The sequence below is a fragment of the Peromyscus eremicus genome, chromosome 10 (assembly GCF_949786415.1).
Source record: "Peromyscus eremicus chromosome 10, PerEre_H2_v1, whole genome shotgun sequence".
Lineage (NCBI taxonomy): Eukaryota > Metazoa > Chordata > Mammalia > Rodentia > Cricetidae > Peromyscus > Peromyscus eremicus.
In genome coordinates this window covers 27,013,870-27,136,634 of record NC_081426.1, presented here as the reverse complement: position 1 = coordinate 27,136,634, position 122,765 = coordinate 27,013,870, and the positions used below count along the sequence as shown (strand labels likewise).

Sequence of the window (122,765 nt, the reverse complement as noted above, 5' to 3'; positions counted from 1 at the left end):
TGACAATGTTAGTAACTCAACCTGGGTCCAGAGGGCTATTGAAAGCACGAAAGTCTCAGGGAGAAGCTGAATGTAGTTGTGCACCCTGCTAATTCAGGTCCTCTGGAGACAGAGAACTGACAGTTCCCTGTAGTTCAAGGCCAGATTGGGCTATGTAGCAAGAAAACGGGCTTTGTATAATTTATGAGTTAACTAATTTATTGTAAACTGTTAAGTATAATTAAGAAATACAAGTTAACAGTCAGTCATGCTAACTACAAATGTCACATTTGCAGAGACAAGCTTGGAGGGAGAGACCAATTTGTATTTCTCATTATGCAGTCTTCTGTTGTCAAAATTAAGCCAAACGTGGTAACTCAAAACAAGTTTAAAGTAAACTTAGTTTATTTAATATAAAATAATATTCAATATCAGATGTGTAAAAAACTAGTTATGAGTTATTGAATGCTTGAGTAAAATGAGTTAAATTTACAGTAGGCTTGGATGGTAGGAAGTCTTCAGGCCCTAGTAGTTCCCTTGGATGGGGCACAGGTCATCCAACCAGAACAGGCTGCATGCTAACCTCATTATGGGACAAGGATGCCTGGGAAATAAGACCTGCCAGAAGTCTGCTGCTTTTGCCTCTGGCTAGATAGGCCTGACCAGCTCTGGCCATGTAGGCCAAACCAGGAAAAAACAAACAAAAAACTCCCTCCCTATCTAAAGATGAATTACTCCTTATGTCTCCCGTGACAAGGGATGGATTCTCTCGCCCATTGGAGTACCTCAGAGTCTGCACCCACATCCTAAATGTCTCAAACAACAGAGAGGCGAATAGCAATTACACTCTGCCCTCAATGTCTCTGCACTGACATATGAGGATGCTGTGAACAGGGGAACCTTGTACCTAAGCCTACCACCTGACTTATGTGAGGCCGGCATAATAGTTTAATTGGCCATGACTTCTACACTGGCATTCAATTCTTCCTCTTAGTAAAAGCTAATTTCAGGGTCCTCACCCTAACCACCCTTGTTCTCTCATTAAAGGAAGATGCCAGATACTCTGTCATCACAGCTTGAGAAAGTTATTCAGAACATCCAAGCCATGTCTTTGACAGTTGGTTTTATATCTGTAGAGTCAACAAATGATTCTATTAAGTGATGTCCCACGGATTCAGATTCTTCAGGAAGAGATGACTTAGATGAAGGAGATTCTTTCCAACCTGGGCTCACCTGTGGTGCTTTAAGAGTATAACCTAGTCTCTATCGAAACAGAGAGGTCCAGGGCCAGTGCCTACAAGGAGGAGACAGGCTTTGGAAGTGGTACTTGTGGATGTTTTCCAATAAATTCCAAAAACCAAAAGCTCATTTAATTTGCTTATCTGGCTTTACAAATTATGCCTCAAAACCATCCTCTTTTTTTTTTTTTTTAAAGATGTCGCTGTACCCACAGCTCTGTGTTTTTGGGTTTTTGTTGTTGTTGTTGTTGTTGTTTTGTTTTTTTAAGATTTATTTAGCTGGGCGGTGGCGGCGCATGCCTTTAATCACAGCACTTGGGAGGCAGAGCCAGGCAGATCTCTGTGAGTTCGAGGCCAGCCTGGTCTACAGATTTAGATCCAGGACAGGCACCAAAACTATACAGAGAAACTCTGTCTCAAAAAAAATTAAAAAATAAAAAGAGATTGATTTATTTATTATATAGTGTTCTGTCTGCATATATTCCTGCAGGCCAGAAGAGGGCACCCAGATCTCATTACAGATGGTTGTGAGCCACCATATAGTTGCTGGGAATTGAACTCAAGACCTCTGGAAGAGCAACTAGTGTTCTTAACCTCTGAGTCATCTCTCTAGCCCACCAATCTATTTTTAAATAAAATGATGTTAAGAAATATGCTTCTACTAGGCAGTGATGGCACATGTCTTTAATCCCAGCACTCAGAAGGCAAAGGCAGGCAGATCTCTGAGTTCGAGGGGCCAGCTTGTTCTACAAAGTGAGATCCAGGACAGCCAGGGCTACACAACACAGTGAAACCCTGTCTCAAAAAAACAAACAAAAGAAAGGAAGAACGAAAAGAAGGAAGGAAGGAAGGAAGGAAGGAAGGAAGGAAGGAAGACACTTCTGCTTAGCACAAGACACAGGGACCAGATAAAAATTCCTTTTGGTTCCTTGCCACTCTGGTTCCTCCCCTTGACGACTTCCATCCTCCTTTATTATATATTAAAATATATATTAAAATACTCATACTTAATGTATTACCCTGTCTTTTACATGTTTTACTGAATTTCACCCCATACCCAAACAGAATGTTCTATGTAAGCTCTCCCAGTGACTTTCTCCCTACAACAGCTCCATTTGTTCCTAACAAATCTAAAAAAAGACCTTTTAGATGACGTCAATAAACTGGCTGAAAGGGAATTTCATCCCTTTCATCCGGGTCCAAATATTATTCTTTACATTTGTCCTCTATTCTCTCCTGTTCCCTTCCTTTGATGCTCTGTAGTTCCCTGCTACTTCTGCTAGCTTGTTTTGGCACAGGAGTCCTGGCAATGGGACTAGTCACTGTCACCCTGAATCAACTCCGAGCCCACCTAGTCTCACTGGGTTACAAGTGTCTCCCCTGCCTTGTCTCCTTCCCCTCCCTCAATGTTCCAGGGAAATCTCTCAGTTTTACTCTATAACAAAATCAACTGCTTACAGCCCTTTAACAATTCTTTTTCAAAAGTCTCTTTAGGAATACAGGACGATAATCGCATAATCCATTCACAGCTGATCAAGTTAAACTCTCCAGCTAAGTGACCAGAGGACCCGCCTCTTCAATGGACCACCCGCCTCCAACAACATGATTCATCACAGCCGATCAAGTTAAAACTCTCCTCCTGCTAAGTGACCAGAAGACACCCCCCACACACACTTCAATGGGCCCATAAATACCCCCTCTGACAAAGACCCTCCTCAGCAGGAAAACAGTACTCCTTTTCTCTGTATCCTAGAGTTTGGAACGATAGTTTCCTGCTGAAAGACTACACCTCCCAGGTTCCCTTGCGGCCAGACGAGGGCACTCCGGAACTGAGAAACTACAGGAGGGAACGCATAACAGGTGAGGTAGTCATTTATTCCCCTATAAAGGTCGTAGCCGCCTTCTTCCCGGAGTATCCTCTCATCTGTCTGCATGGACTGAGTCATTTTCTTATCTTATTCTCTTATGGTATGAGGCGTTCTCTCATCCCCCCTCATAGCATGGGACGTATGGCTCATCCCTCCACCTGAGTGAGATTGTGTCCCCTTGCAGTTTGTCCGCCAATAAACACGGTTCTGCCCACAGTCAGACTTGCCTCTCGCTTTCTGCTTTTCGGTCTCCTTTAAGCCACCCTCTGAAATCTACCAGTGTGCGTGTGTGTGTGTGTGTGTGTGTGTGTGTGTGTGTGTGGTGTGTGTTTAGGGGGGTGGTGTTATAAACTTAAGACAATGGAAAAGTTCTGCTTGGAAGTGTCCACTGTGCAAGTCTCTACAAACCCAAACCCTAAGACATTCCTAGACTTCTGTGATCCCTTGGTTGTTGATTAGTTCTGAGGATTGAACCCAGGGCCTTGGGCATGTAAGGCCAGCGCTTGTCCCACAGAACTGGGGATTGAAAACTAAATCAGTGAATGCTAATCAAATATTGAAACAATCCCAACTCTTTAACTTCCTCCAATAATTAGTGACAATAGCTGTGGTTTTTATGATAACTTAAAATTTTAATTTAAGCCAGGCGATGGTGGCACAGGCCTTTAATCCCAGCACTCAGGAGGCAGAGCCAGGCGGATCTCTGTAAGTTTGAGGCCAGCCTGGACTACAGAGGGAGTTCCAGGAAAGGCGCAAAGCTACACAGAGAAACCCTGTCTCGAAAAACCAAAAAAAAAAAAAATTTTTTTAATTAAAAAAAAAAAAGCTACCCACTAGGGGAGATAGTTGAGTGGGTTGCCAGACAGCCTGACTTCCATCACAGGATAGTAGCATGCATCTGTAACACATCCCTACTACTAATTGAGAACCACACCCACCCACCCATCCACCCATGGCCAAAAAAAAAAAAGCTTAAGGGCTAGCTAGCCTGGAGAACTCCATGCAGCAGAAACTAGAAGGGAGACCTTGCCTCAAAATGAAGTGCACTGTGGGATTGGGCACAGTATGACTGATGACGTTGTTCACATACTAGGCACATACACCTAAATAAATAGCTGCTGTGACTTCACAGACATCTTCCTAAACTTTCTATTGCATCCTGACTAGACAGTAGACACTAGGGTACTTCACAGACGGACAGTGACAAGCTGAGGAGAAGCTCGGAAGGGCCGATCCCAATCTCATGCAGGCCAATTTGATATGTGACACCCAGGGCTGGCCAAGCCCCTATTTACTGGGACATCTCTCTCTTTGAGGGAAATAAGTTAGGTGACTTATGATCCTACTCTGTAGCCAGACTGGCGTTGAACTCATGACAGTCCTCCAGCTTCAGCCTTCCACCAAATTCTGTCCATGCCTGGTGCACTTTCCTCATGCTTCCCCACTTTCTTTTTTCTTTCTTTCTCTTACTGCCTCACACACACCAGGCAAAGCTGTCTCTCTGCATGCAACCTCAGCCTGGTGTCTGACCTGTGCCACTCGACCAGCCTCCTGCTTCATTCTGGATACTGTTTTATAACCAGAACTAATGTCTTCGGTCATAAGACTGCCACGTGTCTTCTGACCATGCTGACTACTAATCTAAATGACATCTTTGCCTCCAGTTAATTACAGCACTTTTTAAAATTTTTTTCCAGCTTTAACACAAGCTGTAGGTTTCCAGTGTTTTTCAGAAAAAAATACATACATATATATGTATATACATATATATGTATATATATATAAAGCAAAAGCACTATAAAACAGAGAATTTGGGAGTGGGCCAACGGGCCTCCCATAGCACAATAAGTAAAGGTTCCCATGGTGGTATATACCTATAATCCCATCACTGGAAGAGTTTGAGGCCAATCTGACCTACCTAGTGAGAAATTGTAAAAAGGGAAAAGAAAAAGACGTTAGGGGAAAAAAAGCCCCATGGTGGTGGTGGTGGCAGCGGCGGCACCAGCAGCACACAACTTTAATCCCAGCACTTGCGAGGCAGAGGCCAGCAGATCTCTGAGTTCAAGGCCAGCTTGGTCTACCGAGAGTTCCAGGACAGCCAGGGCTACACAGAGAAACCTGTCTTGAACAACCAAAAGCAACAACAACAAAAAGTTAATAGAGTTTATAAAGAGGCCACTTTTTTTATAAAAAGAAAGAAAAGAAAAAAGATGGCTAGCCATGTCTGCATACTGAGTTCCAGGTCGGCCTGGGCTACATAGGGAGGGAGAACCCTATTACAACATTCCCTATCTCCCACCCCCTGAGAGAGAGAGAATTAAAAATAAAAAATTAGTAAGATGAATAATATTTTCATGTGATTTAAGAGAGTGAATGAGCCAAACACGTTTGTACAGGCCTATTATCCTACTGCCCAAAAGGCTGAGGCAGGAAGAGTTGGAGGCCAGCCTGGTCCACAGAGCAAGTTTCAGACATGCCTGAGCTAGAAAGTGAGATCCTGTCTCAAAACAATTAAAAATAAAACTAACCAAATAAGTAAAATAAAAACACAGCTGGGCATGGTGGCACGTGACTTTAATGGGAGCCGCTGACAGTTTCAGAGGGTGAGTCCATGAATGTCATGGCAGGGAGAAAAGCAGCAAGTAGACAAGCTTGGTGCTGGAGAAGTAGCTGAGAGATTGACAAGCATGAGGGAGGGAGGGAGGGAGGGAGGGAGAGGGAGAGGGAGAGTGTTAGGATTCTGCCACTCCTCCAGCTGCATGACCACACATTCAGTAGTCAAGGGGACTTACATTTTACATCATCAGTGAACACAGCGTGGTTACGCAACCTGCACATGCATGGCTAGCTCCATAAGCCTACCTGTGCATGTGCAGGGAAATCCATAAAAAGCGGATCACAGACTCTTCCCGTCTCTCTTCTGCACCCCCCCCCCCCATGTGTCTATCACAGGCCTGGTCACTCTTCTGTTCCCCCCGCCCCAATAAAGGTCTGAAACTGGGTTTGGTCGTGCCTCGTAGTGACCTTTCCTCACAGGGTAAAAGTGCTGCATTTAAAACCATAAGAGAGGGAGAGAGAGAGAGGGAGAGAGAGAGAGAGAGAGAGAGAGAGAGAGAGAGAGAGAGAGGGAGAGAGGGAGAGAGGGAGAGAAAGAGAGAGGCACTAGCACAAGCTAATTGGGAATGGTTTGGGCTTTTGAAACCTCGACGTCAACCCCCAAGGGTACACCTTTTCCAGTAAGATCCCATCTCCTAATCCTTCCCTGTTTCGCTAACTTCAGAACAAGCATTCAAATATATGAACCTATGGGGTCATTCTCATTCAAACCCCTCAGCCAGTCTCTACTACATAGAGTCCTTTTCAAAAACAAAATAAACAAACAATAATTAATACAAAGATTTCATGATGAGAAAATAATAAAAATGAATGTAAAGTGAATAATGGGATTGGTTATGCAAAGCCATACTGGTTCTTGAGAGAAAAGGAAAAGCCAGTAATGTTGTGAATTTTTCAGATTCTATTGTAAAGTTGTGCAATTGCCTGTGAACATACTTAATATGGATTAATATGCACGGTGGTGATGGAGCACACCTTTAGTCCCAGCACTGGGGAGGCAGAGGTGGGTGGATCTCTGTGAGTTTGAGGTCAGCCTGGTCTGTAGAGTGAGTTCCAGGACAGCTAGGGCTACCCAGAGAGACCTTGTGAAACACTCCCGCCCCACCCCGCCGAATTTAATTTACTTTAAGAAATTTTTCATTTTGTTATTTTTATATTTATATGCATATGTGTTTTTATCTATGTATCTATTGGTGGGGGATGCCCACGGAGTCTAGAAAAGGGCATCAGGTCCTCTGTGTCTGGAGTTAGAAGCGGTTGTAAGCTGCCGCCTCATTTGGGTTCTGCAAACCCAACTCTGTCCTCTGCAGGAGCACCAGCCTCAACTGCTGAGTGTTCTTTCCAGCTCCTTCAAAATGTTTCCAAGTGAATTTTTAGTTAATTATTTTTTGTTTGCTTGTTTGGTTTTGGTTTTTTGTTTTGTTTTGTTTTTAAGACAGGGTTTCTCTGTTTAACATTCCTGGCTATCCTGAAACTCCATTTGTAGACCAGGCTGGCCTGGAACTCACAGAACTCGGCCTGCCTCTGCTCTAACTCCTGGAGTGCTGGGATTAAAGGTGTGTGCCACACCACCTTACTAGTTAATTAATCTTTACGTCAGTATAGATTGGAAAATCAGTAACTTATATGTAAACTATACTCATATATGAACTGCATATGATTTCTTTCAGCCCAAAGGATAAATACTAGGGTTGGTATATGAATTTGTGTATTTTTAGTCTTAACGCTGAGAAAAACCACTATCTCGGGCAAAATGCATGCTCACTGGCTCAAAGCTATGTTTAAAAAATTATTTTTTAATTATGTGTTTGTGTGTATGGGATGTTTGAGTGTGGCTATGGAGGCCAGAAGCAGGGACTCTGGCTGGAGCTGGAGTTATAAGCTGCTGTGAGCCTCCCAGCAAGGTTGCTAGGAACTGACCTCAAATCCACTAGGAAAGCAGGACATATCCTGTTTTAACACTGAGCTGCCTCTCACAGATCTTTTCTGTCTGTTTGTTTGTTTTTTGAGTCAGGGTCACACTGTTCTGGAACTCACTGCATTGATCAACTGGCCTGGAACTCATAGAGATCCTCCTGCCTTTGCTGGACTTAAGGAGTGCACCATCAAGCCTCAGCTCACTCCGCAGATCCTCAGAGAAAAGGTAATTACAATTTTCCCCAAAGGCTTCATCACTTGCCTGGCTCATGAGCTTTAGGAAACTATAGGTGTCTATTGTCTATTTGTAATTCATGTCTGTGATTTGGGGAAGTTGATTTTTCTATGGATATATTTAATCCTCCCAACACTTTTTTCATTCTAATCTCTGCCAGACACTTTTTTTTTCCCTTTCGTGACAGGGTTTCTCTGTGTAACAGTCCTGGCTGTCCTGGAACTAACGCTGTAGACCAGGCTGGCCTCAAACTCACAGAGACCTACCTGCCTCTGCCTCCCAAGTGCTAGGACTACAGGCGTGCGCCACCACTGCCCGGTCTGCCAGACACTTCTTTTGGTGTTGTGATATAGTGCTGAAGAAAACAGGCGAGGATGGGAAGGGACAAGCAACAATAAGAGATGAAATGCGGTACTTTCAAAGCTGAAATTCATGGCAGAGAAATAATAATGAAGTGTAAGCAACTACTTTCCGGGTGTATGGTTTAGGTTTAGTAGCCAGTGTGATTAGAAGCATCCGGAGAATGGTGTGATTGTAGTTATTAAAAGGTATCACGATCTGCCAGGATGGTGGCAGCTGTCCACGTCACAGAAATGGATCGGACCATAGCACTGGTAACAGTTGGAGACAGGAACTGGGCCAAACGGTGTGTTTCTCTTTAAGAGCCAGTGGGATGGGGGCGGGGCTGAGTGTGTTTGGGGCTAGCCGAGGGCGGAGGTACCGGCTGGGAAGAGCCGCCCTCCCGAGTGCGCGCGCGCTCTGCGGGGGCGGGATCAAGACCCGTCCGCATGGCTGGCTTTGGCCCCGGATGAGGAAGTGCGGTGGGGTTGGGGGGGGGGGGGAGGCGGACTGTAGAAGCGGTGGAGGCCGGAGCGCCCTCGGGCCTCGGCTCCAGAAGATCTGGTAGAGTTGGCGGCGCCGGGGACAGTGGGGACCCAGGCAGCCGAGGCCAAGGTGGCGGGATGAGCACGAGCCGCGGAGCAGGCCACAGGGTAAGAGGCCCGGGAGGCCCCACAGCGCCCTGGGGGTTCTCTGCGGGATGGTGCTGACTAAAGGGGGTCCGGGTCCCCCAGCCTTTCGGGGGCGCTGAAGGGCACCAAAGCTGCGTCGTTAGTGACAGAAACACCCACAGACATCGAGGAGATCAGGCCCCATGTCGCTGGGAGAAAACAGCTTCTCAGAGTCCTGGCTCCAGGGAAAAGAGGCTCCCTTTCAGCCTCCATCTGCAAGGGAACCCCCTCCCCCAACTTCTCTCCTAGGAGAGGACGACGCCCCTTGTCAGCATATGCCTTTCTTCAGCTCTGGTCCATTTGTCAGTGAAGGGAGACCCGTTTATGGTGCCAAAGGGAATTCTTTATCCTAAGGATTTAAGAGGTAATCCCCAAAATCCCCCACTTTGGTCAACGTCTTCCAAGTGAAGGAGATTCTCAACTTCCTAAAAAGTAACAGAGGTATCTTTCTTTTCTGCAAAAAAACAAAAAGCAAAAAATACCAAAAAACAAAAACAGATTGTCTTCTCTTCATTTTTCACCTGCACCTCAAGGTAAAGAGAGGAAGGCCCAGAATTTATGTTATTGCAAGTCAGCCCTGTTCCCCTTCCCCCAATCATGTCCACCAAGGGAGCTTTGCTTTTTGTGTTTTTATTAGTCCTTTTAGTGTTCAGTGAGCTGCTCTTCCTCTTTTGGAGTGTGATATTTGCAAGTTTGTATCTCCCACTTAACATCTTTGTGACCTTGACGCATCCCCTGTCAGTTGCAGCCCATCTCTAACCTGGTGCTTTCTCTCTGAGTTGTCATGAGGGCTGAGGAAAGTTTTGTGAAAATGCTTAGTGCACAGTGAACTTTTGGTCAGTTGTGACTATTGATTTGTTAAGAAAGAACAGTCATGTCCTGCTGAAGGAAGCAGATGTTCTTGTGAATGTATCCTCCATCACAAATGTTTAACCCGTTCTTTCCACCAGAGAGGCTTTTCCCACACCCCTATGATAAAGGACATCTCTCTTTTTGGATCCTACTGTACTGTACCCCTCAAGTTAAGAAAGAGAGCCTTAGCGAGTAATCACAAGAAAAGAAAGATTAATTTTTGTTTTTGTTTTTGTTTTTGTTTTTTTTCAAGACAGGGTTTCTCTGTGTAACAGCCCTGACTGTCCTGGAACTCTTTTTGTAGACCAAGCTGGCCTCGAACTCATAGAGATCCACCTGCCTCCGGAATGCTGGATTAAAGGCCTGAGCCACCACCTGCTTGTTTTTTCCTGTGGATACAGGGTTTCCCTGTGTAGCCCTGGCTGTCCTGGAACTTGCTCTGTAGACCAGGCTGGCCTTGATCCGTTGCCTCTGCCTCCTGAGTTCTAGGATTAAATGTGTAATTAGTATTTGGAAACTAGTTAATTGTTTTTTCTCTAATAAGGTCTCAATACAGCCCAGGCTTAACTCAAACCCATTATGTACCGTAGGCTGACCTCCAGTCCCTGACCCCTGATAATCCTCCTCTCTCACCCCATAGAATGCTGCTATTTCAGACATGTACCATCATGTGCCTCGTTTTGTTTTGAGAAAAGGTCTCATGTCACCCAGGCTGGCCTTAAATTTGCTATATAGCCAAGCCTCTGATCCTCCTGCCTCCATCTCCCCAGTAAGAATCTTTTTTTTTTTTTTGAGACAGGGTTTCTCTATGTAGCCCTGACTGTCCTGGAGCTCACTCTGTAGACCAGGCTGGCCTCTGCCTCCCAAGTGCTGGGACAAAAGGCGTGTGCCACCACCTCCAGGCACCCCAGTAAGATTCTTAAGAGGGAGGAAACTGGATGCCAGAAGCCAGACTTTTTGTCCACCAAATCTATCTAGGTCTGCTTTTCCACTCCCTTCACTTGCTTTTGTGACAATTAAAAAAAACCCAAAAAACAAACTTCCTCTTACCGACATATCGTCTCCACCCTCCAGCTATCCTAAGAAAAGTAAGACTATCCTTTCCAGTCTATAAAGTGGTGAGATGGTTTCTTTCCCCTTTCCCTTGATGAATGTATGGAAATCTTTCAATCATGGTCTCTTGTCAGTAGATATCCAGAGCATTTTTAGTTTCATCCGCTCTGTTGAAAGATGGCTCTTTTTTTCCGAATGTTAATAAAAAAGGAAAGGGAAACAGTGCCTGATGCCTCGGAGACCCCCTGCACAGTTCATGTTTAAGAACTGGGTCCTGTGTCGTGTGTGCTCTTCTGGTCTTGCTTTCTGCTTGCGTTGAGACCGTGTTTAGTGGTTTGTTGTTTTTCTTTAGAGACAGAGTCTTGCTGTGCAGCTCTGGCTGGCCTGATACTCCCTCGTTTATCCAAGTCTGTCTTCAAACTCTGCTCAGCAGTCACCTTGCCTCAGCCAGAGGGATCACAGGTGTGAGCCAGTACTCCTGGTTTAGGGAGAGCTCATTAAAAGATTCTTCTTTTTCTGTTCCTCAAGAAGAGGCCTCTTCTCCAAATTCCCTCAAGGAAGAATTGACTACAGTGTCTGAATGTCCCTGGTGGACGGACTGGCTGCAGAATCTGAGTCTTTGGAAAAGAAAGCCTTTTTCTTAAGGTGAAAGGGTTGCTGGGAACTTCTGAGGGCCTGATCATTCTGAGTATTGTTCCTTGACACAAGCATGGCGGTGCCCAATGTTCTCTTCTTTTTGGTTTCTTCCTTTTTTTTTTTTTTTTTTTTTTTTTTACTTTCCTTGTTTTTTTGTTTTTTGAAACAGTTTTTTCTGTATAGTCCTGGAATGCCCTCTGTAGACCAGGCTGGCCTCAAACTTAGAGGTCCATCTGCCTCTGCTTCCCGAATGCTGGGATTAAAGGTGTGCCCCAATGAACTAAAGAGAAGGGATTACTGTGGTACATTTTTCTATTCTGTTTTCTTTGTTTTTATAGTTCTCTACTCTGCTTTCTTTGTTTAGAATTTGTTTGTGTGTTGGGGGGGAGTTGATTGATTAGGAATGTTGCCACTGTGGAATGTTTGGCATTGTAAAATATTCTAATGACACAGTTTTGATGTTAACTAATTCTTTCCTAGTAGGTTTCTGTCATATTTTTTATCTTTGGTAGGGTAGGGGCTCACACTTCCAGATTACCTGAAGGTACACTGAAGAAAAGCTTTCTGTTTTTTCTTGTATGTAAAGTGTTCTTAAATTGCCTCAAATGTCCATGAGTACCTCCTGAAGGCATTAGTTTGAGCCCTGTACTCCTGTTGATATCTGAAACAAAAGAGAAGTTATCCTTTTCATAGTGGGATTTTCTTGTGATTATTTTGATTTGGTCATTTTGCATGGGGAGAACAAGCCCAGGAAAGTTCATTTAAACCGAAGACATTTCAGGCCGTGCAGCTTGTGAGTGGAGTCAGGATAGGGACGCTGGCTCTAGCCCAGAGATTGAACTGTTTGCTATAGAGCTTTCATTGGAAACACACGAGAGGTCACTTGTTATAATAGCTCTTTCTCCTTTCTTTCTTTCTTTTTTTTTTTTTTTTTTTTTTTTTGGTTTTGTTTTGTTTTTCCAGACAGGGTTTTTCTATGTATCTCTGGCCGTCCTGGAACTCACTCTGTAGACCAGGCTGGCCTTGAATTCAAGAGATTCACCTGCCTCTACCTCCCAGATGCTGGGATTAAAGGTGTTTGCTACCACCACCCAGCATTACATTTTATTTTATGTATATATGAGTGTTTTGCTTGTGCACCTGGTACCTGCAGAGGCCAGAAGAGGGCATCACATTCCCAGAGCCAGAATTACAGACCATTGTGAGCTGCCATGTGGGTGCTGGAATCAAACCCAGATCCTCTGGAAGATTGGTCCTAACCGCTGAGCCATCTCTCCAACCTGCTAAGAGTCATTCTTAAGTGAATGGGTTAATTTTTGCTCAAACCTTAAACTAGGTAATGACCTGGTATTCTTCCCTAGTAGCTTGGTTATAAGTCATTGAGAAGGCTTGTAAATAAATCCCTGTCTGTATTTTATAAACATGTTACTTGTTCGTTCTTTCTTTCTTTCTTTCTTTCTTTTTTTTTTTTTGAGAGAGAGTTTCTCTGTAGCTCTGGCTGTCCTAGAACTGACTCTGTAGACTAAACTAGCTTGTTCTTTGCCTTTTACTACACATTTATTAAGGAATTTTTTTGATGGTTTTTCAAATTTATTAGGGATTTAATCTAAGAACTTTGATAGTTGAGACAGAGGGCTGACAGTCAGAAAGAATGATAAAATAAAAGGCTAATCCTTGCTAGTTATGTATTTAGCAGTTTTTTTGTATTTAGATCTGGGAGACTGATAAAAGCCATGTAACGTAACTCATACTATTTGTTTTTTGTTTATTTGTTGGCTCATTTTTTTGTGTTGCTGGTGCTCAGACCCAGGGTCTTATACCTTCCAAACAAATGCTTTCCATCGAAATACAGCTGAGATACAGTAATCACTAATGTACAACATACAAATGGGTTATTGTTGAGCACATCTCCCAGGCAACACTGTTAATATGTGGTTCATTAGTGGGGGTTTAAGGCGGGTTCGCATGTAACCCAGGTTGGCCTGGGACTTCTGTGTAATGGAGTGTCATCTTCAACTCCTGAGCAGCCTGCCTTTCCTTGCCTTTTTTTTTCCCCTTTTTGGTTTGTCAGGGTTTTTCTGTGTTACAGCCCTGCTATTCTGAACTTGCTTTAGACCAGGCTGGCCTCAGACTGCCTCTTCATCTCGAGTGCATGAGATTAAAGATGTGCGCGACCACACCTGGCCTTATACAGATACATAAACATGTGCAAAATGCTCATACACACAAAATAAAAATAAAATACATAGAACAGCTGAACTGTTAAATACTCCACCTCAAATATCAGCCTTGTTAAGATGTAATTCATCAAGATACAATTCATCTGGACTAGAGATGGTCCTCAATGGTAGAGCAACCTAGCCTAGCATTTCTGAAGTCCTGGGCTTGATCTTAAGCACCACAGAAACAAAAAACAAGTAAAAAGCCATGTAAAAACATGTAGAAACTAACATAGCTTGCTTGTTTAAACTGTACAAGTCTATGCACTTTATAGTACAGCCATTACTATGATCAATTTTAGAACTTTATTTTTGGTGGCTTTTATTTTGTTTTGCTTTGAGACTGGGTCTTTCTAAATATTCCTGGCTGTGCTGGAACTCCCTATGTAGACCAGACTATCCTGGAACTCAGGGAGATCCGCCTGCCTCTGCCTCCTGAGTACTAGGACTAAAGATGTACTCCACCACATTTGGTTCAGAACTTTTTAAAAAAAGATTTCATGTGCTTGAGTGTTTTGCCTGCAGTGTCCCGCAGGCATCAGAAGACAACATTGGATCCCCGGAACTAGATTTAACGGAAATCAGTCACTTTGTAGATGGATGCTGAGAACCAAACCTGGGTCCTTTGCAAGAGCAGCCAGTGCTCTGAACCACTGAGCCATCTCTCCAGCCCTAATTTTAGAACTTTTTCTTTTACTTGCTTACTTATTTATTTATAATGGAGACCAACCAAGTCTCACTGTGTACCCCTACATAGGTTGGAACTCTCTGTGTAGACCATACTGGCCTCAAACTCTTCCATTTGTGTGGTTCCCTTTGAAGGTTGTTGGGTTCTTTGGAGGCGGTTGTGATCTACCTATGGGTACTGGGAACTGAACTTGGGTTCTTTATAAGAGTAGCAAGTGCTCTTGCCGGGCGGTGGTGGCGCACGCCTTTAATCCCAGCACTCGGAGGCAGAGGCAGGTGGATCTTTGTGAGTTCGAGGCCAGCCTGGTCTACAGAGAGAGATCCAGGAAAGGCGCAAAGCTACACAGAGAAACCCTGTCTCAGAAAAAAAAAAAAAAGAGTAGCAAGTGCTCTTAACCACTGAGCCATCTGTCCAGTTCCCAAACAGTTTTATTCCAGAATGAAACTGCGCATTCCCTGTCACTTTGTGATGGCCCAATTCTTTTTTTTTTTTAAGATTTATTTATTTATTTATTATGTATACAGTGTTCTATCTGCACATATCCCTGCAGGCCAGAAGAGGGCACCAGATCTCATTACAGATGGTTGTAAACTACCATGTGGTTGCTGGGAATTGAACTCAGGACCTTTGGAAGAACAAGCAGTGCTCTTAGCCTCTGAGCCATCTCTCCAGCCCCGATGGCCCAATTCTTTTCCCTAAGTAACTACTAATATCCACTTTATAGATTTGCCTGTGCTTGAAATTTCATAGAAATAAGGCCTTAAAATTCGTGGTTTCTCTAACAGGATTCTTATACTTAGCATAGTAATTTCAAAGTCTGTCTATTTTGTGATCTCTTGGTACTTTGTTCCTTTTTATGGCTTAATATTTCTTTGAATAACTAGACAAATAGTTTGTTCATCCACTTATCAATGGTCATTTGTATTTGTTTCTATTTTTTGTCCACTGTGAATAGTTCTGCTAAGAATGTTTGTGTCCAGTGTTTTGTAGACATGTTTTTCTATGGGTATACCCAAGAGTGGACTTTTTGAATCATAATGGTAACTGTGATCAAAGGAACAGTTTGTTGGTTGTTTTTGTTTTTGTGTTGTTATATTTTTATCCTCTGTGCTAAGGATGGGGGACTCTCCCCATATTTTTTTTTTTTTATTTGTATGTATGTGTGTGTCTGTGCACATGCATGTGGTAGCCTCAGAGGCCAGAAGAGGAATTGGATCCCCTGGAGCTGGAGTTACAGGAGGTTATGGTGTGCTCGATGTGGTTGCTGGGAACCTGACAATGGCCCTGTGCAGGAGCAGTGCTCACTCTGAACTCTGGAGCCATGTTTTCACCTCTGACCCAGGCAAGCACTTTCACTGAGCTACAGCCCCAGCCCAAGGAGACAGAATTGAGTTTTCCTCAGCAGAGAAGCTTCGAGGAAGGATGACATCATCAAGGAAATGAAACCTAGGAAGAGAGTTATGGGGTAGCTTTTGAGAACACCCATATCTCCCTGGTGGGCAAGGGAGAAAGAGGTCTTGAACACAAGGTGGCAGCGACCCAAGAAGCCTGTGTGCACCGTCAATTCGTTTTCTTTGATGGAGAGTGGCTGTGTATCCCGGGTTCGTGAACGCGCAGCCCGGGTTCGTGAACGCGCAGCCCTGCTTGCTCAGGTGCTGCTGCGGCTGCAGGTGTGTCTTCCCACAGGGAGATGCACTTACTTTTCACATGGCTTGATCTACACTGTTGTGTATGGATGGTGGATGTGACTGTGGGCCTGTGTCACCACCGTGGGTATGTAGAGGCCAGAGGACACCTTCGGGGGTGGGTCTCCTTCACCTTGTGAGTTTCAGGCATTGTGTTCAGGTCAGCGGGCTTGAAAGGCCAGCAGTTTAACTGCTGAGCCATCTTGGTGACCCATCCTTACACTGTTTTGTCTTGTACTTACTCCACTTGTGTGCGTTGTGATAACTAGGAAGAGGAATCCAAACCAAGTTAAAATTGAATATTTCCTACTTCCTTTTGGCATCAGATAGCAATTCCAGTTTATTTCTGCTAACTCCCATATACATAGACAAATGACCTAAAATCTGAAATGCCTTCAGAAATATCCAGTAGCTACAGAGAGGAAGATTCTAACTCTGAAAGGAATAAATTAGCCCCCACAATGTTTTTTAAAGATATTTATTGATTTTTAGTTGTTTGTATTTGTATTTTATGTGTGTGTGTGTGTATGCTGAGTGTATGTACGTGTACCGTCAGAATGCAGGTGACTGTAGAGGCTGGAAGACAGTGGCAGACTCCTGGAACTAGAGTTAGATGTGGCTGTGAGCCACCACATGGGTCCTCTGCAAGAATTGCTCCAACCCCACAGCATTGTTTCTAGATGGAGAATCTATGGGTTTTGCCATGTTTCTTCTGTATATAATAGTATAATAGTGGATCTCTCCTGGGTAATTTAGGGCTTCTCTCTCTCTCTCTCTTTTTTTTTTCCTATGTTTTTTGAAACCAGGTCTTCCTGAGTGACCCAGGCTGGTCTTGAATCCTAGGTTCTCCTAGCATCAGCCTCCTAAATGCTAGGATTATTACCGTGAGATTAATGATTTGGGCAATATTTATTTATTTATTTATTGGTTTTTCAAGACAGGGTTTTTCCGTGTAGTTTTGGTGCCTGTCCTGGATCTCGCTCTATAGACCAGGTTGGCCTCGAACTCACAGAGATCCACCTGCCTCTGCCTCCCGAGTGCTGGGGTCAAAGGCGTGCGCGCCACCACCGTCCAGCTATTTTTGTTTAGTGTGCATTGCTGTTTTGCCTGCATGTATGTCTGTGTGAGGGTGTTGGATCCTAGAGTTAAAGATACTTGTGAGCTGCCATGTGGGTGCTGGGAATTGAACCCGGGTCCTCTGGAAGAGTAGTCAGTGTTCTTAACAGTTGAGCCATCTCTCTAGCCCTGATTTAGGCAGTATTATTTATTTATTTATTTATTTATTTTTTGGTTTTTCAAGACCGGGTTTCTCTGTTTAGTGCTTGATGTCCTGGAACTTACTTTGTAGACCAGGCTGGCCTTGAACTCAGGGAGATCTACCTACCTCCAGCTCCCTTGTGCTGGGATTAAAGGCGTGCGCCACCACTGCCCTGCTTTGTTTTTTGTTTTTTGTTTTTGTTTTTTTGTTGTTGTTGTTGTTGCTTTTTTTTTTTCTTTTTTTTTTTTTACTTGTGAGTACTCTTGTCTGTCTAGAGGACATCAGATCTCATTATAGATGATTGTAAGCCACCATATGGTAGCTGGGAATTGAACTCAGGACCTTGGAAGAGCAGCCAGTGATCCTAACCGCTGAGCCATCTCATTAGCCCCTTATTCATTTTTTTTTTAAGTTAATGTATATGTGTGTGTCCTTGCATTAGTTTATGTACACCAAAAGCATTCAGGTGCCCTCAGAGGCTAGCGGGTGTCAGATCTCCTGGAGCTGGAGTTACAGCTGGTTGTGAGCTAACTGATGTAGGTGCTGGAATCTAGATCCTCTATAAGAACAGTAAGCGCTCATAACCAGAGCCATATCTCTCCAGCCTTCAAATTAGGTAATTTTGGTTTTGAGACAAGGTTTCACTATATAGCTCTGACTGGCCTAGAACATGCTATGTAGACCTGGCTGATCTCAAACTCAACATACAGAGTTCTGCCTTCCTCTGCTTCCCAAGTGTTGATACTAAAGATGTGTGCCACCTCCCATCTAAAAGCAAATATTCCTTAAATCTTGTTTACTTAAGTGTTTAATTTTTATGTGTAAGTGTTTTGCCTGTTCTGTCTTGGACCACATATGTGCAGTGTCCATGGAATCCAGAAGAGGATGTTGTGTCTCTTGGGAGTGGTGTTCTGGATGATAGTAAGCCACCTTGTGAGTGGTGAGAACTGAATCTAGGACCTCTGGAAGAGGCAGCTAGTGCTCTTAATCACTGAGCCATGGCTCCAGTCCCTGGCCCAAGAATTTTAGAAAACCCTTTTTTGTTGTTTTAAAAAAAAAAAAAAAAAATTAGCATGTAGCCAGTACATCTTTTAATCCCAGCATTTGGGAGGCAGAGGTAGGTGGATCTCTGAGTTTGAGGCCAGCCTGGTCTACAGAGCTAGTTCCAGGACAGCCAGGGCTATACAGAGAAACTCTATCCAAAAAAAAAAAGCAAAACAAAACAACAAACAAACAAACAAACAAAAACTAACAAAAAAAGAACTAGCATGTGGCTTCGTGTGTGTTCTCTGTGCTCTCATTCTCTCCCCCAGCCCCTCCCCCACAAATGACCTAAGGCTTCATGCATGCTAGGCAAGCACTCTACCCCTGAGCTATATTTTCATCCCTCTACTACTGCAAAATACTTAGGTGAAGTGTTTCAGCAAATAGCCTGTTTCTAGCAGTCAGTACAAGACATTTAACCACCAGCACAGTGGCAGTCCTCTGAGAGTCCTCCTCTTCCGTAGTATATCATATTAGGCTTGTCATTTTCTACCTCCTCGGCTGTGGTATTAAGATCTATAACGGGAAGGTGATACTGGCTCTGCTTAGCTCACGGGACTGTTCTGTGAATTAAATAGGTGGTTGCTATAAAAACTCTTGGAGAATCTCAAAAAGTTGAATAAAAGTCAAAAAGGATTCTGCTAAAGGAGTTGGGTTAGTTAGGAACTTGTCTTGTCTGGATAGATCTCAAGTATGTAAAGGAATGGAATTGCATTTTCCAGTATCTTCCTTCAAAGAAGAAAGGTAAATGTATTAAAATTTCCAATATCCTTCAACATATATTCATTCACCAAAAATTTATTGATAGCTAAGACCTGAGTTTGATCCCTGGAACCCACATAAAAATGCCAGGTGTTAGCTGGGTGGTGGTGCCCCATGCCTTTAATCCCAGCACTCCGAGGCAGAGATGTAAAGGGTCTGTCTCTGTCCTGACAGCCAGCTCCCAAATAATGACATGGAGATTTATTAATTATGAAAGCTTGGCCTTGGCTTAGGCTTGTTTTTAACTAGCTCTTATGACTGAAATTAGCCCATTGCTATTAATCTGTGTTCTGTCATGCACTGCCCATCCTGCTTCCTCCAAGCCTCCTGCCTTCTCTCTCACAAGCCTAGATTCCTCCTTCTTCTTTCTCTCTCTGCCCAGAAGTCCTGCCTATTCCTCCAGCCTATCTATTGGCCAATAGTTTACCTTTTTATTATACCAATCACAGTAATACATCTTCATACAGTATACAAATATTCCACAACCCAGAAGCAGGTGGATCTCTGTGAGTTTGAAGCCAGCCTGGTTTATATAGAATGAGTTCCAGGACAGCTAGGACTCCATAGTGAAACCCTGTCTCAAAGAGATGAAGATTCTCTGGCTTGCTGGCCCTCCAGTCTAGCTTAATTGGCGAGCTCTAGACCAATGAGAGACTCTGTCTCAAAGGAGGTGGATAGTATTCCTGACGATGACACTGAAAACTGTCCTGTGCCCTCCATGTGCACCAGTGCACACACAAATACATATATGTAAAAAAACAAAAACCCAAACCTTCCTGAGGAATTGCCGTATGTCAAGTGCCTAGCCCGGGGTATATCTGTGAACAAGGGCGTTTAAGTTCATGCCTTGAAATCAGCTAGAGAAGCACCTCTATTTTCTAGTTGATATCAGGTCTGCTTTGGGGTGCACATTCATGTCTTTATTCTGTTTGCTCAATTTTCTTTCTGAATTAAAATTCTTTAAAAGATTGATTGATTGATTGATTGATTGATTGATTTGAGATAGGGTCTCTCTATGGAGCCTTGTCTGGCATGGAATTCACTTATATAGGCCACGCTGGTAAAAAAAAAAAAAAAAAAAAAAAAACTCACAGAAATGTGTCTGCCTCTGCCTCCTGAGTAGTGGGATTAAAGGTATGTGCCACCAGGCCTGGCTGTTCTGTATTATGTGTATTTATGTGTATCTATGCAGATGAGTTTAGTTTCCTAAAGATGCTGGAGGCATCAGATCCTCCTGGAGCTTGAGGTACTGATAGTTTTGAACTGTTCAGCATGGGTGCAGACTTGTGGGAACCAGACTCATGTCATCTGCAAGAACAGTATACACTTTTAACCACTTAGCCATTTTGCTAGCACTCCCCCTCCTTCCCCCACATTCTTAAGATAGGAGCTCAATCTTAACCTAGGATAGTCTCGAACTCAGTCTGTAGTTGAGGCTGTTCTTGCACTTGAGTTAATCCTCCTGTCTCAGCTTCCAGAATAATAGAATCACAGGTATGAGCCCCAACACTCGGTGGTAACAGTTAATTTTGGTGGTGTTGGGGCTTGAACTCAGGCTTTATATATCCTGAGTAAGTAAGTGCTCTACCACTAAGCTATGTTCTGTGCTTCACATTTAAACAGTATTCACAAGGCAGTATTTTAATTAAGGTCAATGACGTGCCTATTGAAGATTAAGATGTGTGTTTTTCTACCATTTCAATAGACATTTTGGTATTTGAGAATGCTGACATTTGAAGTTGAATCTGTTTTCCTTTTTTTTTTGTTTTTTGCTTTTTTGTTTTGTTTTGTTTTTTTGAGACAGAGTTTCTCTGTGTAACAGCTCTGGCTATCCTGAAACTCATTTTGTAGACCAGGTCCATCCACCTGCCTCTGCCTCCTGAGTGCTGGGATTAAAGGCCTGCACCACCACCACCCGGCTGTTTTCCATATTTCACCCCAAGTGAACTGAAACAGCTCTTTTTCCCTGTCAAGGTTTTATTTTTTTTTATTTTATTTTATTTTTTTTTTTTTTAAAGATTTATTTATTTATTATGTGTACAGTGAGTGTTCTGTCTGCAGGCCAGAAGAGGGCACTAGATCTCATTGTAGATGGTTATGAGCCACCATGTGGTTGCTGGGAATTGAACTCAGGACCTCTGGAAGAACAGCCAGTGCTCTTAACCGCTGAGCCATCTCTCCAGCCCTTTTTTTTTTTTTTTTTTTTTTTTTTTTTTTTTTTTTTTTTAAATATTGCTTTGTACATACACAAGGTATTTAATGTTTCTTTTTTTCTTTTCATTTATTCATTTATTATGTATACAGTATTCTGCCTGCATGTGTCCCTGCAGGCCAGAAGAGGGCACTAGATCTCATTACAAGTGGTTGTGAGCCACCATGTGGTTGCTGGGAATTGAACTCAGGACCTCTGGAAGAGCAGTTGGTGCTCTTAACCACTGAGCCATCTCTCCAGCCCCCCCTGTCAAGGTTTTAAACGTGTATCCCTTCCTTTGATTTGTGTCAGGGTAAACCATTGATGTAAGAGACTTGACTCCTAATCTCCGTCTGCCCTAATGCTGTTGTCATCTGGAGTAGAGACTCAGCCAGTCCCACTTGATTCCTCCATGCCTGCTGTGGTACAAGAGTTATACTCTGAACTCTCAGCCAGTGTCTCCAAAGAGCTTCATGCTGAGAAGGAGCCAAGTATGATTCCAGATAGAAAACCTGGAGCCTCAAGCTCTTCTAGAAGTCAGAGTAGGGCATTACCCCTGGAGCTGCAGAGGACCCATGCAGAAGGCTGTTGTGAAGAAACCTTTGAGACCTTGGATTACGGGGGCAAGACTGGGTGGTGCGGACCAGTGGAGCCCACAGCAAGAGGGCCTGTGGCTTTTGAGCTCTTGGATAGGGAAGAGAGAACCAAGAGCATGGAGCCAGAGGTCTTCAGAGATCAAGGAGACCGGGCCGAAGTTTTCCGAGACCCCTGTGAGGGAGCAAAGGAAGACCCATGCCAACATTCCACAGCTACTAAAGAAAAGATCTGCCCCAGTCAGGTAAGAAATGAGTCTTGACGCAGATCCGTTCAATGTGAGCGACGACACTGCAGATGATAAATCACAGATTCTGACAGGTAGCCTGTGACTTAGTCTTGAAACATTTTTAAAATAATTGTTTTTTATGTGTATAAGTGTTTTGCGTGTTCTGTCTTGTACCACATATGTGCAGTGTCCATGGAATCCAGAAGAGGATGTTGTGTCTCCAGGGCGTGGTGTTCTGGATGATAGTAAGCCACCTTGTGAGTGGTGGGAACTGAATCTAGGACCTCTGGAAGAGGCAGCTAGTGCTCTTAACCACTGAGCCATGGCTCCAGTCCCTGGCCCAAGAAAACACTACTGTGCTCTCACTATTGCATGGATTATTGAGTCTCTAAATATAATATATTTCTTTTTTAAGTTTATTTTAATTTTATGTGTATTGGTGTTTTGCCTGCATGTATGTCTGTGTGAGGGTGTCAGATCTTGGAGTTACAGACAGTTATTAGCCACCATGTGGGTGCTGGAAATTGAATCCTGCTCCTCAGGAAAAGCAGTCAGTGCTCATAACTGCTGTGCCATCTCTCCAGCCCCTCAAAATAATGTATTTCTACACATGATGTTAGATAATTATGTGTCAGGGCTGGGGAGATGGTTTAATTGGTAAAGCATCTGCCATGCAAAGTTCAGATCCTCTACACCCACATAAAAAAGCCAGGCACATCAGCATCTCAGTAGCAGAGAGAGCAGATGCTTGGAATTCGTTGGCTGGCCAGCTGAGCCAAATCTGTGAGCTCCAGGTTCAGTGGAGACCCTGCTCAAAAAGCATGGTTGCAATGGGTAATGGTGGTGGCACATGCCTTTAATCTCAGCACTTGGGGGAGGGGGGGGCAGAGGAAAGTGGAACTCTGATTTTGAGGTGGTCTACAGAGTGAGTTCCAGGACAGCCAGTGCTACACAGAGAAACCCTGTCTTTTTAAAAAAAAAAAAAGCAAAGGTGGTGCATGACTGTAATCCCAGCACTCAGGAGGCAGAGGCAGGTGAATCTCTTGAGTCAAAGCTAGTCTGTTCTATATAGTGAGTTCCATGATAGCAAATGTCACACAGTGATACCCTGTGTCAAAAACAAACCAAACAAAAAGACCTTTGCAAAAAAAAAAAAAAAAAAGGAAGGTGGAGATGGAAGACATCTGATAGCAACCTCTAGCCTCTGTATGTGCAGGTATGGGTAAGCACACATACATGTACACACACCACCAACACATATAACACACATACACACAGAAAGATTTAGTGCTTGGGACACTGAGACATGAAAACCAGCCTGGATTACACAGTGAGTTTGAGGCCAGCCTGGGGTACAGGAGGAAAAATGAGAATTAGTAAGTGCCTTTGATTCCAGCACTCTGGAGGTGGAGGAAGGGGGACCAGAAATTCAAACTCATCAAGCTTCACCTGCCTCTGCCTCTCCAGTGCTGGGATTAAAGGTGTGCGTCACCACCATCCAGCTTTGTATGTTTGTTTTTTGAGACAGGGCTTCTCCTTGTAGCTTTGGCTGTCCTAGAACTCACTCTGGAGGCCACACTGGCCTCAAATTCAGAGATCTGCCTGTCTGTGCCTCCTAAAGTGCTGAACCAGCTCTTTTTTAGTTTTAGCTTGTTTGATTTTGTTTTTGTGACAAGGTCTTTATTCTGTAGCTCAAACTGGCCTTTAATACAAGATAATCCTCCTGCCTCAACTTCTTGAGTATCGAAACTAGAAAAGTACAGTACCATGCCTGGCTTTGTAGCCACATGGAGAATTTCACAACCTTATGTAATTCTAGTTCTAGGGGCTCCTATGTGTCTTCTGGACTCTTTGGGTACCAGACATGCGTGTGATGCACATATATGCATGCACTCACACATATACTTACACTTTTTTTTTTAATTGTAGTCTTAGCTGGCCTGGAACTTGTTATATTAAACCAGTCTGGCTTTGAACTCACAGAGATCCACTTGCTTCTGTCTCTCAAGTGCTGGGATTAAAGATGTGTACCACCACACCCAGCAACACATAAAACTTTTTTTAAAAATTAAATTATTAATTGAAGGATGGGAGAAAAAAATTAGCTAAAGTTGTAGATACTTCCAAATTACCTTGTTTGGAGGAAGTAGAATCCTCATGGCTTTCAGTACATTGGAACGTTCCATGTTGTTGATGTAAATATATCTTTGTCTTAGTTTATTCCTGCTCTGAAGAGACACCACGATCAAGGCAACTTCAGAAGAAAGTGTTTATCGGTTTCAGTTTCATAGGTTGAGTCATAAACATCATGGCAGGGAGCATGATAGTAGGCAGGCAGGCCTGGTGCTGGAGCAGTAGCTGAGAGCTCAGATCTGATCCACAAGCAAGAGGCAGAGAGACAACTGGGAATCATGTGGGCTTTTGAAACCTCAAAACCTACCCCTTAGTGACACACCTCCTCCAACAAGGCCACAACTCCTAATCCTTCCCAACTAGTTCTACCAATGAAGGAATAAGCATTCACTGGGGACCATTCACATTCAAATCACCACCCCCTTCATAGATCTCTTTTTTTTTCTCAATTATGTATTACATTTTTAAGTGAGCTGCATAAACATAATACCTTAAACAAGAGTAGAAGTATACATACAGTATAACAAAATTAGCTTTAAATTTATATCAGTAAAGCAAAATCCATACTAATATAAAACATGTAAGATTAATAGTTTTTTAGATTAAAGTAGATTCAATCATTTACCATTTTATCTTATCATTTCTATATCTCCCTTTTTCTTTTCAGAACAAAATTCCTGAATCTAATCTTCTTTGTTTAGCTTTTTTCCTGACCATTATCCATAACAACTTGTAACCAACCCCCCTAAACAATAACAAATATCCATAATTTATTTTTGGGAATGTGGGTGTAGTTCTCTAGATTATTTCCTGCTGATTGGGGGTGCTGGCAACCTTATGGGGAACCTGAGAAAATTTAGGATTATGGCTAGTCTTGACTGGAGTATTCTGTGAGCCTGGATCATCTCAGCCACTCTTCATATATCTCTTTATCAATTTCTGTACTACTTCTTCAGTTTCTTCTGTCTCCCAACTTCTTGGTTTGTCTCTGCTTGTTGAGACAAGTTCCTTTTTGTAGCCCAGGCTAGTCCTTTATTTCCCCATGTAGCCAAGGTTGACTTTGTACATCATTCCAAAAGAAGTACTTGGAGAAAACAGACTTAGAATTTTAACCTGGAGGTTCAGGTCAGTAGCTGAGCTCTTGCCTGGCTAGCATGCAGGAGGTGCGGTTGCATCCCCTAGTGCTGCCAAAACAACAAACAAAACAATAAACACCTGCAGTTTTAACAGGTCGGTTAATATTGCTCATAGACTCAGTGGTAGAGCATGGAGCCCTCCTGAGTTTGGTCCTTAGCACAACAATAAACAAAACATAGAATTGGATCTATAGAATTGCTGCCAAGAAAAGAGGTTCTTCTTATCTGATCATCTGATTAACAGAACTGTCTTACCTGGATCAAGAAGAATTGTGTTCTGTTTTGCTGGTCAGGCTACACAAGGGTTGCACACTCTCCTCCATGTCATGTGCAGTAATGCTCTTGTGGACAACAATTCACATGGGTAACAGAACCTGAAAACACACCATTGGAAGCTGGGTTGTTGCATGTCTGACTCATGAAACTTAGGAAAGACAAGTCAGGAGAATTTTTTTTCCCCTAAATCTCAGGAGATTTGAGAAGAGCCTTCAAGCATTTGGATGGCTAGCCAACAGAAGTGAGCCTGCTGGGCACAGTTAGACTCATTGGACAGCATGGGGTAGTAGGTCACAAATCCTGTGGCAGTCTGAACACTGCAGCCCTCTCAGACAAAAAGACATGCCATTTACACAGCATTCAGGTTTCCAGAACGAGATGTCCACAAAATAATAACCCTTACTGGACTGGCAGGATACCACATAGACAGCTGCAGCTACACGTGGTGGTAGTCCTGTAATTTGGGAGGGTGAGGAAGGAAGATTGCCGTCTGTTCAAGACCACCCTGGACTACATAGTGGATATCAGGTCAGACAGCTATAAAGCAAGATCCTAACTTGAAGAAAGAAAAAAAGCAAAAGCAAACTGTAGCTAGAGTTTTCCTGCCTGGCCCACAGTCAGGACAAATCTCTGTCACCCGCCAGTCCCACAGCCGCTCAGACCCAACCAAGTAAACACAGAGACTTATATTGCTTACAAACTGTATGGCCGTGGCAGGCTTCTTGCTAACTGTTCTTATAGCTTAAACTAATCCATTTTCATAAAGCTATGCCTTGCCACGTGGCTCGTGGCTTACCGGCATCTTTACATGCTGTTTCTCATTGTGGCGGCTGGCATTGTCTCTCTGACTCAGCCTTCCACTTCCCAGCTTTATTCTCCTCCTTGTCCCGCCTATACTTCCTGCCTAGCCAATGGCCAATCAGTGTTTTATTTATTGACCAATCAGCAACACATTTGACATACAGAACATCCCACAGCAGCAAACAAACCAGACAAAATAAGAGAACATATTTTCAACATATAATTTATAAATACCTTGCCTTATACAAAGTTATGTTTTGTTTTGTTTTTTTTGAGACACGGTCTCTATGTAGTCCTGGATGTTCTGGAACTTGCTATGTAGGCCAGGCTGGCCTCAAACTCACAGAGATCGGTCTGCCTCTGCTTCCCAAGTGCTGGGATTAAAGGCGTGCGCCACCACACATAGAGAATTTTTGAATTGAGGAATTAAGAAACAACCCAACTGAGAGTCATAGTGCATACCTTTAATCCTAGCACTCATTTAAGAAGTTAACAATTTAAATACTTCAATCATGAGAAATCTTTTAATCACTTAGAAGGTACATTCATCATCATGGGCTTAGTTTACCAGGCGTGATGATACAGGCCTATAATCTGAGCATCATAGAGGTAAGGGAGTAATGATCCAGGAGTTCAAGATGAGCTTCAGGTATAGAGCAAAGCCAGGCTAGCCTGGGCTAGGTGGCACCCTATCTTAGAAGCAACCTGAGAACATGAATTAGAAATACTTAAATGTAAACGTACAAATAATTCTTTCTTGCTCTAGAGTTGTGTCCAAAGGTGTAAAATCTTGAACTAGTAATTTTGTTTCTTTGTTGAGGAATACTTTATTTTGGAAAGGAAGGAACTTTTTTTTTTTTTTACTGTTTTTTATTTTATTTTTTTAATTACACTCATGATATTAATTACATTTGTGGTATTCATTGATTACATTCACAGTATTCATTCAATAACTATATTTATTCATTAATTACCTTAATTATATTGATTTATTACATTCATGATATTATGTCCTGATACTACTGTCCATTTGTAGGGTTTTTCCATCACATAAAACAGAGATTCTGTACTTAGGAAATCATTGCTCTATTTTCCTTTCTTCTCCATCTTGAGATAAGGTCTAATCTTTCTGTCTCTATGAATTTGTATATTCTATATATTTCATGTAATACAATTCTATAGTATTTATCTTTTTTTAATGTAAAAACATTTTATGTACAACTACAGGAGAACTAAACACAGATAGCCTGAACAAAAAAACAGGTTATAATTCAAAAATCCAGGGTTGTTTGAAACTAGAAAATATTTTCTCTGTAGAAAATAGTAAAAATGATAACATTTCCCAGTTAGCTCTTTTAAGCCAAATAATAGCTGAATTATACATATAAATATTGATTATATTCTGGGATACAGAAGAAACCTATCTTCTGTTCAGAGAGCTATGTTTTACTTAAGTTGTGTAAGTTAGATTCCTATTCATCTTCCCCTTCACTGTTTGATTTACGGCAGATATTTTTCTATAGGCTAATCCATAATCTAAAAAGATGTTAGCCTCCTTTCCTGGAAGTATGGCCAGCTTTTTCTTTCATCAGCTTGATACAGTAAAAATTCTTATCCTAATAGTGAAATGTTTCACTAAAGCTTGCCCAGTGATTGGGTGAAACCAAAACTTATTATAAGTCGCAGTCATCCTAGGGTCCCCCCTGCTAGGTAGCCTCCCTGGATCTGTGGGTTGCATCTGATTGTCCTTTGCTTTATATCTAGTATCCACTATGAATGAGTACATGCCATGTTTGTCCTATGACTAACAAATAATTCTTTCTTGCTTTAGAGTTGTGTTAAAATGTGTAAAATCTTGAACTAGTAATTTTGGTTTTTTGTTGAGGAATACTTTATTTTGGAAAAGAAAGAACTTTAAATTTTTTATTTTGTTTTGTTTTGTATTTTGAGACCGAGTTTCTCTGTGTAACAGCCCTAGCTGTCCTGGAACTCACTCTGTATGTAGTCCAGGCTGGCTTCAAACTCACAGATCTGCTTGCTTCTGCCCCCCAAGTGCTGTGATTAAAGGCGTGCACCACCACCACCTGCCTTAAATTATTTTTTTGAGATTATAATTTGCTGGGCGATGGTGGCGCACGCCTTTAATCCCAGCACTAGGGAGGCAGAGCCAGGCGGATCTCTGTGAGTTCGAGGCCAGCCTGGTCTGCAGAGTGAGATCCAGGACAGGCACCAAAACGACACAGAGAAACCCTGTCTTGAAAAACAAAAAACAAAAACAAACAAACAAAAAAAGAGATTATAATCTAACTACATTTCTTCCTCCCTTTTCCTCCGTCTAAACTCTCCTATATACTTCTCTCCCCTGTCCTCCAAACTTATGGTGCTTATTTTTTAACGTTAATTGTTACTGCGTGCATATATGTATATACATTTATGTTCCTAAATATAACCTTCTAAGTCTGTATGATGTTACTTGTATGTGTGTTTTCAGGGCTGCCCATCTGACAGGACAACCAGTGGTGTGTCTTCCCTGAGGAAGACCACCTTTCCTGCTCCCAGTTTTCCTCAGTTGCCTTGTTTTTTGGGTAGTGGATGAGGAAAAGTCCCTAAGGCCTAAACCCTACACACAATTTTTTTTTAAGATTTATTTTTAAATTTATGAGTATGAATATTTTACTTACATGTATGTATGTGCACCATGTGTGTGCCTGGTACCAGTGGAGGGCAGAAGATGCCTTCAGGTCTTAGAACTGGAGTTACTGATAGTTGTGAGCCACCATTTGGGTGCTGGGAGCCAAACCCAGGTTCTCTGCAAGAGCAACAAGTGCTCTTGACCACTAAACTATCTGTCCAGCACCATGAGTTTTCTTTTTCTTCTTTTTCCTTTTTTTTTTTTAATTTTGATTTATTTATTTATTTGGGGCCTTTTGAGACAAGGTTTCTCTGTGTAACCCTGGCTGTCCTGGAACTCACTCTGTAGACCAGGCTGGCCTCAAACTCAGAGATCCTCCTGCCTCTGCCTCCCGAGTGCTGTGATTAAAGGCATTCGCCACTACCACCCAGCCTATAAAAGGATTTCTTGTTGGAAAAAAAATAAAACTTTAGTGACTTAAAAGTGAAAACTCTTGGCAGCTGAAGAGATATTTCTGTCAGTAAATGTTTGCTTGCTATGCAGGCATGAGGAACTGAGTTTGATCCCAGCACCCGTATAAGAAGCCAAGAGTGCTGGCACACTTGTAATCTGGAGGGTCTCTGGGACTCTCACTGACCAGCCTAACCTATCCTTATCACTGAAAGACTCTTTCTCAAGAAACAAGGTGAGGGCTGGTTGAGCCGACTCTGAAGGTAAAAGTGTAGAATGTACAAGCCAGAAGGCCTGAGTTTGATCCCTAGAGCCCGTGGAAAGATAGGAGAGAACCAATTCCACAAAATTGACCTCCACATATGCACAGAGGCACATGCCCTCCCCACGTCACACACACAATCATAATAAAGGAGAGAAAATATTGAGGGGCAACACCAAAGGTCAACATCTGGCCTCCACCTACCCATGCATACCCACAGGTGCATATATACACAGTGGAAAGCAAATGATTTTTAAAAGGTAGAGGTCTTTCCTGCCTCAGGACAGAATTGATGTTGATAGGCTGTTCTTGGGTCTGCAGGGCCCTACTGTCCCCTGGTTTGCCGTGGCTCTGATTTCATGCAACAGAGAAGTATCTCAAGCATGTTGCTGAGGCGTACAAGTTTTCTGTGACTTCACAATTGGTGCCTCACTTCAAGCTGCAGTTTTTCTGATTAAGATCCAGAGGAAAGTTCCTGTAAAAGTTCATCTCTACATATAAAGGTATAAGGAACTAGAGGATCTATCTGGTGCTAAAAACGTTTCTTTCATTAGAGTGTTGGCAGTTGAATCCAGGGCTTTGTGCCTGCTAGTCAGGCACTATACCAACCGAGCTGCATCTTCATCACTGTTTGTCTTTTTCAGAAAAAAATCTCAACTCAGTAGCCCAGAGACTGGCCTCTTATCATCTGTGCTGCTTCCACGTTAGCCTCTGTAGAGCTGGGATTACAAATATGGGCACCAGAGCCACATCCAGGAGTATGCTTTTTTTTTTTTTTTTTTTTTTTAAATTTTGTTTTTTCAAGACAGGCTTTCTCCATGTAGATCAGGCCAGCCTTGAACTCACAGAGATTCACCTGCCTCTGCATCCTGAGTGCTGGGATTAAAGCTGTGTGTCACAGCAAGTATGCTTTCTTAATCTTGGATCTGGGTTTGATTTGTAGCACCCATGTGGTCACAACCATATGTAACTGCAGTTCCAAGGACTCTGACATCCTCTTCTGACCTCTGCAGGTACCAGGCACACATATGTTGTACATTCGTACAGGCAAAACATTCATACACATCATAAAATAAATTAACTAAAAACACGAACTAAAACTGGGGACTGAAGAGAGATGGCTCAGTGGTTAAGAGCACTGGCTGCTCTTCCAGAGGTCCTGAGTTCAAGTCTCAGCACCCACCCACAGCTTGTAACTGATTATAACTTCAGTCTTGGGAGATCTGGTGCCATCTTCTGGCCTCCAATAGCACTGCATTTAGGCAAACAGGCAAAGCACTCACGTAAAAAACAATACTTTTTTTGTTTTGTTTTGTTTTTTTGAGACAGGGTTTCTCTGTGTAGCTTTGTGCCTTTCCTGGAACTCACTCTGTAGCCCAGGCTAGCCTCGAACTCACAGAGATCCGCTCTGGCTGGGATTAAAGGCGTGCGCCACCACCACCCAGCACATTTTTTTTTTGAAAAGATTTATTTATTACATATACAGTGTTCTGTCTGCATCTATCCCTGCAGACCAGAAGAGGGCACAAGATCTTATTACAGATGGTTGTGAGCCACCATGTGGTTGCATGGGATTTGAACTCAGGACCTCTGGAAGAACAGCCAATGCTTCTAACCTCTGAGCCATCTCTCCAGCCCTACATTTTTTTTTTAAATTAAAAAAATCTTTCAAAACTTTTATTTTGAAGTAATTTGTGATTTACATAAAAATGGAAAGGTAGAACAAAAGTTTAAAAGTGAAATCTGGCCTCAGTTTATTAGACTGAGGAACTTTTTTTTTTTTTTTTTTTTAAACAAGGTTTGACTATATCGTCTTGCTGGCCTGGAACTTGCTGTGTAGACCTAACTGACTTTGAACTTACAGAGGTTTCTCTGCCTCTTCAGAACTGGCATTAAAAGTCACAATTCAGCCATTAACCTCCCAATTTTCCCATTGATTTGCAAGTGTCTAAGAGTTCTGCCGCAGCTGCTGTTCCAGAGATCCAGCTGGCTCCTCCTCTTCATGTTCTTATTTTTTTCAACCTTCTCATTAAAGTTAACGCTCCATAACTGCTGTGTGAGCTGCATGCCTGTGCAAGGGAGCACAGAGAAATCTTGGAAGGAAGAAAGGGGCACTGGCCTCTCCTCTGCCACCGTGGCTTCTATCTTGTACCTGCTTAAGCTGGCACTGCACTAAGTTTAATTCCTGTTTTCAGATGCACACCTGCAGTCCCACCTCTCAAGAGGCTGAGGCAGGAGGATTATAGCTATTTGAGTCCCACCTGGGTTACATGGTAACCCCTACCTCCAAAATTAACCAAAACAAAAACAAAAACAAAAAGCAAGCATTAATAGGGCTTGTTTGCATCTGCTTCAAGCTCAAATTCTAGAGAAGTAAGACTTTTTATTAACCTAAACTTGAGTTCTCCTTCAGATTTCTTGGAGTTACACTGAGCTCTGAAGTAACAACTGATGTCTGTGAGCTCAGGCACCTCTGCATCATCCATTGACTCTTGGGCTTTGTTGTTGCAGGATCCCCTCCTGATTCAATCCAGCAAGGATCCTGTATGTGTAAACCTGTCTGGAGACCTGCTCAAGAACAAAGGTATGATACTTCTTGTTGTTGTTTCGTTTTTTGAGACATGGTCTTCCTGTATAGTCCTGGCTGGCCTGGAACTCATAGATACCCACCTGCCTCTGCCTCCTGAGTGCTTGGATGAAAGCATGTGCCATCACACCTGGGAAGATTTTTTTTTTTTTAAGATTCACTCATTATTTATGTGTATGTGTCAGCTTGCTTAAGTAAGTGTATACCATGTGTACAGAAGCCAGTGGAGGCCAGAAGAGGGTGTCAGATCTACTGGAGATAGAGTTAAAGGCAGTTGTGAGCCACCATGTGGGTGCTGGGGGACTGTTGCAAGAACAGTAAGCACTCTTAATTGCTAAGCCATGTTTCCAGCCCCCAAATTGGGGATTGTTAAGAAAAGGTTTAGTTGTGTCCTTTTGGGTGGCAACCAGTGTACACTCTTAGTGGGAATAATGTATTCTTTTTTTGTTACCATTTTTACCAGGTTGGGTTTTCTTTTGTTGTTTGTTATAGTCCAGGTGGGGAGGAGTGAATGGAGAATAGAAGAGTAAGGGTAGAAACTGGTCTGGAAGCTTATCTGAGGAGATGTGAGGGCACGGGAGTGGTGGGGATAGGTTTGGCTCTGTGCCCACCCAGGCCTGCTGAGGCTGTGGTGGGGGCTTGAACCATGTGTTACAGAGTGAGGCTCTGTGCCCACCCAGGCCTGCTGAGGCGTGGTGGAGGCTTGAACCATGTGTTACAGAGTGAGGCTCTGTGCCCACCCAGGCCTGCTGAGGCTGTGGTGGAGTCTTGAACCATGTGTTACAGAGTGAGGCTCTGTGCCCACCCAGGCCTGCTGAGGCTGTGGTGGAGTCTTGAACCATGTGTTACAGAGTGAGGCTCTGTGCCCACCCAGGCCTGCTGAGGCGTGGTGGAGGCTTGAACCATGTGTTACAGAGTGAGGCTCTGTGCCCACCCAGGCCTGCTGAGGCTGTGGTGGAGTCTTGAACCATGTGTTACAGAGTGAGGCTCTGTGCCCACCCAGGCCTGCTGAGGCTGTGGTGGAGTCTTGAACCATGTGTTACAGAGTGAGGCTCTGTGCCCACCCAGGCCTGCTGAGGCGTGGTGGAGGCTTGAACCATGTGTTACAGAGTGAGGCTCTGTGCCCACCCAGGCCTGCTGAGGCTGTGGTGGAGTCTTGAACCATGTATTGCAGAGCTGGTGGTTTTCTTCCACTCTAGTCTCCTGGTACTGAGATCAGATCATGACCTGACATTTGACAAGCAGAGTACGGAGGTGATCTCTGGGGACCAAACTAGCTCAAGCTAAGCCTCTGGGCCTGAACTTTCCAGTCTTCTCACAGTATGAACTCGGACTCAGTTGGTCTGCAGGTACAGATTTTTTTTTTTCCAGGACAGGATTTCTGTGTAGCCCTAGCTGTCCTAGAACTTGCTCTGTAGACTAGGCTGGCCTCAAACTCACAGAGATCTGCTAGGTATGTCTTTTTAGGACTTCTCGTTCACATCTCCTCCCGCCCCCAGCCCTGCCCATCTTTTGTCAGGGTCTCACTATGTAGTCCTGGCTGTTCTGGAACTCTCCATGGAGACCTCTCCCAGACCCAAGTAAGGCCTGCTGTCCCAAACTTCCTACAGCCTCTTAGAGCCCTGCTCTTGGCTGGACTGAGTGTTCCAATATAGAAACCTGCTGGCGACATTTCAGACAAAACCCGTAACAGTCTGGGAGGCTCCTGGGAAGTGTCCATAGAGGGAAAGAGAAGTAGTGGAGGGGTTATGTCACAGGGAGTCTGTCCTGTCAGGCACGTTCAGACTGGTCCCCTCCCTGCCTCCTAATATCAGGGGTGTTTATTTGTTGAAACAGGTTTTTTTTTTTTTTTTTTTTTTTTCCGCTTTTTTTTGAGACAGGGTTTCTCTGTGTAGCTTTGCGCCTCTCCTGGAACTCACTTGGTAGCCCAGGCTGGCCTCGAACTCACAGAGATCCGCCTGGCTCTGCCTCCTGAGTGCTGGGATTAAAGGCGTGCGCCACCACCGCCCGGCTTGTTGAAACAGGTTTTGTGTGGTCTTGGCTGTCTTTGAATTTGTCTGTGTAGAGCAAGCTGACCTCAAACGCAGAGATCCTCCTGCCTCTGCTTCCTGAGTACTGGAATTAAAGGCATGAGAAAACTGGCCCAGCTCTTTGCTTGCTTGGTTTTGTTTGAGGCAGTTTTCATGTATTCCAGGGCATCCTTGATCCTGCTATGTAGTCAGGGGTGACCTTGAACTCCTGATTTCTTACCTCTTTTCAAGTGCTAGAATTACAGGTATGCACTGTCACACCCAGTTTAACTTCCTAAGTGTTGTATTTTAAAAGCTGCACAGGGCTGGAGAGATGGCTCAGAGGTTAAGAGCACTAGCTGTTCTTCCAGAGGTCCTGAGTTCAATTCCCAGCAACCACATGGTGGCTCACAACCATCTACAATGAGATCTGGCGCCCTCTCCTGGCCTGCAGACAGAACACTCACTGTATACATAATAAATAAATAAATCTTAAAAATAAAATAAAATAAAAAAAATAAAAACTGCACAAAGGAGTCACACCATACAACAGAACCCATATAGGAGGTTTATTGAGGGGAGGGGAGAGAGAAGGGGCCAGGGACTGGTCTCTGGGGATGAGAGTGAAGGGAGATGGAGGGAGGGAAAAAGAAAGAGGGTGGGGGAGTGGGTGGATCCTTTGAGCATTCGTATATGGGCTTACGTAGCTACGCCATGCATGCACATAGATTACATGATCACGCTGCACATGGATTTCCTAGGATGTAAGGCCCTGGAGTGACTAAGCATTTTGTGTGACTGCTGACAGCACATGTGCAGTGGTACGACTCCAGAAGTGGCTAGGAATAACATTAAGCTCACTGATATTTGTTGTTCTTGTTTTTTTTGTCTTTTTTTCTAGACAAGGTTTCTCTGTGTTCTTTTGGAGCCTGTCCTGGAACTTGCTCTGTAGACCAGGCTAGCCTTGAACTGACAGAGATCTGCCTCCCAAGTGCTGAGATAAAAGGCATGTGTCACCACCACCCAGTGGGGAGATGGTTTCTTAATTCTAGCTTGAAGTAACATCTTAGTATAACTCCCCATCCCCTATTAGTTTTTGAACCCAGTTTCGCTTTATAGACTAATCCTAGTAATACATAAGCAGGTTCCAGGCCAGCCAGGGCTATGCAGTGAGATCCTGCCTCAAACCGTTTTTTTTTTTGTTGTTGTTGTTGTTGTTTTTGTTTTTAAGATTTATTTATTTATTATGTATGCAGTGTTCTGCCTGCATGTATACCTGCAGGCCAGAAGAGAGCACCAGATCTCATTACAGATGGTTGTGAGCCACCATGTGGTTGCTGGGAATTGAACTCAGGACCTCTGGAAGAGCAGCCAGTGCTTTTAACCTCTGAGCCATCTCTCCAGCCCTCAAATAGTTTTTTTAATTCTGTTTATTTCTTATGTGTGGGTGTACTGCATCATGAAGTGGAAGCCAGAGGACAGCCTACAGTCATCTCTCCCTCCACCATGTGGATCCCAGGGATGGAACTCTGGTCCTCAGGCTTGGTGGCAAGTGCCTTAACCTGCTAAGCCATCTCATTGGCTCCTGGAACACTTTATGTAGATCAGACTGGCCTTCAGTTTATAATGCATCTATCTCCTGCCTCACCTCCTGAGTACTGGAATTAAAGGCACATGCCACCATTCCTGGTCTGTTGTAGTTTTTGTATTCTCCAATGACCAATGATGGTATTGTGGGGTTTTGTTTGGTTGGTTTTTGGATTTGTTTTTTAAATTGTGGATGAGTGTTTTGTATACATTTATGCCTGGTGCCAGAGAGTCTAGGGGACAGTTTCAGATCCCCTGGAACTAGAGTTACAGAGAGTTGTGAGCTGCCCTGTTGGTGTTGGAACTGAACTTGGGTCCTCTGCAGGAGCAGCCAGTGAGTGCTATTAACTGCTGAGCCATCTCTGGTATTTTTATACATTTATTTTTCAATTACATATCTTTGGTAGTATGCTTTTTGGGGAGTGGGGTGATGATTCAAGACAGGGTCTCTCTGTGTAGCTCTGGCTGTCCTGGAACTCACTCTGTAGACCAGACTGGCCTCAAACTCAGAGATCTACCTGCCTCTGCCTCCCGAGAGCTGGGATTAAAGACATGCACTACCACCGCCTGGCAAATACTTATTTTTTGAATTGGTGCTAAACAATTTTAGATTCATGGAGAAGCTGAGTCTGTTCTAGAGTATGTCCATACCCTATACATGTGTACATGGATAGTGTGGTAGTGTGGTGCTTTGAATGAGCGTGGCCCTATAGGCTCCTATATTTGAATACTTGAAGGTTCCTAGTTAGTGGAACTGTTTGAGAAAGATTAGGAGATGTGTGACTTTGGAAGAGAGATGTCACTGAAGATGTGCTTTGAGGTTTTAAAATCCCAGGCCATTCTCAGTTAGCTTAGTCTCTCTCTGCCTCCTACTAGTAGATAAGAATGTAAGGCCTCAGCCACTGCTCCAGTGCCCTGCCTGCCTGCTGCTGTGCTCCCAAGCCATGATGGTTAGGGACTCACCCTCTGAAATTGTAAGCCCCAGTTAACTTTATTCTATATAAGTTGCCTTGATTGTGGGATCTGATCACAACAATGGAAAAGTAACTAAGACAGATAATTTTGATAGTTAATTTTATGGGATTTAGAATCACCATGGAAACATGGGTATATCCATAAAGAATTATCTAAATTATGTTAATTGAGGCAGGAAGACCCGCTCTACTTGTGGTCACTACCATTCTTGGGATGGAGGCCAGGACTGAATGAAAAGGAGAATGTAGAGCTGAGCACAAGCATTTACCACTCAGTGCTTCTTGACTGGATTCAGTCTCAGCAGCCACCTCCACTGTTTCCCACCACACATTCCCTTCCCAGCATGATGGACTGTGAGTCAACCTTCCTTCCTTCCTTCAGTTGTCTGCCTCAGGCGTTTTGTCACAGCAGCAAGGTGAGTAAGAGGTAGGTCCCCTGGTATTAGTTAACATCTTACCTTAATACACTACATTTTTAGTCCTTAAAAGCCAGTATTGATAAATCATTATTAATCCAAGTTCATGCTTTATTCAGATTACTGTACTGAGTAACTTTTGCTGTTTGAGGATCCCATTTATCTTCATGTCATTTCAGGATTCTCTAATTTGTGATAGTGGCAGTTCCTGTGTTTTGGTGTTTGAGGGTGATTTAAGAGTGCAGGTGGGGCTGGAGAGATGGCTCAGGGGTTAAGAGTACCGACTGCTCTTTCAGAGGTCCTGAGTTCAATTCCCAGCACCCACATGGTGGCTCACAACCATCTGTAATGAGATCTGGCACCCTCTTCTGTATATATAATAAATAAAGAAATCTTAAAAAAAAAAAAAAAAAAAAAAAAAAAAAAAAAAAAAAAAAAAGACCTAAAAGAAGCAGACCTTCTTCTAAAAAAAAAAAAAAAGAGTGCAGGTGAAGCCGGGCGGTGGTGGCACACACCTTTAATCCCAGCACTCAGGAGGCAGAGCCAGGCGGATTTCTGTGAGTTTGAGCAGAGCAAGATCCAGGACAGGCACCTAAACTACACGAGAAACCCTGTCTAAAAAAAAAAAAAAAAAAGAGTGCAGATGTATTGTAGACTAGGTTTAGAGGTGAAAGTTACTTTCAGGGGATGCACTGTATTATTATAGTCTCAGCCCTGGAAAGTGAGGCAGGAGGATTATGAGCTCAATTTTAGCCTAGGTGAGAACATACCTTTTAGGAAGTATAATTTTTATTACATTACATCAAGGAAGGACACATGCTATCAACATGCATTAGTGTTTGTTGGTTTTACCCCATTGTAAAGTTACTATTCTTCCTTTTCATACTTTAAACTCTTTAAAAAATACAGTTGAGAACTTTATTAAAAAATAAAGATGGCTCAGTGGTTAGGAGCACTGGCTACTCTTACAGAGGACCCAGGTTTAGTTCCCAGTCCTATACAGTGGCTAATAAGCATCTGTAACTCCAGTTCTAAAGGATTCCATGCTTTCTTCTGGCTTTCTCAGACACCAAGGTGTACATACATATATTCAGGCAAAACACTCACATACACAAAATATACAAATAAACAAATGCTAAAAAATAAAATACAAAAAATAAAAATGAAGTTGCCTTAATTTCTGCTTCACAGTCTTGTAAAATTTCAAAATGTATGTGTATAAAAACAAATCTCCTTAATGGGTCAGAGTATTATTTTGCTTTCCAGCTGTACACAAAGCTCTTTCTCCATCTACCTTCTGCTATAACTACTTGAAAGTAGCTGCTCCCTCACCCCTTCCCTCAGATTCTTGATTAAGTGGAGAATGGATGTGCTTTAGCAAATCTGGACTTCACTGCCTTGCACAGAGGAAAACCATAGTCTTCAGTTTTGGGGGGTGGATGAAGAATTTCTCATTGTTCTGGACAGATGTAATGAGGGTACTGCTACCTCGATGCTGAACATATGACTTAATGAATTACATAACATCCTATAGAAAGATGAAATGAAATTATGAGGAGTGCTCAGGCTGAGAAGTTCATGGGTAGATTGTTGTTTGGAATCATAGGAAATTAGATTATTTCACAATGCTCAGTACTGTGTGTGGAATTGGAGGTGGCCTTTTGTTAGTAATTAATATTTATTGCTAACTGTTGACATCCAGTGCACATTTATCCATCCAGTGCTGCCTCTGCCTATCCTAGAAGTCTGGGAGTGTAGTTCAGTGGCAGAGCTAATTGTGTGTGGTTCTGGACTGGATTGTTAGCACCCAAATAGCAAACTCATTACTCCCCCAACCCCTGTGAGGGGATGTTAGCCTTGTACCTGCCAGGCAAACCTTGTATCACTAAGTTTTACCTGCAACCCGTACTCCAAATCGTTTTAAATGGTGTTCTTCACCTAGGTATCATTGTAATTGTTCTCGTGTCCAGTTAAATAAGAATCAAGAGAAAAGGCAGGCAGCTCTCTGAAGACTGCCAGCACTATACCAGGCAGTGGTTTTTGTTTTTTGTTTTGTTTGGTTGGGGGGGGTTGTTGTTCTTGGTTGGTTGTTTGTTTTTGGGACGGAGTTTCTCTGTGTAGCTTTGGAGCTTTTCCTGAAACTCACTCTGTAGCCTTGGCTGGCCTCGAACTCACAGATCCTCCTGGCTCTGCCTCCCCAAGTGCTAGGATTAAAGGCGAGCACCACCACCTTCCAGCCCAGGCAGTGTTTACATGTGATAGTTAATCCTTCAGGCAGCACTGAGGTAAGTGTTTACCGTGCTTTCTACAAAAGAAGAAACTGAGGCTCAGAGGAGGAGTTGAGGAGCTTCAGAATTCTGGCTGGCCTTGAATTTGTGGGGGGCCTCCTGTCTCCCTCCTGCTGGCCTCATAGGTGTGTCTGTAGTTGTGCTTACATTCCATACAAAAGGTGGCTTTGTGTTGTTGTTTGCTTGCTTGCTTTACTAGTTTCCTAATAGCAGTCTTTATACTAACTCAGAACTGAAAGGAATGAACTAAACTTCCATGTTCCTGTTACTCAGCTTCAGTATTAATCAGCCCAATCTTACAAAAAGGCAACTGGATTTTTTTGTTTCGTTTTGTTTTGTTTTTGTTTTTCCAGGCAGGGTTTCTCTGTGTAGCTCTGGCTGTCCTGGAACTCAAGAGATCACCTGCCTCTGCCTCCCGGGTGCTGGGATTAAAGGGGTGCCCCACTACCGCCTGCCTCAGAAAGACAGTTACTACAAGTCACTGGAGTTAGGACCATTCATTCAGCTTGCAAGTTAGTCTTATATAGTTCTACATATACCTGTTCTTTTTCTTTTTCCTTACTTGTTTTTGGCAGTGCTGGGGATTGAAACTGATTTCACTAATACTAGGAATGGGCTCTACCACTGAGCTGCAGTTCCAGCTCTGACTGTTTCTTTTCAAAGAGCTATTTTACCCATACTGTATCTAATTTCAGATAATAAAATAGACATTGAATAAAAAGAATGTTGTAATGACAGTTTACTAGTGATAGCTAGCTAGATGATTGATTAGTTTTACAATACCTAACACTGATTCCAGGACCTTGTTCATACTAGGCAAGTGCTTTACCATTGAGCTTTAGTTCCAGCCCCCCCCCCCCCCCCCCCCCCCCCCCCCCCCCCCCGCTCCAGTTTTTTGAGACAGGGCTTCTTTGTATATCCTTGGCTGTCCTGGAACTCACTCTGTAGACCAGGCTGGCCATGAACTCACAGAGGATAGACCTGCCTCTGCCTCCCAAGTGCTGAGATTAAAGGCACTCACCACCGCCACCCGGCTGAAAATTTTGTTTTATTTTATGTGCGTTAGTATGTTGCCTGCATGTATGTCTGTATGAGGGCATTGGATCACCTGGAATTGGAGTTACAGTTGTGAGCTGCCATGTGGGTGCTGGGAATTGAACCTGGGTCCTCAAGAAGAGCATCTAATGTTCTTAAATGGCTGAGCCATCTCTCCAGTCCTCTTTTTAGCTTTTATTTTGAGGTGCCCGGACTGACCTGGAACACACTTTGTAGCTCTTGACATTCCGTGATCATGCTGTCCTGCCTCAGCTCTTGAGTAGCTGGTGTTACAAACTGGAGCCACTAGGGCCTCCTAGTAATGTTTTCTTTTTTTTCTTTTTTTCCTGATTTCTAGACAAGGTTTCTCTCTGTTGCTCTTATCTATCTCAGAACTCTGCAGACCAGGCTGGTCATTAACTCACAGAGACCTGCCTGAAAATGGCAATTTCTTAAGACCGAATCAGGCTCACATTTTCTGTGTTACTCAGTTACCTAGTAACATCTGTGAATGCCAAGTAACATAGTGAGAAAGGTGTTTTTTACTTTTTAATTTTTTTTTTTTTAACAAAATTGGCTGCTTTTTTGGGCTCTTTATCATAGTTTGCAAAGAAACAAAGCGCTTGTATGGCTTACTTCTTTCTGAGTTGAGTCATCATTGGATGCATGATAAAATTCACTTAGGTAGAGCAGCTTTATTTTTTAAATTACGTACTTATTTGAGTTTCTTTCTCTTCTGTAAAAGGAAATGTACACAATACAACTGGAACTCTGCCAGAACCCATTGAAGACATACAAGGTATGAAAAACAGTGGGACTAAAGGATAATAATGAAGGACACAGGGTGGCGCTCTGCGTCAACCAGAGCTTTAGTTACCCTAGAACCTTCAGTCTTGGGGACCCTGGATTAATAAAGCAGTTCTTAAAGAAAACCATGTGGAGAATTACTAATTGTCCCTTTTGGTTGTCATTCCCAGGGGACTGTGCAGTTTCCAGAATGAACAGAGGGAAAGAGGAGTTGTGTGACTTCAACCTTGTTTGTGAAGCAGGTGACAGTCACCACCAGATGCCCAACCACTGTAAGGAAGTACACAGTTCTGCACATGATAGTTCCACCACTGCAGGAAGCAAAGGTTCTGGAAAACCCTCAGAAGAAAGTTCTAGAATTTTATATCTCACAACATATTTATCTAGCCCCAAATCCTTAGAAAAACTTGGTTTTGAAAGCAATGGTTTGATAAAGGAATCTGCTGAAAAAATACACAAGGTTGATCAAAGCAAGAACTTCACTTGTGGAGAAGAAAATAAAGAACAGTATTGGAGGCCCAGGAGTGAAAGAGGGAATCTCTTTCTTTTCAATGGCAGGCAACAAGAACAGGATGGTTCTGGTGAAAAACAGACTGTGGAATCCAGTAACTGTTGCACTCAGGCTAGTTCCTGTACAGAGAACTATAATTCTATGCCTGATTCTTTTACTGAAGCCACAGAAATAATGTTTAAAAAAAATGATCTGAAAATCACTTTAAACATTCAAGGTAATTTGGTAAACTCTGAGGACCATACAAAAACTGTCACTGATGTGAACAATCCTGAGAGACACTCTGAGGAAAGCAGTTTCTCCTTGTTGTTGCATAGTGAAGAGCCAGCACAGACGACAGGAAAGTCTAGTGCATTACATGAAGAGATTTCCAGTAAAGACTCTAAGTCTGAGGTTAGCAGCCAGAGGAATCTGGGGGACTCTCTGCCAAATAAAGCATCATGCAATGATTTTCTGTCTGGAAGTAAAGCCCTTCAGAGTTTGATACCAGCAGATCCAGTGAGTCCTGAACATAATGAAATATCAAAACCCAAGAAAGGTACTGCAAAATTACCACCATGTCCAGAGTTTGATTGCAGACCTGCTTTAGAAAAGCACGGACAGGCCTCACATGACAACATTGCACATTTAGATGAACCCATCATTGCCTGTGAGTTGAGTGAACGTTCTTGTAACAGTGAACTAGTTGTACACAAAATAGAACATGAATGTGTTTTAAATCAACAAGTGTCCCTTAATTCTCAAGAGCATGTGACATTACCAACTTACTCTCTACTAAATCTGAACAGAGAGATGCCTTCAGCAACATGCAAAGATGCTCAACAGAGCCATCGCTCTCGAAAGAATGGAGCAAGTGTTACCACCAATACTCAAACCATTCCTGCTGAGACAAAATTGGAAGCCATGTCTCCACAAGGTGACAGAACCTGTGCTGCCTCTTTATCCATCCACCCCTTAAACAGCAAAATAACAAACCCCGAAGGACAAAAGGAAATGGCTGATTCAGGTATCAGAGATCTACATTCCATGTTCCTCTCAAGAGTGAAGGAAGCAGCTGGCTTTTCCTTTGTCACAGAATGTCAAAATGTTCAGTCTCAGGATCGCTCCAGCTGTCAGTCCGTGACAAGAAATGCATCTGAAAAGAAAGTGCACTCTGATTGTGCTGCTCTTGGACCCACAAAAGACAGCCCGGACGTCAGCAGCTGTAAAAGAAACTCCGCAGATGCATGCCAGTCTAGCTGTCACTGCTTCCGAAGACCAGAAGACTTTGTGGAAAATAGCTCCTCCTTGGTGCGGGAACCTGCCGGGAGGGAGACTCCAAGCAGCATTCGAGGAGGCAAGGTTAGAAATGAGATGACAGTGGGTGTGGCCGAGAGTGGAGCTTGGAACACCACCACTCACACCCCCAGTGAGGCGGGAACCAGTGAGGAAGGCCTGAGGGGGAAGAAGCAGGATAAACACGAAGACACTGCAGTTGATGAGCACGGCACCTCTGCTTGTGCCACCCAAGAACCGAACCAATCTACAACCATTCCAAGTCCCGACACGCTAGTGGACCAGTCTCTGACTGTTACTTCATCTCATTTTCAAACCAGGTACCAAGCAGCTGAAAGCCTTGAACAGAAAGCAGGTGACGTCTCTGACTGTCAGAGTAACCAAAATAGTCTAGACAAATGTAGAAGGGAAGGGAAGCCAGCTCGGGAAGGACTAAATGGTGACCACCAAGACACTATCCCTGAGGTAAGCCACAAGGGAAAGGATTTGACAGTCAGTTCAGGCAGTAAAAACCCTATGTTTTGTGATAGTTTGGAGAAAAAAGATCCCAAAGGAGCCTTTGAAAATGTTCCTGACTCTGCAGCGTTGAAACACAGTGTGCTAGATGTGGTATGTCCATACTGCACGGATGAGCCTACAGAGAGTGTGCTGGACGTGGAAGCACCTAGTCGAGCTGCTCATTCGACAAGGCACAATAGACTGGCATACCACGAGACCTTAAGGAGCACCTCATCTCTTCAAGGAGAACTGAACGTTGTATTTATAGGTACAGCTCTCCAGGACTCGGAACTCCCAAATGTTGCTGCTTCTACAGGAGACTCTCCTGAAATACTAAAATCACATGGAGAAAACGTATGCAGATCTCTAAAAGACAGTGGAATGGAAGAGTGTCCAGACTCTGCCATTGATCGTGAAGTAGAATCTGCTGCTGCTGCTGAGCCAGCTAGGAGAGCACAGGATGGAGGTGGTGTGTCTTTAAATCACGTTCATTGTGAGCATCAGGATAAAGGAGCATCTGTGATGGAAGGACTGAGATGTGAAGCCAGTTCTGAGTTTGGTGGGAAGGAAACCTTTGGATTATCCTCCAAAGACTTGATGTCTTCTAGGTGCCATGGCTCTGTGGAGATGGTGCATTCCCATCTTTCTGCTCAAGAACATGCACCAGCTGGTGTTTGCGGTGAAATGCCTAAATTGAAACATCTCTTTAAACCCAAAGATGGTAAACTGCTTCATGAAAACGTCAAGGATTGCCCAGTCCAGGCTGACGTGAAGGAAGGAATACCAGCGGATACAAGTAATCCTAGTGAAGGAGATGGCCCATACATCAATGTGGATAAAACTGTTTGCAAAGCTCGCCATCCTCATGAGAGTTCCGTCAATAAGCATTTGCGTTTGATAATGGAAACAGCAACTAAAATGAATAAAGAAGAGACTGAAGAACATCAGAGAGGACCACTGGCTCACTTACCTGTTGGAGAAAAGTCTGAGGAGACCATTACCAGAGACGGTCATGAAGGCAATTTTTCTAAGAGGTCTCAGACTCACTTGAAATGCCACAGAGTGCAGGATGTTGCTGGAAACCCACAAAGCCAGAGAGTTGTGGACTACGTCTTGCCAAAGGAAGAACATATATATCAAAAGGGTACACATGCACTGCTGGAACAACACATGTCATTGAACGTGTCAGATGAGGTGCAAAATAAGAAGCAGCCTGTGGCTAACCGAGATAAGTCCATCATAATGGAAGAAGTCACCCTAAGAAAGCCAACCACGAAAAAAATGGCTAGACAGCTTCAGAGGTTGGCAGACCCAAAAGAAGAAAGCTTATGTCATCTGTTAAAGAAAGACATTGAGTTATGCACAGGTCCTCAGCTTCCTGGTACCTCCTGGAAAGAGCATGATTCCAGCTCTGCTGGAGGTGGTCAAATACATGGTGCCTTTGTGACTTTGTCATATCAGCAAAGATTGCTTCCCGTAAAGAAGCAGCCTCATCGAACGTGTAAGAGAATTTCCTGCCTGGAGCCAGTCACTGTGCGGAGAAAAATAAGTAAAGTGAGAAATTCTGATTATGGAAAGTGTTCCTCTAATCCCATCCCCACGAAAGCACACAGACTTCTCAGCCCATGTGCCGTGCCTGCCACACCATTGGAACCTGAAGCAGTACCTAGCAGGAGCTTGTGTAGCCACATACCAAAGCCAAAGGCTACTCTGTGCCATCCCTTGAGGAGCCTGAGTTGTAGGAAGCCTACCAAAGAATCAGCCTTACTAAACAAGTTGTCTATCCTTGCCTCCAGACTGGTTCTGGCCACAAAGCCCCAGAAACTCAGATATCGGCGATATTCCTCTTCCCTTGTTCCATTGGCTAAAAGCTACAAGCGCCTCAGATATAAAAAGCTCCTAGATGGATTTTCATATAATGCAATGCAGCTGGACCCATATTTGGCAGCTACTGGATGGGATAGGAGGTCTAACAGTAAGCCCTTGGCACTTTATTCTCTTGAAGCTGTCAAAATGAGCTTCATAGATTTGAGCAACAAGATGCCATCACTGCTGTTCGGTACCGAAATCTTCCCATTTTCCTTTCATGTGAAATCAGCATCCAGTTGCACGGTCGAGTCCCCCAGGACTTTTCCTGAGCACTGTGCTCCATCGAGACTTGCCTTAGCAGAGACCTCCCAGTGCTCATCTCCACCTCCCAAGTGGACCTTTTCTTTTTTCATGTCCCATGGTTGCCCTGGGATGGCCACATTCAGGGAAGACACTGGCCTCTGTAGTCAGACACGCACTCAGGCTCCTCCACAGACTACAGCTCCTCTCCAAGACTATGGAGGCACTGCCATAGTCCAGACCAGAGCAGACTGCTCTGGCCTTGGCCTTCACACACTTCTAGCACTTTGTTCACCAGGATGTTACCGAATCTGGACAAAAAAACGGAGCTTCTCCAGTCACATGCCTGCCATGCAGAGGCTCTTCTTGACCCAGTTTACACAGGGCTTAAAAGGGTTAAGGTCTCCAGCCTCTCTAGCAGACAAGGTCTTCTGCTCTCTGCCCTACTCAGTGGGCCGAGTGTTGTCCATTTGGAGCCAGCATGGGCCCTCCTGTACCTTTGAATTGCCAGCTCTTCATTCCACTCACAGCAAGCAGCAGGGGAGCCTGAGCGCCCTGAGCAGGTAAGAGCTGCTTGTTTCTTCTCTCAGTGTATTCCATGTTTGTCTCCTGCCCATGGGGAAAGGAGAGGGGCCGCTGCTGGAACTGCAGACTGACTGCTGGAGGCTTCCTGTGTCTACACTCGCCAACCTTGTAAAATCTCTGTTGAGAGTGCAGCAGTAATTCTTAGCTATAGAGGCCCCTAATTTACCCCAGCATCTTCTCTTATATCTTGCACTATTCTTTCCGTTTTACTCTTCATGCCATAATCTTTTTTCCCCCCTTGAGACAGTGTCTCTACATAGCTCTGCTGTTGTGGAACTCACTATACAGACCAGTATGGCCTACCCCTGCTTCCCAAATGCTGAGATTAAATTTATGTACCACAATGCCCAGTGTGTACCACCATCTTTCATTGTTGTTTATTTGTGACACTGTGTCTCAGGCTGGCCTGGAACTCAAGAACATCTTGCTTCAGCCTTGAGTGCTGGGATTACAAGTATGAGCCATTATGCCCCAGCTGTCTCTACATTTCTTTCATAGTACATGCTTCAGAGGTTCACATTAGCATACCCTGGTTTGGTGACTTTGTTGAATTTGTAGTGAACTGGACAGAAGTTCTTATGGTTTCACTGTTGGGGATAGGGGAGAATAATTTGATCACTATTATTGTACCTTCTAAATGAAAATAAAGAGGACTGGACTGGGGTAGCTCAGTGGTGGAATGTTTGATTGGTTAGTATAAGACCCTAGGTTCAGTACAGCTCAGAGAGAAACGGAGGGAAGAAGTTAAGTTTTAGAATTTCCTGTTCTCTTAGAGTTTCTGGGAGGTGAGAGTATAGCTTATATAGGGTGCGTGCTCAACATGAGTTAAGATGCTGGGCTCAACCCCCTACGTGAAAACAGTCTTCAAAGAACTGCCTGTGTTAGATAGATCTTTCTGCTAAAAATCTTTAGATAAATGGAAACTGTCATTTTTAATTTGTTCTTACTGTTCCTATACCTGAATCTTATTTATTTACTTACTTACTTTTGTTTTTTTCTAGACAGGGTTTCTCTGTGTAGCCTTGGCTGTCCTGGAACTTGCTCTGTAGGCCAGGCTGGACTTGAACTCAGATATCCGTCTGCCTGCCTCTGCCTCCCAAGTGCTGGGATTAAAGGTGTGCACCACCACTGCCCAGCTACAGTTGAAATGTTAGCAGTAATATTTCAAATAATATCAAACCCACCTAAAACCTAATATTTCAAAGCCAAGCTGCTGAGGCAAGAAGATTACAAGACCTGTTCAAGACCAGTTTGGGCTAAGGAGAGAGCTGTTGTCTCAAATACACGTTAAAGGGGCTGGAAAAATGGCTCAGCAATTACAAGGGGTTTGGTTTCTCTCAGCTCCAGTCCTGTAACTCTAGTTCCCAAGAATGCAATACCTTCTTATGGCTTCTGTGGGCACTGCATGCATTTGATACCCATACATACATATAGGCAAACACCCACATATGTAAATTTTTCATCATTATTTATTTATTTTAGTTTTTCAAGACAGGTTTCTCTGTAGCACTGGCTGTCCTGAACTCACTCTGTAGACCAGGCTAGCCTCTAACTCACAGAGAGATCCGCCTGCCTCTGCCTCTCAGGTGCTGGGACTAAAGGTGTGTGCCACCATGCCCAACTATGTAAAATTATTAAATTCATAGATGGATGGATGGATGGATGGAGTGCCTCCTGGCAAGATGGTTCATTCAGTGAGTAAGCCACCAAGCTTGACAACCTGAGTTGGATTTCTGGAGCCCACATAGTGGAGGGAGAAAAATGACTAGCTTTCCTTTGACCTTCACATACATGCCATGGTATAGACATAGTAAGCTCACAAGTATAAGAAATTACATTTAAAAATTTACAATAGCCGGGCGGTGGTGGCGCACGCCTTTAATCCCAGCACTCGGGAGGCAGAGGCAGGCGGATCTCTATGAGTTCAAGGCCAGCCTGGTCTACAGAGCGAGATCTAGGAAAGGCGCAAAGCTACACAGAGAAACCCTGTCTCGAAAAAACCAAAAAAAAAAAAAATAAAAAATAAAAATTTACAATAATTCTGGCCATTGGTGGTGTACACCTTTAATCCCAGCACTCAGAAGGCAGAGGCAGTCAGATCTTTGAGTTCAAGGCCAGCCTAGTCTACAGAGTGAGTTCCAGGACAGCCAGGGCTGCACAGAGAAACATTGTCTCAAAAACAAAAAACAAAAGAGAGAAAGCGATAGGTGGATCCCTTTCCCTTCCTGAAAAAGCAAAACAACAAAACACCTCACTTATTGCAAGCAAAATAATTGAGTAGCCCTGAAAACAATACTTAAATCAAGTAAGTTTCCATAAAGTATTTCCCCTACGTGTGTGTGTGTGTGTGTGTGTGTGTGTGTGTGTGTGTGTGTGTGAGAGAGAGAGAGAGAGAGAGAGAGAGAGAGAGAGAGAGAGAGAGAGAGAGAGGGAGAGGGAGAGGGAGAGGGAGGAGAGAGAGAGAACAATTTTGGAGTTGGTCTCTTTCCACCTTAGTGTGGGCTCCAGGAATCAAGCTTAGTTGTCACCTTGTGTTGTCAGGCAGTAAGCACTTTTATCTGCTAAGCCATCTTGCCCCCATTTTTCTGTTTTGTTGAGTCAGGGTGTCCTGTTGTTCAGACTGGCTACAAACTCACTTAGTATCTCAGCATGACCTTGAACTCATCATCTGTATATCCTCCCTAGTGCTGTGGTTGCTTATATAGGTACTTTGTTGTTGTGTTCGGTTCATTTACACGTGCAAGATACTTTTATGTCTGAGTTTTAGAAACATTTATTTGTTGTATGTGTGCATGCATGTGAGTGAGTGCACATGTACCATGATGTGCATTTGGAGATCACCAAAGTTTTTGGGCGTCCATTCTCTTCTTCCACCCTGTGAGTTCCAGAGTTTGAAGTGGGGTGGTCAGGCTTGGCAGCAAGCCCTTCTACATATGGAACCAACTTACTGTTCCTTAGGTTAACTTTTTTTTTTTTTTTTTTTTTTTTTTTTTTTTTTTGGTTTTTCGAGACAGGGTTTCTCTGTGTAGCTTTGCGCCTTTCCTGGAACTCACTTGGTAGTCCAGGCTGGCCTCGAACTCACAGAGATCCGCCTGGCTCTGCCTCCCGAGTGCTGGGATTAAAGGCGTGCGCCACCACCGCCCGGCTAGGTTAACTTTTTAAAGGAAACTTAACATCTGTGCTTACCAACGTAATTAAAAAGTGTAAGTCCCAGAGTCATTCTTGTCTCTGTCCTTTCTTTTACTGTCCCTCTACTTTCCTGACATTTTTTCCAGTTAAATTAGGATGCAGTCTTCCTGTTAGCCTACTTCCACCCAGGGATGAGCACACGAGCATAGCTTCATGGTTGGGGGGTTCGGGCTTCTTGGCCTCCATCATGTGCCCGTCCCTCTGGTGCCATCAGAACCTTTGCTGTTGGCCCGCTCATAACCCGCTGTTTGTGCTTGTGCTTTACTTTAGCCACACCACCATACCACATGTGCCTCTTCCAGGCATGGAAGCTATCCTTAACACCGACAGCAGTCACATGAGGTAAGCCTTGGCCCACGGGTTTGAAGTGTGGATGGGTGTGTGAGGAAGGGCAGGGGAGAATACACTTATTCTAGTGTTCTTAAATAGCATGGGTCAGCCATGGCACAACCCTAAACTCTTGTCTCATTAATCTTACTAAGATAGGTCTCAGATAAACATCTCTGAGACTCAGTTGTGCTTTTTGGTTTTTTCAGACAGGGTTTCTCTGTGTAGTTTTGGTACCTGTCCTGGATCTCTCTCTGTAGACCAGGCTGGCCTCGAACTCAAAGAGATCAAGCCCGCTCTGCCTCTTAGGGTGCTGGGATTAAAGGCGTGTGCCACCACCACCCACCTCAGTTGTACTTTATATCAAATAATGAGGCATAGGGTTGTATAATTAGCACCATTTACTTAACAAAAAAGTCGTTAGCTAGCGTATCAGTCTCTCCGGCTGTCCTAAGTCCTGCCGCTTCACCAGCCTCAGGACTACTTCCTGAGTAGGTTGGTCTCCTCTGAGCAGTGCTCATTTATCCATTGACTAAGTTTCTTCTCACCAGTCTCTACTCATTCACACAGTTCTTTATAAAACTGCTCTAACCACCAGAAAGCACTGGCCACATTCTTGTAACTTTTCATATGTGTAGACCCAGGTTGTGTCTGGAAGTAACTAGAAAACTGGTTGACTGAAGATGTCATTCCTGGAAAGAAGAAACGTCATCACTCTAATTAGTATGCTCAGAAGTAACACAGACTGGGGTGATAGACAGCTCGGTTGGTAACTGCCTGCCTTGCAAGCTAGAGGACCTGAGTTTCATCCCGCAGGACACACATCGAAAGCCTGCATGCTGGCACATACCTGTAATTCTAGTGCACAGAGACAGGCAGGTCCTGAGACTCATTGGCCAGCCAGCCTAGGCTACTTGGTGAGCTCTAGGCCAGTGAGAAACTCTGTCTCAAACACAAGATGGATGGGACAGCTGAAGAAGGACATTGTCTTAAGGTTGTCTTCTGGCCTCCACACACACAAGGACACGCACATGTACAGACAGACTAAATAAAAATGTGTTTGCTGGAAGTGGAAAGCACACCTTACTCAGGTTTTCTCTTCATTCTGTCTCCATGGTGCTAGGCTAGAGCCTGTGTCCCCTGCCTTGGTGCCAAAGTCTTGCTTGGTAACAGAACCTGCTGTCAGCAAGCTCCTGCTTTCAGCCTCTGAGTTCCAGGTCTCTGGGTTTGATGAGCTGGGTGATGTATCCGCGGCGTGCCCCCGACCACAGAGCAGCCCTGCGGAAGAGAAGGAGGTAAGTGCAAAGTACCAGGGTGTTGAGTGAGGTGGCGTTGGGCTGCCGTTGTTGACCCCTGTCGCATGGCAGGTGCAGACTTGACTTCAGCCGTGACTCTAGCTGGGAGCACTAAGGTAGGCATTCTCCTGCTGGGCCTGGGCCTTGGCCAGGAGAGGGTACGATGGGTTTTTGTGGGGTTTCCCTTCGTTTCAGTTGGTTTTCAGAGATGGGTCTTACTGTTTTCTCCTCACTGGCTTCCAACTCTGGGTCCCAGTTGCCCTCCTGCTGCGCCAGGCGGGGCTTAGTTATCCCAATCCATACTGTTTTCCAGACCCAGTTTTTCCAGCAGCAGCATTAAAGAATGTTTATAGAGCGACTTGGCCCTAAGAGCCCCTTTGTGCACTGAAAGAGGAGCAATACTAGTGTCCTTTAGTTTCACAGCATCACCTGTCTCCACTGATGGAAGACTTTAAGTTGATTGTCTCAGCTGGAACTGGTCAGCTCTGGGTTAATATATGAAGGGGCAGTAACTGAAAACACAGTCGGGTAGGAAGGGGAAATTTGTCATTACCTACTTCTCCGGGTTATCTGTAAACAGAGGGAGCAATGTTTTGAGTATAAGGGCTTTATTTAAAATGTCTTACTTTTTGCCTGTCTTTATTTTTAACCCTTAAAAACAGGCTGAGCCAGAGAAGAGACCAAAGAAAGTCTCACAGATCCGCATCCGGAAAACCATTCCTAAACCAGATCCCAACCTTACCCCAATGGGCCTGCCTCGGCCCAAAAGGTGAGCTTCTCTAATGCAAAGTGGGTTCATTTCTTAGAAAATTGCTAGGCAAAGCATAATTGTCCATAAAGTGGTCATATAGTCTGAGCTGTGTTTTTACTTCTAGGAATTTATGCCAAAGAATTCATTGGTTGTACAGTTAGATGTTTATGTGCAAGATATTTTAATACATAAATCATTTTTTATTGTTCTTCTTATTCTAGATATTGTATGCACATATAATCATAGCTTAAACTCCAGTAGGAATCTAGCCCTTGAGAGGCCAGGGCAGGAGTAGCTGCTCAAGTAAGACCTTTGGGTACAAAGCCAGTCTGTGCTACAGAATGAGGTCCTCTCTCAAAATAAAAAGAAAGAAAGGCACTGGAGTGCCATGATGAGACCCTGTGTCAAAATAAAACAACAAACCCACACACAAACCAGAAAAATCAATCTACTTAAAAAAAATTTTTTTTAGGTTTATTGATATTTATTTGTATGTGTGTTTCCCTGCATGTATGTATGTGAACCACGTGTGTGCCTGGAGCCCTGGAAGGTCAGAAGATGGCATTGATCTCCTGGGACTGGAGTTACATATATTTTATGAGTTATATATAGTTCCCATATGGCTTCTTGGAACCAACCCAGGTCCCATGTAAGAGCAACAAGTGTTTTTAACTAGAGCCATATCTCTAGTTCCCCAATATACTTTTTTTGTTTTGGTTTGTGTTTTGAAACAGGGTTCTCTGTGTAGCACCTTGGCTATCCTGGAACCCGCTTTATAGACCAGGTTTCAAACTCAGAGATCAGCCTGCCTCTGCCTCCTGAGCACTGCAATTAAAGGTGTGCAACACCACGCCCAGCCCCATAATATACTTTTTAAGTTGGGCTTTGCAGTGCCCTCCTGTGATCCCAACAATTGGGAGGTGGAAAAGGAGGAAAAAGAATTCACAGTCATCCTCAAAGTTCTCCAAACTTCTGTTCTCATGCACTAAGTTCCAGTATATTTTGCATTGGTTCCCTTAAGTAAATTTAATTAACCTCCTGAGCTTCTAAGAGTCTTATCTGTGGGCTGAGGACATGCCCCAGTGGGAATAGTGCTTACCAAAGCTTCATAACCTGCCTGACTAGTTTCCCTGTATAGCCCAGGTTGGCCTTCAACCCACATTCCTCCTGTCTTAGCCTCCAAGTGCTGAGATTACAAATATCTGTAATATCTTTCAATTCTTTCTCCCTACCTGCTCTTATTGTATTGTACTGCAGATGTATCAGAAGGCTTTGTGAATGGAAGCCTGTGAGCTACCTTTGAGCTGTATTTAGTTATCATATCTTTTATTAACTACCATCTCGTGCCACCTTGAGAAACACTTTGTGTATCTCAGGTGCTTCACATCACGTGGTGTTCATTATGAGAATGAAAAGCAGGTTCCAGTGTGGCTTACCTTCTTTCACTGGGCATCTAATCTAAAAGCCTTGTTGATAGAGATAAGTAGTTGGGGACAGAAAGGCTTTTTGTTTTGTGGTTTGGGTTTGTGGGTTTTATATTTTTCTTTTTCTCTTTTCTTTTTCTTTTTCTTTTTCTTTTTCTTTTTTTTTTTTTTTCTTTTTTTTTTGAGACAGGGTTTCTCTGTAGCTTTGGTGCCTGTCCTGGATCTCGCTCTGTAGACCAGGCTGGCCTCGAACTCACAGACATCCACCTGGCTCTGCCTCCCAAGTGCTGGGATCAAAGGTATGCGCCACCACCGCCCTGCATTCATTCTTTCTTTCTTTCTTTCTTTCTTTCTTTCTTTCTTTCTTCCTTCCTTCCTTCCTTCCTTCCTTCCTTCCTTCCTTCCTTCCCTCCCTCCCTCCCTCCCTCCCTCCCTTCCTTCCTTCCTTCCTTCCTTCCTTCTTCCATCCTTCCTTTCTTTCTTTTATGACACAAAGTCTTGTCTTTTGATTGTTGTTAATTTTGGATTTGTGTAGAGTACCCATCTCATCATGGCATCTTTATCTTTTTGTTTCTTTGTACTTTATTCTCATTGGTTACCCTTCCTGTACTCCCTCTTGCACCAGCTGGTTCCCTCCCTCCCCCAGGAAGCCCTCCTCCGATTTCATAGTTCATTACCCACAGTTGCCCACGTTCTCACAATCCCATCCTCCCTAAACAATCTCTTTTCTAGTTTTATGACACACATTTATAATTTTTTTTTTTTTTTTTTTTTTTTATTTATTTATTATGTATACAGTATTCTGCCTGCGTCCTTGCAGGCCAGAAGAGGGCACCAGATCTCATTACAGATGGTTGTCAGCCACCATGTGGTTGCTGGGAATTGAACTCAGGACCTCTGGAAGAGCAGTCGGTGCTCTTAACCACTGAGCCATCTCTCCAGCCCCCACATTTATAATTTTAAGTGTGTTCTGCATACGAGGGACAGCCTGGTATTTGTTTTTGATGTTCTGGCTCATTTTGCATAATGAATCTCAGTTACATATATTTTTTCCTGTAGCTGGATTTTTCTTTGGGCCACCAACTCACAAAATACAACATGGAGACTTAATATTAATTATAAAAGCTTGGCTTATACCTTAAGCTTGTTCCTAACTAGTTCTTTCTTTCTTTCTTTTTTTAAATTAAGAAATCACAGATCCCCCTCTTCACTCCTCCAAATAACTAGTTCTTAAAACTTAAATTAACCTATATTTTTAAATCTACATTCTTCTATGTGACTTGGTTACCTTTACTCCGTACTGCCCATCCTGCTTCCTCTGAGTCTGGCTGGTGACACTGCCTTTCTTCCTCTCCGAGCCCTCTATCCCCTTAAGTCCCACCTAACCTCTTCCTGCCTAGCTAATGGCCGTTCAGCTCTTAATTAAACAAATCACAGTGACACATCTTCATTCAGTGTAAAGGAATATTCTTCAACATTTTCCTATAAATGTCTTCTTTTTTTACAAACAAATAAAATTCCACATTTTGTGTGTGTATACAGCACATTTTCTTATGTTAGTGGACATGTAGGCTGGTTCTTTATGTTATTAGCTGTTCTGAATAGTACAGCAGTGAACATGGATGCACAGGTATCTGGTATGTTCATTTAGACACATGCAGCTATACATCTGAAAATCCTATAGTAGGACATATGGCATCTTGTATAATATTAGAAGGACCAGCCTTAATATTATACATCCCAGGGGCTCAGGAGAGAGAACTACTAACGGCAAGGACTGTTTTTGGGAAATAGAATCTCAGCACACTGAGCTCTATAGTCCACTTGCTTTAATTCCTCTGGGATAACATCCTATCTACACAGCTTCAGTTCTGTTCTCATGTCTAGCTCCTTTCTTGTCTGATTTCTCTCTATATTTATCTGCTGCTCCCTCTAAGTTTTATCTTAATTCTTTCGTCTCAATTCTGCCTCATCTAGGTCCTTTTTATCTCATTCTTACTCAGCTAGTACTTCCCCATCTGACTCTTCCTCATCTTCCATCTCGTCCACATGTTCTCTCTGGTCAAAATCCTCCTTATCCTTCTCCGTTCTCCGTCTCTCTGTCCTTCCCAAGTCTCTCAGGAGTCCATTTATAAACCCAAGCAATAGCAATCCCAGTCACCAGGCTTGAATTCTACGGGGTCATAAAGGTAGATAAGAATTTTCCTCAGACAGTGACCACCAGGCTTCCAGGGTCAAATGAGGAGTGATAAGAATCACATAGAAGGGCAATAATTGTTAATTATCATTTGCAACCCAAAAGGGAAGTGACTAATGGGGAAATGAATTAACTAAAGGCTAAATTTGGGTAATATCTAAGAAGAGGGATCTTATGTGCTCCACTATAGTCTTAAACGTGATTGGTAGAAAATGTTAAAACTCTATAAGTTGCTAGGTCAATGGGAGAAAATAAAACTGTCTTCTTTTTTCCTGTGGCTCCTATCTGTCCAAGCTATCTGCCGTTTTTTCTGCAGGGTGGGGGAAGGTGTGCTCAGACGCTAGGCAACCTGTGTACAGCTAGATGCCTCTGGTGATAGTTAAAGGGAGATCTGGAACTAGAGGTAAGGTTTGGGAAAGGAGGAAGTAAGGCTTAATTGGCACATCCGCCAGGCCTTCTCAAACAGGTAGCCTGGATGCTTAAGTCTGTTCTTAGAGAGTACAGAGGTATCTCTGATAAGGTACTTTCCTCCATTTGGGGATGGACCTGGCCCGATGCTGCCAAAGATGATAATTACAGGGAGGCTTGAACTGAGGTTCTAGCTGAGCATAGCTGTCAGCGTAGAAGTTTATCTAAATATTCCTTTAGTAGAGGGGAAATGATGCCCAATAAATGATGGAAAAGCTACAATAGCACACAAGAAACTCATAGCAGGAAACGGGTGATAATCAAAAGCCAAATATCACCAAGGCTCCTTGAGCCTCAGCTTGACCTCTGGAAGGCCCTTGGCTTCTTCCAGGTATTAGCTTGTCATAATCAGCTGAAATCCTACTTTGTATATTTTTGCAGCAACGGCACTTCTTTTTTTTTTTTTTTCATTCTTTTTTAAGATTTACTTATTTTTTATGTACATTGGTGTTTTGCCTGCATGTATATCTGTGTGAGGGTGCCAGATCCCCTAGAACTGGAGTTACAGACAGTTTTGAGCTGTCATGTGGTTGCTGGGAATTAAACCCGGGTCCTCTGGAAGAGCAGCCCTTGCTCTTCGCTGCTGAGCCTTCTCTCCAGCCCTGCCATATGGCATTTCTATTTCTGTGTTTTGGAAAACCTCCACACAGATTTTCATGTTGGCTACAGAAATTGGCACTTTGACCAGCAGTGCATAAAGGTTTTTAAAGATCTAATATTTTTAAGTGTGTGTGTGTGTGTGTGTGTGTGTGTGTGTGTGTGTGTGTGTACACATGGATGCAAGTACCTACAAAAGCAAGAGGTTTCTGATCCCACCGGAGCTGTAGTTCCAGACAGGGGTACTGGGAACTGCACTTTGTCCTCTGGAAGAGCAGCAAGTGCGTCTGATGAGCCATCTCTAGCCCTTACTGTGTTTAATTTAGTCCCTCACTTTCTGCACTGTCCACCTACCTCCCCATGTCTCTGTCTCCTGTGGGTGATTTTTTTTTTTTCCAGTTGGTTTTTTCTGTAGTGGGCAGTGGAACCAGGCTCTGTCACCTGCATGCATGGCAGCATATTTTGTATTGGCATAGAGTGTTTTCTCATGTAGATGCCCCAGGAGATGTGATCTCAGTGTTCTCTTCTGCTTGGCTGCCACTCACACTTTTTATGGTAATAAATAATGCCGTTCCCTCACCTCCTATCTGTCATCATCACATTTCTTATCTGGGTCTTTGAGAAAGCCTTTCCTCCCATGCCCTTTCCTTGGCCATTCTTCTGATTTCTGAGTCCTTTTATAGTTTGAATTTTGCAGTTGCAGCTGGCTAGCTAGTGGTCCCAGCCAAGTTGAAACCACTAATGCCATTCAGGAGAGGTGTAGGCAAATTAGCAGGGTACCCAAATCTATTAGGCATATCCTGACAACCATCTTTGCTGTTCTGGGACCAAGTGGCTCAGGTTGGTTCCGTGGATATTCAGGACAGTTATTTGATCTCCATATGGTGGTGATCCCTTTTCTACAAATCTCCCATCCTTGGCAGTCTGGAAGGAATAGATATTTGGCTGCTATGAACCAGGTAGAATCCCAGTAGGTCTTAAACGTCATCATGGTGTCAAGAATGGCTATGAGTTCTTTGCTTATAGGACTTTGGACCAGCAGACAGTCCAAATATCTCAAATGTCTTCCACGTCTCCTCCTGTGCATTTCCACCTTTTTAATTTTTCAAGACAGAGTTTCTCTGTGTAGCACTGGCTGTCCTTGAATTCACTCTGTAGACCAGGCTGGCCTTGAACACACAGAGATCCTCCTGCCTCTGCCTCCTAAGTTCTGGGATTAAAGGCACGCACCACCTTTGTTTTATTTGTATGAATGTTTTGTCTTCATGTGTGTGTGCACTATGTGTGTGCCTGTTGCCTATGGAGGGCAGAAGAGGATGTAGGATCTCCTGAGACTAGAGTTACAGATGCTTGTGAGACACCATATTGATGCTGGGAATCAAACCTTGGTCCTATGCACGAGCAGCCAGTGCTTTTAACTACTGAGCCATCTCTCCTGCCCCTTGGCTTTATATTTTTGACACCTTGACTATGATGTATTAATATAATAATGCATTGCTGAGAGGTTCTTCTCTGGTTGTGTTTATTTGGGGTTCTAAATGCCTCTTGAATTTGAATGTCTCTCTAAATGTGGAAAAATTATGCTGTTTTCTTGAATAAGCCTCTGTGTACCTGTCGTTAACAGCAAATTCACGAATCCTCTGACTCTCAAAAATACACCCCCCTTTCACAATGCTTAGGTGCAGGAGTTGTGTTGTAAATGTATCCATTGGGCTTTGGCACTCCAGCATCAGTTTTATGCATTTTAACTCGCTATGTTTTTCTTTAATGGTCTGTCTGTTGCAAAGAGAAGTTTCTTTGATGAGGAGTAAGCTACACTTACCTGTGGGTATAAGGGTAGTAAGTATTTAGAGTTATTTAAGAGTTATGCTGGTTTAGTAAAGTGGCAGAGGATTCTCCTCTAAAATTCATGACCTTACTAGCCTGGGAAGTTAGGTAGGTTTTGAGTACCAAGTAGGATTTCCCTCCTTTTGAGCAGGCTTTAAGTTCAGTTAGAGAGCTGTTGGTTACAACCAAGATATGTGTGCCACTACTGCACTTTCGGGCTATCTTGCCAGACTGGAAGGTGGTGTAGACCATAGGCAGTTGACTAGGACTCTTGATTACTTCCTTCCCTTGGAAGCTTGCATAGCACCTTGTGGTACCATGAAAACTAGTCCTCAGGGACCTTTCAGGTCACATCCAACTTGGATCCTCTGAGTTCTATGTCTGAAGTGCATGGTGTCTTCGCTAATAGAGCCTTAAGTTCACTCTCTGTGAAGCAAACAAGGGCAGTGACAATACCTATATTGTTTTGGGAGTTTCTTGACCTCTCCTGCTCAGCAGCTTATAAGAGGATTTCTCACACTTATCTCTAGTCTTTTGTTTTGTTTTGTTTTTGAGTTCTCATTTGTTTAGGCAGGATCTCACTTAGTGCCTTTAACTTCTTCTGTAGCCCAAACAGGCCTTAACCTTAGGATTCTCCTGCCTTAGTCTTTTAGAATAAGTGGGATTCCAGACCTATTCTATCAGGACCAGCTGAAAAGTACAGGGTTTTTTTTTTTGTTCCTTTTTGTTTTTTCCCCTTCCTTCCTTCCTTCCTTCCTTCCTTCCTTCCTTCCTTCCTTCCTTCCTTCCTTCCTTCCTTTCTTCTTATTATCATCTTAATACAGTATACATTCTTATCCTAATAGTGAAATGTTTCATTGAAGCTTACCCAGTAATTGAGTAAAACCAAAACTTATAAGCCACAGTCTTTTAAAGACAGGGTCTGACTATGTAGCTCTGACTGTCCCTTAACTCAGTCTATAGACCAGTCTGGCCTTGAACTCACAGAGATCACCTGCCCTTGTCTCACAAGTGCTGGGATTAAAGTCAAACACCACCACTTCCCAACTGAAAAATAGAGTTTTTAATAAATTTTTATCTTAAGGTTCTTTGGGTGGTGCTGGAGAGATGGTGTGGCCGAGAGCACTTGCTGCTCTTGCAGACGGCCCAGGTTTGTTTCCCAGCTCCCACATGGTGGTTCCAGAGGTTCTGATGCCATGGCTTAACATCTGTGAGCACCAAACAGGCACATGTGCACATACAAACATTCGGGCAGAACACTCATACAAAAAATAAAATGAATAAATCAAAGAAAGCCCATGTTTGAGGAAAAAAGATTCTTTTGGGTTTTGAGATGGAATCTCTATTTTAAGACTTATTTATTTTATGTATGAGTGCTCTGTCTGCATGTACAACTTTATGCCAGAAGAGGGCATCAGATCCCACTATAGATGGTTGTGAGCCACCATGTGGTTGCTGGGAATTAACTCCGGACCTCTGAAAGAGCAGCCAGTGCTTTTAACCACTGAGCCAGCACTCCATCCCTGAGATAGGATCTCTTATAGAACACCTTGTCCTCAAAGTAGCCTTATACATTTAAAACTGTGGTCCGCATTGCCAAAGGGCCCTTCCTAAACTAGAAACTAGATAGACTTCTAATTGGAGTCAGTTTGGTCATGACCAAAGTAGTGTATATGGGCTCACATGCATATCAAGCCATGTAGTATCTTGCATTTATTTATTTGTTTTATTTTTATTTTTATTTTTTATTTTTATTTTTTTTTTTGGTTTTTCGAGACAGAGTTTCTCTGTGTAGCTTTGCGCCTTTCCTGGGACTCACTTGGTAGCCCAGGCTGGCCTCGAACTCACAGAGATCCGCCTGCCTCTGCCTCCCGAGTGCTGGGATTAAAGGCGTGCGCCACCACTGCCCGGCTTTGGTTTTTTTTTTTGTTTTTTTTTTTAAAGATTTATTTATTATGAATACAGCATGTATGACTGCAGGCCAGAAGAGGGCACCAGATCTCATTACAGGTGGTTGTGAGCTACCATGTGGTTGCTGGGAATTGAACTCAGGACCTCTGGAAGAGCAGCCAGTGCTCTTAACCTCTGAGCCATCTCTCCAGCCCCTATTTATTTGTTTTTTTGAGACAGTCTCACTATGTAGACCAGGCTGGCCTCAAACTTAGAGATCCGTCTACCTCTGCCTTCCGAGTGCGGGGATTAAAAGTGTGCCACCACTACCTGGATTGTCTTAAGTATTTTAAAACAATTTTTCTAGATGTTTTTTTTTAATGTAATGAATAGTTTATCTACATGTCTGCACCACATGCATGCCTGGAGTCCATGGAGGTTCGAAGAGGACATCATATCCCTAGAATTGGAATTATGGGTGGTTGTGAAAGACCATGAGTGCCTGGAGAGATGGCTCAGGAGTTAAGAGCACTGGTTTTTGTTCTAGAAGACCTCAGTAGGGTTCAGTTCAGTGGGGTCCAGGTACATGGCAGCTCACAGCTATTTGTGCCTGGTGCTGGGGAAGGCCAGAAGAGGGCATCAGATTCCCTGAATCTGGAGTTACAGACAATTGTGAGTTTCCCGTGGTGCTGGGAATAGAAACCAGTTTCTCTGCAAAAGCAGCCAGTGCTTTTAACTGTTGAGCCTAATTTTTGATATCCAGCACCCATGTCAAATGGCCTCCAGCTTCCTCCTCAGAGGATTTGATGTGCGCGTGTACACACACACACACACACACACACACAAAAATGTTATTACATCTTAGCAAATAAAAAGTGTGTAATACCTATAGCAATCCACATGCCCAGTCATCCTCCAAGGTCTCTTTACCCACAGCACTCACCTGTCTTCAGACTCCAGTGAGGCAGTATAGGAGTTGCTTGGTTTCCATTTTCTCCATTGGTGTCACTGTTTTTTCACACGTGTCGGTTACTTCTTTGACTCTCTAATTCAGCTTTCTAGGAAATTGAGACTACAAACACTCCTGTACCAAGTTCATGGAGTTTGGGGCTTATTTTTCAGATATTGGGTTTTGTTTTTTTTGCTTTTTGCTGTTGGTTCGAGTCCATGTATCTCCTGGGAGTGAAGCCTTTAGGGGTGTGTTATGTACAGATACTCCTCTGGTCTTCAGATTGTCTTTGTTCTGTTGCTTCTTTGTTGCACGGAGCAGTTGAGTTTTGTGCGATCACATTGTTCATTTGTACTTCTGTTACCTGCATGTCTGGGATCATAAAAAAAAAAAATCCTTGTTTGGTTCATTTTCATGAGACATTTCCTTAAGACTTTCTTCTTTTTTACTTTTTTCTGTTTTGGTTTTTCAAGACAGGGTTTCTCTGTGTAGTCCTTGCTGTCCTGGAACTCACTCTGTAGACCAGGCTGGCCTCAAACTCACAGAGATCTGCCTGCCTCTGCCTCCTGAGTGCTGGGATTAAAGGCGTGCACTGCCGCCACCGCCCAGCAATGTTTTCTTACAGTTTCCTAATTACAGTTTTTTCTTTCTTTTTTCTTTTCTTTTCTTTTCTTTTTTTTTTTTTTTTTTTTTTTTGGGTACTGTTTTGTTTTACCTTTTCTGTTGTGATTCCAGGAATGGAACCCAGAGCCTTGTACATGCCAGGAAAAGTGTTCTAGTACTGACCAATATGCCTGTTTAGAGTCTCAATTGATTTTGAGTTGAGTCTTACATATAATGAAAGACTAGTTTTCCTTTTTTACACATGGAGTCAGTTTTCCCAGTACTACTTAAAGATACTTTCCTTTCTACACTATGTGCCCCGTCAACTGTGCTGAAAATCATTTGACTATAATAGGGTGTGCATTTATTTCTGTATTGTTTTTATACCAGTACCATGCTGTTTTGTTACTCCAGACTTGTTCTGTTTCTTAGGTTTGTTTGTTTGGTTGTTTCTGAGACAAGGTCTTGCCATGTAGTTCCAGTCGGCCTGAAACTCATATCCCAGCCTGGCCTCGAATGTGGGGCAATCCTGCTTCAGCTGTGATTAGAAGCATGCACTAGCATGCCTGGACTTAGGCATTGTGTTTTAAAGTTGAGTATTATAACCAGGCATGTTGGGGCGCATACACTTAATCCTAGCAGAGGCAGAGATAGGTGGATGTCTGAGTTTGAGGCCAACATGGCCTGCATAGTGAGTTCAAGACCAGTCAGAACTACAAAGTGACACCTTGTCTTGAGAAACCAAAAGAAAAAAGAAAGAAATTAATAAATAAATAAAATTCAAAAGTTAGATATTGTAATGCCTTCAGCTTTGTTTTTGTTTTGTTTCTTTCTTTTGCCTTGCTGGGGATGGAGGCCAGGGATTTACATGTGCTAGGCAAGTATTATACCACAAAGCAAAACCTCCAGCTTTGTTTTTGTTCATTTTATCTGTCTATCTATTTGTGTGTGTGTCTTACCTATCTATATCGGTCTGTCTGTCTTGTCAGTCAACCCATCTGTGTGTGTCTTGTCTTATCTGTTTGTGTGTGTGTGTGTGTGTGTGTGTGTGTGTGTGTGTGTGTGTGTGTGTGTCTTTGTAAGTGTATGGACACCTGAGAGGTGAGGATGTGTGCATGGAGACCAGATGAAGGCATGGGGTGTCCTGTCATTCTCTGCTTTTCTCATTTGGGACAGGGTCTCTTCTTCAACCTGGGACTCATGAAGCCAGCCCCAGCCCCACCTGTCTACAGGGGCAGCATTTAGTCCCTTACATGGCTCCTAGGATCCCCACTCTGCTCCTCATGATTGAGGGGCAGGCGCCCTGTAAACCGATGAACCATCTCACCAGCCCCTCCAGTTCTGTTCTTTTTTCCTCACGATTGATTGGTAACATCATCATTCTTTGTTCTTGGACCTGTGTGTAAAATGAAGAAAGACAATTCAATGGAATGTTTAAAATGGCTTCATTAATTAGAAAGAAGACTTAGCAAAATCAGTGATTTAATTAATACATTGAAGTAGGATTTGACAAGAAGGGCTATTTTGAAAGACTTTATGGACATTTCTTATATGTGTGTCAATTGTATAAATTAAAGATTGAGACATTGATTGCTCCAAAGCTGTCTTCTTCTATTATATATGTGGAAAGTCCCTGGGCAAAGGTGCAAAGATCACTCCATAGGTGTTAGGCAGCAGCTTGATTTAGCTCTTCAGGTTTTTACCTTCGTATCATGTATCGGTTTGGAACAGTCAGAATATAGAAACCACATGGTATTTTAACTTAATATAAAATTTCAAACTATAATAGGCTAGTAAGTGTAATGAGGGTTCTAAAGGGTGTACTCAGACTGAGGAAGAGGAACAAAGGCAGGACATACTTGGGAGGATTGCTAGTTCCCCACGGTTGATGTTGAGACTGTATTGAAGAAGCTGTGGCTACAGCCCATTGGGTGGCTGGGTCACAGAGGCCACGGCAGGCAAATAGGAAAGTACCACATTTTGGACCACATGTAATCTGACAGGCAACCCACAGAGGGAGTTAGGCTGTAGCTGTGATATAAGAACTGGCATCTGATGTTGATTACGGAAGGGCCACAGAAAACCCTAGACTGGGTGCCTCTGAAATCTGGAGGACCTTCTCTGCAGGCTAGGGCTAGTGTGTCACCAGAGGACTCTGCTCTGGCCACATAGAGAACTAAGGTATAGAGATGACTTCCAAACATCCCCATATCTATGTGTCACTAATAGACTCATGGCAGAACAGATGAGAAGCACCTTCTGACTGAGCTGAGCTTTGTGTTGTTGTACAGAAGAAATGCTTAAGCAGCCCAGGAGTCCAGTACCACAAAGCAAATCCTGACATTCGAATTTTAAACTAAAGCAAAATATTTTGATAAGGAGCACACTTCAGGCAACAGTAAAGCATTGACACATTTTCTTTTCCAAGAGGTATTTGTTTTTAATGGGGGCGGGGTTGCGATGTCTCAGAGGTTAATTATGTTACTGATCTTGCAGAGATCCCAAGTTTGGTTCTCAGCACCCATGTGAGGTGCGTCACAACCACCTGTGGCTCCAACTCCAGGGGACCTGACACCCTCTCCTGGCTTCTGTGGATATGTACACTCATAAATAGACATATATACACCTTCTCCTGGCTTCTGTGGATATGTACACTCATAAACAGACATATATACACACCCACAATTAAAAATCTTTTAAAACTATAATAAAATAAATTAAAAAAAAGATTTGAAGAGGGCTTGGAGAGATGACCCAGCAGTTAAGAGCACAGGCTGTTCTTTCAGAAGCCCCAAGTTCAGGTCCTATCACCAAAATGGTAGCTCACAAATTTTAACTCCTCTTCCAGGGGACCTGACACTTTTCTGTCTACCCTAGGCACTAGGCACCATGTGGTGTATATACATGCAAATACATACATGCAGGAAAATACACACATAAAATAAAATAAATAATCTTCAAAACAAAATTATTAAAAAGATTTTTGAATAAATGAAAATGTATGTGTTCTGATGCAGTGCTTGTATAAAAGATAAAATAGTAATAACAAAGAAAAAAAATTTGTTTTGTTTTTTCAGACAGGGTTTCTCTTTGTTTTTTTTGGGGGGAGGGGGTTCTCTTTGTAACCCTGGCTGTCCTGGAACTCCCTGTGTAGACCAGGCTGGCCTCTAACTCACAGAAATCCACATGCCTCTGCCTCCCAAGTGCTGGGATTAAAGGTATGTGCCACCACATATAACTAAGAGGAAATTTTAAAAGGAATAAAATAAGAATACTAGTCTCAGATTTAAAATATTATGTCTCAAAAATTAGCCAGAACATAAATCATAAATTGCCAAAACAATAGAAAATCTGAAAATGAATACCATTACATAGGGAGATTTAGTGTTCAGTGAAGATGTCTTTTCAGATTGGTGTTAGAAAGCAGGGCTCTTAAGTTAATTGCTATTGAGATGGTAGCCATTTTAAGAATAATAAATTTGTATCTGTATGTCTTTATCCCAAATATATTCTCTACTAATCAGATTTTAATGTAAGCAAAGAAATCTAAGAACAGTTAAAGAAACCATAGGAAATTTCAGGTTGGAATGGGCTAACTATATAGAAATTTGTAAATAAAATAAATAAATTCATAAAATAAAAGGCTGAAAAATATACTGCATAAAAAAAAGAAGCTCTAGAGCCAAGCTTGGTGACACACACCTGTAACCCTGGCACTTACAAGGTAGAGGCAGGAGGATCAGAAAAGGTTAACCTATTTTAATAAAACAAAAGTATTAAAGCAGGTTGTGGTGGTACAGGTTTGTGATCCCAGCACTCAGGAAGCTGTGGCAGGATAGTGAATTATAGGCAAGCTTGGGTTACACAATTGAGGACCCTTCTTAAAAAGCAGGAGAAGCCAGATGGCCCACCCATGAGGAAAGGGGCTTGTTTTACAAGTTTGCAGTTTGTATTCAATCCCTAGAACCTGTGTGTGTGTGTGTGTGTGTGTGTGTGTGTGTGTGTTGTGTTAAAGAGAATGTGGCTCAAGTCTGTAAGTTTAGCACTCCTACTGCAAGATGGAAGCAGTGATGGGATAATCTGGCACCTTGCTGATTTAGCATAGAAAAGGTAAGGGAGACCCTGCATCACAAAAGAGATGTAAGAGCTGGATTTAGTGATGCATGCCTTTAATCCCAGAACTCATGAGGCAGGGGCAGTTGGATCTCTTGTGAGTTCTAGTTCTGTCTGGTCTACATTTTGAGTTCCAGGAAAGGCACTAAAACTATACTGATAAACCCTGTCCTGAAAAAACAAATAAGAAAAAAAAAAGTAGATATGAACCAAATAAACACATATGTTTCTCCTTCCCCAGTAACCAGGACAACAATAAAGGGCATTACCCTCTCCAAACCCTGGCAGTGAGTGAAAGGGGAAGAACTTTGAGGAGTCAACCATTTTTATGGATTGGCAGCCTGGATCCATGCTACCAGGAAGGGCTGGCAACCCTAAGCTGAGGTTCTAGTTTACAGCGGTCCCAGGTTGGTTGGTTAGTGCCTTCTCCTTGAGCCCTGACAGAACAGTGCACATCCACCTCCTCACCTGGCACCTGCCGAGTGATGAGGAGCTCCTTAGAGCACCCAAGCTGCAGCCCAGCACGTCTAGACCTGGGCAGCTGGGACCACACACTGGCAACCATGAATCTGCATCTGAGTCACCAAGGGTGACCGCAAGTCTGTCCTTTCCTGCAGCTCTACGTGGAAGGAGTCTGACCCCTGTGGTGATTACTGGGTCTGCTGGCTCTTGGTTTACCACTTGGCGTTTGGCAGAGCAGGATGACTGCATGATCATCCTTTTTTTTTTTTTTTTAAGATTTATTTATATGTATGGATGTTTTGCCTACATATATCTGTGTATATATGCACGCCTGGTATCCAAAGAGGTCATAAGGGAGTGTTGGGTGCCCTAGAACTGGATTTATGTGTGGTTGTACATTATCACGTAGGTTCTGGGAATCAAACCTGGGTCCTCTGCTCGAGCAAATAAGTGCTCTAAACTGCTGATGGTCATGAAAATGAGGTCCAGTGGCTTGGGCCGTACTGGCAACTCTTGGCTACCCACAGCTAAACACATTTGGATCTGGAAATTAATGAAGAGGATGTGTGTGAAATGTGTCAGTGTCCTCAGCCCCATCCACAGGATAGTCAGATATCCAAGTGAGGAGGTTCAAGCTCTGCCAGCTTTGATAACACGGTAAAGCTCTGCCAGGAAAAGGACAACTGGGTCTCCTTGAAGACCATGGATCCACTGTATGGACCTCGACCTGTGACTCCACTGGCCAGCACCTGGCATCCTACATTAATAGCTGTATAGTGTGTTTACGGCCAATATATCCTAGGCAACAAACAAGGGTGTCATGCAGTGGCTCTGGCTCCAGCTGGAAATGTATCTGCATGTTGTGGGGGTTCTTCTCCAGCACCATTAATGACATTATTTGGTGTCACCTAACCGGAGCCCCAACAACAGCTTGTGGGGATGATACTGTCATCTGAGTGTTGGAGGAGGATTCCAGCTCAGATCTGTACCATCTCTGATAGTCCACCTGTATCAGCCTGTTTTCCAGAATGTCCACTGTGCAGCCTAGAACCCATGGGAGCTAGCCTTCTGCAGTGATGTTGGGATGTAGCCTCAGGAAATACCAGTGGCCAGAATTCTGATCTCTGGGCTTCCAAAAAATGAGCAAGTTGTGGTTCCACAAAAAAAGTCCCAAGACTTTGCCAGCTCCTGAGAGGACCTGAAAAAGCACCTTTGACCTTCATTTAACTTAACTAATTTCTGTTGAGACTTGAGAAGAAGTCTGGAACCACAGGGCCATTTACTGTTTTCTGTCCTTGACACAGGACCTCAGTAAAACAGCAGAACACAAGGACACAGTAATGCTACAGATTTGCTACAACAGGGAATGGTGTTGTGTTGGGTCGGGAGGTGAATGTAGATTTTTTTGTTTTTTTTTTTTTAAGATTTATTTATTTATTATGTATACAACGTTCTGTTTGCATGTATCCTTGCAGGTGAAGAGGGAGCCAGATCTCATTACAGAGGGTTGTGAGCCACCATGTGGTTGCTGGGAATTGAACTCAGGACCTCTGGAAGAGCAGCTACGGCCCTTAACCTCTGAGCCATCTCTCCAGCCTGTGAATGTATTTTTTATTGATTTATTTTTGGTCTTTTGGAGGCAGGGTTTCTCTGGGTAACAGATCTAGCTGTCATGGAACTCACTCTGTAGACCAGGCTGGTCTCGAACTCACAGAGATCCACCTGCCTCTGCCTCCTGAGTGCTGGGATTAAAGGCGTGCACCACCACAGCCAGGCTGAATGTAGTATTTCTAATTGATATCTATGTGTGGGAGGAGGTCTGTGTCCCAAGTCTTAGTTCATAAGCACATTCAGTTTTGTTTTGTTTTTATAATTCTATTGTAAATTGTCTATAGGTCCTGCTTTCCCAAATTGTAGCTAATTCTTGCATGTAAGATATTTCAAAGTTGAATGAATTTTTTTCCCCCATAACATAGGTTTATTTAGAATAAAGGGAAATGTCTTCATTCCCTTAGGGATACAAAGATATAAATGGGCTGGATGTAGTGGTGTATGCTTGTAATCCTACCACTTCAGGGGTAGAAGGGGGGCGGGGTCAGGAATTTGAGACCAGTCAAGGCAATGTACCAAGTCCAAGGTCAGGTTGGGCTATATGAATTACTGTCTCAAAAAATAAATAGGGGGCTGGAAAAGTGGCTTAGGGGTTAGAGCAGTGGCTGCTGTTCTAGAGAGCCCAGGTTGCATTCTCAGCACCCACATGGTTCTCACAACCACCTATAATTCCAGTTCCATGTATCTAGTGCCCTCTTCTCGGCTCCTACATGTATCAGGTGTATACACATATACATAAAATTAAATAAATAAGTGAATATTAAAAAATAAAGTAAAAACAAATGAGAAAAGAAATGAACTCCTTAGTGAGTGAAATAAAGTGTTTGACATGAAGCCTGACAATTTGATTTTTATTCCCAGAACCCATGTTAAGATGGAAGGAGAAAACTGACTACATAAAGTTCTCTGACCTCCAGGTGCATGACATGAGCTAAACATGCTCTCTCACACACATTATACACACACAGTAATTATAAGTAAATTAAGAGACAATTCTAATTCTCCTCTAAATGGAGAATTGTCACTGGCCATGGGCCATACATATTTAGGAAGGATGCAAACCTTCAGTGAGGGGCAACAGACAATCGCTTGGGGCCCTCAAGATGACTACAGTATAACCATGCACTACAGACCTGTGGTATTACATTTTCACAGGATAGACATCATGACAGACAGCTGAGCTGGTTCTCAGCCTTCCTAATGCTCTGACCCCCAACCATAAAATTACTCATTGCTACTTCATAATTGTAATTTTGCTACTGTTATGAATCGTAATGTAAATATCTGATATGTAGAATATCTGATATGTGAAGCTGTGAAAGGATCATTTGACACACACTCCAAAGGGCTTGCATCCCACGGGTTGAAAACCACTGATCTAGCACATTTCCACAAATTGTTTGCAGATCTGGAAGTCTATGACCCTTGCATAAATATGCTAAAATAACCAGAAGTCAGTCTTTCCCACTTTATGCCCACAAAAGAAATCTTGCCAGCTTCACTTAGAAAAGTTCTGTTTTTAGGAACAATTTAAAAAAAAAATTAAGTTCAAAGAAGATGGGCAGGGTAGCATGTACCTGTAATTATGCTCTTGGGAGGACTGAGGACTGAGGCAGGGTGTGTGTGAATTTTGAGGGTAGCATGTGCTAAATAGCATCACCCTATGTCAAATCAAAACCAAAAAAAAAAAGTTCAAGGGATGTAAACTTTGGTTAACAACTTAAAGTCAATAAAAGAAAGGGAAACACAGTTCCACCGTGGAAGTCACAGACTGCAGTCATGTCTGAAAAGACCTCAGGTAGTATGCAGTAAACACTCAAGGCAATACGACTAGACCAAAGCACTTGAAAGTGACCAGGAAGGTTTCAGGTGGAGCTAGCCCTGTTGATGGTTTCATTGTGTGCTGGATGGAATGGAGCCCAGGCTGTCATGTGTGCTAGGCAAGCGTTCTCCCACAGCAACACGCTTTTCTACCCGCTGTGTTCAGTGTTCTCTTCATGCTCCAGGAGGGCTTTGTTTGCTGCAGTGTTGACAAAGCAGGACCTTGTGCAACTCCACAGACGGTCTGCTGCTAAGCTACACCCTGCTCCTCTTCTTAGTTTTCGTCTCTGTTTTATTCTGGAAGCTTTATTCCAGTGTTTTCTGCTCTTCACCCATTCTGTTTTCTGTTTAATCTATCATTCATCTTTGGAGGTTTTGTTTCTTTTTCCTTTTTTTTCTTTTTGGTTTTTTGAGACAGGGTTTCTGCGTATAGCCCTGGTTATCCTGGAACTTACTCTGTTGACCAGGCTGGCCTCTAACTCACAGAGATCCACCTGCCTCTGACTCCTAAGTGCTGGGATTAAAAGTGTGCAACACCATGCCCGCCTAGGGGTTTTGTTTCTTATTACTATCTAGTTTTAGAAAGTTCACACAATTCAAGTGCTGGGGATGTAACTCAGGGAACAGACTGGCATGTACAAGTCCCTGGGGTTGATTTCTAGTGTGTTACAGCTCATAAGGGAAAGGTATCCTTACAGTCAGGAGCTGAGGAATACCATAAAGTCACACTGCACAACAAACCTCACACAAGAGATTTATTAGGAAAGACACAAGAGGGTGCATGCCTCTGCTCCGGAAAGAAGTGAGCAGGAGGCAGGCTTTATATAGGATTTAGGTTGGGGACAGGGAGGGCTTTTGAGAGTGGCCTGGTACTGGTGGCATTTTGTGGCCTGATCTTGGGGCAAGCTCAGGGAATGGTCGGATTTTCTGGCCTGATCTTGGTCTTCTTTGTTCTCTGTAGGGCAGAACTTAGCCACCTGTGTGTCAAGGGGCCCAAAATGACATTTATGGCTATTCGAACAGTCTGGGGGCAGGCCTGTCCACTCACACATAGAAGGGATTACATTTCCCTCTTTTTTTGTTTACTATTGATAAAAAATCATGAGTTGGGCAGAGGGGGAGACATTATCATTAGTGTCGAAGTCCTTGGGGCCAGCTCAATCTTCACCGTTGGGGTATAATTGGGAGTTAACAGGCCTCTGGCTCCATAGCTATGGTCCAGTAATCCTGTAATAGCAACTGATTAAAAGTCTAGTTAGAAAGTTTTTGGATCTGTTGTTGAAAAAATCTAGACAAGAAGTTTTTTTGCTTTGGCTTTTTTTTTTTTTTTTTTTTTTTTGTAACACTGGCCAGAGGCATCAAGCTGTTTCTTGCATTTTTTGGAGATCCATCTGGAGTTGTCCAATCTTGTCTTTTACTCTACCTGACTGGTTGACATAGAAGCAACATTCCTCTCTGAGGAAGTAACAAAGACCACCTCTCTATGTTATTAGTAAATCTTATTCTCGACGATTTTGTAGCACTATGGAGGCCAGTGAGTGTATTTGACCCTGGAGGGTAAGGGTTGGAGTTCCTGGGTGAACTGAGAGGAAAACTGATGGTCAGTAACTACGGAAGTAGTCAGTCCTGCCGCTCCAGCAGTTAGACCCAGGGCTGCAAGAAAGGGTAGGTAGGACCTGAATCGCTCATTTGTCATGCCATACTGCTATAACCATTGGGATGGGAACTGGCAAGCATTCTTCACCAGGTACCACCCCTAGTTTTGGAAAAAGGAACACCAGAGTACCAAGTCCCGGATCACTCAGCGGGTAGGCAGTGGTAAACTTGAGTGTTGTAGAGAATCAATAGGTGAACGTTTGGACATAGTGGGTGGGGATTAGTGTATTATTGCAGTCTGGGGAATCCAGTGTGCCTATAAATGTGTTCCTGAGGAGCTAAAGCAGTCTGCAATACGAAAGAGAAGGATGTGTGAGAGGTAAGGGGTGATAATTGATATTTAATAGACCAACGGGCAAGGTCACAATTAGTGATGTGAGTTTGTCCTGGGAGTGACAACCAACCAACATTCTTCAAAGCAGCCAGCAGGCACTGTTATTCAGTAGTTGATATGTGGAGGTAAGGGCTGAAACGAGATGGGTGATAGATGTGGAGACATTAGGGAGGAGAGAACATTGGATGGGTGTCAAACCACACCTAATGAGTGTTTATACAATAGTCTTAAAGGGGGCTAGAGAGATGCCTCAGAGGTTAAGAGCGCTGGCTTCTCTTCCAGAGGTTCTGTTCTGAGTTCAATTCCCAGCAACCACCATGGTGGCTCACAACCATCTGTAATGAGATCTGGTGCCCTCTTCTGGCCTGCAGGCATACATGCAGGTAGAAAACTTGTATATATAATAAACAAATCTTTTTTAAAAAATTTTTATTCATTTTACATACCAACCACAGTTCCCCCCCCCTCCTCCCGCAACCCACGCCCCATCCACTCCTCCAAAAGGGGAAAGCCTCCCATGGGGAGTCAACAAAGCCTGGTACATTAAGTTGAGCAGCCCCTCTCCACTGCATCAAGGCTGAGCAAGGCATCCCACCATAGGAAATGGGCTCCACAAAGCCAGTTTATGCACCAGGGATGGATCCTGATCACTCTGCCAGGGGCTCTTCATATAGACCAAGCTATACAACTTTCTCCCACATGCAAAGAGCCTAGTTCGGTACCATGCAGGCTCCACAGCTGTTGGTCTAGAGTTTGTGAGTTCCCATGAGCTTGGTTCATTTGTCTCTGTAGGTTTCCCCATCATGACCTTGACACACACACACACACACACACACACACACACACACACACACACACACGCACACACCCGTGCTCATATAATCAATCCTTCCCTCACTCTGACTAGACTTCCAAAGCTTGGCCTAGTGCTTGGCTGTGAATCTCTGCATCTGCTTCCATTAGTTAGGATGAAGACTCTATGATGACAGGGTATTCACCAATCTGATTACAGGGGAAGGCCAGTTCAGGTATCCTCTCCACTATTGCTAGGAGTCTTAGCTGGGGTCATCCTTGTGGATTCCTGGGAATTTCCCTTACATTAGGTGACTCCCTCTATCATGGTATTTCTTGCATTGTTCCCCCACTTCATCCCTCCCCCAGCTCGACCATCCTGTTCCCTCATGTTCTCATCCTCCATCCCCTCCCCTCTACCGCCCTCCCCCCACCCCCTGGCCCTCAGTTTACCCAGGAGATCTCATCTATTTCCCCTTCCCAGGGCCATCCATGTGTCCATCTTAGGGTCTTCCTTGTTACCGGCTTCTCTATAGTTATATGGACTGTTGTCTGGTTATAACCTTTTTTTTTACTTACACCTAGTATCCACTTATGAGTGAGTACATACTGTGTTGTGAGTCTGGGTTACCTCACTCAGAATAATTTTTTTCTAGTTCCATCCATTTGCCTGCAAATTTCATGATGTCATTGTTTTTTGCAGCTGAATAATACTCCATTGTGTAAATGTACCACATTTTCTTTAAATAAAAAAATTTTTTTTTAAAGATTTCTTGAGAGTACAGCACAGAGTAATTATAAAGATAGAAGGTTTTCAGCGGCTGGAGAGATGGCTCAGTGGTTAAGAGCACTGACTGCTCTTCCAGAGGTCCTGAGTTCAATTCCCAACAACCACATGGTGGCTCACAACCATTTGTAATGGGATCAGATTCCTTATTCAGCTGTATATATAAAATACATGAGTAAATAAATCTTTGCCAGGCAATGGTGGCGCACCCCTTTAATCCCAGCACTTGGGAAGCAGAGCCAAGCAGATCTCTATGAGTTTGAGGCCAGCCTGGTTTAAAGACAGGCACCAAAACTACACAGAGAAATTCTGTCTCAAAAAAGTGAAGAAAAAAAAGGGGGGGGCCAGAAAGGTGACTAGTCATAATGAAGCCCAGTATTGTGCTTAGATAATATATGCTAATAAAGAAAATCTCTAAAACAAAAAAACAAATTGGCAAAAGAACAGGTAGACAGGTGAACCAAGAGAATAGAGCGGTGTGTCTGAAAGCCCACTGTCAAGGTTATGAACACCTGGTTTATGAAAGGGGCCCTGAAAAGCTGTAGAAAATACTCTAAGTGTTACAGTTACTTTGGAGGATTTTTGTTTTCTTGTAAATTAAACTGGAGACTGGAGAGATGACTCAGCAGGTAAGGATTTGTACTGTTTGATCCCAGCATCCACATCATGTTACCCACAACCACCTGTAACTCCAGCTCCCAGGGACCTTCTGAAATCCTCAGACCTAGGCTCACACATGCACACCCCAACAGACATACATATAGTTAAAAATAAAATAGACTGGAGAAATGCTACTCTTATGGAAGACCTGGGCTTGGTTCTTAGCACCCACATAGCAGCCCACACCATTTTTCCTAACTCTTTCTAGGGAATCTGCCCTCTTTTGGTCTCTTTGGGCACTACATGGACATGGTTTACATACGTACATTTGGGCAAAACATATTAAAAACCCTTATAGTATGTCTTATCTGACTGCAGAGGAAGTGTCCCACTGCTCATCATTGAATGTTCCACCACTGTTATGGCCTGAATGTTTGAAGCATCCATATTTCATGTATTGAAACTCTTAATTTATTTTTATTGAAATCAAGAGACAAAGAGTGATCAGTTTTCTTGGTAGCTATACTCCTGAGTTCCATTTCGGGAAAATGTTCTCAAGTGTACACTATGCTAATTTCCTGATACATTTAAGGCAATATTTCAGGGCATTTCTAAACAGACACACTACAAAAGGAGTTAGGATTGGGCTGGAGAGATGACTCAGGGGTTAAGAGCACTGGCTGTTCTTCCAGAGGTCCTGAGTTCAATTCCCACAACCACATGGTGGCTCACAACCATCTACAACAAGATCTGGTGCCCTCTCTGCCCCCTCCTGGTGTGCAGGCAGAACACTGTATACATAGCAAATAAATCCTTTAAAAAAAAAAAAAAAGGTTTATCTGGGGGCGGGAGGAAGGAGGAGAGAGGGATCTGTGGTTGGTATGTAAAATGAATAGAAAATTTCTTAATATTAAAAATTTTTAAAAATGAAGGTGGGGGATTGCCTGTCATACACAAAGCTCTGGATTTAGTCCTCAGTGCTACGTTTTGTATCCATCTCATCCCAGCACCAAGGAGATGGAGACAGGAGGATCAAAAGTTCGAAATATTAGCCGGGCAGTGATGGTGCACGCCTTTAATCCCAGCACTCAGGAAGCAGAGGCAGGTGGATCTCTGTGAGTTCGAGGCCAGCCTGGTCTATAGAGCGAGTTCGAGGGCAGGCTCCAAAACTATAGAGAAAAACCCTGTCTCAAAAAACTGAAAGAAAAAAACAAACAAACAAAAAAAGAATAGTTAAAACAGTCTTGAAGAAGGACCAGAGTAGATGCTTCATACTAATTTATTTTAAACTTACTACATATGGAGTTTATTTGGGTTGGGAAAGTGACTTAGTGGCTAACACCACTTGATGTTCAAGTGTGAGGACCTGAGTTCAATAACAAGCACCCACTTATAAAATTGAACTTGGCCACACATGCTTGTGACCCCACTGTTGAGGGTGGAGATTCACTGGATAGCTGTATACCCTACCCCAGATGGTAAGCTTCCAGCTCAGTGAGAGATCTTGTGTTTTTAAGGTTTTTCAAAATGATGTGTGTGAATGTTTAGCCTCCATGTGTGTATGTGCACCATATGCATGCACTGTCTGTAGAGAGCAGAAGAGGGCATCAGATCCCCAGGAACTGGAGTAGAGACAGTTGTGAGCCACCATGTGGGTGCTGGAAGTGGAACCTGAGTCCTGGAGCAGCAAGTGCTCTTAATGGCTGGCCATCTGTCTCTCCTGAGAGACCTTGTCTGAAAGGAATAAGGTGAACAGAAATATAGGGAGACACCCAACTGGCCTTCTCTAGCTTCTGCATACACAGGTATGAATATATACCCACACAGTCCATGTGTGTTTACCATATGCACACCCCAAAAATAAATAGTTAAATTTAAAATAGTTGAAATGGCCAAGCATGGTACTGGCACATACCTATAATCCCAGCTCTCTAGACATTGAAGCAGAGTTTAAGGGCAGCTTGGGCAGTTGTCGTGCTCTTGAGATTTTACTCTAAAAATACACAGAATTAGATGCAGCTACAGTAATCAAGACAGTGTGGTAGTACCCTAAGGGTAGACTTCTGAAGTGATGAGACAGTGAGAATCCAGAAGGACATATCTAAAATTAGTTGATTTCAACAGAAGCATCATGGCCATTCAGTGGGGAGGTGAATCTTTCTAACAAGTGGTGCTAGGTTGCTATGTGTAAAATTGGATTTCCATGTACAAAAGTTAACTCAAACCAAAGTTCTAATTGTAGGTACTACAACAATAAAAACAAGCAGACATAGGTAGCAATCTGCATGAATCTGAGTAGGCTGTGGCCTTTTGCTTATGACACTACATTTCTGAACAATATCATTGAATTTCAGGAACATTAGCCTTTGTTTGTCCCCCATCAAATACCACTATCAGAATAGTGAGTATAAGGTGGCTGGTGTGGTAGCACATGCCAGTAATCCAGCATTTACAAGACTTGCAGGAGGCTCTTAAGTTTGAGGCTAGCCTTAGTTTTATAGCCAGACCTGGTTGATTGATTGACTGGTAGGTAAGTAGATGATAAATGATAGATGGATGGATGGATTGATGGGTGGGTGGGTGGATGGGTGGATAGAGAGAGAGAGATAGGTAGATTGATTGGTAAGTAGATTGGTATATGCTTGATAGAAAATTAGAAGCTATAAGCTGGGAGAAAAAAAAGATGCAAAATATGCATCCAGTTTAAGGAATCCAAGAAAGGACTATCATCCAAAATATACAACCTATCTCTCTCTCTCTCTCTCTCTCTCTCTCTCTCTCTCTCTCTCTCTCTCTCTCTCCTCTCTCTTTCTCTTTTTGTCCAGTGGTGCTTTGGGATCAAACCCAAGCCCTTATTGCATGACCAGACAAGATCCATTCCTTTGAGTTTTATCCTCAGGCCACAAAGAACTCTTAAAACTCAGTAAGAAAATGAGCAGCACCGTTCAAAAATGGGCAAAGTTCCTGACCTGACATCTTGTCAAAGAGGAAACAGACAGGAAATACACACCTGAAAGGCACTAGGTGTTGTGTGTGTCACCTTAAAGTAAGGACAAGGTGCAGCACAAGTGCTAGCTGGGCCTTGGAGCAGCAAGAACTTGACTTCATTGCTGGGGAGCATGCAGTTTCTTAAAGAACTAAATATACTCTAACCACACATTGCAGCAGTCATGTTCCTTAGATTTGTGTCCACAAGTTGAGAAGGTATATATCGAAAAACTTCACACACATTTACATCAGTTGTATTTATAACTTCCCAAACCTAGATATGAGAAGCATTTACTTTAGTAGGGACTGGTCAAGCTGGTACATACAGACAGTAGAGTATTTAAGTCATTGCTAAAAAGACATTACTCACCGACAGTAGTGGAGCATGCCTTTAATCCCAGCACTTGCGGGGCAGAAGTAGGCGAATCCCTGAGTTGGAGGCCATCCTGGTCTAAAGAGTGAGTTCCAGGACAGCCAGGACTATTACACAGAGAAACCCTGCTTATACCTATAATTTCAGCACTAGGTTGATGTAATCCAAATCTTGAAGCTGGTCTTAGGGAAAAGATTCATTCAAGTTGCTTGCTTGCAATCACAAGTACATAAGTTCAAGCCCCAGAACCCAGATAAAAATATGCCAGGTCTGGTGATAGTACTTAGAATTCCTAAGGTGATCAAGTTGGAAACAAGGATCTCGGGGGCTCACAGTCCAGATAGTCTAGCCTTATCAGTGAGCTGAGACCATTTCTGAAAATAGGTGGACAGACTTCCTGAGGATAACACTTCATGATGCACATGCATGCATCAGAAGTAATAAACAAGTTTAGTAGGGCCAGCAAGATGGTAAATGAACCTGACAACTGCATTCAGTTCCTAGGACCCACATAGAAAGAAAACCGACACAAGTTATCCCCTGACTTCCCTCCACACACATGTTGTGGTACACACAGGCAAGTATGCAAACACACATGTACACATAAATACATCAGTGTAAAGTCTGAGATCAGTCTGGATCACATAGTGAAACACGTTCCATAGAGCATTTGTCTAGTGTGTGTAAAGCCCTGGTGGGACCCTCATCACCATACAAATAGAAATGAAAACCAGCTGGTGGAGTGACTCATGCCTGTAGTTCATCCCCTTCAGAGGTGAAGGCTTGGAGGTGCTTCAGGCCACCCTGGGCAACATAACACGACCTTGTTTCCAAGGAAAATATAACTGAAAAATTATTCTACATTTATTTATTTAGTGTGTGGGCATACACATGCTGTGGTGTGCATCTGAAATCAGAAGACACTCTGAGCCATGTCACTTGTTCAAAAATAAAATGTGTTAAAAGACTTAGGGCCAGATTTGGTGGCACACGCCTTTAATCCTAGCACTCAGGAAGCAGAGGCAGGTGGATCTCTGTGAGTTTGAGGCCAGCCTGGTCTATAGAGTAAGGTTCAGGACAGCCAGAGCTACACAGAGAAACCCAGTCTCCAAAATAATTGTTTTTCTCTTGAAGGCTAGAGAGATGACTCAGTTGTTAAAAGCACTGACTGTGCTTACAAATGACTCGGCTTCAATTCTCAGCACCCACGCAGTGCCTCCCAACTGTAGCTCCAGTTCTGGGGAATTCATACCCTCTTTTGATTTCTCGGGCACCAGACATGTACATAGTGCATAGTTGTACATGCAGGCAAAAACACACATACATAAAATATTTTTTTAAATAATAGAATAAAAACAAACCCAGCAAAAGTTTATTGTATTCATTAAATTCTTGCCAGCCACTGAAACTTATAATTTCCAAGCCATGAATAAGAATACTTAAAAAAAAAAAAAAAAAAGGGTGGCTGGGTCGGTGGTAGAGCACTTGGCAGCATTCATGAAGCCCAGCACTCCTAATAGAGAGAAAGCAGCTAGGTACCACAGGCTCATGTTTATAACCCCAGCACTTCCAGAGGGGGCAGCAGTGTCTGACAGTTAGGACTAACTAATGAGACCTTGTCTCAGAACCCAAAATGAACAAGAGAAAACCATCAATAAGGCAGACAGCTGGTGTGGAACTGTAGTAGGGTACTGGCCTGGTGGGCTAGGGGCCTGAGTTCCATCCACAGCTCTGATGACCAGGAATGGGATGAATAGGGTTTTGACTTTTTGACTTAAAGGAATGTGTGAGTGAAAGCAGGCATGAAGAATTCTTTTTTCTCTCCTCAGGTTAAAGAAGAAAGAGTTTAGTTTAGAAGAGATATATACAAACAAGAATTACAAGTCTCCTCCTGCAAACAGGTAACTCCTGTGGCTGGGCTAAGGGGGTGGTGGTAGAATGGTTGATGCCTCTAACCTTTCTCACTTGGACATTTCTATTCAGCTCTACCTGGAATTGGGTGGGATTTTGTTGTTCAGGTTTTTTTGTGAGGCAATCTCATTATGCAGGCTTGGCTAGCCTAAAATTCACAGATCTACCTGCCCCTGCCTCTGCCTCTGGAGAGCTCTGGGATTAAAGGTTCCCCCATGTCCAGCCCAGTATTGGGCTTTAGAAATAGCTAGAATTGGGGTTTGGGTTCCAATTCCTTGAGTCAGGGCCAGTGATTTGATAGAAAAGAAGTGTTTGTGGGATTCGGTGGTCATAGATGTCTGTTTACCTAGCACCTGTGTTGTGCTGAGTACACTGGTTAGCTTTGTCTGGGCTGTTAATTACTGTTCCGACCATGATTTCAAGCCCAAATACTTGGGCTTGTCAGTTGGCCATCTCTGTGTCTAAATTCAGTTTGAAGCAGTGACCGTTATTGACTGTTTTGTTTGGGATAAAGGAAAAGAGTCCTGGTATTTTATCCCAGGATTTTGTGCATGGGCTCTGCCTAGAAGGCATTTTTATTGGAGAATATTCATTGCAGCATTGCTAAGTAATAGGAAGGAATTGGAAACAACTGCAAGTGTCCTTTACTGGGATTTTCATTCAACTTTGGTCCGTTTTTATAATGAAATATAATGCATAGCTGTTGAAAATAAATCAGACAGTGTTGTATTAAATGAAAACAAGCTTCGGGGTCTTTCATAGGTAACAGGAGCCCCATGTGCAGGACAGTGTGTGTTGTTTGCTACTATTGGAGATATGTACCATCGGTTAGCAAATTCGAGGCCTACTCAAGGCTTGTCTGCAAACCCAACAACCCTACTTCAGTCTCCCTGGTAGTTGGGATTATAGACTTGCATCACCATACCTGACTTTCTTTTTTTGTTATTGTTTGGTTGGTTTTGAGACAGGGTTGATCTGTGTAGTCCCAGCCGTCCTATAACTTGCTCTGTAGACCTGGCTGGCCTCCAACTCAGAGAGAGATTCACCTGTCTCTGTCCCTCCTGAGTGCTCAGATTAAAGGTGTGTGCCTCCACAGCCTGGCCTAACTTTCCTTTTATTTTTTTAAAGACCATGCGGAAAGCTGGGTAGAGATGGCACACACCTTTAATCTGAGGAGGCAGAGGCAGGTGCATCTTTGAGTTCGAGGCCAAACTGGTCTACAGAGTGAGTTCTAGGACAGCCAGTGCTACACAGAGAAACCCTGTCCTTAAAAACCTAAAAAGCAAAAACAAAACAAACAAAAAACCATAGTGGTATTGTAGCCCAGGCCCTCATGTGTGCTAGACAAATATCCTCAGCCACCAGTTTTCATTTGTTTTGTTTTGTTTTATTTTTTATTATTTTTATGGCTTGTGCGCTAATAACTTTGTTCACAAAAGGAAAACTCAAAACAAATGTGTGGTAGAGATCCATATGGCTCACAGAGTTTAAAAAGTTTACTGTCTGGAGCCTGGTATGGTAGATTAGTATGCCTATAATCAATACACTTGGGAGGCAGAGCTAAGGGGGTCAGCAGTTTAGGGTCATCTTTAGCTACATAGGGAGTTTGAGGCCAGCCTGGGCTGTGACAGAAGGTCTGCTGTTTGCCCAGTATCGACTACGGTGTTACTTCAATGTGTCAACATATTAACTTTGGAGAACATACACAAAACTAGCAGTTACCAGTATTATACATTTTGGAGTGAGAAACTAGTCTTAATTTTGATGTCTACCCTTCAGTTTGAACTTTTTTCACTTTGTGCACATATTTATAAAACGTGTGCTTTTCCCAGTGCATAGAAATAGCTGCTGGCCACAGGCAGTAGTCGAGTTGGGAGTCAGTGTAGGCAGCTTTTGGCTGGTGTGGTGACCCAGATGGGCTCTGTGAGTCCACCTGTTAGTGATTCTGAGTTGTGCTCTGTCCTCAGGTGTTTAGAAACCATCTTTGAGGAACCCAAAGAACGAAATGGTACACTGATCTCTGTCAGCCAGCAGAAAAGGAAGCGTGTTCTGGAATTCCAGGATTTTACCGTCCCCCGAAAGAGACGAGCTCGAGGTAAAGTGAAGCTGGGGGGCAGCTTCACAAGGGCCCAGAAGGCGGCTCTGCAGACTCAAGAGCTGGATGCGCTTTTGATTCAGAAGCTGCTGGAACTGGAGACTTTCTTTGCCAAGGAGGAGGAGCAGGAGCAGTCAGTAAGCTGCTGAGAACACTGCAGGGTCTCCATTTTGAATCTTTTCAGACCTCCCTGGAAGAGGTTCCCTGATTTTACCCTGTGCCCAAACCACTCACAATGCCCAGTCCGTGAATTTTTACTTATTTCAAGGTGCAGCCTTTTTAGAAGCTGGTGAAGAAGGGTCCTCTAATTCTACTGCTGAGTATAGAGCCTCAGGAATGCTCCCTTTCTCCTGGGAATGGTCCTGAATGACATCAGGCCACTTCCTTCCCGTCTCTCCCATCACAGGTGGAAGTAGCCACACATCTTAAGCAACACTAGGAATCTAAGGACTCGGTGTTTGTGCATCCACATGAAAGTTCCTCTCTGTTTATGGTGCTGCTTGACCAAGACTTAGAAACGTGGCCTGGGGGGACACCTGGTCACCTGGCCTGTGTGTTCTCACCAGCTCTTTTCAGTGATTGAGAAGGACGAACTGGTGTGTTTCCTGATCTCTGATTCTGTCTGCCCAGGACCTCTAGTCTGAGAGAATGTGTGTGTTTGTGTGTTTGTGGCTTTTCCCCATCTTTCCTCCCATCTGTGACTGCGGGTCACTAGTGCCAGAGGAGCCCGTCCAGGCCCCAACGTAAGTTGCACTTTTTTAATGTTGTGGTGTTATTTTCATTTTTTTCTTGTTTGTTTTTGTATTATTGCTGCATGTTTGGGGTCTTTAAATGTGATTTTGAAACACTTTGTAAGACATTAAGGAGAAAGACAATACATGTCTTAAGAGAATATGTGACAGGCATTTGATCAGCACATGGATAGGGGGAGTGTTCCCATTCATGTGTTTCAGGCAGTCCCTCCCCGTCTCCAGCTTCTCATGTAGCTCATTAGAGGAAGCACTTTTTCATCCTCCTCCTCAGTCCTGCCCACTTCGTACACATGTCTGTTTAGTGACATGTATAAAAGCAGATCTCTCTCATAACCATTTTTAAAAAGATTAAGGTTGAGTGTGGTTTTCTCTGAAATGTTGATGTATGACAAAGTTGGGAACAGTGTGATAGAGGCTGGCCCCGAGCATTTGCAGCTGCTTGAGTGCCTGCTTCAGGAGTGGGAGAGAGTTGATTGGTAGATGAGACCTAGTAATCCACTCCTCCAGCAAGATCCCCCAGTCCCAGAGCAGTGCTCTCTGAGAGTGCCCCGTGTGCTCTGGTCCTTTGTCAGACCTATTGGAAATGTGGGCTTGCTGGAAGGAATGTGGTTTCTAGGTTTGTACCGAGGAGTCTGCAGGCAGTGGGCTGCCTTGTCTGAGCAGCAGCCCCTCAAAGCTCGTCTTCCCACTCTGCCTCTCCGTGCTCCATCCTCTCCTTGTCTTTCCCACTATCTCCCACCCTCTGCACCTCCCCCACAGTTCGCATTCAGATAGTAAGAAAGATATCTGCTCAGCCCAGTCCCTGGACACTGGTCACCTCTTCAGCCTCCAGTTGGTCCAGGGACGTTTCCCTGTCTATCTGTAGAGAAGAGTGAGTGGTGCTGTGCTGGAAGGTTAGCCAACATGCCTAGGATTCTTTCACTCCTGTTTGTCAGTGGCTAGGGAGACGGGCTGCAGCTTTGAGGTCTTCATGTGCCTTTCCTTTGTAGGTTGATGGTCTGGGCCACACTGGAAGAGAAAAATAAATATGAGCAGAGGGAAAACGTACCATGACCTTCACCACCTCAGCTGTTATAAATACACACACCTGCTTGTCTGGAGGTTTTGAAGGTCATGACCCCATAGGTTTAGAAGAGTGCAGGCTAGTTTGCACACTGGTCCTCAGTGATGTGTGCAGACCCTCCTGTTTTGCCCATGTTGCCCAGACCATACAGATGTGACCTGTGTTGCCCTCCATACCTCTCCCTCCCTGAGGCAGGATTCTTAGATACTCTGTGCTTCTCCACCTGTCGTGTTACTGCAGGGAATGGAAGGAGTTACCCAGTGCCACAGGTTCATCTAAGACTGTGCATTAGACACTTGTAGGCTAGGAGGCAGTAAACGAGCCATTCACCAGTTTCACCACCAGGGTCACTGGGGCGTCCGGATCACCCAGGAGACAAAACATGAGGTGTGCACAGCTGTGGCACCGGCAGCATGACAGACCTTCAGAATTTGCCCATGACAAGTGTGGCATTGAAAGGCTGGAAGCACTGGCCCGGACTGTTGGCAGGACTGGAGAGACCAGCTCCATCCTGTCTGGGAATGTAGGAGGGAAACTGCAGTTCTTGGCCTTCCATTGACAAAGGCTCTTCCACTTGAGAGACGTTGGCTCACTGGGGCAGTCCATACTCAGCCGCACATGTCTTCCCATCCAGTTTCACACCAGTCAGCCAGCCTCAGGGACACATCAGTGTCCTCAGAACCCGTGGCCTCTGACTATGATGGGAAATATTGGTGGTTGGCCTGTCACCTGCCGGAACTACAACTCTGTTACGTCATGGGAGTGGGTGAAGTGTCTGAGGGTGGGAGTTCCCAGCTCAAGTGATGGAAGTTGCTGTTAAGCACAAGTTGATAGAGCTCACCTCCAGAAGTTAGGATTGTGGGGAAAGAGGAGAGATCTCGGGTGCAGCCAGATTGCAGCCCATTCATTTCCTTTGCCATCTGTCAGTTTCCAGCTGCAGCAGCCCCCTTCCCTCCCGTTAGTGCCTCTCTTCTTTTCCCCTCCCTGCTGTCCTGTCCATCCTCTTCTCTCCATTCATCTACATGTACCTCATCACCTGTTAAAGCAGATTGTGTCTGTCTGCCCCGCTGCCCTTACCGGAAGAGCTGACTGAGAGGGGGGTGCAGTGGGGAGATAGGTAGCTTTTGCCTTACTTGAGCCTGAAGAGCTCAGAAACTCATGCTGTGAATCCTAAACTTTGTGCTCCTCCAAGAGCTGTGAAAATCATGACTTTTTTTTTTTTTTCCACAATTTTGCCTGAAAGGGTCTTTTGTGAGGGCTCCAGAGCCAACCTGAGGTCAATTCTAGATCCCACTCTGTGGGCATCCTTCCCCTGGGGCATATCCCCTGCCCGCCAGGCTAAGAACAGCAGCAAGTCTGCAGGACTGTGGCAGCAGGTCCAGGGCTGCAGTGCAGCCTAGTGGACACAGCCCTTGATCCCCAGGCTGCGGCTCCACCTCCTCTGTACCGTGTGCATTGAGATCTGTGCAAGACCAGCTTTTAGGTTGTGATACTTCCCTCCTGGACCCGAGAGGAGGGGAGTATGCAGTTGGTGCTGTCTTTAATCCCCTTGTTTTATTTCTATAGCTTTTCCCCGGTATCATGAAAAGGGCCTTTTTAATGACCACATTATGGGCGGCTGTATCCAAAGCATAAGTAATTGGCCAGAGATGTGGATTGTCCTCACCTGGATTCCGTCAGGAGAGGGCTGCTTTCCTGAACTGAACTTTTGTATAGAACTGGCTAGGAAGGGAGCCTTAGTTTTGTTCAAATCTCAATTAATATTCCCTTTTATCGCACATTGAGCAGCAAAAGCTATCTTGGTTGTGAAGCTGGGGTCCTCATAGCCACCATCCAGCACAGCTGTGCTGAGATTTGAGGCTTGTTCTGTCTTTACAAGACCGTCTGTTGAATTGGATTTGAATTCCTAACAAGAGGCCCCCTTGAGCTGGGATCTGGGCCAGTAAGTTGCTGTCCCAAGTGTTCCTATGTTATCATGGCTAATAGTTCAGTGAAATGTGTCCATCTTTGGTAATGTTGGTATACGTGATGCCCCTACAGTTCCTTTTCTGTTTGATAGTTTGTGACTCTAAATGCCCACTGTTACATGAATTAATTTATGAAAAATAAATTTTTCTTGAAAACCTTTCAGATAATTGTCAAGGCTATTTTGTTCTTAGGGCTTGGTAGTAGATTCAAATTTCATCAGTAATGACCCAAGGGTTAGGGTTTTTTTGTTTTTTTAAGTTGACATTCCAGAGCCCTGTATCAAGCATTGTCCATCCCAGAATGGCCATCTTTTCTTAAAACCTGCCCCCGTTGAGCACATTTTCGGAGCTCCGCCTTTGGGTAGCCTACAGAAGCAGTCAGTGGTGAGTCCTTTCCCAGAGAAACTGGTATCTAGAAACAGTCTTTTGGAGCAGAGTCATATCCAGTTAAATTGAATTACTGATGAAGTATTTTGTTGTAATTTTTGTTTGTTTGTTGGGCTAGGAATATGTTATTTGAAACAGGATCTTATTATGTAGCCTCACATAACCATAGACTAAAAAAAATCTAAGGTCCATTTAGAGTTCTGTCCATCTTCTCATAGCCTAGGCTAGCCCTGTACTCACGATCTTCCTGCATCAGTCTATTGGGATTACAGGCAAACCGCAGTGCGCTAGGTGTGGTGGTTCATGCCTGTAATCACAGAACTGGGGAGATTAAGGCAAGAGGATGGCCACAAGTTCAAGGCCAGCCTGGGCAATAGAGTGAGGCTCTATCTCAGAAAATAAAACTAAACTAGGTAGTAGTGCCTCTCACTTTCTCACATGACAGAGGGACCAGTGCACTTATAAATTCTCAATGTTTCCTATGTTAGGACTGTATCTGAAGCAAGAGTATAACTCCAGTAGGCTCTGTCTGTTTCGTTTTGAAACCGTCTCATCTTCTACCCTGTCTTCCTATCAAGTGACTTGATCAGTTGCTGACCGTGCGGTGAAGGCATTAGCTTCCTGAGGGTGCGTCTCCTCTCACCAAGCACAAACAGTGCCTCCTCGCTTTCCTCTCGGGCTCTGGGCTTAAGCAGCAAGGACCTCCGTCCACGCAGTGTTTTCTGCTGGGGAAGTGTCCTGTCTGAAGACTGTCTGCCACATGCCAAAGAGCCCTCACCCACACACAGCTAATGTTCAAGTAAGGCGTTGTTACTAGACACCTCACGTCACAGGTTCTTGGCATTGGTGAGGCCTCCTGAGTGAGAGGACTAATCCTGATGCAAGATCCCTCCGGACGAGTTTAGATGATGGACTACCCTCCTGAAGGGTAGAAAACTCGTTTTTACAGTTCTTCTGGAACTTCTTTCAAGAAGTGTTCTAGAAAAGTCCTAATTCTCCAAGTTCTGGGGTTGGAGGTAAATTTATTGTAGCATCTTTCTCGAGCCTCTGTGCCCCTCTGTCCTCAGCAACAGCTGCTCCTTTCTTCACCCCTCATCAAAGTGGTGGAGGCCATGTGAGCAGGCTCCAGCCTGGGCCCTGGTGTTCTGGAGTGGACTAGTCAGGCTCCCACCTCATCACCACGCTGACTGCTCCCATGCACCTCCTTCCCATTCCTGCATACGTCCCTCCATCACTTCCTTCAGATCTTTGCATTCCCACATCATTGGTCTTGAAAGTGGTCCCCTCCCATTCGTAGGGGTACCCCTGCCCCCCAAGACTTTTTGTTGTGGTACCACCACCTTCCTGTCTGTGTTAATAACTGTAATATAAGCTCTTCAAGATCAGGGTCTTTTATTTTGTTAGCTCTAGTCCCTCCTGGCCTCTGGTACAGTGTTTGGTATTTACAGCTGTTTACCGCCTAAACATCATTTTGGTCAATAAACTGCATATTACCATAAGATGGTAATGGAGCTGAAAAATTCCTGTGGCCTAGCAAGGTCACAGCTGTGATGATGTAATGCAGTATATCGCTCAGGTCTTGGTGTTGGTGCAAACAAGCCAGTGTATTGCCAGTCATGTAAAAATGTAGCACAATTATGTACAGTATATACTTGATAGTGCTAATAAATGGCTTACTGATCTGTGCAAGTTCTTATTGTATTTTAGAGTATACGCTTGTTTTTATTTATCTATTTATTTATTTATTGAGAGACAGTCTCACTATGTAGCTCCGGCTGGCCTGGAACTCTCACTATGTAGACCAGATTGGCCTTGAACTGAGAGATGTGTGAGTAAAAAAGCTTCCTGGACAACAGGCAGCCACCTCAGCATCCCCCATTCAGTGTGTCGGGAGGCCACAGGCGGTCAGGAATATGGTTCAGTGGTAAAGCAGTTGCCTTGCATGTGTAGGGTAGTGTCTCAGGTTCCATCTCCAGTCCCACCTTCCTCCTGAAAGCAGCCACATTGAATGCCAGACCTCTACCATCTAGGTTTGTGTAAATGCTCTGTTGGCATTCACAATGTGACATTCATTTGCACCAAGAATCACCTAAACAACATCTAAGGACACATTTTCAGAATGTGTCCCTGTGTGACCGGGTGATGGCACCTCAGAAAAGCTTCATGAATAGATGAGTGACTTTCCCATATATGGCTGCTGTACAGACCAACCAAGTCCATTTCAGTGGCTCTTTTAATATTTAAAGACTGCTTAATCCCTCCTCTCTCATGCCTTGTCATTCCTCGAAGGGCCTGTGTAGTAGCTGCTCAGGTTCTGATAACACACAGTATGTGGCTCTCTGCAGTTCCAGGAGCAGACATGCACTGCTGGCCTTCGCCATCTGATTGGTCCATTGGAAGTGGCATCAAACTGGAGTCCCTACTTGGGTATACTGTCACTATGGTAAAGCTGGATACTTACATGTGTAGGAATCCTTTTAGAGGTCTCTCTCTTCCTCCATCTTTGCGCCGCACCGCGCCCCCCCCTTCCCCCCCAGACACACACACACACACTCATTTTTTTGTTTTTTTCCTGAGACATTGTCTCACTATATAGCTGAAGCTGGACTTGTACTCCCCATTTTCCTGCCTCAGCCACCTGAGTACTGAGATTTGCAAGTACATGTCACCATGCCTACCTTAAAAAAAATATTGCTTCCCCTTTAAAAAAATTAATATTTTAAACCATGTGTATGTATGTAGGGGAGTGGAAGGTATATGCACACGAATGTAGTACCTGCAGACGCCAGAAGTACCAGACGGAAAGCCTGACACAGCTGCTGGGAACTGAACTCAGGTCCTCCAGAAGAGCACGACATGCTCTTAACCACTGAGCCATCTCTTTAGCCCCATCCCCAACCCACACCTTTTTAAAAGATGTGCTTATTTTTATTTTATGTATATGAAGGTTTTGCATGCGTGTATGTAAGGGCACTGTGTGTGTGCCTGGTGCCCATGGAGGCCAGAAGAGGGTTCTAGGTCTCCAGGAACTGGAGTTACAGAAGGTTGTAGGCTGATGTTTGGGTATAAGGACCCAAATCTGGATCCTCTGGAAGGAGCCACGAATACTCTGAACCACTGAGTCATCTCTCCTCTCCAGCCTCTTTGAAACAGGGTCTCATGGAGGCAAGGACTTGGTGTGCATGTGTGGAAGTCAGAGGACAACTTGGAGATGATGCTCTCCTTTCCCCATGTGCATTCTGGAGATTGACCTTGAGTCTTCAAGTCTGACAGCAAGTAGCTTCCTGCAGAGCCATTTTGCAGGCCCCACTTTCCTATTTCCTTAAAATATATTGGGTTGGGGATGTAGTTCAGTTGGTAGACTGCTTACTTAGCAATCAAGAAGTTCTAGGTTTGAGCCCCACACCACAGTACCCAGGTGTGATGGTACATACCTTTGGTCCCAGCACTGAAGAGGTGGAGGCAGGAGGATCAGGAGTTGTACTCAGCTACATTGTGATTCAAGACTTGGCATGGACTACATGAAGCTCTGCCTTTAAAAAAAAAAAATCAGAAGTTCAAGAAATGCAGAGAGCAAATAACAAGCACCCACACTTCCACCATCATAATAAGGATTGAGGGTGAGGATGTAGCTCAGTGGTAGAGTATTTTCTTGGAATGCACCAGCCCTTAGGTTCAGTTCCCAGCAATACAAAAAACAAAAAGAAGCCAGGAGGTGGTGGCACACGCCTTTAGTCCCAGGACTTGGGAGGCAGAGCCAGGCAGATCTCTGTGAGTTCGAGGCCAGCCTGGTCTACAGAGCGAGATCCAGGACAGGCACCAAAACAACACAGAGAAACCCTGTCTTGAAAAAAACAAACAAAAGAAAAAAAAAAAAAAAACCCAAACAAACAAAAACAGAACAATAAGGATTGGCATTGTTCATATGATTCCATGACCAAACTCCTACTAGGCTGTCAGGCTTCGGCGTGTCTTTTTTTCCTTGGTTTTTTGAGACAGGGTTTCTCTGTGTAGTTTTGGTGCCTGTCCTGGATCTCGCTCTGTAGACCAGGCTGGCCTCGAACTCACAGAGATCTGCCTGGCTCTGCCTCCCGAGTGCTGGGATTAAAGGCATGCGCCATCACCGCCCGGCTCAGCATGTCTTCTTTCCATACATTTGTTGTCCTTCAGTGCCCTATCTGCTCTCTTCCTTTTCCTCTCTCTCCCTCCATCGCCCTATAAATAACCTACAGTCCAAATACTGTGCTTAATATTTAACCTCTAGATCATTACTCTTTGTATCTTCATTGTTCTCCAAGGCAGGAAAAGCTTAGTCTCAGCCTATGGCCCAGGGGAAGGTGGCCAGACAGGTAAGAGGTGGAGCATAGAGGAAGAAGTCAGGTCATGGTCACTGGTGCCATGCCCTTGAAAGGGGTATTAAGACTGGTCTTCCTATGTCTCTTGGGCTTCTCAGTCACCATGAGTTCTGCAGGCCTGTTCTGTCACATGTTGTCACTGTGGTGTACTGGGCATGCCACCACAGGTTCAAAGCAATGGCCACCTTGAAACCTCCTCACGCCAAAGGAAGCCTTTCCTCTCACTGTCTTAGATGTTTTGTCTTAATGATGATCGGAAGGTGACAAACACAGCATTTTACTTTGGAGGTTTTCCTGGGTCAGTACACATCTGTCTAGTTTCTTTTACTGCTTTAGAGTAAGCCATCCTAGAAATGTGATTGGAGGACCGGGGAGATGGTTCAGCAGGTAAACTGCTTGCAGGCAAGCATGAGTTCCTGAGTTCGGATCCCCAGCACTGAGCCAGGGGCCGCAGCATGAATCTGTCCCTTACCACTAGAAAAGTTGAGACAGGCCTGATATTGGAGGTTCACTAGCTAGCCAGTCTAGACAAAATGGTGAGCTCCAGGTTCAATGAGAGACCCTGATGGAAAGAATATGATGGAGAATGGCAGATGAAAGATACTGGACCTTGACCTTGACCTCTGGCCTGCACACACACACACACACACACACACACACACACACACACACACACTTGGAAATTTGACTGGAGACTTTCTTCTCTGATTCAGAGTCAGTTCTTATGTACAGAAAGATCCAGAGTTTTCTGAAGGTGAAATTCAAATTGGGTTCCTTTGGGAAATGAGTTATCAAGGATTATGAACATAAGCACATTGTTTAATGATTGATGTGGGAGGGCCCCAAAACACTGTGGGCAGTGCCACCCTGTTACAGCTGGTCCTTGATTATATAAGAAAACAAGCTGGGCGAGCCATGAGAAGAAAGCCAGTAAGCAGTGTTCCCTCGTGGTTTCTGCTTCAGTTCTTGTCTCTAGGTTTCAGCCTTGGTTTTCCCTGATGATGGAATGTGTGACCTGTAAGCCAAATAAACGCTCTTCACCCCAGGCTGGTTGCTTTTGGTCACAGTCTTTTATCACAACAATATAAGACTGTAGCTGTGTGGTTGCTACAGGAGTGTGTGGGTTCATGCGGGTCTGTGAAATGAAGACACAGAGGCATCTTAAGAATGAATTTAGCCTATCATGGCTGCAAGGGGGTCCAGCCTGGAAGGACTAAAGCACTAACCCTTCGCCTAGGGCAGTTTTATTTCTCTCCAATACAGTTTAGCCAGTTAATTTCCATATCTTCAAAGCAACCCAAAAGGAGCTCCCAGAGACCAATGCCAGATGCAAATTACTTGAATAACAGGTACCTTGGTTTTCAGGTTTCCTGAACCAAGTTTTGCATAGGCCTTTGATCCTTGGGGGACTCTCTGATCCTTGTCTCTCAGACAAGATTCACATAGGGCGATAAGAGAAACAAAAGGTAAGAGAAACAAAAGGTGTGGTTAAAGAAGGAAGGATTAGGGCTAGGTGCTGCTCTCTGGAGCCAAGCAGGGAGCTCAGCAGGAATGCTGCCACATAAAGCAAACTAAGACCCCTTACAAATCTTTAAAAAGTCACATATACATGTGTTTAATCTCCAGAGCAGTGGTTCTCAACCTGTGGGCCAGACTGCTTTACGTGTTACATATCAGATATCCTGCATTTCATATATTACGATTCATAACAGTAGCAAAACTATGGTTATTAAGTAGCAATGAGATAATTTTATGGTTGGGGGTCAGCAAAACATGAGGAACTAAAGGGCCACAGCACTAAGACAGTTGAGAACCACTGCTCTAGAGTAAACATTATAAAATGGGCACAGAAACAATGCTGGTGTGTTGGTTTGAAAGAAAATGGTCCCCAAAGGGAGTTGTACTATTAGGAGATAAGCCTTTGTTGGAGTAGGTGTGGTCTTGTAGGAAGTGTATCTCTGCAGAGGTGGGCTTTGAGGTCTCATCTGCTCAAGATACTGCTCAGTGTCAGAGGCCACTTCCTGTTGTCTGCATATCAAGATGTAGGACACTCAGCTCCTTCTCCAGCACCATGTCTGCCTGCATGCCACCATGTCGCACCATGATGATGATGGACTAAACTTCTGAAAATATAAGCCACTCCAGTTGAATGTTTCTCCTTTATAAGAGTTGCTGTGGTCATGGTGTCTCTTCACACAGTAGAAACCCTGACTAAGACAGCCAGGGATAGCTGCACATACCAATAATCACAGTACTTGGGAGGTGGATACAGGAGGATAAGGAGTGCAGGATCATCCTTGGGTATATAGGGAGTTTGAGGCCAGCCTGGGCTATCTAAAACTGTGCTGGCTAGTTTTATGTCAGTTTGACACAAGCTAGAATTACCTGAAAGGAGAGAACCTCAATGGAGAAAATGCCTCCATAAGATCCGGCTCTAAGGTATTTTCTTAATTAGTGATTGATGGGGAAGGGCCCAGCCCCTTGTAGGTGGAGCCATCCCTGAGCTGGTGGTCCTGGATTTTATAGGAATGTAGGCTTAGTAGCCAGGCTGTGGTGGCACATGCCTTTGATCCCAGCACTCAGGAGACAGAAGCAGGCAGATCTCTTGAGTTTGAGGCTAGCCTGGTCTACAGAGTGAGTTCCAGGACAGCCAGGGATCCACAGAGAAACCCTGTCTTAGAAAAACAGGATGGGCACAAAGGTAAGCAGCACCTATCCATGGCTTCTCATCAGCTCCGGCCTCCAGGTTCCTGCCCTGTCTGAGTTCCTGTCCAGACTTCCTTCAGTGAACCATGATGAACAGTGAAATAAAAGTGTAAAGCAAATAAAGCTCTTGCTCCCCAGCCTACTTTGGTCATGGTGTTTCATCACAGCAATAGAAACTTTAAGACAGACATACCCTGTTTCCAAAAGTCAAAAGTAAAGCCCACCAAACTAAGCAAGACAAACAAGAAAAAGTTAATTACTAATCACATGGGAAAATGGGATAATTAAAATGGAAACCTGATCTCTCAAAAAGTGAGACAGGAGAGAAATGGAAATGGAGAATAATTTTATGAAATGGAAGACTCAGGCCATCTATTGTAGTCTTAACTATTGGTAATTTAATTCATTATGGATTAAATATAAAGTAAATATTGTCAGATTAAATTACAAAATAAGATCCAACAGTATCTTCTTGCAAGATACATAGCTTAAGGGCCAGGATGTAGCTAAGTGGTAGAGCACTTGTCTAGAATGCACAAGGTGCTGGGTTCTATCTCCAGAGGGCCTCAAATGTACTAAGCAAACAGTCTACCACTGAGCTACATGCCCTGCCTGAAAGAGATACTCTTTTTCTTTTAAACATAATTTTTACTGAATCTTTGCCAATTTCACACCATGCACCCGAATCCCATTTTTCTCCCAGTCCTTCCATACCCTCTTCTACCCTTGTAACCTCTTAGACCTAAAAGAAAAAAAAAAACATAATAAAAACAGTCCTCTGTTTATCGCAGCCTTCTATGCATGTACCATTCTGTCCTCCATCTTTCCTACCTCTCCATAACATATTTGTTCATCTTAGTGGCATTGGAAGTTGTGGTGTGTCACACAGTATACACTCTTATCCCATTTTCCCATGGTAAACAGCTTTACTTGCAAATATTCATTGCAAGGAGTCATTAGTCTAGTTCAAGGCCTCTGGCTTCTGCTACATCATTAATAGTGGACGCTCATAGAAACTCTCAGATACCCTGCTGTTGCTCTGAGTCATGGGGATCCTGTGGCTATGGATCTGCAGGACCAGCCCCTTTGGGCCATCCAGCAACTCACAGATGGGGAGGGCCAACTCAAAGCCCTGGATCTGGGCCTGGGAGGTAGCTGAGTTGGTCAGCCCACCAGCTCTGCCAAGCCCATGCCATTGTGCCCACATCCTCCTGTGTTTGGTAGCTGGCAACAGCCAGGGCCATCTGGGGCCAGAAGAGATACTCTTAATTGTGTGTGCATATATATATATATATATATATATATATATATATATATATATATGTATATGTATATGTATATGTTTATATATATATGGAGCATACAGTGGAGGCCAGAGAACAACCTTGGGTGCTGTTCCTCAGGAGCTATTTGCTTTTTTTGGGGGGGCGGGGGAGGATATAGCATCTCCCTGGCTTGCTCACCATGTAGGCTCCCTCTCTCCTTCCTCCCTTCTTCTCTTCCTCCCTTCTTCTCTTCCTCCCTTCCTCCTTCCCTCTCTCTCCCACAAAATATATGTGAAGAAAATTGGCAGAACTAAAAGGGAGAATCTAGGTTCTAGTTAGGTGGAGTGCTTGGATAGCTTGCACAAAGCCTTGGTCTCAACCTGCATCATGCCATAAACTGGACATGATGGAAAGCAGGGCGTAGTGGCACACACTTTTATCCCAGCACTCAGGAGGCAGAGGCAGCCTGATCTCTGAGTTTGAGGACAAACTGGTCTATAGAGAGTTCCAGGGCATCTAGAGCTCCACAGGGAAATTCTGTCTCAAAAAAAAAAAAAAAAAAGCAACTCCTGAAACAAATGTGCAATGTGCAATATACTCCTAAGTCTGCACCTGAGAGAAATGAAATCACTTGACCTTAAAACTTGTATGTGCATGGCTAGTGGTGGCACACACCTTTTAATCCCAACACTCAGGAGGCAGAGGCAGTCAGATCTCTGTGAGTTCAAGACCAGCCTGGTGTACAGAGTGAGTTCCAGGACAGCCAAGGCTACATAAAGAAACTCAGACTCAAAAAGCAAAAGAACCCCAAAACCAAAAACTTTTATATGAATGCTGACAGCAGCTATATTTATAATTGAAAACACACTGTCTTAGTTAGGATTTCTAAAGCTGTGATGAAACACCATGACCAAAAACTTGAGGAGGAAAGGGCTTATTTGGCTTACATATCCTGAGTCACGGTCAATGAAGGGAAGTAAACTCAAACAGGGCAGGAACCTGAAGAAAGGAGCGGATACAGAGACCATGAAGGGGTGCTGCTAACTGGCTTGCTTCCCATGGCTTTCTCAGGCTACCTTATTATAGAACCCAGGCCCACCAGCCTAGGGGTGGCACCACCCACAACGGGCTGAGCCTTCCCCCATCAATCACTAAAAAAATGTCCTAATGCTTGCCTACACCCAGATCTTACGGGGGTTCCCTCTTCTCAGATGACTCTAGCTTGTGTCAAGTTGACATAAAACTAGCCAGCACATACACTAACCCAAATACACAAGTTACAAGAGTACACATACTATGGTATTACATTTATATGAAAATTTAGAATAGGAAAATCACTGGAACAGGAAGTAGGTTGGTGGCTGCCTAGGACTTTAGTGAGGACAACAATAGTGCATAGAAATTATCACTGAACAGGATGGGTTTTATCTGATAGATGATAAAATATTCTAAAAATGAATGATATTGCTTGCACATCTGTATATATGAAGCCATTGAATTCACACTTAAAACATGAACTGAATGTTATGTGAGTTTTATCTCAATAAAGCCCCTGTAAAGGAAAAGAAAATACTCATGGTAGGTCACACTTGTAATCCTGGTACTCAGGAGGCTGAGACATGAGGATCATGACTTCAAGACCAGTATAGGTTACATAATGAGTCTCAGGCCAGCCTGGGCTACATATCATGACCCTGACTCAAAAATAAAAAATTGAGAGCTGGAGAGACGGCTTGCTCAGCAGTTAAGAGCATGTACTGTTCCGCCAGAAGACCTGAGTTTGATTCCTAAGCACCCATGTCAGGCAGCTCATATATAACTCAAGTTCCGGGGGAGGGCACCTGCATGCATGTAACATATACACAGATGCATAATTTAAAATAATAAAAATAAATCTCTAAAAAATAATTAGGGGCTGGAGAGATGGTTCAGTGTTTGAGAATACTTGATGCTCTTACAGAGGGCCCAGGTCCAGTTTCTAGCACCCACAGGATGGTTGACAGCCATCCATAACTCTGCCTCCAGAGGATCTGACATCTTACCTCTATGGGCACCATACCTGCATGTGATGCATGTGATGCATGTACATCCATGTAGGCAAAAAACATAGACACATAAGATAAAATTTAATTTGCCATACTAGTACAATTGAGAAAAATAACATACTTAATAGATGCAAAGAAGTAACTTCTTAATTTTGAAATTGTTATCTTTTTGTTGTTCCCTGTGCTTTTGGTGTTATACTCAAGAAGTCACTGTTAAATCCAGCAAATAAAATTTCTTAGAGGTCAGCCTGGTGATGGGTGGTGCACACCTTTAACCCCAGCACTTGGGAGGCAGAGGCAGGTGGATCTCTGTGAGTTTGAGGCCATTCTGGTCTACAGAGCGAGTTCCAGAACAGCTAGGACTACACAGAGAAATCCTGTCTTGAAAAAGCAAAAAAAAAAAATTTTTTTTTCTTATGGGTTAGAGAGATGGCTCAGTAGTTAAGAGCACCAGCTGCTCTTCAAGAGGACTTGGCTGGGCGGTGGTGGCGCACGCCTTTAATCCCAGCACTCGGGAGGCAGAGGCAGGCAGATCTTTGTGAGTTCAAGGCCAGCCTGGTCTACAGAGTGAGTTCCAGGAAAGGTGCAAAGCTACACAGAGAAACCCTGTCTCGAAAAACTAAAAAAAAAAAAAAAAAAAGAGGACTTGAATTTGATTGCCAGTACCCACACTGAGCAGCTCAAACTTCCTGTAACTCCAATTACAAGGGCTCCAAGGCCCTCTTCTGGCCTCCACCAGCACCAGCACACGTCGTGTATGTACAGAGATTCAGGCACACACATGGTCCTAGTTGCTTTCAGTTGCCGTGATTAAATCATGACCATAGGCCAGCCTGGTCTACAGAGTGGGTTCCAGGACAGCTAGAGCTGTTACACAGAGAAACCTTGTCTCCAAAAACCAAAAACCAAAAAACAACCAAACAAAAAACCATGACCCTAAACAACTTGGGGAAAGGGGTTTATTACATTTTACAGATTAGAATCTGTCTAATCTGTAAGACGTCAAGGTGAGGTATCTACAGCAGAAAACACAGAGGAATGCTTACTGGACTGCTGGCTCTAGCTTGCCCAACTACCTTCCTCATACAGGATAGGCCCACCTGCCCAGGGACAGTACCACCACAATGGGCTGGGCCCTCCTACATCAACCAACCAGCAAGGCAATACCCCACAAACATGCCCCCAGGCCATCTGATAGAAGGCAATTCTTCAACTGGAGTTCCCTCTTCTGGAGTGTCTCTAGTTTGCCCTAAGCTGACAATAAAATCTAATCAGCATGTACATTCACATAAAATACAAAATCTTAAAGTTTTCCCTTGTATGTTGTTAATTTTTGCTTTCAAAAAGCATTTAAGCGTGTGTGTGTGTGTGTGTGTGTGTGTGTGTGTGTGTGTGTGTGTGTGTGTATACACATTCGCACACAAGTTCACATGGGACAACTAACTTTCCAGTGTTAGTGCTTTCACTAACCAGTCAGTGCCTTTATCCACTACACCATCTCACCAGCACTCTAAATAGTTTTAAGTGCAGATTTTTAGATCCCATTTTAGTATAAAGTATAAGTCAAATTCATTTTTTCAGATATATACATTTTTTTAATTTTAATTTTTTATGTGTATGGGTGTTTTACCTGCATGTATGTCTGCTCACAACTTGCATGCCTGGTGCCCTCTGAAGGCAGAGAGGGGATGGGATCTCTGGAACTGGAGTCATACACAGTTGTGATCTGCCATGTGGGTGCTGGGAATCGAACTGGGTCCTCTGGAAGAGCAATTAGTGCTCTTAACCACTAAGCCCCATCTCTCCAGCTTTCATTTTTTCTTTTATTATAATAGTGTTTTTCATTTTGTTCCTTTTTTTTCCGTCTTGTTTTTTTTTGTTTTTCAAGACAAGGTTTCTCTGTGTAGTTTTGCGCCTTTCCTGTAAATCACTTTGTAGACCAGGCTGAGTTTTGTTCCTTTTTAAAAAGGTGTATACAGTATATTTATTCCATGTTTTCAAAAGAATTGAAAAAATGTCAAATTTTTTTTGTATAGTATAGTGTATAGTCATTGTACAGTATAACCACTGTGTTACATAAGGCTTTAAAAAAAAAAAAAAACCACAAGGTCTATGTAGCCTAGGCTGGCCTGGGATTCAGGACACTCCAAAGTGCTGGGAATCCTGCATTATTTTGAAACAACTTACCTCATCCCTTTGAATTACAACACTCAATTCCATACCAATAGTATGCTGAGTGTGTGTTTCTTTTTCAGACTTTTGAAAAACCACATCAAAGGGAGGTATCTCTTCTAATACCAAATCTGTTACTTGCAGGTTCTTTTGTTTTGTTTTGTTTTTTGAGACAGGATTTCTCTGTGTAGTTTTGGAGCCTGTCCTAGAACTCGCTCTGTAAATCAGGCTGGCCTTGAACTCATAGAGGTGCTGGGAACAAAGGCTTGTGCCACCACTGCCCGGCTTGCAGGTTCTTTTTAGTGGCTGGTTTTGCTGTAACTGAATTTAAATAACTACATGAAAATAATCTCATGCACTGATTAGCATATCCTTCTCCTATGTCAAATATCTGGTGAAGAAGAAAGACTATGCTTAACATAAGAAAAATCGGGACTTCTTTCATGTTTTGCACCCATGTTCAGCCATTTTTCTAGGGCTTTAAAAAGGAAAAAAAAAGTTCAGAAAAAAATGGTTTTCGACATCGTTGATGTAGAAATACTGGGTTTTCTATCATACAACTTATGAGCCCTTTGCCTATTAATGTGCCCTTGAGCAATTGCTTAACCTCGCTGACCTCTTTAAAATTGGGAATAATGTCCCAGGGCTGGCTGCGGGTCTCCAAGTCAGCGCTTAGAAAAGTGTCAGGTACCACTGAAAAATCGTTTCCCCCTCACAACTGAAAAGACCATCACTCACAGCAGGAGCCTAGTTCGACAGCTTTCTGCATTTCTACAAGCTCCTTGCCCTCTAGAGCCCCAGGCAGCAAGCACAGCAGTGAGGTGAGAACGGAAGAGCACAGCAGTGAGGTGAGAACGGAAGGACGCCCGGCTCCAGGGGATTCAACGCCTTCTTCTGGCCTCCGCGGGCGCCCGCATACAGGTGGCATGCACACACGGAGCACAGGGTGGCTCAGATTTTTTGGGTGCAGGAGCGACATACCCCACGGCTTCATGCGCATGCCAACACATGCGCCAGGGGCGCAGTCACCAGGCGCAGTACGCAGAGACTTCCGGGGCCAGCCCTTCGCTTTCCTGATTGGTCCCACGACCACACAGGCGTGCGTACGAGGGCGGAAGGGGGCGTGTCTGCCTAGGAGGAGGCGAGATGGCGGCGTCAGGGGGTCGCCCATATGTGCGCTCGCTACCTGGAGTCATGCCGTGGCGGAGCAGGTACGGCCTGGCGGGAGGCTGCTGGGGCGGGGGCCAGCCTGGACCAAGCCAGATTCTGGGGAGAGGAGCCATTTATCGTCGCGGGCTCGCCGCGAGTAGGTCTGACAGGAATGACACGGAGCCACCTTTACCTTGGCTCAAGCGCTGGCGCTACAGCCACCGCGTGGACTGTGAAGTGAGTTTGGGTGTGGCCTGAAGGCTCTCGCTTGTCCTTTCCAGCTAGATGGAAGTGCCCTGGGACAACAAAACTGATGGTCCCTAGAGTGGAAGCAGAGCTGAATGCCCTCTCTTGAGTGTTTGCATCCCTGGCAGGATGGTGTGACCTGGAAGAGCACGGCGCTGCCAAGCGACTTTCACTTGGGTTCTAAAGCTTTGAGGCGAAAGGATTAGATGTGGTTATCTGAAAAGTCTGTTGTGGAATTGTGGTCCTTATCCTGCTGACCCACACGTCTCTGTTCCGTCAGTTCCTAGGCTGCTACAGGTGGAAGAGACCTGAGGGATCTTATAAATGCCATTCATTTTTTCGTCTGTTTGAGACAAAGTTTCGTTATGGAAGCCAGGCTGGCCTCGAAATCACAGCAATTTTCCTGTTTCAGCCTCTCAAGTGCTTCCCAAATGCCAGGATTACAGGCATGAGCCAGCTATTTATGCTTTTTAGGGGGTGGGAGAAGAGAAGAGGAGTGAGTTCTTAACTCAGGGAGGAGAAGAAAGATAGTTCTCTACTTGGCTGAGTCACTCATTGTATAGCCAGCCCAGATTGGCACATCTGTGATTACAGGTGTCTTATAGGCCCTCAGGAATGTCCTGGAATTACATGGGGGTATAGGTTGTGAGCCACCTTGTGCTGGGAACCGAACTCTGGTCCTCCTATCTGCTGAGCCATCTCTACAGCCCCAACATTGCTCAATTTAAAAAAAAAAAAGTATGTGTATGCATGTTCGCCAGCATGTATGACTGTGTACCCATGCCTGGTACTCATGGAGGCCAGAAGACGACATTAAATCCACGAGAACTATAGTTACAGGTCGCTGTGAGCTGCCACTGGGTGCTGGGAATTGATCCCAGGTCCTCTGGAAGAGGATATGTTCAGAACAAGAGTAATAGTTTCAAATTTGTTATATATTAAGATAGAAACTTATGCACACAAAAGATAACATTTTTCTAAGTTTTAAGTAAAGTACTATCTATTTGTAAGAAGTAAATGAAAGCTCCACGTCGTAGGGAAGTTTTTCTTTTTAAAAAAAAAATTATTTTTTTGTGTTGAGGTGTTTTGCCTGCAAGTATGTCTGTGTACCGTGTGCATACATGGTGACCGCAGAAGCCACTAGAGTTACCCAGGATGGTGAGCCATCATGTGGGTGCTGGTAATCAAACCCAGGTCCTCTGGAAAAGCAGCCAGTAGTCCTAACTGCTGAGCCATCTCTCCAGCCCCAAAGTTTTTCAGTGAATGAGTGATGTGTGGTAGTAGGAGAGCAACATGGGGTATGATTTAGTGTCATATATGTTTTCTAACGTGTTTGATGAGAGTCGGTAGGGAGATGACTCATCTGGTAAAAGCACTAGCTGACTCACGTTTGGTCCTTAGAAGCCTTGTGAAAAGCTGAATCAAGTGGCCCCCCTCTGTATCCCATCGAGAGGTGGAGGTAGGAGAACTCCAGGCGGCTATTGCAACAGAACTCTGCCTCAACAGGGTGCAATCAAGAACCAGCTTCCAGAAGTTGTCCTCTGAGCCCCACATATGTTCATGGTGTGAACTTGTTCTCTCTCTCTCTCTCTCTCTCTCTCTCTCTCTCTCTCTCTCTTTCTCTCTCACACACACACACACACACACACACACACACACACACACACACTCACACGCACACATGAGGCTTGGTGTCTAACATTCATAATCCAAATACTTAAGAAGTAGAGGCAGGAAGATCAGAAATTCAAGGCTATCCTTGGCTACATTGGGAGTTACAGGCTAGCCTGGTTTTTATGAGACTGTCTCAAACATTACTACCCCAATCTGCCAAAAAGTTGGTTTGGCTGGAATGTTTAGTAAAGATAGAGATGAGCAGGTACGTATCAATCTTCTGCCAGTTTCAGATTCAGAAGGAGGTATTGCTTGGAGCTCTGACAGCTGTAGTTTTTATAAGCCCTCCAGGTTATAAGTTCAGGCAAGTCTAGACAGTTTAACGGAAAGGAGGAATGAGTACTTAGTAAATATTCTAATACCAGGTAGAATATGGTTAAAGCTTTCAAGAGATCTACCACTTGAGCTTTAGAACTCTCCTAGCTTTTGAAAGTAGGAGAGAGAAGTGAGGACTATAGTTAAAAGTTTAGCACCCATGGTGATACTAAAAACATCTTATGGGGCTGGAGAGGTTGTTCCGTGGTTAAGAGCACCTGCTGCTCTTCCAGAGGACCAGGGTTACATTCATAGCACTTACATAGTGACTCACAACCATCTATAACTCCAATTCCAGGGCATTAGAAACCCTCTTCTGGCCTCCATGGCTACTGCATGCACATAGTGTACAGATATACACACAGGCAAAACACACACACACAGGATCTTGACAGTCTTCTGTAAAAATTAAAGATGTACAAACACCTGTCTCTAAGCAAAGTGTGTTGCCCACCTGGGCTGTCTTTAAACTTTTGTGGAAATACAACTAAAGGAAAAAAACTTTTTAAAAAGTTTTCTTTATGGGCTGGAGAGATGGCTCAGCCCTTAAGAGCACTTACTGCTCTCATAGAGGGCCTGGATTGGGTTCCCAGCACCTACGTGGTAACTCCAGTTCCAAGGGATCTAATGCTCCCTTCTCTCCTTTGTGGGCACTGTACACATGTGGCATACAGGCAAATATATATATAAATTTACAACTGGAAGTGTTGTGCCCATGTCTCAACCCCCAAGCAAGACCACCACAGAGCCAATATCCCATGCAAGTACAAAGGGATTTATTAAAGCAAGCAAGCCGGGCTTGGTCCTCATCCAACACACTGGTCAGGTGACGGAGGATGGCCCTGAGCTCTCAGAGTGAAGGGTTTTTAAAGGGAAAAACCCGCAATCTAGGGGGTATAAACAAGCCCTTGCGTTTCAGGGTCATACTTCAGTTAACAGGAACGTTTAGCCAAGAGAAGAACTACAGAAGACAAAATACATTTGGAGACTCTCCCAGTACTATTGCAGACTTTGATGAATTAAACCTTTGTTTTAGCTATTTCTTGGCCAGCAGCTTACCCATCCTGGGGGGCGGGGGGGCGCCTTGACCAGAGTCTTAACTGGGTGTTTATGTTTCTGGAACTTGGTTCAGCTTTTATCTTTGTATTGCTAGAAATGAAGTTTTCTTTAAAATAGAGTTTGTCTTGCTCTCTCAGAAGCAGACTAACCAGGGTGGACACTGGTAACTGGAAGTTGATATAGTCAGTAATAATTGAATCTTTTTTTTGGTAATAATTGAATTTTTTTTCTTAAGATGTCTTGGCCTAGAGAGTTGTCTCACTGTTTAAGAACACTGGCTAGGCGGTGGTGGCACACACCTTTAATCCCAGCACTTGGGAGGCAGAAGCAGGTGACTCTGAATTCAAGACCAGCCCGGTCTACAGAGTAACTTAAGGATGGCCAGGGCTACACAGAGAAACCCTGTCTCCTGGGGGGGGGGGGGGGGGGAACAAAACCAAAAACACTGGCTGCTCTTACAGAGGACCCAGGTTCAATTCGCAGATGGCAGCTCACCATCTGTAATTCCAGTTCCAAGGAATCCAGTGCCTATTTTTGAGCTATTCAGGAACCATCCATGCAAGTGGTACATGCACATACATTCAGGCAAACACTCATACACATAAATAAAAGGTTTATTTAAAATAATGAATAATTAATATTTATTTTAAATAATAAATAAATTATTATTTTAAATAATAAATAAATCTTAAACAGTGAGACAACTGTCTAGCCCAAGACATCTTAAGAAAAAAATTCAATTATTACAAAAAAAGATATTCAATTTTTACTGACTATATCAACTTCCAGTTACCAGTGTCCACCCTGGTTAGTCTGCTTCTGAGAGAGCAAACAAACTCCATTTTAAAGAAAACTTCATTTCTAGCAATACAAAAAAAGGTGTTTTTGATGTCATACATGATGACTTAGTGCTAATGAGATGGGCTCTGATTTTACAGGTGAGGGAATTGATTGCACAGGATTTGACCCAAAGCCAAGTGCTTAATCTCATTTTATTTTGATTTTGTGAAAGGATCTCACTCTGTTCCCCAAGCTGGTCCTCCAGCTTCAGCCTTCAAGTGCTGGGGACGTGTGTGTGTCCACAACTGGCTTTAATAGCCTGCTTGAAGATTCATACCCTTGGTTCTTTCTGTAGAAGAGACACCTGATTGAGCTTATCTGTTCTATCTGGGCCTTAATCTTTTTTTTTTTTCTTTTCTAAACATTTTTTTAATGTTTATGGTGTTTTTTTTCGGGCATTTATGTCTGCACCACGTGCCTGGTGTCCATGGAAGCCAGAAGAGGGCCTTGGATCCCTTGGAACTACAGTGAGATGGTTTTGAACTACCATGTGGCCATTGGGAATCAAACCCAGGTCCTTTCTTTCGAACCATCTATATTCAGTCCTTACCTTCAGAACACTTCCTAGTCCGACCATTTCTCATAGTCTGTCATTATCCAAGCCACCCCATCTCCCACAAGAATGCCTTCAATACCAGTCTTAATGTTTGACTCCTGGCCCTCTTTTTCCCATTTGCCACAGACAACACAATGGTCTTTTCAAAACAAGACCAGCCCCTCTGTCTTGCTCCCGTCTCAGGCCTGTTTCCCCTCCTCACTCATTTTCTGGCTACTCTGTTTGCACTATCTCTGGTCTCTGGCATTTGCTGTCTGTTCTGCTGCCGTGTGGATTACAATCACTAGTTAAGAAAATGCCCTACAAGCTTGGCTGCAGTCTGAGCCTTTGTTTTGTTTTGTTTTTTTTCAAGACAGGGTTTCTTTGTGTAGCCTTGGCCTTCCTAGAACTAACTCTGTAGACCAGGCTGGCCTCGAACTCACAGAGGCCTCTGCCTGCGTCTGCCTCAAAAGTGCTGGGATTAAAGGTGTGCACCACCACTGCCCAGCTAAAAGTTTATATGGGCTTGCATAAAATAAAAAAACAAGTTAAATACTTTCTTACTTCAAGAGGGAAGAACCAGGGCACTGTCACAATCTGAATAAAGCAAAATTCAATTCCAACAGTGTAAATAACTCAGTGTCCAACGGCTGGGATCCACTCACGATCTTCTGGGCTCCTCCAAAGGGCCTGGGTCACTTCTCCAGCCCTGCCCTCTGCAGCACACACAGCTCGTCTTCTAGTCTCTGGATGGCTTTACTCCACTGCTGCTGCTGTTCTTGGTGGTCCTCCTGTGATACTGGCATCTCACCAAGAGCCAGCCTCTCCTGGGCTCCCTTCAGGGACCCTAGCCCTGATACACAGTGACAAGCCTCAGCTACTCTCCATGACCCCTTCATGCCTTCAATAACAGTACCACCTGGGTGACTCTTACACTACCAAGTTCAGCTGCCCACAGGAGGTACAACCATGGCTGCTTCTGGAACACAGCTTCTAAGTACTGGTCCTGAGGAAACCCTTTCCAGAAGACTTTATCTCAGTGATGCTGGTCTCTTCTAATCACCAAGAATTTCTTAGCTCTAGATGACCAGCATCAACTGTCCCAGTAATGCAAAGGTTTCACTTCAGCGGTGCTGGCCTCTTGTTAATCACGGCTGACCAGAATGACAGGATCTTAATTCAAAATAGCAAATGGCCCTGACAGTCTTTAAACTTCCCGCTGAAACCCACAAGCCAAGCCTCATATTGTCTGCACTGCTCAAGATTCTGTCTCCAAAGCTGCTACAGAGCAGCTCACTGAGCTCTCAACACTTAATGGCTTTTTTCCCTTTTTTAAAGCCCAAAGTTCCAAAGTCCTTCTATAATTGTCCCCAAAAGATGGTCAGGTCTTCAACAACAATATCCCATTCAGCTGGTACCAACTTATCTTAGGGTTTCTAACACCATGACCAAAGCAACTTGGGGAGGAAAGGGTTTATTCAGCTTATGCTTCCATATAACACTTCATCCTCAAAAGCAATGAGGGCAGGAACTCACACAGGGTAGGAACCTGGAGGCAGGAGCTGATGCCGAGTCCATGGAGGAGTGCTGCTTACTGGCTTGCTCCTCATGGCTTGCTAAGCTGACATTCTTATAGAGCCCAGGACCACCAGCCCAGGGGTGGCCCCGCCCACAAAGGACTGGGCCCTCCCCCATCGATCATTAATTAAGAAATTGCCCTAGATGCTGGAGAGATGGCTTGATGGTGAAGAGCACTGACTGCTCTTCAATTCCAAGCACAACAGCTCACAATCATCTGTAATTAGTTCCAGGGAATCGAATCTCCTCTTCTAGACTCGGAGAGTACCAGGCACAGACAAACATGCAGGCAAAACATCCCTACATATAACATAAAAACCTTTCAAAAAAAATTTAAGCCGGTCGGTGGTGGTGCATGCCTTTAATCCCAGCACTCGGGAGACAGAGCCAGGCAGATCTCTGTGAGTTTGAGGCCAGCCTGGTCCACAGAGTGAGTTCCAGGAAAGGCTCAAAGCTACACAGAGAAACCCTGTCTCAAAAAAAAAAAAAAAAAAAAAAAAATTAAAAGCTTGGCCTTTAATCCCAGAACTTGGGAGGTGGAAGCAGACAGATCTTAGTGAGTTTGAAGACAGCCTGAACTACATAGCAAGTTCTAGGACAGCCAGAGCTACATAAGAGATCCTGTTTTTAAGGAATTGTGGGGGATAAGGTGATGGCTCAGTGAGTAGTAAGACAAGTGCTTACTGCCTGTCTCAGTCACTGTTCTGTTGCTGTGAAGAGACACTGTGACCAATGCAACATTTAGAAAAGGGATCATTTACTTGGGTACTCGCTTACAGTTTCAATTAGTGTGTTACCATCATGACCAGAAGGAGAAAGGCATGGTGCTGGAGCAGCAGCCGAGAGCTTTACATCCTAATCCACAGGCAGCTGGCAGAGAGAGAGAGAGAGAGAGAGAGAGAGAGAGAGAGAGAGAGAGAGAGAGAGAGAGACTGGGCCTGTTATAGGCTTTTGAAATCCCAAAACCCATCCTCAGTACACCTCCTCCAGTAGAGACACACCTACTCCAACAAGGCCACACCTCCTAATCTTCCCTAATGGTTCAACTGGGGACTAAGTATGCAAATCCATGAGCCAGTGGGGCCATTCTGACTCAAACCACCACATTGCTCAAGCATGAGGATATGGGTTTAGATTCCTAACACTCCAACAGATGGACATGACTGTGCCCAGGCCTGGAACCCCAGTGCTGAGGGGAGAGCAGAGACAGAAAGAAGTATTGGGGCTTGCTGGCTGCCAGCCTCATTTCAAGTTTAGTGAGAGATCCTGTCTCAAAGGAATAAGGCAGAGTGATAGAGCAGGGCACCAACATCCTCCTCTTCTGCAACCTCCCCTCTCACCTCCCCCTGCTCCCATTTTTGGTTTTTACCTCTACAAGTTAGGTAGAGGAGAGTACCCTTTCCTTCTTGATGGGCAAACCCAGGAGCATTTTCTGATTTTTCTTGTAAAGCCCTTTGAGTTCTCATTGCTCAGACAGAAATGTTCAGAAGGCCTGGAGGTGCAACCAGCCCAGTTGTATGTGGTAATGTTTACCCTAGAGAGGTGGGGGCAGGTGCATCATTTGTACCTGGTACCCCTCACACGTTGCTACAAAGGAGGCTGGGAAAGGTAGGCTAGCAGGTATCTAGAAGAAGCAGCAGATTTGTAAGTATCTGGCCTGCTGTGACACAGGTAGAAAACTCTAGGGAGGAGCCAGTGGAAAGGGTGCTACTCCAGGTGAGGAAATCTGTTTAGAACAAGTTCGGTTTTAGATGAGTCCAGAGTGTAGGGGTGGTGGGGAGCTGGTTGTGAATCTAGACCTCAAGGTTTCTAGAGGCACAGTTGAACACTAAGAAGTAGTGAGGGGCTCTTTAAAGCCATGTGCCTGGAAGCAATTCCAGAGAGAGAATGGGTAGGGGGAAAAGGTCTGTACCTGGGCATGGCCTCATATCCAAGTTAGAAAGCAAAAGAGAATCTGCAAAGAAGACTGACAAGGGACTGGAGAGATGGCTCAGCGGTTAAGAGCACTAGCTGCTCTTCCAGAGGTCCTGAGTTCAATTCCCAGTACCCACATGGCAGCTTACAACTGTCTGTAACTCCAGTTCCGGTGGATCTGACACCTTCACACCAATGTACATAAAATAACGTTAAATAAATTATTTAAAAAAAAAAAAAGAAGACTGACAAAGTCCCAGGAAGTTAGGAGAAGCACTCAAGACCCCAGAAGTGAGTCAGGAGTGAGATTCTGGGAGACAAAAAACAAACAAAACAAAACAAAAAAACATTTTTTGCTGCTGCCAGGCCAAGAAAGAGACCTGGTGTGTATTTAGTGACATTGCGGGCATGGAGGGCGCTGACTGAGGGCGACGTGATAGGAACAAAAATGTGAGGACATGATTGACAGTGAAGGACAGGCACCAAAGCTACACAGAGAAACCCTGTCTCAAAAAACAAACAAAAAAAGCTGTGATGAAAGAGAAGAAAAGTGAGGTGGGAACTGGAGAGAGACGTGGGGCAGTTTCTGTGTGAACTGCAGGAATTATGGTATTTATGTCATGAGAGACAAGCTGACAATAAGGGGACATTCTTGGGGGGAAGGTGGGTGCATAAGCAGACTGCCTCAACACTGTGTATCCAGAGATGGTGGGCAAACAATTGTGGATGATTGTGTCATCCCCGCCCTCCCCAAAACGTCAAGTTAGGGGAAACAGTAGAGCGATGTCTAGACCCTCCCTTCTTGTTTTTTGTTTGTTTGTTTGTTTTTCAAGCCAAGGTTTCTCTGTAGCTTTGTGTCTTTCCTGGAACTTGCTTTGTAGACCAGGCTGGCCTTGAACTCACAGAGATCCGCCTGCCTCTGCCTCCCGAGTGCTGGGATTAAAGGCGTGCGCCACCACTGCCCCGGCCTGTTTTTGTGGTTTGAGACATTCTCTTGCTATGTACCAGATTAGTCCTGAACTTTCTCTTTTCTCTCTTTTTTTTTTTTTTCCTGGAGCTGAGGACCAAACCCAGGGCCAAGCGCTCTACCACTGAGCTAAATCCCCATACCACTGAGCTAAATCCCCTAGTCCTGAACTTTCTCAATCCTCCTGCATCAGTCTCCCAACATACTTTGCCCTCTAGTCAGTTGTAACCGTCATTGTTCTAATTCCCCTGGAAAAGCAGGGCTTTAGGCTTACTGTTGTATATTGAGAGCAGCTGGTCTCAGATGGTAGTGCTGTTTGTTAACAGCGGTCCACAGGCTGAGACTCCCACCCTCACATAGAGGAGAAGCCAGGTCCATGGGTTAGCCACAGCAGCACCACGTGGGGAGGGTGTTTTCAAGTCGTTTTTTGAGAAGAAAATCAAAGTACTGAAACTTGATTATGTTTATAGCATTTAACGACTAAATATCCATAAGGTAAATAATATGTACAAAAGTTATAAATGCATTTCTTTTTTTCACAAAAAATATCAATTTAGATGTTTATAGTAGTGAAAGTTACCACTTTAATATTATAACGTTCTCCAAAGAAGAAAGAAACATTTACTGTCAAGGATGTAGTTTCTTTATCTAGATTTCAGATCAGTACTTTGGAAAATGAAGCTGGGTATGATAGTACATGCCTTTAATCCCACGACCCGGGAGACAGAGGCTGGAGGATCTGTGCAAGTTCAAGACAAGCCTAGTCTAAAGAGTGAGTTCTAAGCCGGGCGGTGGTGGCGCACGCCTTTAATCCCAGCACTCGGGAGGCAGAGCCAGGCGGATCTCTGTGAGTTCGAGGCCAGCCTGGGCTACCAAGTGAGTCCCAGGAAAGGCGCAAAGCTACACAGAGAAACCCTGTCTCGAAAAACCAAAAAAAAAAAAAAAGTGAGTTCTAGCCGGGCGGTGGTGGCACACGCCTTTAATCCCAGCACTCGGGAGGCAGAGGCAGGTGGATCTCTGTGAGTTCGAGTCCAGCCTGGTCTACAGAGCGAGATCCTGGAAAGGCGCAAAGCTACACAGAGAAAGAGAAACCCTGTCTCGAAAAACCAAAAAAAAAAAAAAAAAAAAAAAAAAAGAGTGAGTTCTAGGCTAGTCAAGGCTACATCCTAAGACCCTGCCTCAAAAAAAAAAAAAAAGTGTGTATGTGAGTGATTGCATGTTGGCATGTGTATCACTAAGTACCTGGTGCCCAAGGAGGCCCAAAACAAACAAACATTTCAGAAACTAGGGGGTTATCTGAATTGAAATTCAGAGAATTGAAAGTTTGATCTTTGATGAGGGAAATCTAGTTGCTAACTAGAAGTCAGTGCTCTGCTTGTCAGTGTGATCACTTGTCACCGCTGGGACATGTTTGATTTCCCCTAGGGAAGTGGCACTTCTTAGATCACGCCATTCAGAAAGAGTAGGTAAATGTTTCTAGGTCCTTTGCATCTGCTTACTCTGTCACTACAGCCCAGTAGCCACAAAAGACAATGAAAACATTGTACACCAGAGCCACCATGGTAGTGCACAAACATAATCCCAACATGATGAGCGGAGACAGGCCAGCCTGAGCTACATGGTGAGACCTTGTCTCGAAACAGTCCAAAGCCTGGTGGTGGTGATGCATGCCTTTGGTCCCAAGCACTCAGGAGGTAGAGGTAGGTAGATCTCTGAGTTCCAAGACAGTGAGGGCTATACAGAGAGACCCTGTCTGGAAAAACTAAAAACAAACAAACAAACAAACCACAGCAATTCAGTGGGGGAAAAGGAAGGGAAGGAGGGAGAGAGAGAAAGAAAACATTCTAAACTGGTAGAGCTAGTGAGACTAGCTTAGTGTGGTGTGTTGGTGGCCACTCCTCCCTGTTCCTCAGTATATATATATATATATTGGTTTTTCGAGACAGGGTTTCTCTGTGTAGCATTTGGAGCCTGTCCTGGAACTCACTCTGTAGACCAGGCTGGCCTTGAACTCACAGAGATCCGCCTGCCTCTGCCTCCTGAGTGCTGGGATTAAAAGCGTGTGCCACCAATGCCCGGCATCAGTATAAATATTTAAAGCATTAAATTTTCAGCCCCTGACAGGTAGGTAGGTTCAAGGAGCAGGGCCCAGCATATGCAGATCTGTGTGCAGCTCTTCTTCGTGTGCAGAAACACCTGCAGAAAAACTAGGCTTTGAGACCTTGTTTCCGTACTTGTTATGATCTCACGATTAATGATGAAAAAAAAAAACTTTCATTGTATATAGTGGTTTCAAACTTAGAAAAATTAAAAAATAGTGACTAGAAATCCAAAATACCTTTGTTCAGATTCTGCCAACTCCATGTTGTTGGCATTCTCTTCTACTGTATGGATCCTGGTGTCTGCAGTATAGAGCCTGGCAGACTCTATAATGTAACTCTTTCAGCTTCTCCTATGAGGACGCTTCTTTCATTAATTGTGGTTAAAGCCATGAAGCTCACATTGATACAATATTGTAGGATTTCTAAATTGTCCTTGGTGACCCACACCTGTGACCCCAGCACTCAGGAAATAGATGCAGAAGGACAAGGAGTTCAGGGTTATCCTCAGTTACATAGGAAGCTTAAGGCCAAAACCTTGGCCGCAGGATGAATTGCCAGTCAGTAGGGCTGGGAGAGATGACTCAGTTGTTTAGTTAAGAGTGTGTACATGCTGTTCTTAGAGATGACCCAAGTTCAGTTCCCAGCACCCTTGTTGGGCCACTCCCAGCCATCTAACTCCATCTCCAGTTGGATCTGACACCTTCCCCTGGCCTCCACAGGCACCTGTACTCATGTGCACATACTCACATAGAGACACACACACACAGAGTTAAAAAATAATTTCAGAAAAAAAATTAAGTTGTCAACCAATTCATCATTTTTATTTATTCATTCATTTGTTTGTTTGTTTTGTGATGTGTCTTAGAGGCTTTCTGTTTGTGAGCTTTTGATGGGCAGCACATACTGTTTATTGGGTCATCTACAGTGCATTTCTACATCAGGTGGACGGTGTGCCTTTTGTGGAGTCACTCTAAGTATCAGATATCAGAACATTCAACATTTTCTTCAAGGAAAAATAAGTAGGTCAAATAAACCAATTCTGTTTCTAAACAGAATCAGAAATTGTATTTGTGATGATTCGTTTTTCTTGGTTGTAGCCCCGGCCACTGTGAATACACTGCCATGCGCCATTTTCTCGGCTCCTTGCGGAAGCTGCCCCTTGAAACCTTCAGCACAGGTAAGGAGCAATTGAACATCTGTTTACTCAACTGGACGGGAACTGAAAGCTGGAAAAACAGAGGGTTGTTAGAATTAAATACCTTTGAAGCACTCCTGTAAGTCCTGGTGACTGGCCTGTAGTCCTCACTGGAGCCTCAACAACTACCCATTGTCTGAGTAGTACTCTGCTGTATGGACTGCCATTCATTGCTGGGTATTTGTTTCTAGCCTTTTCTGCCACAGACAGTCCTACAGTAATACGTTTGCCATTCTCAGGGTACTGGGCCCGAAGGTGTCTAAGCTAGGCATGATGGTGCATATCTGTTACAATGCCAGCCTTTGGGAGCTTGAGACAGGACGATAATGGGTTTGAAAGCTTGAGCTCTATATTGAGACTCTATAAAACGTTTACGTATTTTGCACTTTAGTATTTAGGCCGAATTGTTCTTCAGAGAGTCTGTTCCAGTTGAGACTCATGAGTAGAAAGTACTGTGGAGTGGCACCTCCCCACCCCCAGCACTGTGGAGTGAGAACTTGGTGGTCTGGTTGTGTTGTCTTTATTACCCACCTATCCTTTTGTTTACGTACTGAATGCTGTTTCTAATGGCCCAGTACCGATCCTGGGAGTGAAATGAGCTGGTTGATGAGACCAACAGAAAACCTGCTACAAACACGCTAGTTAATGGGAGCCCTTGGGGCTGTTACTAATCAGTAACTGCATGCTGGAACACGCAGGGAGAGCTCAGCAATGAACATGTAGTCTTTTTTCATTCAGTTCCCAGTGCCCACGACTGTCTGCAGATCTGGCTCAGGCTGATTTTCTCTGCCAGTTAAAGAATTGAAAGGAAGAATTCCAAGCTAAACAGGTAGCAGCAGAGAAATCCCAAGCACCGTAGACAGAATCAGCAGCAGGTAGAGAAATGGATTCACTTGGGGGTGAGGAGACACAGACATGTAGCAGGCACACAGAAAAAGACCCTCCTCAAAGCAGAGGGGGAACTGAGGAAGCTGAAAAGCGGAGTCTCTTCTTAAGGGCAGGGCTTTTTAAGTCTCTTAACTGCTTCAAGCCAACAAAGAGTTGGCAACGAGGAAGCAGTGCCTCAGGAGGATTGACCTGAGGACCATTGCACAACCAATGGCAAAGATTCAGAGCACAAGCCAGCAGTTTGGTGCCGATGTGTATCTGTGGAGCTTGTCATATGAGTGAGGTAGCGTCTACACATAAAAAGTGATCCTTTCGGTAGTATTCTAATTCCTACTGAGAGCAGAGGTAGAGGAACAGCTGGGGCAGTTTGCCCTTAGGAAGAGAACAGGCAAGAAAGCCACCCTAAGAATCCTCGGCAGGCTTGATCTCTGCCACCATCGTCACCAGAAGCTACACTGTGGAGAAAACCATTTGTCTCCTTAAAGAGTTCAAGGAGGGCTGGAGAGATGGCTCAGAGGTTAAGAGCACTGACTGCTCTTCCAGAGGTCCTGAGTTCAACTCCCAGCAACCACATGGTGGCTCACACCACCTGTAATGAGATCTGGTGCCCTCTTCTGGTCATACATGCTGTATACAAAATAAATAAATAAATCTTAAATGTTGTAATTGTGTTTCTATTTCTAATAAAAAAAAAAAAAAAAAAAAAAAAAAAAAAGAGTTCAAGGAGCCTTTCAGCCGACTTAAGTTTAGAAGTCAACTGTTGAGTTTCTTCTACTATACCCTCATGTGAAACATTAAAAGACAAGGTTAGTGAGGAAAGCCCCTTGACATCATAATTAACATAAGTCTTGTTTAATAAGGTGAGGCGTAATTGTGTAGCTGGGACTATGCACCAGAACCTTCTTACCGGAATCCTGTAGAAGACTTACCGGCAGTGACTTACCAGCAAGCAAGGCTTCTGCCTATGTGCCAGCTCTAATGTCCTGTGGGGGGGCAATATGGGCCAAACCTGAGTAAAATCTGGGTTCCACTTGTTGAAATCACACTGAGACAGCAGCATCTAATTGACATTTTTAAAGAGAAATATCTTTTTTAATAGGGTTATCCAGCAATGTTCCAGGGTCACGGTTTTGATATCTTTTGTTTTTGTTTTTTATTTTTGTTTTGAAACAGGGTTTCTCTGTAGAGCCCCGGCTGACCTGGAACTTGCTCTGTAGACTAGGCTGGCCTTGAACGGAAGGGTCCGACTGTCCTTGCCTCCTGAGTGTTGGTATTAAAGGCTAGTACAACCACTGCCCACCCATTTTGACATCTTAACTAATTCCCAAAGCCCGTGAGTTTGCCAACAGGGTATCTGGCAGGTGACATGATTGGTACACATCTGCAGTCCCAGCACCTGGGAGGTGGAGGCAGGGGAACAGGGAGTTCAAGGCCAGTCTAGATTACACTGAGACCCTATCTTTTGTTTTTTGTTTTGTTTTGTTTTTTGTTTTCAAGACATTGTTTCTTTGTATAACAGCTCTGACTGTCCTGGAACTCAATTTGTGGACCAGGCTGGCCTTGAACTCACAGAGATCTGCCTGCCTCTGCCTCCTGAGTGCCACTCGGCTGAGAAGGAATATGATTGGTTAGGACAAAGGATATCATTATAGGGTGTAAATGACTGCAGTATGTAGCTCACGTTTCCCTCCTGTAGACCCTACCTCTGAAAGTTGCTTGTCCTGTAGGTGGAGTTTTCCTGTTGTGGCAGCAGTTTCCCAAATAACCAACACTGAGACTTAATATTACTTATAAATGCTTGGCCAATAGCTCAGGCTTGTTACTAGCTAACTCTTACATTTAAATTAACTCATATTTCTTATCTGCACTCTACCATGAAGCTTGGTATCTTTTCCCAGTATGGCATGCTCATCTCGATTCTCCCTGTGTCTTCTGTCGACTCCTCTGATTCCACTCCCTTCATCCCAGCATTCTCTCCATCTCAGGCTGTCTCACCCAATTTCTTCCTGTCCAGCTATCAGCCAATCAGCTTTTTATTAACAACCAGAGCAATACATATTTACAGTGTACAGAAGGATTATTTCACAGCATTGTTTAAGACAAGGCAGGCTGTCCCCACAGATAACTTATCAAGTAGCAGATTCATTAGGAATGATTAGACAATGGACAAGATTTATGACATCCTTTGCTTATTTAAAAAAGAACCAGCACCAGGTGGTGGTGGTGGTGGTGGTAGTGGCAGCGGCGGCGGCGCACGTCTTTAATCACAGCACTTGGGAGGCAGAGGCAGGTAGATCTCTGTGAGTTCGAGGCCAGCCTGGTCTACAGAGTGAGTTCCAGGACAGGCTCCAAAGCTACACAGAGAAACCCTGTCTCGAAAAAAAACAGAAAAATAAAAAATAAAAATAAAAATAAAAAAGAACCAGCAAGCCTGTGAAATGGCTCAGTGGGTTAAGGAACTTGCCACCAAATCTGATAACCTGTTTGATTCTGAGCATTCACATGGTACCTGTACAACACATTTGTGTGTGTGCACACATACACAGATTAAATAAATACATTTTTTAAAGAACCAGTGCTAAGAATGTAGCTCAGTGGTGCAGCTCTTGCCAAGCATGTTCAAGACTCTAGGTTCAGTCCCCAGTACTACAGGAAAAAAACCAAAAGAATTAGCTGGTTGTGGTGACCAACACAAACAATCCCAGTGCTTGAAAGTCAGAGGCAGGAGCATCAGTCAGTCTTAGATACACAGTGAGTTTAAGGCTGGGCAGGCTCCATGAGACCCTGTCTCAAAACAACCAAAACCAAATAACTAAAGCCAGCCACTAAAATGAGGTGCTATGGGGCTACCTCCCTCCATCCAGTCAGCGGCACATATCTGCTCTTTGCTGTTGGAATTTCTAGTTTGTTTGTTTGTTTGTTTAGTGTATATATTTAAGGTATACAGCGTGATTTTTTTTTTTTGAGGTAGAGTCTTGCTGTGGAGTCCAGGCTGGTGTTGAACCCCTTTCTCCACCCTCCTGGGTGCTGGGATCATAGGCATGTACCACCAGGTTGCCCAGCAGGGTGGACCGTTGATGCACTCATCTTGAGATACATAGTAAAGTGATATAATTCAGCAAATTACTGAAATTATCTCATGTAACTTCCTTTCTTATTGTTGTTATTGGTAAAAGTACTCAAAATGTACTTACTCTCTTTTGGCAAGTTATTAATATGCAGTATTGTTAACAATAACCTTCTCATGTCTCCCAGGCTCAGAATCTCTGTTTTTTTTTTTTTTGTTGTTGTTGTTGTTGTTACAGGTGCCAGAAAAATCCATACTGCTCCAGTCCGATCCTTGTTCCTGCTGCGCCCTGTGCCCTTCCTGTTGGCAACAGGTGGTGGTTATGCGGGGTACCGGCAGTATGAGAAGTACAGGGATCAGAAGCTTGAGAAGCTGGGATTGGAGATTCCACCCAAACTTGCTAGTCACTGGGAGGTAGGACTGAGTGGGCGTGACCTGCTTGCATCTCAAATGGCTGTCACTATCTAAATTGCCCCCATTGAAATTGTTTGAACAAATCACATCTGCTTTCCTGGGGCTCATGTCTCTGGTGGATTTTGAACTATTGTGGGAGTCACACCTTTGATGTGCTGTCAAACTTGTCTTCCCATGCACCTGAGCAGAAAGTGCTTGCTGTTATGATCTTTTATTGCACTGGTATTGCCACCAGCCATCTTGGCTCTTGTTCTGGGGCTGAGGAGGGTGACCTGTTGCCTTTTGTGATATGGATTCATTCTCACCAGGAACCAGACTGTTGGAGTCAAATTTCTTTATTATCATTAGTGCTCAGAATGCCCCACACCAGTTTGTTACATGGTAGGGATAGGGCAGCCACACTATTCCTGAACCATGCATCTTGCATAATGAGGTGTCTTTTCCACCAATGCTTCCTCTGGCCCAGGTGACCCCCTGATTCAGTAGACATTCAGTAACTATTGAAATATGATGTAAAGATGTAGTTTTAGGGCCAGGGAAATGGCTCATCAAGTAAGAGCATCTGATGTGCAAGCACGAGGATCTGAGTTCAGGTCTCCAGCCCACAACTACGAAGCTAGATGTGGTCATGTGACTTGTAACTTTTTCTGCCATGGGAGGGGCAGACACAGGAGGATTGCTGAGGCTGCCTTGAACTTAGATCAAGGTTCAGTGAGATACTCTGCTTCAAGGAAACAGGGTGGAGGGCGGTGGAGCAGAACATCTGACATTCACCTCGAGCCTCTGTTCCAATAGCCGCACGTACGTGTCATGTATATACTGATACATATTTTCAAAAGCCCCACAAGATTGCCTTCTCTTCATCCATAATTTAACAAAAGAAAAACTTGACTCATCAAAGGACCAGTGGTTGGTCCCTAGAGCCTGGACTGAGGCCGAAGCTGAGGACTGAGGTTTTCTGGTATTTGGATTTTCTCAGGATTTCCTCCATAGTTTATCTAATACAGCTGAATCCTGTGTAAGGCAGTGGCAGGGCACCAGCCTGCTGATGGCAGGGCACCACATACCAGCTGTATGAACTTGGAAATGTCACTTTCTCTCTGGTCCTCTGCATCCTTAGGTGTGAAGTGGCAAGTTGGGTGGGAAAACAAATGATGCTCCTCGTTGTTCTAAACAGTCTCTGTAGCTGATATTTGTTGTCCCTGGTATGTGATGAGCTTCCTTCCAGGATAGTTTCTGGAGTGTCTGGGGTTTAGACCTTTTTCCTCCAGTAAAATCCAATGTTAAAGATTTCTCTCCATCTCCTCCCTCATTCCATCCCTTCCTCCTCTTCTGCCCTCTTCCCTTCCCTTCCTCTCCTCCCTCTACCCCTCCATTTCTCTGTGGCACAGAGGACTGAACCCAGGGTGCCATGCATGCTGTGAGTGCTTTGCCACTGAACTGTATTCTAGTCCTTTTGAACCTTACTTGAGCCAGAGTCTTACTAAGTTGCTTAGGTTGGCCTCAAACTTGTCATTTTCCTACTTCATTCCCTGCAATAGCTGGTCTGAAATGGTGTGCACCATGGTTTACAGGATGGTTGTAAAAGGATGGGGTCAGGTAACTTGAAGAGGCCATGCCTAGACTGACAAGACTCTGATGTGTGTACCTGTGCGGTATGAGGTCTCAAACACCTGCGTTTAAACTGTGGGAGTTAGGTAGCCATCCTTACTTGAGTAACACGGCTACAGGATTCCTGGGTTTTCACGTGAGATGCCGGCAGTTCATTTCACAGAAAGTAGTGTGCACAGTTGACACTATCCTGAGTGGCAGCAGGACAAGGAGAGACATGAATTAGCAGCACTCCTTATCCCCGTTCCCTACCTAACTGTAATTGTAAATAAAGAGATTTTCCCAGATGTTACTATTAATTATTGTGGAACTTTTAAAATAATGAATTAAGGGAGCTGGGGAGTGGCTCCATGGGGAATAGTGTTCACTAGGAAGACCTGAATTGGAAGTACAAATGGCTAACACCCACTTAAAAAGCTGATGGTTGCTGTTATATTGAGCCCGTAAGTCACCAGCACAGCTGAGGGGATAGGATGATACTGTTTTACCAAAAATAGCACTTTTTGGATTTCCAGAAGATGGACACGAGGGAGTGGTCAGTAGCCTCCCATGTAAATCATTTCTATTAGCTAATACCTATTAGTGTGCCAGCAGCCAGGCTTTTTTTTTTTTTTTTTAATAATTCTAAAATTTCTCTCCATAAAAACATTTTCTCATCTTTCATATCAGACATATGCTTGTTTGCCTGTGACAGGGTCTCACTAAGTGGCCCAGGCTGACCTAGAGCCTCTTTTTGTTTGTTTGTTTGTTTGACCTAGAGCCTCTTAAGTGCTGACTTACAGACATGAGCTACTGTGCCTGCTCTTGAGTCAGACATCTGAAGACTATGGCTATAATACCTGTGGTGGTTTGAATAAGAATGGCCCCCATATATTTGAATGCTTGGTCATTAGGGAGTGGCACTACCTGAGAAGGATCAGGAGGTGTGGCCTTTGTTGAACTAAGTGTGATTTTGTTGGAGGAAGTGTACCACTGGCGGTGGGCTTTGAGGTTTTAAAAGCCTAAGCCAGGCCCAGTGTCTCTCTCTCTCCCTGATGCCTGTGGATCTGGGTGTAGAACTCTGGGTTCCTCCTCCAGCACCATGTCTGTCTGCATGCCACCATGCTCCCTGCCATGATGATAATGGACTAAACCTCTGAACTGTAAGCTAGCCCCAACTAAATGTTTTCTTTATAAGAGTTGCCATGATTTTGGTGTCTCGTCACAGCACTAGGAAACTAAGAACCTTAGGTTCCTTCAGTACTTTGTGTAATTCTGTTGAGGTTTTACAACAGAAGGAGGAAGGTCAAGCATTTTAACAATTTTATGACGAATTACATGGGCTGAATATAGTAGCATGTAATGCTTGTGTTTCCAGTGCGCAGGGGGCAGAGGCAGGAAGATTGCTGCAGATTCAAGGCTAGCATAGCTATTTTCAAGCCAGTCAGGGCTACATGGCCAGACACTGTCTGTTAAAACAAACAAACAAACAAACAAACAAAAACCAAACGGATTTTGAGCGGAGAAAACTTATTTCCAGAACTGATCTGGACCAGAAGGCTGTTCTTCCCTGAGGTGGAGCACCAGGAGATGAAAAGATAAAGAAAATAGAAAAGCTGGGGTCAAGAGATCTGGAACAAGTTGTGTCTTATGACAAGCAAGTCTATTAAGAAACTCTATCTTAGCTGGGCGATGGTGCTTTAATCCCAGCACTCGGGAGGCAGAGGTAGGCAGGCATTTGTGAGTTTGAGGCCAGCCTGGTCTACAGTTTGAGTTCCAGGACAGCCAAGGCTACATAGAGAAACCCTGTCTTGAAAAAACGAGAGAGAGAGACACACACACACAGAGACATAGAGACAGACAGAGACAGAAAGAAAGAAAGAAAAAGAAAGAAAGAAGGAAGGAAGGAAGGAAGGAAGGAAGGGAGGGAGGGGAGGGGAGGGAAGGGAGGGGAGGGGAGGGAAGGGAAGGGAAGAGAAAGGAAGGAAGGAAGGGAGGAAGGAAGGAAGGGAGGAAGGAAGGAAGGAAGGACATACAGCTTGTCTTCTAGGCTCAGGCTATCCCAACCTTGTGGCTGTCCTGTTCCTTTTTTTGTTTTGTTGTTGTTGTTGTTTTTGAGACAGTGTTTCTCTGTGTAGTCCTAGCTGTCCTGGAACTCACTCTGTAGACCAGGCTGGCCTTGAACACACAGAGATCCACCTGTCTCTGCCTCCTGAGTGCTGGGATCAAGGTGTGCGCCACCACGGCTGGCGGCTACTCTGTTCTTGATGGCTCTCCTTTAGTAGTGACATCTCCAAAATGCTGAGGTCTTTACTGCAATTGGACTGCTCTTTCACCAGTAGACTCTCCTGGGCTCTCTTCAGGGACTCCAGCCCTACCACACAGTGCCAAGACATGACTGCTCTCCATGACTTCTTCATGCCTTCAAAACCAGTACCACCTGAGTGACTCTTACACTACCAAGTTCAGCTGTTTGCACAAGGTGCAACCTTGGCCACTTCTGGAACACAGCTTCTGTGGGCTGACCCTGAGGAAACACTTCCCAGAAGGTTTCAGTGACGCTGGTCTCATCTGTCAGATTCTTCAGCCCCCAGCTGACCAGCACCGGTGCCTGTAAAGTGGTGCTGGTCTTTTGTTAATCACTGCTGATTCTTCAGCACCAGCTAACCAGAACCACAGAATCTTAAATCAAAATATTAAATGGTCCTGATAGAGAGCCTTTGCTTCTTTCAAATGTTACAGACTTTGAGACCACTAAGGAAAGACCACAGACTTAATACAGATAATAATCAGCCAAATGTATTGTAGCAGCAGGACCACAGTCTCCAAAGCCAAATCAGACATGCGCACTGAAGCCAGTGGACAAAGGAGAACATCACAATTACTCCACTTCTGCAGAGTGTACAGCTCTGTGAGGAAACTGCCTCATTCCCCTGCCCACAGCAGTAAGAGCTTACAGACCAGGACAAGTGGTTAATTATTTCACAGTAGTTACACAGATCTGGGGAGGGGGGTAAGGGATTTTTCAGGAATTTTAGGTCAGAGGCCAATGACTGCTAAGGTGGGTGGGTGGTTCAAAATGGTGTTTCCTTAGCCGTCACATTCCCCACTGGCTTAGATCATAAGAATCAAATAATTGATTCCAGCAGAGGTACCGTTGAAACTGAGCCTGTGGGGTCAATATTTTAACAGAGTTGATTATTCTTTTTTTTTTTTTTTTTTTTTTCCTGTGACAGCGTTTCTCTGTGTAGCTTTGCGCCTTTCCTGGATTTCACTCTGTAGCCCAGGCTGGCCTCGAACTCACAGAGATCTGCCTGCCTCTGCCTCCTGAGTGCTGGGATTAAAGGCGTGTGCCACCACCGCCCGGTGATTATTCTTTTAATGTATGTTAGCAACCAATTTAAAATGCAGGGGTTGGGACTGAAGAGATGGCTCAGAGATTAAGAGCATTGACTGCTCTTCCAGAGGACCCGGGTTCAATTCACAGAACCCATATGGCAGCTCACAACTGTCTGTAACTCCAGTTCCAAGGGACCCAACACCTATGGCAAAACACCAATGCACATAAAATAAAATAGAATAAAATAAAATAAAATAAAATAAAATAAAATAAGCTGGGTGGTGGCGCACACCTTTGATCCCAGCACTCAGGAGGCAGAGCCAGGCAGATCTCTAGGAGATTGAGGCCAGCCTAGGCTTCGGAGTGAGTTCCAGGAAAGGCGCCAAAGCTACACAGAGAAACCTTGTCTCCAAAACCAAAACCAAAACCAAAACAAACCAAAACAAAAAAAAACAAAAATGAATCTCAGTACCTCGTCCAGGGTTCACTTCTCGGGTGGTATCCCAAGTGTAGGTTCTGGTTCTGTGGCCCCTTGGTGGTTCTTTTCTTAGTGAGGGGACTCGTTTTTGGGGCAGTACTGAATGGGCTGCACCTGTATCCACTAGGAACCAGAGAATGTTCCCCCTATTTTTCCTGTGACCGTGGGCTCCTGGGGGCTCACTGGTATGGAGCCCTAGCCCTGTCAGTCTGACCTTGTGAGACTGAGGGTCTGTCTTCCCTTTTCCTGCCTGTGTGGGCACCCATTCTTCTAGTGTCCGCCGGCCCTTCTGCAACCTGGCCCAAGGCTGATTTGGTCCCCTGGGGTAGTACTCTTGGTTTCTATCAGGATCTCTAATGGTAAAAGTCTTCAGGACTGTTGCCAATAACTGTGACCTATCCAATCCCGCAAGCCCTTCTAATTTCTGTAACTTCCTGTGAATATCTGGGGCTAACAGTGTGACAGAAGCCATCTTAATAGATGCTGGTTTTCTGGGGTAAACTCCCTGTAAGCCTCCCAGAGGCGCTCCAGGAATCCAGCAGGAGATTCTGGATGTCCCTGAGTTACCTCGGATACCACTGAGAGATTAGTTGGCTGTCTAGCTGCTGCTCTCAGTCAGGAGGGCCTGGCGTTGGAGTCTAGTGCCCACTTACCTTGGTCAGTGTTGATGAGGGCGATATTGGATGAGCTGTTCTTTCTGCATCCAGCTTGGTTGCGCTTCTTGGCTTCAGTCATGATTCGATTCCTCTCCTCAGCAGTGACATGGTCCTAGAAGCTGCTTACTGTACCAGGCTTTTTCTTTTGGGCCACCAGTCGCTTTCCAAGTCATGACCCGGAGACTTATTATTAGTTTTGAATGCTCAGCCTTAGCTTAGGCACGTTTCTGGCTAGCTCTATTAACTTAATCTGTTTCTCTTTATCTACTTTTTGCCTCGAGGCTTTTTGCTTTTCTTTCTTTCTGTATATCTTACTTTCACTGCTTCTCTATGTCTTGCTGGCTGGTGTCTGCCTGGCTTCTGGCCCCAGGCCTATCTCCCTTGTTCTCTCCTCCTCCTTCTCTCTTTTTTCTTTTCTCGAAGATTTCTATTCTCTCCCTCCAGCCCTGCCTATCCTTTCTCCTGCCTAGCTATTAGACATTCAGGGTTTTTTAAAAGATTTATTTATTATGTATACAGTATTCTGTCTGCATATATTCCT

The 122,765-nt window shown here is 44.0% G+C and overlaps 2 protein-coding genes across 3 annotated transcripts in view; both read left to right on the top strand.

Annotated features, from left to right (window-relative positions):
• The first annotated feature begins 21,568 nt into the window (after positions 1-21,568).
• On the top strand, positions 21,569-82,590 carry Prr14l (proline rich 14 like). Its single transcript, XM_059275663.1, has 9 exons — positions 21,569-22,089; positions 32,276-32,348; positions 41,406-41,459; positions 41,638-46,423; positions 49,905-49,976; positions 51,085-51,256; positions 51,919-52,025; positions 79,329-79,400; positions 81,378-82,590. The coding sequence occupies exons 1-9, from the start codon at positions 21,613-21,615 to the stop codon at positions 81,652-81,654; spliced, it is 6,090 nt and encodes a 2,029-aa protein (XP_059131646.1). The 5' UTR covers positions 21,569-21,612; the 3' UTR covers positions 81,655-82,590.
• A 16,739-nt stretch (positions 82,591-99,329) lies between these two features.
• The window catches only part of Pisd (phosphatidylserine decarboxylase), a 42,380-nt gene continuing 18,944 nt past the window's right edge, over positions 99,330-122,765 (top strand). Inside the window, exons 1-3 of one of the 2 annotated variants that reach the window (XM_059275654.1) lie at positions 99,330-99,428; positions 111,694-111,773; positions 115,985-116,160. In XM_059275654.1, the coding sequence (XP_059131637.1) occupies positions 99,364-99,428; positions 111,694-111,773; positions 115,985-116,160 (321 nt within the window). In that variant the 5' untranslated portion in view covers positions 99,330-99,363. Of the gene's footprint in view, positions 99,429-111,693; positions 111,774-115,984; positions 116,161-122,765 lie in introns of those variants that run through there. The other variant, XM_059275662.1, reaches the window with a different exon arrangement.

Bases quoted from the DNA above. Each gene is read 5' to 3' on its own strand.
- Prr14l (XM_059275663.1), top strand. From the start codon at position 21,613: ATGCTGTTGTCATCTGGAGTAGAGACTCAGCCAGTCCCACTTGATTCC. The intron at 22,090-32,275 runs GTAAGAAATGAG...TTGTTGTTGCAG, and splicing joins AAAAGATCTGCCCCAGTCAG to GATCCCCTCCTGATTCAATC. The intron at 52,026-79,328 runs GTGAGCTTCTCT...TTCTCTCCTCAG, and splicing joins GGCCTGCCTCGGCCCAAAAG to GTTAAAGAAGAAAGAGTTTA.